This window comes from Pistacia vera, unplaced genomic scaffold (assembly GCF_008641045.1).
Source record: "Pistacia vera cultivar Batoury unplaced genomic scaffold, PisVer_v2 Contig350, whole genome shotgun sequence".
Classification (NCBI taxonomy): domain Eukaryota; kingdom Viridiplantae; phylum Streptophyta; class Magnoliopsida; order Sapindales; family Anacardiaceae; genus Pistacia; species Pistacia vera.
In genome coordinates this window covers 568,968-690,661 of record NW_022196169.1, presented here as the reverse complement: position 1 = coordinate 690,661, position 121,694 = coordinate 568,968, and the positions used below count along the sequence as shown (strand labels likewise).

General features: G+C 36.3%; 16 protein-coding genes, 1 long non-coding RNA gene and 1 other non-coding gene across 23 annotated transcripts; 8 read left to right on the top strand and 10 right to left on the bottom strand.

The window, feature by feature from the left end:
- Window positions 1-4,251: 4,251 nt before the first annotated feature.
- LOC116139430 lies at window positions 4,252-4,358 on the bottom strand. Its single transcript, XR_004129454.1, has one exon. It is a non-coding gene; the product is annotated as a small nucleolar RNA R71 (small nucleolar RNA).
- Window positions 4,359-20,162: 15,804 nt separating this feature from the next.
- LOC116139365 (dynamin-related protein 5A) lies at window positions 20,163-26,741 on the bottom strand. The gene is made up of 16 exons (XM_031425043.1): window positions 26,402-26,741; window positions 26,219-26,282; window positions 26,019-26,126; window positions 25,777-25,878; window positions 25,462-25,512; window positions 24,947-25,008; window positions 24,668-24,758; window positions 24,337-24,401; window positions 23,613-23,807; window positions 23,372-23,491; window positions 23,201-23,271; window positions 22,853-23,078; window positions 21,540-21,590; window positions 20,805-21,033; window positions 20,512-20,651; window positions 20,163-20,399 (listed from the first exon to the last, which is right to left on the bottom strand). Exons 1-16 carry the CDS (start codon window positions 26,528-26,530, stop codon window positions 20,271-20,273), a joined length of 1,833 nt encoding a protein of 610 aa, XP_031280903.1. The 5' UTR covers window positions 26,531-26,741; the 3' UTR covers window positions 20,163-20,270.
- Window positions 26,742-27,922: 1,181 nt separating this feature from the next.
- LOC116139387 (UDP-glucose 4-epimerase GEPI48) lies at window positions 27,923-31,828 on the bottom strand. Its single transcript, XM_031425067.1, has 9 exons — window positions 31,519-31,828; window positions 30,976-31,025; window positions 30,380-30,515; window positions 30,071-30,172; window positions 29,639-29,866; window positions 29,461-29,539; window positions 28,779-28,861; window positions 28,426-28,517; window positions 27,923-28,274 (listed from the first exon to the last, which is right to left on the bottom strand). The coding sequence occupies exons 1-9, from the start codon at window positions 31,699-31,701 to the stop codon at window positions 28,181-28,183; spliced, it is 1,047 nt and encodes a 348-aa protein (XP_031280927.1). The 5' UTR covers window positions 31,702-31,828; the 3' UTR covers window positions 27,923-28,180.
- Window positions 31,829-33,869: 2,041 nt separating this feature from the next.
- Window positions 33,870-39,268, bottom strand: LOC116139372. Of its 3 annotated transcripts, XR_004129443.1 has the most exons (13): window positions 38,669-39,259; window positions 38,277-38,440; window positions 38,093-38,170; window positions 37,749-37,828; window positions 37,401-37,485; window positions 36,817-37,233; window positions 36,058-36,165; window positions 35,722-35,789; window positions 35,480-35,567; window positions 35,293-35,364; window positions 35,155-35,208; window positions 34,578-34,874; window positions 33,870-34,298 (listed from the first exon to the last, which is right to left on the bottom strand). XR_004129443.1 is itself a non-coding variant. In XM_031425051.1 (12 exons), the coding sequence occupies exons 1-12, from the start codon at window positions 39,087-39,089 to the stop codon at window positions 34,791-34,793; spliced, it is 1,719 nt and encodes a 572-aa protein (XP_031280911.1). In that variant the 5' UTR covers window positions 39,090-39,259; the 3' UTR covers window positions 34,325-34,790. The 3 variants fall into 3 exon arrangements, 2 of the variants coding, with proteins under 2 accessions (XP_031280911.1, XP_031280912.1); XM_031425051.1 differs by lacking the exon at window positions 33,870-34,298 and having other exon boundaries at window positions 34,325-34,874; XM_031425052.1 differs by lacking the exons at window positions 33,870-34,298; window positions 34,578-34,874; window positions 35,155-35,208; window positions 35,293-35,364; window positions 35,480-35,567 and having other exon boundaries at window positions 35,755-35,789; window positions 36,058-36,236; window positions 38,669-39,268.
- Window positions 39,269-39,389: 121 nt separating this feature from the next.
- Window positions 39,390-41,192, top strand: LOC116139374 (cytochrome b561 and DOMON domain-containing protein At3g61750-like). The gene is made up of 4 exons (XM_031425053.1): window positions 39,390-39,804; window positions 39,889-40,288; window positions 40,361-40,671; window positions 40,753-41,192. The coding sequence occupies exons 1-4, from the start codon at window positions 39,583-39,585 to the stop codon at window positions 41,074-41,076; spliced, it is 1,257 nt and encodes a 418-aa protein (XP_031280913.1). The 5' UTR covers window positions 39,390-39,582; the 3' UTR covers window positions 41,077-41,192.
- A 558-nt stretch (window positions 41,193-41,750) lies between these two features.
- Window positions 41,751-45,676, bottom strand: LOC116139370. Of its 2 annotated transcripts, none has more exons than XM_031425047.1 (7): window positions 45,470-45,676; window positions 44,875-44,941; window positions 44,685-44,776; window positions 44,515-44,604; window positions 44,281-44,423; window positions 42,480-42,534; window positions 41,751-42,237 (listed from the first exon to the last, which is right to left on the bottom strand). In XM_031425047.1, the coding sequence occupies exons 2-7, from the start codon at window positions 44,939-44,941 to the stop codon at window positions 41,986-41,988; spliced, it is 699 nt and encodes a 232-aa protein (XP_031280907.1). In that variant the 5' UTR covers window positions 45,470-45,676; the 3' UTR covers window positions 41,751-41,985. The 2 variants fall into 2 exon arrangements, with proteins under 2 accessions (XP_031280907.1, XP_031280908.1); XM_031425048.1 differs by having other exon boundaries at window positions 44,712-44,776; window positions 45,470-45,663.
- A 1,730-nt stretch (window positions 45,677-47,406) lies between these two features.
- On the bottom strand, window positions 47,407-54,661 carry LOC116139377 (nucleoside diphosphate kinase IV, chloroplastic/mitochondrial). The gene is made up of 16 exons (XM_031425056.1): window positions 54,407-54,661; window positions 54,221-54,278; window positions 53,580-53,745; window positions 53,360-53,471; window positions 53,191-53,273; window positions 52,734-52,797; window positions 52,509-52,626; window positions 52,224-52,378; window positions 51,546-51,587; window positions 50,073-50,163; window positions 49,568-49,705; window positions 48,810-48,847; window positions 48,660-48,710; window positions 48,143-48,310; window positions 47,947-48,059; window positions 47,407-47,790 (listed from the first exon to the last, which is right to left on the bottom strand). The coding sequence occupies exons 3-16, from the start codon at window positions 53,702-53,704 to the stop codon at window positions 47,667-47,669; spliced, it is 1,422 nt and encodes a 473-aa protein (XP_031280916.1). The 5' UTR covers window positions 53,705-53,745; window positions 54,221-54,278; window positions 54,407-54,661; the 3' UTR covers window positions 47,407-47,666.
- A 1,384-nt stretch (window positions 54,662-56,045) lies between these two features.
- LOC116139381 (NAD(P)H-quinone oxidoreductase subunit S, chloroplastic) lies at window positions 56,046-56,997 on the top strand. The gene has a single exon (XM_031425059.1). The coding sequence runs from the start codon at window positions 56,133-56,135 to the stop codon at window positions 56,859-56,861; it is 729 nt and encodes a 242-aa protein (XP_031280919.1). The 5' UTR covers window positions 56,046-56,132; the 3' UTR covers window positions 56,862-56,997.
- On the bottom strand, window positions 56,993-58,320 carry LOC116139382. Its single transcript, XM_031425060.1, has 3 exons — window positions 58,215-58,320; window positions 57,744-57,901; window positions 56,993-57,202 (listed from the first exon to the last, which is right to left on the bottom strand). The coding sequence occupies exons 1-3, from the start codon at window positions 58,282-58,284 to the stop codon at window positions 57,185-57,187; spliced, it is 246 nt and encodes an 81-aa protein (XP_031280920.1). The 5' UTR covers window positions 58,285-58,320; the 3' UTR covers window positions 56,993-57,184.
- Window positions 58,321-68,438: 10,118 nt separating this feature from the next.
- LOC116139407 lies at window positions 68,439-68,943 on the bottom strand. The gene is made up of 2 exons (XM_031425084.1): window positions 68,650-68,943; window positions 68,439-68,552 (listed from the first exon to the last, which is right to left on the bottom strand). The coding sequence occupies exons 1-2, from the start codon at window positions 68,941-68,943 to the stop codon at window positions 68,439-68,441; spliced, it is 408 nt and encodes a 135-aa protein (XP_031280944.1).
- Window positions 68,944-84,581: 15,638 nt separating this feature from the next.
- On the bottom strand, window positions 84,582-85,086 carry LOC116139406. Its single transcript, XM_031425083.1, has 2 exons — window positions 84,793-85,086; window positions 84,582-84,695 (listed from the first exon to the last, which is right to left on the bottom strand). The coding sequence occupies exons 1-2, from the start codon at window positions 85,084-85,086 to the stop codon at window positions 84,582-84,584; spliced, it is 408 nt and encodes a 135-aa protein (XP_031280943.1).
- A 3,366-nt stretch (window positions 85,087-88,452) lies between these two features.
- LOC116139426 (putative E3 ubiquitin-protein ligase UBR7) lies at window positions 88,453-92,480 on the bottom strand. 3 transcript variants are annotated; one of them, XM_031425101.1, is made up of 6 exons: window positions 92,223-92,480; window positions 91,980-92,118; window positions 91,416-91,574; window positions 90,411-90,671; window positions 89,168-89,833; window positions 88,453-89,002 (listed from the first exon to the last, which is right to left on the bottom strand). In XM_031425101.1, exons 2-6 carry the CDS (start codon window positions 92,058-92,060, stop codon window positions 88,913-88,915), a joined length of 1,257 nt encoding a protein of 418 aa, XP_031280961.1. In that variant the 5' UTR covers window positions 92,061-92,118; window positions 92,223-92,480; the 3' UTR covers window positions 88,453-88,912. The 3 variants fall into 3 exon arrangements, with proteins under 3 accessions (XP_031280961.1, XP_031280962.1, XP_031280960.1); XM_031425102.1 differs by having other exon boundaries at window positions 91,980-92,110; XM_031425100.1 differs by having other exon boundaries at window positions 88,460-89,002; window positions 91,980-92,114.
- A 6,771-nt stretch (window positions 92,481-99,251) lies between these two features.
- On the top strand, window positions 99,252-102,464 carry LOC116139354 (RING-H2 finger protein ATL20-like). Its single transcript, XM_031425033.1, has 2 exons — window positions 99,252-100,000; window positions 101,860-102,464. Exons 1-2 carry the CDS (start codon window positions 99,298-99,300, stop codon window positions 102,342-102,344), a joined length of 1,188 nt encoding a protein of 395 aa, XP_031280893.1. The 5' UTR covers window positions 99,252-99,297; the 3' UTR covers window positions 102,345-102,464.
- A 1,016-nt stretch (window positions 102,465-103,480) lies between these two features.
- Window positions 103,481-105,205, top strand: LOC116139404 (RING-H2 finger protein ATL20-like). The gene is made up of 2 exons (XM_031425082.1): window positions 103,481-104,180; window positions 104,645-105,205. The coding sequence occupies exons 1-2, from the start codon at window positions 103,481-103,483 to the stop codon at window positions 105,154-105,156; spliced, it is 1,212 nt and encodes a 403-aa protein (XP_031280942.1). The 3' UTR covers window positions 105,157-105,205.
- Window positions 105,206-105,606: 401 nt separating this feature from the next.
- LOC116139357 (non-specific lipid-transfer protein 3-like) lies at window positions 105,607-106,287 on the top strand. Its single transcript, XM_031425035.1, has 2 exons — window positions 105,607-106,030; window positions 106,111-106,287. Exons 1-2 carry the CDS (start codon window positions 105,690-105,692, stop codon window positions 106,115-106,117), a joined length of 348 nt encoding a protein of 115 aa, XP_031280895.1. The 5' UTR covers window positions 105,607-105,689; the 3' UTR covers window positions 106,118-106,287.
- A 2,919-nt stretch (window positions 106,288-109,206) lies between these two features.
- On the top strand, window positions 109,207-113,803 carry LOC116139355 (mitochondrial inner membrane protein OXA1-like). Its single transcript, XM_031425034.1, has 10 exons — window positions 109,207-109,345; window positions 109,724-110,211; window positions 110,478-110,565; window positions 110,825-110,871; window positions 111,407-111,464; window positions 111,963-112,038; window positions 112,140-112,271; window positions 112,446-112,553; window positions 112,848-112,902; window positions 113,107-113,803. Exons 5-10 carry the CDS (start codon window positions 111,445-111,447, stop codon window positions 113,373-113,375), a joined length of 660 nt encoding a protein of 219 aa, XP_031280894.1. The 5' UTR covers window positions 109,207-109,345; window positions 109,724-110,211; window positions 110,478-110,565; window positions 110,825-110,871; window positions 111,407-111,444; the 3' UTR covers window positions 113,376-113,803.
- Window positions 113,804-115,461: 1,658 nt separating this feature from the next.
- Window positions 115,462-119,230, top strand: LOC116139376 (mitochondrial inner membrane protein OXA1-like). The gene is made up of 7 exons (XM_031425055.1): window positions 115,462-115,616; window positions 116,008-116,491; window positions 116,817-116,907; window positions 117,163-117,210; window positions 117,756-117,814; window positions 118,459-118,534; window positions 118,641-119,230. The coding sequence occupies exons 2-7, from the start codon at window positions 116,019-116,021 to the stop codon at window positions 118,884-118,886; spliced, it is 993 nt and encodes a 330-aa protein (XP_031280915.1). The 5' UTR covers window positions 115,462-115,616; window positions 116,008-116,018; the 3' UTR covers window positions 118,887-119,230.
- A 934-nt stretch (window positions 119,231-120,164) lies between these two features.
- Window positions 120,165-121,349, top strand: LOC116139358. Its single transcript, XR_004129441.1, has 2 exons — window positions 120,165-120,413; window positions 120,969-121,349. It is a non-coding gene; the product is annotated as an uncharacterized LOC116139358 (long non-coding RNA).
- Window positions 121,350-121,694: the final 345 nt, after the last annotated feature.

Sequence of the window (121,694 nt, the reverse complement as noted above, 5' to 3'; positions counted from 1 at the left end):
AACCACCATCGGTGGTAACCGGAATCTATCACAACGACTTACAAATGATCGAAAATGGCCGGTAATTCACCAATCTGACATTTTCTGACCAAATCCATAGTGGATCTGGCTGGAAAAGGCCAGATCTGGCCGTTGTTGACCCACAACGGTGACCATATCTTTGTTCGTACCTGACGGCCAGATCTAGTCGTAGATCTGGCGTGGTGGATCTAGCTGGAAAATGCCATATCGATACCCTACCCGTTAGATCTGACCTGTTTGCGTCGTAATACAATTTTTCAACGAGATTCTGGCGGTGGTGGCTGGAATCTGGCACTATGGGTGGGTGGGAGTGTTTTTGTCATTTTACAAAAAATTTATATATTAGGGTGTTTAGTAAATTAGCAAACCTAGGGGTTTTTTTTTTGTAAATTTTTAAATTTTACTTCGTAATACTCCCCTATTCAACTACCCAATATTATTTCCAAAATCCTATCCAAAATAATAAAACAAACGGACCCCTAGCATCTCTAATTTTTTTTTAATTAAAATAACAAATCTTAATTAGTCCCTGATTTTTTTGCACAACTTAAGAGACCTGAATCCTGAACTAAATAGCACCCATGATCTATATTTCCTTACGGGGTTTTTGGTTAAGGGTTACGTGGGATTACTGAGGTTATATCATCTTATATTATTTGATTACCATATTTGGTTGTCAAATAATATAAGATTTCAATAATCTTTAAATACCAATAGTAGTTACTATTGGTCATATTGGAAGTAATTTGATTACCTCCATTTTCTTAGGTATTGTAAGATTACTAAAGTAATCATTTTTTTGTTATAATTCTATCCCTTATTAATAAAATTTTAGGATAATAATACCCTTATTTTAAAATTAATTTACATAAATATGGTTTTTACCATTTCACCCTAATTAATTAACTTTTTGGATAAAATTGCCCTTGAATTCAAAACAAATTGCCCACCCAAGCCACCACCCCCACCCACTTGCTGCCGCCTGCTACCCGCAACCGTCACCAGAATGGCACACGGAAGGCTGAAAATGGCCATCATGTGTCGATATGGCCATTCTAGCTAGAGATCTGGCTGGAAATGACTAGATCATGATAGATTTGACCGGAAGACGTGCATCAACGGCCAAATTAAATCTAGTCGTTTTTCCAGTCAGATCTCTAGCCAGAAATGGCCATACGGTGCACGAAGGCCATTTCCTGCCTTTTGTGCGCCATTAGGTTGTCAGCGGCCAACGGTGGTTGCCGATGGCCGGTAGTGGCTAGCTTGGTGGGGGTGCATTGTTGATTTTCTAAACTTTTATTATGGGGTTGTTTTTGCTAAGTTTTTAAATGTAGGGGGGTTATAAATAATCTAAATAACAATATTAAATAATAATATAATAATAATATTTTTTTAGGGGACAGTTCAGTAATTTAAATAACATACCCACCAATTTATTCCTCTCAACCAAACATATTAATAAAACATACCCACCAATTTATTCTAACTAACCAAATACATTTTCCTAAAGATTCATAATAATCTTTATCTAACTTTCCAGTAATCCAATATACCTTAAACTAAACACATCCTTTTTTAGAGTAGGTGCCCTAGAGCCAATCAATTATTATAAAATTGACTCTGTAATAAATGTTTATTTATCAATAAAATGCATACTCTTCTATATCATGTATGCAATGATATATGTCCTTAGGATGGTAGAACCGTGACGAGGGTATCAAGTGTTTTAAATATTGGTAGTGAGAACCTTATGATCACATATGGTGACCATTCTAGAAACGTCTGTAGCCCAAGTATTATTCTGACCAAGGACACAGATAATACGGTAAGACTATCATAATGTTGAATGACCCTGTAGAAAGACAGTGACTGATCTCACTTGTCAAAGTTGTTTGCCGACAACCTGGTGCAATGCATGGATACTTGCTAGAGGCAAGTTCACTGGACAGACCCACCAGAGGATTCCATATGGATGGTAACCTCAATGTCTATGGAATAAATCCTCTGACAGATGGTGATGCATGTGATCCTTAGGCTTGAGATCACCGGAGCGCCTTGTGTACCAATTGGTGTAGTTTGACACTAGCCCAACGTAGTTCTATCCAGAGTTATTAATATAGTAGTGATTAGTACATTGAGAAGTGTGTCGAGACTATGGTGGATCAACAAATGATTCATCACTCCTAGGTACGGGAGAAGTTATCTGATAAAAGCTTGAAAATACATATTTTGTTAGTGATTCAATTGGATTATTTGTGGAAAAATGTGTTTAATTTGTGAAATTTAACTTAATTATTTCATGAATGTTTTTTATGGGATCACGGGTATGTTTCAAGTGTTTTCAGGTTCTTAAAGATGATATTCAGATGAAGGTTATATCGAAGATGGAATGTAGGATGAAAAGAATCAAATGGTTCGTGATTCGGAGCTGAAACAAAGAAGTTAGGCCGATTTGAAGTTAAAGTGAAAATCCTAGAAAACGCTCTAGTTTTGAACATGTGACAGTAATTTGACAATAACTTGAGTTGTAGATTTTGGATTGAGATGATTCTTGAACCGTTGGAAAGCTGATTCAAATAACTACAATTCATATGTTTACAACTTGGCAAGATTTGAACGTTATCATACTCAAAAACCACCATCTTCTCAAGAATTCGAGTTCTAGGGCAGAATCAACTATGCCTAGGCATAGTGCCGCGGCACAACTGCGATTCTGGACTTTTTTACATTAAATTTATGACATGTATTTCCTGTTTTAAGAGTTCTAAAGTGATTAGAATAGTGGGAATCATAACCCTAAAACCCTAGGAGTATAAATAGATGTCTTTAGCTGATTTTTAAGGGGAAGAAAATGAGATAAGTTCAGCGGCTCTTTGGAGATTGGAAATTCCTGCAATTTTGAGTCATCAATTAGAGAAGTTTTTCTACTCTTTCTTATACTCATGCTTATGAATACAATGACTTTTATTACTGAAAGTATGAACTAATTCTATTTTCTAGGGCTAAGATGTAGCCCAATTTTATGAATATGCATTGAATTATTTGTTGCTAATTTTTATTAAGTTTTGTTTTAAGTTTTATTATTGCGCTTAAAGCTTTCAATTCTTAAGGGCCCTAGAGTTGAATGATTTTATGGGTTAGGTTGAGATCGAGAGATGAAACCTAATTAATCTAAGGTAATAAAACCGTAGATTGAGCGAACGCTAGATATAGGTTACCGCGATCTGTGAGGCTCTAGTAAATTCCATAGAACTTAATGATCTCCAATTGCTTAAATCTGATTAGAGATAATTCGGGTTAGTAATTAGGAGTTAATTTGTTAATTGTTCGAGAGAAAGTTAGCGAAATATTAGGGAGTTTGGTCTTTAGAATAAGCTTAATTGGGTTAATGATAATTGTCAATGCATAGGATTAAATTGGTGTGAAATCTATGCCCTAGGTTTAGTCATATTGATTTCCTACTAAAGTGTTAATAAAAGTCTGTTTTTATTTTGTTTCTAAGTTGTTTTATTTTTCATTGAATCATTCTGAAAATCTAATTAATCAAATAGCAATAAGATAGGTTAGTGTGGTACTTGGTACTAGTAATTCCCTTGGGTTCGACATCCGTATTCTTACACTTTATTACTTGCACGATTTCGTACACTTGCGAAAATCAACAACAAGTTTTTGGCGCCATTGCCAGGGAATTGCTTTTATATTATCAATATCAATACAAGCAATTTAGTTGCTAATTTGGTTTGTATTTTTTTTTATTTTTTGTTTTTTGTTTTTGGTGCTTTAATTTTTATTTCTTTTATTTTTAGTGTTGAAGCGTACAGAGGAGTTTGTTTCAATGACAGATATAGGAGGAGAAGAAGTTCAAAAGGCATTTAAGGATTACTCAAGACCTACAATTGAGGGATGTGCTTCTAGTATTAGGAGACCATCGATTCAAGCAAATACCTTTGAGATAAAGCCAAACATTATTCAGATGATACAACATTCAATTCAATTTGCAGGGTTGTCTAGCGATGATCCTAATTTGCATATCGCAAATTTTCTAGAGCTATGCGATACATTCGACATAATGGGGTATCTGATGAAGCAATTTGGTTAAGGCTTTTCCCATTCTCTCTTCGGGATAAAGCTAAGGCTTGGTTAATTTCTCTACCACCCGGAAGCATCACTACTTGGAATGAGTTAGTTCAAGTGTTCTTTGTGAAGTATTTTCCGCCGATCAAGTCTGCCAAGATGAGGAGTGACATCACAAATTTTTTCCAGCAAGATATGGAGTCGCTTTATGAAGCTTGGGAGAGATATAAGGATCTCTTACAGAGGTGTCCTCACCATGGGTTACCAATATGGTCGCAAGTGCAAACATTTTACAATGGGTTGATTCCAAATATACAAGCCATGGTAGATGCTGCAAGTGGGGGAGCCTTGAATAACAAAACACCGGAGGAAGCCTATAATTTGATTGAAGTGATGGCAAGCAATAACTACATGAGGCCTTCAAAGAGAAATTCAACAAGGAAAGTAGCGGGAGTGCACGAAATTGATGGCTACACCGCGTTGGCTGCTCAACTTTTAACCATCCAAAAGCAATTAGGAGTTGCCCTAAAGGTAAATGCTATTGATACTCGTTCTCTAACTTGTGAATGTTGTGCAGGGAATCATTTGTCAAGAGATTGTCAAGTAGGGAATCCATTTTCTCCATCCCAACGAGCAAATTATGTCAACAATTTTCAAGGAGAGCAATGAAATCCATACTCTAATACATATACTCTAGCATGGCGAAACCATCCTAACTTTTCATGGAGCAAAACAATGAGCAAAAACAAGCTCCTGTTTTTCAACCTCAAGAGCCAAAATCTAATTTAGAGAATGAGTTGACCAAGTTCATTGAAGAGACAAGCAAGAGGTTTGAGAAGACTGATGTCCTGGTTCAAAATCAATCAGCCTCTATTAGGAACCTTGAGACTCAAATTGGACAAATCTACAATATTTTAGCGGGAAGAGTTCAATGAATGTTGCCAAGTGATATCGAGAAGAATCCAAAGGAGCAACTCAATGCCATCATGTTGAGAAGTGGCAAGGAGCTACAAGAATCAAGAAAAACTAAAGAAACTGAGGAAAAAGCTGAAGACACAAAATTGGACAGAACCAACAATGCCTAGGCACAAAATCCAGAATGAATAATGCCTCAACACAATGCCTAGGCACAAAACCAGAACTTGAGAACAAAGCCCAAGATGTGAAGAAAGATGAAGCCTCTCTTCCGTATCCTCATAGACTACAGAAACAAAGATTAGACAAGCAATTTGGTAAGTTCATGGATATATTTAGAAGTTTACACATAAATATTCATTTTTTAGATATGTTGGAGCAAATGCCGAAGTATGCCAAGTTCTTAAAGGAGATTTTTACACACAAAAGGAGGTTTGAAGAACATGAGATGGTCATGCTCACCAAGGAATGTAGCGCGTTACTTCAAAAGAAACTACCACTGAAATTAAGAGATCCAGGGAGTTTTAATATTCCTTGCATAATTGGTAGTTTTTATTTTGATAAAGCTTTATGTGATTTAGGAGCCAACATTAACTTGATGCCATTTTCTATTTTCAGGAAACTTGGTTTAGGAGAGGTGAAGCTAACCACGATTCATCTTCAATTGGCGGATAGATCCATATCATATCCTAGGTGAGTGGTGGAGGATGTCCTAATAAAGGTAGACAAATTTATCTTTCCAGTAGATTTTGTAGTTCTTGATATGGAAGAAGACCGGAATATACTTTAATATTAGGAAGGCCTTTTCTAGCTTCAAGTAGGACTTTAATAGATGTACACCAAAGTAAACTAATCTTAAGGGTGGAAGACGAACAAGTGGAGTTCAATGTTTTCAACATGATAAAATGTCCACCCGAGTCAAATACTTGCTTTAAGATTAGCATCCTTGATGACAAAGTAGCGGAAACCTTAGAAGAAAACTACTTTAGCTCACCCCTAGAAAATTGTTTAGTCAACTCTAGGATTATGGAGGCTAAATTTGAGAGGGTAGATGAACAACAATTGAAGCCTTATATGTATGGTGGATTGAAGGATAGAAGGCTTTGGATTTTCCTAGATGATCCAAATTGAAGGAGTCAGCTTACGACTCTAATAAAGCGCTTCTTGGGAGGCAACCCAAGCTCTTTACTTTAATTTTAGTTTTTCTTTTGAATTTATTTTAGATTTTTGTTTAATGTGTTAAGCTGTGATAACTTTGGTTTGGTTTGATATGTTAGTTGTTTTTGTTTCACCCATAATTTCTTTTATGCACACTAAATTGGCCAAGAAAGGCGCATAGTTTGTTTTTTTTTGACTAGATTCCCGAGGACTATTGGATACAACAAACAATATGCATGGCTTCACAAGACTACCTCCACAAGACAATGATCATCTCTAAAGTTGGGGGTAAGGAATATTTTCTTATAGTCAAATTGTTTTGTGCTTTGAATTATCTCTTTAAAAGCTTTTGGGTGAAATTGTTTTAAGTGTGTTGCTCATACATAAGCCATTGATAAGACCATGATAGCGAATTTGTAACATTGAGATTTTATTAACTTTTGCATAATGTAAAGATGATAGTATATAACAATTGCATTTAGTTATGACTCTCTTGGGAATGGGTTTTACTGGTTTAATAATTTAGAAACTTAGAGACGTTTTATATGTGCTTTTATGGGCAATAATTTTTTTGTGAAAATTGTGCATAAACTTTAGAACTCATTTGATAACCACTTGAGGCGAAATCCTAGAATCTGCATTGCTTAGGATATGATTTAGGCAATTTTCTTTGGAACGATTGAGTCTTTCAAGCCAACCTATATTATTTTATCTCTAGTTAACCCCTTTAAGCCTATATATATACACTTGGTAAGCCTTATTTTTTTTGTTTTAAACCCACTAGATCTCACCTTGATGATGAAGCCTAAAACACTTTCCGATCCATCTTATTGTGAGAGACTTAATTTGAGATGACCTTAGAAGAAAAACTCATGAAAAGAAGTGTGGTAGGAGAAAAGAAATATATTTTTTGGACCACAACCTGAGTATGTGCAATGAGATAGGTTGGGGGTTGTGAAAAGAAAAAAAAATTTGATAGTAGAAGCAAGGTGGGGTAGACAATTTTTTTTTTATGAGTTACTATCTTTCTTAAAAAAAAAAAGAAAAAAAATGTATGAAAAAAAAAAGCAAAAGAAAAAAAAAAACTTTGAAAAAAATAGAAAGAAAAATTTGCAGAAAAATAGGAAGAAGTAGCTTGGGAGAAGAACTTGAAATGAGATACATTACATGAGGGTTTGTGCTAATGTTGGAAGGAAGAGTTCAATCAATGTGAAAGGGTAAAGGGTGAATGAGAAGAGAAGCAAGAAAGAGATTGTTCATGGTCATTTACTATAAAATATTAAGTCTCTTACATTTTGTTAATAATTCCTTTCCGTTCTTTCATAAACCATTATCCTAGCCTAACGTTGCAACCATGATAAAGACCTAATGATCCAAGGTAGTGATTGGATTCTACATTAGTGGAGAGTGGTTTGAAAAGTGAGCCTATGGAGTTTGATTGTACATTTATTTTATTTTCTTACTTTGCCTATGAAAGCTATGCATAAAATCATCTAGGTTTTTGGATGAATGGGTTGTGAATGATTATGAGAGGGTCAATAACAAAAGTGTAGTTGAAATTCACTTATTCTTTGCATTTGCGTGTTGTTAATTATTCAATTTGTTCACATTGACACTATTTTTGAGACGATTATATGTATGGATCCTAAAATGTTTGTTTGAGTCTATAGTTTTAAGTCTAGGTGAGGTTAGGTTTGGATGTTTGTGGGTATCATCGCTGGAAATCCTCGTGAGACTATAACTCGTTCAACTAGGGCCACCTAGGGGTTTAAAGGCTTGTTGCATATGCTAAATACAACCGTGACAAGCTACGAAAGTGACTTAGGATAGTTTAGATATAGGTTTTCATTGTTTGTTTTATTTTCAAGCTTAAAGACATGTTTTATTTCTTAATTTTCTATGGACTTGCATGAATCTTGTTGGGGGTTGTGATAAAAGCTTGAAAATACATATTTTGTTAGTGATTCAATTGGATTATTTGTGGAAAAATGTGTTTAATTTGTGAAATTTAACTTAATTATTTCATAAATATCTTTTATGGGATCACGGGTATGTTTCGAGTGTTTTCAGGTTCTTAAAGATGATATTCAGATGAAAGTTATATTGAGATGGAATGTAGGATGAAAAGAATCAAATGTTCGTGATTCGGAGTTGAAACAAAGAAGTTAGGGCGATTTGAAGTTAAAGTGAAAATCCTGGAAAACGCTCCAGTTTTGAACATGTGACAGTAATTTGACAATAACTTGAGCTGTAGATTTTGGATTGAGATGATTCTTGAACCGTTGGAAAGCAGATTCAAAGGGCTACAATTCATATGTTACCACTTGGCAATATTTGAACGTCATCATACTCAAAAACACCATCTTCTCAAAAATTCGAGTTCTGGGGCAGAATCAACTATGCCTAGGCATAGTGCCGCGGCACAACTGCGATTCTGGACTTTTTTACATTAAATTTATAACGTGTATTTCCTATTTTAAGAGTTCTAAAGTGATTAGAATAGTGGGAATCATAACCCTAAAACCCTAGGAGTATAAATAGATGTCTTTAGCTGATTTTTAAGGGAAAGAAAAGGAGAGAAGTTCAGCGGCTCTTTGGAGATTGGAAATTCCTGCAATTTTGAGTCATCAATTAGAGAAGTTTTTCCACTCTTTCTTATACTCATGTTTATGAATGCAATGACTTTTATTACTGAAAGTATGAATTAATTTTATTTTCTAGGGCTAAGATGTAGCCCAATTTTATGAATATGCATTGAATTATTTGTTGCTAATTTTTATTAAGTTTTGTTTTAAGTTTTATTATTGCGCTTAAAGCTTTCAATTCTTAAGGGCCCTAGAGTTGAATGATTTTATGGGTTAGGTTGAGATCGAGAGATAAAACCTAATTAGTCTAAGATAATAAAACCATAGATTGAGCGAATGCTAGAGATAGGTTACCGCGATCTGTGAGGCTCTAGTAAATTCCATAGAACTTAATGATCTCCAATTGCCTAAATCTGATTAGAGATAATTCGGGTTAGTAATTAGGAGTTAATTTATTAATTGTTCGAGAGAAAGTTAGCGAATTATTAGGGAGTTTGGTCTTTGGAATAAGCTTAATTGGGTTAATGATAATTGTCAATGCATAGGATTAAATTGGTGTGAAATCTATGCCCTAGATTTAGTCATATTGATTTCCTACTAAAGTGTTAATAAAAGTCTGTTTTTATTTTGTTTCTAAGTTGTTTTATTTTTCATTGAATCATTCTAAAAATCTAATTAATCAAATAGCAATAAGATAGGTTAGTGTGGTACTTGGTACTAGTAATTCCCTTGGGTTTGACATCCGTATTCTTACACTTTATTACTTACACAATTTCGTACACTTGCGAAAATCAACAACATTATCTCACTGGGTAATTCATTAAATGGCAATGACATTAAATCTGTGGCCACAGTGAGATTGAGTTGATGCTCAATCCAATTTATTATTCCGATCATTGATCCATTAACTAAATACAAACATGTCAAGGATATCTAAGGTTGACACTATTTCTGTATCTCAGTCTCGATGAGATAACAGTTGATGAAAATATTTGATGGTAACCATACCGTTGACAGGCTGCAGTTTCGCTAAATCTGAATCTATCTGGTGGCCATGATGCCTTACTAGGGGCCAATCTTGGTCTGTGTGTAGTGAGACGATTAATTGGTGTTAATCGCGATACTACACATTGCCGATATGACGAGAAGCTTACGGGTCACACACTTAGAAGATAACTTAAGAATCAATTTGTGAGAAGGGTATTTTCGTCTATTGAAACGAAATAGTATTTTGGTAATCTCACAGTGCAATTAAATTTGCTGAGGTTGTTGCATGTATTTAATTTTAATATTAAAATTAAATTAGTGAGATTATATTTAAATATATCTCTGTATATATTTAAATGAATTATTATTATTAATTAAATGTTAATATATTGTTATATATTAATTGATTTTTAATTATAATAATAATTAATTAATTAAAATACCATAAAAGGGTGTGTTTGGTTGCAAGGGTGAACTAGGGTTGGAGCCCATGACTATTCCTAAGTGGAATAGTGTTTTAATTGTTGCACTATACAACTGCAATTTAAAATTAAAACATTTAGGAATTATTCATTTAATTAAAACCCTAGCCACCATATCTCTCTCTCTCTCAGAAAACTTTTCTTGTTCTTCTTTCTTGATTCTTCTAGCAAAATAATCAAGGGTTTTGCGGATTATCTTCGTGTGGAATTCCGTGAGTGCGATCCTACTTTGGATCGATTGGCGAAAAATCACGTGAATAGTAGATGGTGAATAGCAATAGTGAACAGTAACCGTGAACAGTGTTCCTGTCCGAAATCAAGGATATTTGAAGGAGCCTCCAAACGTACGTAAGTATTCTAATCCTTGAATGGATTTACTTTATACAGATCTTTGTTTATAAACATGTAAATAGTATAATCTATACTTGGATCTAGGCAAAGAAAGGTAATTGATTTATCAATTGAATTTTTGTTTTTCACCGCGTATGGTAGATCAATTACTTACAATGGTATCAGAGCATCGGGTATTAGATTGTATTGTTTAATTGATGTTTGATAACACGTATATTTGTTTGATAACATGTTATTTCATGATTTGAAGTGTTTTTTAAATTTGGAAAAATTATGTATGTTGAATGTCTTAATCAATCAATTGATTAAATAATGTGTTGATTGAATGTGTATTGGTTGGTTGGTATCCTGGTCGAATGTTTAAGCATTCGATTTGATTTGGATCCGTGTCATTATGTGAAAAATTGCAAAAGACGTTACTGTGCCTGATTCATTGTTTTGAGACGTTAGTCACAATGAAATAACACTTCGCCATGGCGAGATGCAAAAAGTGAATCTGGCTGTGGCGAAATAAACCTTCACTGCGGCGAAATAAAACTTCGTCGCGGCATAAAACTCTCTGGAACGATTTGTGTTTTCTGGAAGTTCATGGTCGGCGCGGCAAAATAAAACTTCGCCGCAGCGACCATGTGTGCATGAACTTCGCCACAGCGACCATGTGTGCATGAACTTCGCCGGGGCAAAGAATTTCTTCATCGTGGCAAGAAATCTACTGTTCCATTTTTGCTTTCTGTTTTTCACATAGGGGCTAAATTATAGTTTTTGAACCTTTAAAGCCAATATTTATTTTGCACGTTTAAGGTGGTAACTTGATAATTCAACCCACCCAATTCAAAAATTGATTGTTTTTTAAGGTATGCAATATTCTTGTTTGATAATTGCATGGTGCCCGATACATGAGCCTTAGACCTATTGTTTATTATTTATTGGGTTTGTTTGTAATTTTTATAAACAAATAGGACCTGCGTGTTCTGCCTCTCTCTCTTAAATCTCCATGTATTCCTTCTCCTCATCTCACTCCTCTCATATGTAATGCGAGGTTTCTTTTTTATTGATGTAAATTAGAATAGATTTTTTTATTGTAAAATTATTTGTAATGATCGTGAAGAAGAAACAAATGAGTTATGAAGAGGAATAACTTGAAGATCCAAGATTTATTTTTAAACCCTAGGTTGACCCACCGATTCCTCTAGGCTCGAGGAAATCGGTTTTAGTGGGCCATATACCGGCACATTTTATTTTGTTTAGAATGCATGCTAACGTTGAATGTTCAATAACATGCCAAACAATGACATTCTAACAAAGATAATAATCTGGTGAGACATTAAATAAAAACCCTCAAATAAGATATATTAAGTCACGTATGCCTTCCATCACCATGGTTTTAATCAAACCACTGTTCGTCGGAACTTTGTTCACCAAAATGAAGGGTATACTTCTACCAGTGGGACGTTAAAATTTATTGGAGTTTTCCTTAATAATGATGGGTCGACTTAAAATGACAATTTTGCTTGTTCACCACAGTGAAGGTTGATAAACACGTCATAGGCATAGTAGATAAGTACACATGTTAAGTGTACGTGGTTGCGACATGTAGTGTCCACTCTACTGACATTGCGAATCACACTTGAGAACGATGGCTAGGCTATTGGATTGTATGATTGGCTTGTTGGCTTACTTCACATTTGAGGTTGGTAGTGGGAGCTATCAACTGGTGTGGATTAAGTTTATTGGCCTACCTAATCAACCCATTTTGGCTTGTTCGCCACAGCGAAGGTTTAAAATGGGCCAGATGGGATCTCAGTCTACTAGGAAAGCCAATGGGCTTTTCCGAGTTAATAGTGAGGGTTATTGGCTTGAGCAAAATAGTGGGAGTGTTTTTTAATAAAAGACCATATTAAGAAATAATAAACATTATGTTGACTTTACTTTTCTGAATTGTAGATTCACTTAGAAATGAGCATTATGAACCTACGACCGATAATCGAGAAGGAAAACAGGTTGGATGGATCCAATTTCTTAGACTGGTATCATAATCTTCGGATTATACTTAAGTCCGAAAAGAAATTGTATATCCTTGATAAGCCATACATGGTTGAGCCTGATCCTGATGCCACTCAGGAAGTAAATGATACTTATCAAAAGTTCCTTGATGATGCTGATGGCGTTCAATGCTTGATGTTAGCATTAATGACACTAGTGCTTCAAAAGCAGCATGAAAATATAGACATTGCTGCCATTATTCTACACCTCAAGGAGCTTTACGAAGGAAATGCTCGACATGAGAGGTACAAGGTGTCAAAAGCACTGTTTGGAAGTCGCCTGACCGAGGGAGCCCAAGTTGGCCCTTATGTGCTCAAAATAATCAAGCACATGGAGAGGCTTGAGACTTTGGGGTTTCAGTTGGATGTAGAATTACAAGTGGATTTAATTATGCAATCCTTGCCTGACTCTTATGCACCATTCATAATGAACTTCAATATGAACGCTATGTTAAAAACCTTATCGGAGCTTTCAGTTGGATGTAGAATTACAAGTGGATTTAATTCTGCAACCTTTGCCTGACTCTTATGCACCGTTTATAATGAACTTCAATATGAACGCTATGGTAAAAACCTTATCGAAGCTTTTGAACATACTAAGGACTGCAGAGCAGGGCTTGAAGAAGTCCAAGCCTGTTTTACTGGTAGCTGCTAGTAAAGGAAAAGGTAAAGGTAAGGGAAAGGGAAAGAGAAAGGGAAAGGCCAATCCCAAGCCCAAGCCTAAAGGACAGGATGCTCTCAAGCCTGCAGGTGGCGTTGGAAAAAGTGGGAAGGTAGTCTACTTCTATTGTGGCAAGCCTGGCCACTGGAGGAAGCACTGCAAGGCTTTCCTCGCAAACAAGAAGAAGTCAGATGCTTTGACTTTAGTATGTTTATGATTGAGATTAACTTCTCTCTTTCAACATCTTGGGTCATTGACACAGAATGTGGTTCTCACATTTGTACTGATGTATAGGGACTAAGGCAGAGTAGATCGCTAGCCAAGGGAGAAGTGGACTTAAAAGTTGGAAATGGAGCACATATGGCTGCATTAGCTGTAGGGACTTATTGTTTGTCTTTACCTTCGGGCTTATTATTACAACTCAAAGACTGTTATTTTGTACTTGCGATTTCTAGAAACATTATTTCAGTATCCGCTTTGGATAATATAGAATATCATTTTGAGATTTCTAATGGATTGTTGTCCTTTAGTTTGAATGGTATTCTATCTGGAATTGCAAGGTTATATAACGGATTATATGTTCTTGATTTAAACAATAAGGATATTCTCAACATTGAAACTAAGAAAGCTAAACATAGTGAACAAAACCATACATACCTTTGGCATTGTAGATTGGGTCATGTTAATCAGACATGCATTGCAAAACTTCAAAGGGATGGAGTTTTGGACCTTTTTGAATTCCAGTCATTTGAGGTATGCGAGTCATGCCTTTTAGGCTAGATGACCAAGTCACCTTTCACAGGACAAAGTGAAAGGGTTACTGAACTATTAGGCATCATCCATAGTGATGTATGTGGTCCACTAACAGTTGAAGCCAAAGGTGGATATTCCTACTTTATCACATTTATTGATGATTTCAGTAGATATGGTTATGTCTACCTCATAAGACGTAAATCTGAAGTCTTTGATAAGTTCAAAGAATTCAGGAATGAAGTACAAAATATGTTGGGCAAAACTATTAAAGCTTTTTGGTCGGATCGAGGAGGTGAATACTTAAGCTTAAGGTTTTATGAATACCTAAAGGAATGTGGGATAGTATTACAAGTCACCCCTCCGTATACACTCCAACACAATGGAGTGTCTGAAAGGAGGAATAGGACCTTACTTGATATGGTTAGGTCCATGATGAGTTTTAGTTATTTACCTGTATCATTCTGAGGTTATGCCCTAGAGATTGCAACTCACATTTTGAATCGTGTGCCGTCAAATGCTGTAGACAAGACTCCATTTGAACTATGGAATGGGCAAAAACCCAATTTATCTTATCTAAGGATTTGGGGTTGCGAAGCTTATGTCAAGAAATTGACTTTGAACAAACTGGGCCCAAAATCCTACAAATGTATATTTGTGGGGTGTCCTAAAGAGACCAAAGGATACTATTTCTATCATCCAAAAGAGCGCAAAATTTTTTGTTGCTTGTACTAGTGTCTTCCTAGAAAAGGAATTTTTTCTAAGAAGTATTAGTAGAAGAAAATTAGAACTCGATGAAGTTCTAGAGCTACAAGATATACTAGACGAAGGATGGGAAGATGTGCCACAAGCAGTGGTTGAACATCATGAGAAGGTTATTCCACAACTAGTGGATCAAAGTGAACCACCTCAAGTACCATAAGAGCTACGTAGATTTGTGAGAGTACGCCATGAGTCTGAGAGATACAGTTATCTCGTGACTCAACATGATGACGTACTTGTCAACCAAGACGATGAACCCATAACTTATGAAGATGCTATATTGGATCTAGATTCTGTTAAATAGCTTGAAGCCATGAAATCTGAGATGGACTCCATGTACCAAAACCAAGTATGGTCTCTGGTGGAACCACCTGAAGGGGCCATAGGGTGTAAATGGGTCTTCAAGAAGAAGACTGACATGGATGGCAAGGTGCACACTTATAAATCATGACTGGTTGCCAAAGGTTTCAAGCAAATTCATGGTATTGACTATAGGAAACCTTTTCGCCAGTTGTCATGATTAAATCCATCCGGATTATGCTTGCTATTGCTACATATCATGATTATGAGATTTGGCAAAGGGATGTCAAAACTGCTTTCCTGAACGTAAACCTTGAAGAGGATGTGTATATGACACAACTCGATGGTTTCGTTCTTGATGGGCAAGCTCAGAAGGTATGCAAGTTGTAGAGATCCATTTATGGACTCAAGCAAACTTCAAGGAGCTGGAACATTCGTTTTGATGAAGCTTAAAAGAATTCGGTTTTATCAAGAATGAATATGAGCCCTGTGTTTACAAGAAAGTGAGTAGAAGCGCAGTGACATTCCTAGTGTTGTATGTCAACGACATACTTCTGATCGGGAATGATATACCGAACTTGTAGTCGGTAAAGACTTGGTTATCCAAGTGCTTCTCCATAAAAGACTTCAGAGAAGCAGCCTACATCCTCAGAATAAAGATATACCGAGATAGATCACGTAGGTTGCTTAGCCTAAGTTAGACTATATACATTGACAAGGTACTGAAGAGATTCAGTATGGAAGAATCCAAGAAGGGATTTCTTCTGATGTCACATGGTGTCTATCTCTCTAAGGATATGTGTCCTAAAATACACAATGAGAGAGATACAATGAAGAGGGTCCCATATACGTAAGCAATTGGATCCATCATGTGTGCCATGTTATGTACTCATATTGATGTCTCATGTGTATTAAGCACTTGTAGTAGATATCAATCGGATCCAGGCGAGCGTCACTGGATAGTTGTTAAGAACATCCTTAAGTACCTGAAGAGAACTAAAGACATGTTGGTTTATGGAGGGGAAGATGAGCTCACTGTAAGAGGATACATTGATGCTAGTTTCCAAACGGATAAAGATGATTATCAATAGCAATCAGGGTTTATATTTTGTCTCAATGAGGGTGCAGTGAGCTAGAAGAGATCCAAGTAAAGCACTGTAGCGGACTCTACAATGGAGGCTGAGTATATTGCATTATTCGATGCGGCTAAGGAGACAGTCTAAATTAAGAAATTCGTCACCGAACTTGGTGTGGTTTCCACGATTGTTGATCCGATAGATGTCTATTGTGATAACAATGGAGCAATTGCTCAAGCAAAGGAACCACAATCTCCCCAGAAGTCCAGACACATACTTAGATGTTTTCATCTCATCAGAGAAATGGTTGAAAAGAAAGATGTATAAATCAGTAAAGTGCATACTGATGACAATCTCGCCAATCCACTGACGAAGCCTCTGTTGCAGCAGAAGCATGAAAAGCACTTAAGGTTATTCGGTATTAAATACATGAATGATTAACTATAATGCAAGTGAGAGATTGTTAGAGTAGGTGTCAATTATTATAAAATTGACAATGCAATAAATGTTTATTTATCAATAAAAGATATATTCTTTTATATCGTGTATGCAATGATATATATCCTTAGGATGGTAGAATCGTGATGAGGGTATCAAGTGTTTCAAATATTGATAGTGAGAACTCTATGATCACATTTGGTGGCCATTCTAGAAACGTCCGTAGCCCCAGTATTATTTTGATCAAGGACACAGATAATACGGTAAGGCTATCATAGTGTTAAACGACCCTATCGAAAGGCAGTGACTGGTCTCACTTGTCAAGGTTGTTTGCCTACAACTTGGTGTAAGGCATAGGTGCTTGCTAGAGGCAAGTTCACTAGACACACCCACCGGAGGATTCTATATAGATGGAAACCCTAGTATCTATGGAATAAATCTCCTAACGGATGGTGGTACATGTGATCCTTAGGCTTGAGATCACCGGAGCGCCTTGTGCACCAATTGATGTAGTTTGACACTAGCCCAACGTAGTTCTATTCAGAGCTATCAATACGGTAGTGATTGGCTACATTGAGAAGTGTATCGAGACTATGGTGGATCGACAAAGGATTTATCACTTCTGAGTACGGAAGAAGTTATCTCACTGGGTAATTCATTAAATGGCAATGACATTAAATCTGTGGCCATAGTGTGATTGAGTTGATGCTCAATCCAATTTATTATTCCGATCATTGGTCCGTTAACTGAATACAAACATGTCGAGAATATCTGAGGTTGACACTATTTATGTATCTCAGTCTTGATGAGATAACAGTTGATGAAAAGATTTAATTGCACGTAACCATACCATTGACAGGCTGCGGTTTCGCTGAATTCGAATCTATTGGGTGGCCATGATGCCTTACTAGGGGTCAATCTTAGTCTATGTGTAGTAAGACGATTAATTGGTGTTAATCGTGATACTACACACTGCCGATATGATGAGGAGCCTACGAGTCACACACTTAGAAGATAATTTAAGAATCAATTTGTGAGAAGGGCATTTTTGTCTATTAGGACGAAATGGTATTTTGGTAATCTCACAGTGCAATTAAATTTGCTGAGGTTGTTGCCTATATTTAATTTTAATATTAAAATTAAATTAGTGAGATTATATTTAAATATATCTCTATATATATTTAAATGAATTATTATTATTAATTAAATGTTAATATATTATTATATATTAATTGATTTTGAATTATAATAATTAATTAATTGATTGAAATACCATAAAAGGGTGTGTTTGGTTGCAAGGGTGAACTAGGGTTGGAGCCCATGACTATTCCAACGTGAAATAGGGTTTTAATTCTTGCACTATATAAGTGTAACTTAAAATTAAAACATTTAAGAATTATTCATTCAATTAAAACCCTAGCCACCCTATCTCTCTCTCTCTCTCTCTCAAGAAGAAAACTTTTCTTGTTCTTCTTTCTTTATTCTTGAAGCCCTTGATTATTCTAACAAAATAATCAAGGGTTCTGTGGATTATCTTCGTGTGGACTTCCGTGAGTGTGATCCTACTTTGGATCGATTGGCGAAAAATCACGTGAATAGTAGATGGTGAACAGTATTAGTGAATAGTATCTCTGTCCGAAATCAGAGATATTCAAAGGAGCCTCCAAACGTACGTAAGTATTCTAATCATTGAATGGATTTACTTTATATAGATTTTTGTTTATAAACATGTAAACGGCATAATCTATACTCGGATTTAGGCAAAGAAATATAATTAATTTACCGATTGAATTTTTGTTTTCCGCTGCATATGGTAGATCAATTACTTACTCCTTTTACATATTATCTTAAATATCCATTTTAAAGCATAAACAAATAAAAATTTGGCTAATTTAAAATATATCAAAATTCTTTTAACTCTATCTTTACGCTAAAATATTAATATTTTTTATAATTTTTTCATATAAGTTTAGATAAAATAAAATAAAATATATATAATATAATTTATCTAGACTAAACTAATTTTATTTGTATAAGAAGATTCTAATAAAGGTGTAGTTACAAAAATTATTGTTTTGACTTAATTATCCTTAGTGCATGTGGCACAGAGGTAATGTATATACTACATTAATAATTAATTAATAGAATATGTCAAATCCATCGTATATATATTGATAGAAGAGATTAGAGATACACATAATTTCATCCCAAAAAACTCTAAATATGCTTGAAAACATATAGGCTCCGTTTGGTTGGTTTTTGGGAATACTATTATTAGTATTCCCAAAAAAGTTAAACAATAAAATGCCCAACAACTCATAATATTATCCAATATTATTCAACTTTTTTCAAACCCCCTAAATTTGTTAATTTAATTAAATACCCCTGAATATTTTTTTTTGAAATTGCAAAAACACCCATAAACCCACATTATACCAGATTCTAGCCCGGAATCTGATATAATGGCGCACTACCAGCTGAATCTGGCCAGTAATGCCCCGATCTAGCCTTTTTCGACCAGATCCACGGTGGATCTAGCTTTTTCTGGCCAAATCCATAGTGGATCTAGCCGGAAAATGTCAGATCTTTGGCCGTAACCAGACATCAATGACGGCCAACATATGGTCGTTGTTGACCATCAACGACAACCGTATCTTTGGCCATCGTTGACGAGCAAATGTGACCAGATCTGACCGTCAATGACCAGATCTAACCGTAGATCTGGCCGGCAAAGGCCATATCGGCGCACGACCGGCAAGATCCAGCCGATCATGCGCCAATACGGCGACTCCGGCCACCTTCCGATGGTGGTGGCCGATTGTGATTATTCAATGGGTGGGTGGGTGGGTTGGAGATATTTTTGTTAACTTTCAAAATTTTATTATAGGGGTGTTTAGTAAATAAACAAACATAGGAGATATTTTATTAATTTCCAAATCCTACATCGTAATACCCACTCAATTCAACTTTTTTTAACTTTTTCAAAAAACTTTTCTAAAAAATACAAAAAAGTGAATCAAACGGAACCATAAATATTTTGGCTTTAACAAAGAGATGTTCATGCTAACGAGTTATTATGTACACACGCAAGTTTAAAGATACAGTAATAATTCTAAAACATAAATCATATCTCAAATAACTTTAGATAAATATTTTATTTCATCTTAAACCTTTAATATAATATTACACATATTCTTCACAAAATTAGATACAAAATTTATTGTTATTTATAACTTACAAAATTGATTTTCAATTCCTCTTATATTTTTTGTCCAATTTTATCATGCCTTTATTAGACACAAATTTATTGGCAAAATAGCGAAGATGAATTATTGGAATATTTCTCAAGTTTCATTGGACAATTCTTATGCAGAATTTATTTAGACATACATTTATACTGCAATACAGAAGCCAAAAAATTCGTATATTATAATGAAGATATATATATATAATAAGTGTAGCCTGTCAAAACGAAAAACAATTTCATCCAATAGAAGATGATTAATCACATCTTCGCTACTCGTTAGCACATTCAAATACAATACAATCAAATACACCTCCCACCTCCTCCCTAGTATTTTGCTTCTTGTCATAAATGAAAGAATGACAACGTCGTCAAGCCAGCCAAATTGGGTGAGCTAAAAAGGGACCGCAAAAATGTTGCGAATCTACTTTGACCAAGCAACTGTATCAATTTCTGCTTGTGCGCTCTTGTATAACTCCAGCCTCTTAGCAAGGCTACTGCGTCGCTCCATGACTGCTGGATCTTCGTTCAATAGTGATGACAATCGCTTTTGCTGCACAATTTTTCAGTATCGATAACGTCAATCATTTGCTCAAAATCAAGAATTGCAAATCTTTTCGAGAAACTTTTTAAGTAAATATATCAGTTCAGGGGATCCGTCTCACCTCCATTGCACCCAACTCCGTGAAGAAATGGTCAAGAAGGCTTCGTTTAGCCTCACGTACTTGACAATAAACAATGGATTTGGGAATAGAATGCCGCAGAGTTGCACAGACCATATTGACATAAGACAAAACTGTCGTTCCTGTTCATATGTAAAGAAAAGAGTGTCCATAATCAGTTGCGGATTACCTAGATTTTCTGGCAACTTCTGCATTCTTCAATTGTCAGATAACAAATGCTAAAAGAGATAGAATAAGATAAATGCCACATTCAGAAGTGTCCACATAGAACTTACCAATTCGCCTCAGATAAGAATCATTGTATCTATCAAAAATTGAATGTGTTGGATTGCCGCCTTTCTCAACATCCTGAGGAAGCTTTCGGAAGAAATCAACGGTCAGATAACTACTCTCCATATCAACAAGCTGAAGTGTTGCTTTCTTGCTCATCTCCTTCATTCTGTCTAGTGACTCAATAGCTGCATTTCCGACCTCTACTCTGAGAGCAGGATACTGCTTTAACTCCTGATTCAAGCAAAACAATGATTTTATAACGGTTTGAAGAATTTATCAACCCAAGGCAAAACAAATGGATGATAAAAAGCACCTGAAGTCTTTAATACAACTTAAGAGCTAAGAGAAATGACTCTTACAACTCTTAATAATACCAAACACAATGCATCAATGTTCATAGGATGCTTCAAACTGATTCTGATAGAAACCTAAATCGTAAATGGTCAGGGTTTTGCAAAACTTTCTTATTTTTTGTTCCTTCTCATGCATGAAAGTCTCTAGTCTATGTCCATGTAGCTGTTTTAAAGTGAGAAAATCCTTTCACAAGAGCACTTAACCATGCAGTATAAATTTACTAAGTCAACTTTATAGAGTCCAAATAAATTTTGCATACTGTCAAACATTACTAATTCTTGAAATAAGGCCATTAGTTAAAGGAGCATTTAAAATATTCTAGGAAAGCATGAACTAGAAAAAATATGCTAGAAACAGTATGAAAAAGCATTGCAGGAACTTACTGCAGTCTCACTAATAGCCTTGTGAACCAGTTCCCTCAATAGAGCATGGACCTGGAAATTAGATAAACAAAATTAACCACTTGAAGTTTGAGCAAAGTGGTGCATCAATGGCTCAGATATTAAAAAGAAAAATCAACAACATTAGAAATTCAAATTTAGCATAAAAATTAGTTGTGTGCCCATCCTCCAGCTTTATACTCGGCCAGTAAACAACAACTTAACTTCTCTCCACTCAAAAATTAAAAATTATACTTAATCCCCCATAATTTTCGCACCTGCAGCTTTCTATAAATTCAATGCACTATTTAATTTGAAAAGCCAGCTACTACTGTCAAAATGAACCTACATAATGGAGAATTTAGTGTTGTGAGGTGTTACATATCCACATATAAATCCCACCAGCTAAAGACTCCCAAACATGCTAAAAGGAAAAAGTGAGGGATTGTCTAGACGCTACCAACATTATTAACAACAAAGCTCATTTTGGGTTTCATAGTAACAGCAAAACAACGTTCAGTCTACCAGGTTTGAATTACAGCCAGTGTGGCACAAAATTCCATGTAAATATAACTAAATGGACTAATAGTCACAACTCACAACAAAGGCATTACAACATTATTAAGTAGTTCTCTAAATCACTCTTCATTTGTCAACATAGATATCTACATGAAAAGAATAATTAAGGTGATAATAGATATAAGACTAGACATCAAAAATTGATTAACACAAAAATCAACGAGGGAGAAAAAAAGATGGTGCATATAAACACTTGACGAGCTTATCCAAAAAAATAATGCAATCCGAAACTGATAGAGACCCATCTAACAACTCAAACAATTGGGCTAAGCAATGGGCCTTTTGTCAGCTTGAGTAAAACTCTCCTTGGAAAACCGGCTTGCCAAGGGAGGGTGCCCAAGTCCTTTATAACCGACATGCCAATCATTTTCCCTTCCAATGTGGGATCCTAACAGAAACCAAATCATAAAACGATTAAAAAACATTATTTGGCCATAGCAGAGGGTGATGCCAACTGATACCATAAAATCTATCTTACAGGGTTCACTCTGAGTGGCCAATTACAGGGGGGCAAAAGGAAATAATACTTCCAGGCTTTATCTCAAATGGGGAATGGATGGGGAGTCAGTTGTGTATGTCATAAATTCATATCTTACCAAATTGGAGAAAATAAAATTGAAAGGGAAAAAGCAAGGAAAGAAAGAAAGACAACATGGGAGAGAACATATATACACATAAAAAATTCACTCATGCCAAGTTGAATATTAAAAATGATCTTCCTGAATTTTCATGCATACCGCATCAACAGATGCCTCAGCTGGACCTCTGATAGTAACCAAGGTAGACTCGATCAACCGGCGGTATCCTTGTTCAGGAGCGATTAAATGAGGTTGATACCCATCAGCTTCAGTAATAAGCTTCCTAATATTGTCCATTGAAAGTTGCTTGTCAAATTGCAACCTTTTGAGAGCAGCAGGAAGCTGGTTATCAAAGACATGGTAAATTTTGTCGCCACCAGGACGCCTGTGAAAAAACAAACTTATAAATAAGAGAAACTTATGGAACAGTTACTTGACAAACTATAGAAGGAATAAAGAGCCAAGCCAGTAAGGATTGAGGTGAAAAGAACAAAGTATGATGCATACACTCCATCAAGATGCTCCTTGTATATTTGATCAAAAAGACGGCAAATCTCCATGATCATATATAGCTTTCCCTACATGTCATAAGCATCAACCATTAGCAGGCGCAGCAGAATTTTTTATTGAGGAACACTTTAAAATGAAATGGCAAACACAACAAAAGTGTACACTTACTCCTGCATCAGTAGCTATAGGCTTTCCAAGACGACTCAGTTCAGATTCTAGCTCTGCAATTGTTTTGTTAATAAGCGATTGGATGCCTGGGATTCGGGATTTGATTACAGTTTCCAGATGCTGAGATATAACCATTGTCCTTAAGAGTTATTATTACGAATGCAAATGTGTAGAACAAAATAAAAATTTCAGTTGTATCCAACCAAAACATTATTAAAATCTCAGAATTTCATTTGCCTACCTTTGAAAGCATTTTTGCTAGATGCTCAGAACCCATCCTGTGTGCAAGGTGCTTGTAATCCGGGCTACTATTAAAATAGTCACGCTCTCTACGCCGAGCAGCAATCATGTCAACATTCTTGTTGATATCAGCTTGTGATCGGTTCACAACACCCACCCATGGGAATTTTAGCCGATAAGACTTTCCTTCCAATATCTAAGCAAAGCCAAAATATAATTCCGAATGTAATTATGCAAAAGGCATTAGATGATTCTAATTGTAAACTATAACATCACTGCATGATAAAATAGCATGTTGCCACAATCTTATGCAAATAGGTGCATCAAACTATAAAACTCTAATCTCAAGGAAAGAAACTTAATTTCCTTTTTGTATCAGACACAACAAAAAGAAAAAACTTCGGATGACTTGAAGACAGTGGAAGCCAGGTGGTGGGGAAAGAGGAAATAAAAGAAGAGTTCAGCTATTTCAGCATCATATGAATCAGCTATTTCAGCATCATATGAATCAGCTGTAATAATGATTATAAAAATGCTAATTTTCTTTAATAAAATATTTTTAAAGATGAAGTGGAACATAAGTGACATTTTTAGATCCTGTTATACCAATATCAAATAACAAAAACATTCATGTATCATTAAAGAAGATTTTATTTAGGAAAATTGTTTAGGAGAAAGAAATACCAATTAGTAATGCCATTGGAAAAGAAATTAATCTGACTTACATCAACTGCATCAGTACCCTTATCCATAAGATCAATCTTTGTAAGGACCCCAATTGTCCTGTCACCTGAAAAATTTAAAGATGAATTAAGTACTAAAACATCTACAGGATCATTTGTACCAAACGCTGAAAAACCATCAACATTCAGGTTCAGGTTAAAGGGTTAATAAATTTCACATATGATGGCAGATAACAATATAGCTTGCAATTTTTTTTAGCATTTACAAGATTTTTTTTCTTAGCTGGACATAACCAAACTCAGAAAACTGCAAATATGAGGCATAAAGGAAAACAAAGGTTGTAGCTTCCTAGAAAGCAAATATTGAAATTACCTGTAGGGTCTACTTCCCGGGAGATTTTGATTGCATCAGATGTGGCAAGATCTTGATTGGCAGGCGAAATTGCAAGAATTATACTGTTTGGCTGCATAAAAGATACAGGAAAGAGAATAGTGCAACAACATTAGCTTTTCTCCCAGCATAAATCAAACTTGCATAATTTTAACTGTATTAGCAAAAGAAATAAATCATCTTAAAAGAAGTAAACTTTTCATCCAAATCAATTGGTATTCCTAAGCATACAAAATAATTCCAGTCTTGGAATGTAATTACCTTCTCAATGTAGGAGCGAACCATATTCTCGATATCTTGCACAATACTGTCTGGTTGACCCTCTGCATTATCAAAGACAATCTCTTAGTTCTATCACATAACGCATGCTGAGGATTAAGGCTCATTTCATTCTTTATTTTAAACAGCTAGACAATATATGATCATGCATAGCAAAGAACCAAAAAAGATATTTATGTAGCTAAACAAAACTAGTTTGGAAATAGCAATTATTTAAGCTAAGTTGAGTCTTTTTGTGACTACATTAAGGAAAAGAACGCAGGCACTGAAGTTTGCAACTGCTAACTAATTGATATGGAGATGTGAACTAGTCAAAGAATTACAAAACTTAGTTGAGTCATACTATTAGTTTCTGAGAAGAGCGAAAATGCGGATCTTAGTTTTCACCTCTCTTTTCTCTCTCTTTTTTTTTTTTTTTTCCTCCTAACGCTACTTAGGATGAAGAATGCATGTATGTAAATGACTAGTGTATAATATCTAAAATAATTGTAGCTTACCAACTGCGACTTTTGTGAGCCCAGGAAGATCAATCAGAGTCAAGTTGACAACTGCAAAAGTTCAGAAAAGTACAAAGGTTTAGATATCACAAGCAAACAAATAACTTATACTTCAAGAGAATTTGGACCTCTGACCCTCTTATTTGAAAACCAATGGTCATACCATTCAATCCTCCCCTATGGGTTTATGAGAAAGCCATGATTGACAGACATTTAACTAGTATAACTGTAAATGAAGCTAAGAGCAGAAAACATAAGGCTTCATACAATCAAACCCGATAATGAGACCGCACTAAAGGATGAGGACATAGTTACCATTCGGAGAATAAATGCTAAGATGAATTGGCACACTGGAAATTTGCTTGCTGCGGCCAGTCTCTCGATCAGTCTCATCTTGAATCTCCTTCCTCACAGCCGCTACAAAAATTAATTATAGCTACATTAACGTGTGAAATAGAATAAAAATTTACACAAAAGTAAAAACAAAACTGACAACTACTGATCAAAATTACATCTTAAAATGGATCAAATGTTCATAATAAAGAAAAGTTTTGTACCAAAATCAGTGAATCTTTTTCTAGGGAGATGAAGAAACTCAGCATATTCTCTACTTCCTTCATCGCTTTTATGGAGCTGTAAAACCAGAGGACGCCGCGTAACAATCCCTGCATATTTTACAAATGTCACTCAATTCACGAAAATAAAAACACAATAAGTTAGACATCATCACAAGTATCAAAAGATTTATTTATAATACCAGATCCACGAGGTAAAAAGTCCTTGCCAACAATGCTCTCCAACACCGAAGACTTTCCTGAACTCTGTTGAAAAACACACAGCTCAGATCAAAAACAAAAACAAACCAAAAAAAGAATATCAAGCAAGATATAATAGAACAGTTAATAAAAAAAATTTATAAAATGAAAAATATAAAGCTGACCTGACCACCGACAACGGCAATCGCCGGCAAAGAGTCCCAAAGAGTTGGCAACGCACTGTTTTCTCCATGGTCACCGAGAGCCGTGCAAGCTCTTTGAATTTTGTTAACCAAAGTAATCAAGTTCTCCATTTCTGAAAGCTAAACAAATAACAGACGGCAGAAGATAGCTGTCAGTCTCAGATCAACTGGATCTGACAACTCGGGAGAGTAAACGGCGACGTATTATAGAGAGATCTGCGATTTAATTAGCTTAGCCGGCACGATAATGAAAGAAATAGAGAATTTGAAGTTTGAACGAAAAGGGGGTGCTGGTGAAATGCAAACAAAGCGCGTTTACTAGTCTTTTGGTTTGTCGTTTTTGTACTGAAACGAAAAGAGCTGAACCGGTGACCGGCTAATACGACAATGGACCTACAAAGCCGGTTACGCTTAACAAGATTCTCGTCTCACGATATTTTCGTTGCTTAGTCGCATTTTTGGTCTCTTTACTTCAACTTAATTTTTTATCCTTTTTTATTTTATTTTTTAATTGCTAATTATTAAAGAAAAACACGACTTATTAAAGAAAAACATCCATGTAAATTTATAATTAAAAAGATAACATTTTACTTTTTTATAATCTCAACTAATTCACGATGGATTCTTAATAAGAACTTTAACTTGAAAATATGCATCTATTCACACTATTTTTAATTCGTTCTAATTATTTAATGTTATTTTACTTACAAATAAGTAAAATAACATTTATAATTAAAAATATAACATTTTACATTAATTATGTTAATCGAACTTTATACAACAATAAAGACATGATATTTTTTTTTATTATGGGTCTAATTGAAAATTTATGCATTAAATTTCTATATAAAGTAAATATCATTGATTAATTAAATTGGTAAGAACAAATTCCATTCAAAACCATTATTTTTATATTAAATTGATCCCTTAATTTTCCTTTTTTATTAGAAAAAGGGTGATGGATTATTTGGGTGGTGTGTTGCCATGCCAGCCTCAAATTACAGTGGGTGTCTTTCAAATTTGAAACCATCCGTTTGAAGCATGGTCCACCATGATTTAGGTTCAAATATTTTAAACCCAACGGCACAATTTTGCAATTTGTTCAAGGAACCAAACTCCTTTTTCTGATTCTTATTCTATTAATTTATGATTATATCATTGATTCTTTGTTCTTTACCGTTTAAATTACAGCCCAAGGGCATCGAATGCTTGTTGGGTGTCATTTCATGGGGCCATGATATTCGGAGCGGGGACAGTTTGGATCACAAAATTTAAGATAAATAGATAAATTGGCCTCTGTGAAAGGTTGAAGGAGTACTATCGTTGGGACAGAATAGGATTATGAACAAAGATTGGCAAAGCCATTTCACAACAATTGTAAGAGAAGGTCAACAAAAACAGTAAGGTCCAATTGCAGACCTTCGAATCAGAATTCCCATATTGAAGAAATGAAACAGGTACAGTTACAACATGAGAATAAGAATGGAAGGGAGAAACTTTTTACTTAAATTGGTGACACTGATGTGCACCTAAAATATATTGAGGGATAACAATTTACTGCAAAGTACATATATATCTACTGGAATTTTCATACCAGAAGAAAGCAACCGAACGCAGCATTGGTTGGACACTTTATAGTGATAGGTTAACAGACACCACAATGGTTCTCGGATTAAACACTTCTAATGTATATGCTAATTTAGTTTACATAAATGACAACTAGAGACAGTGGAGTTAAAAGATGATGAAGAATCTTGATGATCAGTTAGTAGAATCAGGAGATCCGTAACCATAAGGGTTCTTGCTCGCCCAGTTCCACTGATCCCGACACATCTCATCAATGCCATATTTTGCCCTGAAAGTGAAAGATACAATTCAAATTATTGCCCTTCAATTTGTTACAAAGAACAGCACCCATTATGGCAAGTGTTCAAAGGCCTAACGTGGGTAGGTAACTTAGATACTCAGCATTCAAAGGATAGATGTGCAAAGATATTAGAACTTACTTCCAATTCAATTCACGTTCTGCTTTCTCTGTTGATGCATAAACAATTTCGGCATCACCAGGTCGCCTTCCAGCCATTACAATAGGAATTTTCTGAAGCAACCCAGTCAATGGAAAGAGCATTAATTAAAAGAAAAAACAAGATAATGTGATATGCAGAACAAGGAACAGGTTCTTCCCATAGTGTGCCTTACATAGTTTGCCTTACAGAATTAATACAAACTTATTTAATTCAAGGAATTGGAGTACATTTACATGAAAATTTACCAAATATCTACCAAACAAGATATTAGAAGACTCGAGAGTCACATATAATTTAACTGTAGCTTAAGAAAATAAGATTAGAGAAAACACCTTTCCAGAGGCCTTTTCAAATGCTGCAACCATCTCCAAAACCGATGTTCCTTTTCCAGTTCCCAAGTTGAATACATCACAACCTGTACAGAGACGGATAAGAATTATATAAGAAATTGGAACCTTGCTATTAAAGAGTAACAAATCTGCAAGATGACTGAGGAATCCATATTCTAAATAGGAATACAAAGTAAATTTTATCAGCTCAAAATTCAAATTCCAGAGACAAACCAAGTTTGTAAATTTTATCAGCTCAAAATTCAAATTCCAGAGACAAACCAAGTTTTGCCCCAAAAAGTTGTAGTGCTTGAAAATTGCATTTGAAATTTAGGGCAATTATACAAAATATTAACCATGGACACAACCAGGTGTATGCCTTCAGGTATTTGATTTGTTTACAAAGGAACTGTAATTAAAATAAAAGAGGGATGACTCAACACTACCAATATAATGAGTAACTACAAATTACGACAGATATTCTTATGGCATATAGCACATTAAGCAATTTCAGGGGTGTTTAGGTATCCTTCAAATGCTTAACATATCTAATATGCCATCATACAATATCAAATAAAAAACTGATTTCCAGAAAGGAATTACCAAAAGCACCTAATTTACTTAAGCTTCTGTAAGTGACAAATTAATATCTAAACAGAAAATAGTACTGATTTTGAACACATACCTATACTAGGATCATCAAGCTTCTGCAATGCAGCAATGTGGCCATCGGCTAAATCAATAACATGAATGTAATCACGAACCTGAAAGGATCCAAGTGCCATCAAAATCAATCCTCAATTTGCATTATATACCATGTATGCACAGATAATACATATAGAAAGCATATCTAAAAAGCATACCCCAGTACCATCCTTGGTTGAATAATCAGTTCCATAAACTGTCAGGGCCGGACGCCTGCCAACAGCAACTTGCTGCACAAAAGGCATAAGATTGTTTGGAATTCCACGTGGATCCTCACCAATTTCACCACTTGGGTGTGCACCAACAGGGTTGAAGTATCTTAGCAATATAATCTTCCATTCAGGGCCCGAACGATGGATATCACAGCATATCTCTTCAATGAAAAGCTGAAAAATCAATCAGGTCAGATTCTCATAAAAAGATTATACAATAGAAGACGCTTAATCCTAAAGTTTACAAACAAAAAAACATTAGATAATTTCAACAGACCACACAACCTAAATCAGCAAATTTACAACTGATTCCAAATGTTCTTTATATGCTTTCCATAATGACACATTCATATTTCAGGTGTTATGGACAACACATACCTTGGTACGCCCATAAGGGTTTGCTGCCTGCAGGGGGAACTCTTCTGTACATGGAACTTTCTTTGGCCAACCATAGACAGTAGCTGATGATGAAAAAACCAGCTGAAGATGTTTCAAAATTTAAAGATAGATCAGGTTACTCGTATCATAACAGTAAGGCAAGAACAATATCATGAAAACCATAACATTGGTAACAAAATAAATTAGTGAACATATTTGAGGGGAAAAACACTTGAAACTTAAAAGTAAATAACTTATAAAATTGATGATGAAATCATTCAGTGAAGATATATAATATGCCAAGCATACATTTTTGCACCCATAGGCACCCATAACTTCCAGAAGAACAATTGTTCCCATAAGATTATTGTTATAATAGAGCAATGGTTTCTGCACACTTTCCCCAACGGCTTTCAGTCCAGCAAAGTGGATGACAGCATCAAACCTGAAGTGCAGACAGGAAAAAAAATGAGAAAGAGAACAAAACAGAAGATAAATTCTTTGTTCTTGTAGAGTTTTCAGGTGTTAAAATCTAACCAAGTCAAATCAAACAAAAATCTTTCATCTTTGATTTTTTTTTTTTTTTTTTCATTTTACTATTTCATTTATGGGTATTAAAAAAATTAATATTCATTGATTTATAATCCAGTTCTGAAGAGGACCAACATGATGGGACAATAATGCCATGATCCACATGCAAAATGCCACCAAAAATGTTTTGACATTGCCAATGGAAAGAATACTGACAAGGAGAATATATACAGCAACAGCACATGTCCACCAAAGTGGAAAAAAAATGCTGCAAAATACATTCACCGGCAACATAACAGAACCAACCAGTTTCTACAAAGCTAATATTTTAACAATAGCGAAAGAGAAAGCTTATCATGGAAGTGGGACAGTACTTTGTTTTGGAAAACAATTTCTCCAGTGCTGGCTTGTCCCGGAGATCAAACTGCAAATAAGCATAACTTTTAACATCAGGACCGTTAATTTTGGTCAATACGTGATGATAACTTTAATCAAAACAAACCCATAATCAAAAGAGAACCAAATGCTTCAGAAAAAACCCATTGATAGATTAATCTAACTAAAGGAGTGAGCCATAACATCAGTTGAAAGAAAGCGAGTATTTTTCAATCAAACACTCGGCTGAATTCAAAATATCACCAAAAGAAAGCCTGAATTTCAAGGAATTAAAACACCAATAAAAAAAATTAATCCGATGAACTAATTACCTCTCTAATTAAAACACATAATCCCAATTAAATTAACTTAATTGATTTCTAAACTCTACAAGTTTTGGCGCGAATAAACAGCTTGCGAAACCAATATATTAAAAAATTGAAGCTTTCAAAATAAAAATTAAACCTTTTCTCCTTTCCCAACGGTTCTACAAAACCCAAAAGAAAAAAAAAATTAAAAAGGAAATTATAACCTTAACCAACCTTGTGAAAAGTAAGATTGCTCCCAAAATTACCGGCAAGTTGCTTCACTCTAGTGACGGCGGTTTCAGAAGAGTTATCCAAATTATCGACAATAACGGTCTTATAACCGCCCAGGAGCAACTGAAGCACCGTGTGACTCCCAATGTAACCGGCGCCACCGGTGACCAAGACGCTCTTACCCATGTTAGAAATTGAAAGTTGAAGAAGAGAAGTGAAAAGGGAATTTTACAAAGTTTTAAACTGTGGGTTGGACTGCGAAGACTTGAATTGAAAAGGAAGAGAGAAAGAGACGACGATTTATAGGGAAAGGACCTTGGCGGAGAATCATTTAAATAGTAAAGGCTATTAATGAAAAAGACACAATATTCCTTACGCTTCGAGAGAAGAGGATCGGACACGTGGAGATATTTCATTAGTCGAAGTGTGGACCTCATTGAGGTTAACTGTTGAGATTACGTGGTGGGAGAGTGGGGTTACTGCTTTCTCGGACTTGTCATATTTCGTGACGCCGATGATTTGACCGTACTACCCTTGTGATAATGCAGGTGTCCACCCTACATGTATCTTTCTAGGGTATTTTTCGTCAATTAAAACTGTCTTTTATCTAGAAGTTTCGCCTTTCGGTTGTTCAATTAATAGTTTTGACCTGTCTTGACAGAATAAAGTTTAGGGGCGGCCAGCCAGCACATGAAGGTAAAAGAAAATGACTAAAATGTAATTTGGTTATTCCAAGAAATTCATTCACCCAAAACTTTGAATAAAATTTTAACCTATAGTCTTGCCATAAACATTTTTTATTTTTATTTTCTTTATAACTTTTTAGTTTTATTAAGAGGCATGTATACTAGTTGTAACAGTCTAAACATGTTTACTGAAAGTAGATTGGTGGTTTAGACGTGCGATCTCATGTTTAAATCTTCCTAAGATTTATGTGAAGGATCATGACGGTGGAATGTTATACTAATCATTTATGTAGATTAGTCGAGATATACACAAATTGATTCGGATTTGTTTAAAAAATAATTGATTTTTCGGAAAGTGGGTGAATACTACCAAAATTGGGCCCAATTGATTTATAATGGAATGTTGAAAAGGATAAAAGGAAAGAAGATTATCCAGAATTGATTCTTCAACCTTTCCATCTTTAATATCAATAGAGTTATTGTGCCCTTTACATGAAACGGTGGTGGATAAGTAGAACACGGAAGGTGCGAATAAGGTTCATCAATCATGGTGATTGAGTGAATACTCCAGAATTTGCCGCTGGAAGCGCCTTGGAACACAAACAAAAAGCGAGTCCTTTTGAAATAATAATAATAAAGACAATACACAAAGGATTCGGTTGGGTTTATCATTTATGAATAGTCATCAATTAAGGGTGAACGGCTTCGGATACCTTGCATTTTTTGAGAGAATCAGAACCGCACAAAGAAGGTTTTAAAAAAAAAAGAACTGGAATTGAAACCTGTCGATTTCAATTCTTAAATTCAAGAAATTGGAACCTGAAATGCAAGTTTTGGTTCCTTACCTGGGTATCCTATAAAAAACTAATCACCCCCAATTAATTTAAAAAATGACAAAAATACCTTAAAAGTTTACAAATACAACCCTAACAAATTAAGAAAACTTACATTTAGTAGTTTTTAACTTTGATTACTCATTCATTTGTGTCTAATGTGACTCTTAAATCCTCTAATCCCTAGGCAATACTTGAATTCAATCGATTCACATAAAATTTATTCATCAAAACCAAAACACAATAGGTTCCAAGCAGGAGCCGGAATTGGAACAAGAACCATATAGTATTGATTTTGAGTAGATTTCGGTTCTACCCACTACCCATGCTCACCAGAGTGGGCTTTAAGAAAAGGGAAAATGAATTATTCTATTGAGTACCGAGGTTGACATCAAATCTTTTTTACTTCGCCTTTTCATAAAATAATATCATAATTCAAGGATGTGGGTTGCTTTGCATGTGCTTTGTATCTTATATTCTAAAGAAAGCTTTTACAAATGTAAGGGAACTAGAGGATGACGGTGCTTTAGAGAAGACCTGCGTGATTCTTGACTTGGAAAAAAGAAAAGGAAAGTAGAAACAAGAAGAAGAAGGGATTGGATTGGATTGGTTTATTTAATAGTTTTGAGTTTGAATTCCCACGCCACCAACCACCGACCCAGCCAACTAACTTATAGTTTATACCAGCTAACTTAGCTCCATGGATTACTTGGACCAGCAGATTAGTGACACCAGTGATTTGATGGTTAAACAATACATATTTAGTCAGTGTACCAAATCCTCCTACTGATTACAGGTTCCTTGTGGATGTGGTTATGAATTAGGCAATAAACAATGCAATTATAAGTCAAGCCTGCCCATAATAAGAACATTGGACCAAAATATCTGTACCATGTTAAACAAAATTAACTGTATGATCTCAGAAAGGCCACCACAGAAGACAGCACACAAGTTTAGGATTTCTTGTAATTCTTCACTCTCAATGAATAATTTAGATTCCGTACAATAATTTTCCACCTTGTATCAATGGTTCGGTTTGTTCTACATGGGGATCTGTTGCGATGATGGAGAAGGTCAGGTTTATATCTAATTACCTCACTCCATGGCTGATGCTAGCACCTGCAAACCGCACAGAATACATCCGCTGTGTATTCCTTCTGATATTCATCCACTGCGTATTTCTTTTATCTCTAAATTTGTCTTGTCAGCCAATCTTAAGGACGAACAGATTACTTATTCGGAGCCAGGAGATGTATCATGGAATCTGTATGACCACAGAACTATATGATTGAGAAGGCAACAGAAGACATCATACAACTTTTTAAGTATATTATACAATTGTTCACTCTCAATGAATATTTTTTATTCCGTACAATAATTTGAAATCATTCAAGAAATCTTTGACGAATGAAGAAAGCAATTTCACAATTTCAATTCACAAGTAACATTAATGCACATTATAAGCATGATTTTGTAATTTCAATCAAGTTACTCAAGTCACTGGGACAGGTCTTTATCTGTGCCAAAATCAAGCTCTTAATACCTGATCCAGTCATCCTCCATTTCCAATATTTGCATAAATTCAGATTCTTCTCCAGTTATTGGTTAAACATAGTATTGCCCAACATTGTCTGATGTTCATGAACGATGAGTTGGCACTCAACTTTTCCACCGATCTAACGATGAGTTCAGGAAAAACAGGTTGTAACACTAAGCAAAGTGGTCTTAGTTTTGTCAACAGTTCTCAGTGAGATATCTAAATCTGTTCTGTGGGGTTTATAGGTTGGGAACTAATGAGTCTTTCTGCCTCATCATTTGCTTCAGCCTGCAGTCTCCATTTCTGCATCAAATGTGGAAAATCATGAAGTCCAACCAGCAAGACTATGCATGATGCACGAAAACCTCAAAGGGATTACAACATTACCATGATCATACTAGAAAGAAAATTGCAAGGAAAAACTAAGAGTAGATTTAGGAGAATAAAGTTTTATACTGGGTGTGTTATGTGCATGCATTGCCCTTGTCTGAATTTTGCTTAAACAGTTTCATTCAGGTCATTTTCGATCGACTTATTAATTCTGTGTTAGAAGAGAAAAAATGCTGGAGTGAAGAAAGCATGCCTCTTCAAGATTTTCAATTTCCATGATTTGTTGTATCTGTTCGGAAATGCTTTCCTGCAATAAAGAATCACTCTGTTAATTAATTTTACAAGTGTAAATTAAGACAGAAAAGAAATTATATGAATATGTTGCACATACCACACTGGTCACTGCTTCAGCAGCAAGAACATCAGAATCCATTTCTACCTCAATCTCGATCATAGAAGAAATCTGACAAATTGATTTCACCAATATGTATTAAATGATTGCGCTATGGAGAGGAAACTGAATCAATATTAAGGGTGGTGGTGAGGCAAGTCAATCATTCTCATACTCAGAAGCATACCCTTGCATAGCTGTCAATCAGTTCAATCCGTCCCTTGAGGGAATTTTCCAAGCCTTCACGCACCCTCTTAACTTTACTTTTCCGAGCACTGGAAAAAGGAAATGACTGTTTCAGCTCAGTAATCTCATCCAAGGACCTTCAATGCCCTTTGACAAATTTATAGTCAATTAACTAAAAACTCATATCAAGTTCAGCAACCATGATGAAGTACAAGGACTTCTAGCAATGTTCAGAGGTCTCACCGATAAGAAGGTTCTCCTACAGCATATATTTTGTTCTCCAGCTGGCACATCCGAGCCAACATCCAAACCTACACACAAGATCAATCAAATTCTGCTATAACATCACATCAGTCATGCATCAATGAAAAGATGAAGAGAAAGGAGTGAATAGTTATTATCATTCACAATGACATATGATAACCTCTCAATGAATAGCACATCTGGGAACTTGTCATATAGAAATAGGAAAGCAGAGACTTCCATTGTGATGAATTACAATACAGAGTTTCTGTTTAGGCCTGCTGTTAGGTGTAGCCACCAAAACCCAAGTAATTAACTGGAAAAGTAGAAGCATACCTCTTTTTCAGCAGCTTCTTTTAGGTCTTTGATACGAGACTGAAGCATGTCATATTGTGATAAAAGCTGCTGCTTGATAGCAATTGCATCCACTGACCTTTGAGGAAGCTGGCACCATAAATAGATAAATAAACAAGAAATATGTACTTCTGTTCTCTCAGAAAATTCCTTAGTGGCTTCTGCATGAATAGTAAATTTATTACTCAGAAGCATATGAAACTAACACGATTGCTATTACAATCCCCTTATCAGATTGACATTATCAGCCTAACAGCAGCTTGAGAAATAAAACAAATTAAACAAGCTAGCCGGCTGGTTTTAGAATTAACTCATGAATTCTTAGACTTCACTTAATTTAGGTTCATCTGTTTGAACATAAAATGAAGACAGAAAGAGAGGTATCCCCAACTTTTGTTGGGAATCAATAGCACTACTTATGATTGGGATGCTTACGCACTATACTTACAGACATTTTTTTTTTTTTAACAATTGTAGAGTGGCGTTTATCCAGAATACCCACAAAAACTGTAACTAAAAGAAGAAACACCTTTTCTTCATCATATCAACAAAGTACTGACCTTCTGCCACTTTGAAAATGATTGTACAGTGAAATTTTGTAAATCCACTCATTAACAAAGGCTTGGAATGAGTCAGGATATATGAGTGATCTTAACAGAGGCTTGGAATCTCAAGAGTACTAAAAATGGTAACAAAAGTTGAATGAAAAGATAATACAAGAACAAGAAGATACTAGCTTACCTTATTCAGTTGAGGGAGAACCAGAGTATTTAAAGTTGCTCCAACAGCAAGAGATGCAGCAGCAACTGAAAGGAACTTAGGTAAGCTAGGATCAATTAATCCTGAGGCAGCTTCTCCAGTGGCCAGAACAGCCAGAAAAGGGATGAGGCTGAAGGGATTGAGTAAGGATGAGCTTCCATCTTTAGTTGGGGCTCTCAATAATGGTGATTCCCTTCCATCTTTGTGGTTTGTCAAGCTCATAGGTTCTCCAGGGTAGAAGTTAGGGGCCTTTGGACTAAATTTAAAGGGACCCACCTCCCTATAGACATTTGATGGAGTTGCAGAAGCAACAGTTACCCTTTCTCCTTCCTGTGCCGGGAGATCAACTGTTTCAGTAGCAAACCTGTGTGTACGTGCCATCCCAGAAGGAGTCTGAACCTGGAAAAAGAGAAGTAAAGAGTTAATTAAAGAGGACAGAGGAAGTGTGTAATCAACCAAGCATAAATAATTAGAAAATAATGTATCAGTTTAATCCGCTACTAATAAATGATCATATAGTAAATGTGAGATCAAAACATGACAAATTAGAATCAAGAAAATTATACCACAATAGAGTGGACAGCCGCAGGAATCCTTTGCTTCACTATTTGCAAAAATCTTAGCCCCCTTTTCCATGCTGGAATATCCATGCTGCGTTCGGCAGGAGTAGTTCCTTAGAAAAGTGAATATCCCGGCATCAACACCATACACAACTATATTGTGTCATCAAAAACAACATTGAAATTTGAAATGCACCTTCTATTATTGTAAAAACTGTAGATAAGCAATGGGCTAAAAGTTTGAAGTTATTAAAGCAAAACAAAATACAAATTTACCAATCCGAGGAAAAACTAATTGAGTTTTGTGAGGGATAAGTCACTTGCATAAAACAAACTAGATGGAAGCAAACCAACCTGATTTCTTCTGAGTCAATACTGACAATGTCACCAGAGACAAGCTCGTACTTGTAGCGACATTTGGCACATGATACAATCTGCAGCAATAAAATATGAAGGTGGGAAACCAGGCAAATTGCAACTTGAGTAATTGGAGTAAAGGATTGTCTAGCTGAGTTATCTAAATCATTCGATAAATATAAATACCAACAGAGGAGTAATGCACAAAATAGACAAAAACCATCAGTTCAGATTTCATCTTAAAGAGCTAACTAGGAAACTATTGGCAGATTCCACTCTCCATTCCAGTGCATATAGACTACATTAGAGATAAAGTAGCATCATTTTCTATAAATATATACCTGAATACCATTTTGGGGTTGAGCAACTGCTACAGTTATGAAGCAAGTTGGACATCTCACAACTTTCCCGAATGGCACCTATAAAAAATCCAAATATTTGCAATATTTATAGATCATAGACAGCTCATTATGTTTCAATACAATTGCTGCAGAAGTGAAATAAAGAATGGTTTCATAATCATACCTCCTCTCCAGGAGAAACTCCAACTCGACAAATATCTTCAATCAATCTAAGAGCATCTGAAACCTTTAATGAAGCTGCAAGACCCTGAACTAATGTTGTATATACACTTACGTCTGGCCTTGACCATTTCCATCTATCAACAAATGTATCATTTTCACTAACACCTGCCCATGCATGTACACAATATCCACAATGTCATTGCATTCATATCACACTAATAAAAGAAAAAAAAAGAACGATTCATTAACAATCATAATTGGATCATACTACATCACCACGCCCAGTAATGTTATTGGACTCATATTTCAATATATATCTATACTTAAAACCAAAACATCATCTCAGTAACGTTACGGAGATGAAAAACTCAGCAATAAGACAAAAAATTTTACCTTGATCAAAAGTAGAGCGCATGGCATAGAAAACAGACAAAGCGAGGTCAGTATTGCCGCGATCAATGGCTGCATTAATTATGGAGCAACACTCATTAACACTCACAACCCCACTACTTATCTGTGACTTCTCAGCCACCATCTCCAGCACTTCATTTGCATCCTTAGCACCCGAAACTCTGTTCAGCAACTCCTCGTCAAGAATCTCCACGACCCCGTTTTCACTTTCACTTAACGAAGCTCTCGTTTTAAAACTTCTCAACATTGTTGTGGGTCTGCTTCTGGTGACAAATAAAAGAGACAAGAGCGCGGCTGTGTTGTTGCCGTTGCTGTTGATGGGAAAGGTTTCATAGAATTTTGAGAAGCGTGGAGTGGAGAAATTAGAAAGAAAAGGAGAGGGTAAGTTTAAGTTGAGAGTCATCTCTCGATTAAGCTGAAAGAAAAATGAGAGCTTCTGTTTTTGTCAGTGGCAGAGTCCGAGTTTGTGTGCTGGCTGAGGCCTGAGAGATAGAGGATGAGGAACGAGAGGTTGCCAATGCAATCAAAGAGGATTCTTCATACGCATGCTTATGCCAGCATCGAATGATTCTGAGCCGTTGATTCAATTGATGGGCCTCAATTATCCTTTCATAGTTGGCATGGACGCATCAACTGAATCCACACACGTGGACAAATGATTTTTCACGTTATGGTTTGTGGTATCAAAGGAGAGAGAGTAAAAAACAGAGGAGAAATGGAGTGGACCAAATAGTTAATTTTCACGAAATAATTGGTGGGAAAAATTTATTCATCATCACTGGTTTTGATTTTGCCATTCCTTTTGTTCAAGTTGAATTCAAGGTCTCTCTGGTCAATCAATGTCCTATCACAGATGCAAAACTTCAGATATCTCCTCCTAATAAACTACTACATATATGCTTCGTACAATTATGGTTGGTTTATTCTACATGTATTTTCTGATAATTATAATTAGTTTCTTGGAACCAACAAGGATCTTTGTCGTTGCTGATGACCATGGTGATGTAAGTGAAGCTTGGGGTCTTTGCAAACACGAATTAACTGAACTTCTTCCTCCTCCATATCGTCTCTCAGCTAGCTTCACTTGTGCACCCATTTGGAAAAAAACTGCTTTTAGTGTAAGGAAATTCTGTATTTTGTATCATTTTCATTTTTATGATATAGAGATTTTCTTCTGACATTTCCAATATATTTGGTTGCAGTTTTATCAAAATCAAGATAATGTTACGACGATTGTGTTGTCAGGAAAATTGACCTCTCAATGGGTTGGAATTGGGTTTTCAAAGGATGGGAAAATGGTGGGATCAAGTGCGATGGTAGGTTGGGTTAGTGACGATGGAAAATCTAGCATAAAGCAGTACTTTTTACATGGTAAAAAAGATGCATCTCAAGTCATACCAGACAAAGGAGATTTGGACCTTACAAAAGTTGCACCTGTTGTTTCTCGTCAAGAAGGTATCACCCATTTGGGATTCCAAGTAAAATCTTCCAACAGACTTGGTGGTCAACCCATTATATTGGCTTTGGGAGATGGGATTCCTCCAGGAAATTCCTTAACGAAGCATGTTGAAAGTCGGTCTACCACAGTTGATTTTTCTTCAGGTTTGTATCACTTTTATCTTCTTTCAAAGTAAATATTACAAATACCATAATTAATCGATCTTCTTCCTGCAGGGACTTCATCATTTCTTTACCAGGACCCAGAAACAACAAAAATGATCCATGGAATATTAGCAATCTTAGGATGGGGTACACTCATCCCCTTAGGAGCACTTGTCCCAAAACATTTAAGGCATCGTGATCCATTCTGGTTCTATTGTCATTCAACAATGAATTTTCTTGGATTCAGCCTCGGACTTGCCAGTGTATCCAATGGAAGAAGATTAATCATTGATCAAGTGGAAGACCGTGATCCTGTAGCCAAAAGATACGTGCTTATACATAGAAACATCGGTGTGGCTTTAGTTATCCTCTGTGCTATTCAGGTTTTTAACCATCTCTAATACCAATTAATTAATATATTCATAAAAGTTTAAGCAGGGTTTTAAAATGGTAATGTTGTGCAGCTACTAACATTCATTATGAAGTCGCCCAAGGAACCCGAAGCCAAATACTACAGGTTCTGGTTTATGTACCATCGTTGTGCTGGGATGCTTATAATAATACTTGCATACTGCAACATTGTGTTTGGCGTAACAATCGGGAAAGCAGAAAAGGCTGTGAGGATAGTAATGTGGACCTCTGCAGCTTGTTATTGTATAACGAGTATAGTTTTGGAACTAAAGACTTGTTTTAAAGGGGATTCCCGTAAGATACAAAATGATGATCTTCCACCTCCGATCTTCCATGCGGATGATGCTCAACCTCCACCAATCAAATCCGTTAATTAGGGGAACTTAATGGGATTGTCCCCTTAGGATGGTTGTAAATTATTAAGAGATAATTTATTATTATTTTTCATATGGGATTATATGAAGTATGAATTTGTAGTTTTTATTTGTTGATATCTTTAAGTACCATATTTGGTGGGTGTAAGATCCTGACATGAGATCCTAACATTAATCACTCCACCAAGTTATAGCAATAAATTAAAATTATAATTATAATTATAAAATGCCGGAAAGTTAAATCCAAAAAACAAGAAGGATACCAAAACGAAAAAGAAATCAAAGAGGATACGAATCCACCCAATAGTATACCTCAAGCTCGATAATGCAGCCATATTCATCTAACAATTTCACAATAAAAACATATTCACACGGCCTATAACCAGAGTCCCTCACACGAAGTACAAGAAGGATTAGGAGTTAGGACCCAGAAGAATGCGGATGATGTTAGAGTTCATAGTCAAATTCTTAACATGCAAATTTGATGATGGATAAATTGATAGGAAATAAATCGGAGCCAACATCAAGGATTTTCAATTCAATGCTGATTGCTACAACTCTTAAGGAGCTTTGTATAACATCGAAGTACAACCATCCAACTTCTGATAATTGTCCCAGTGACATCAGAATTATTAGAGCAGCCAAATACTAAATAAACACACAATTCAAATGATGTGATTAAGTGAACTAATTAAGCCAAGAACCGGGGAATGTATCAGTCATAAAGCAAGAAAAGAGCTGCTATACATTTTTGATCAAATGAGCCAAGTAACATGAATATCTTATCAAAATGTCAAAGAGACAGACAGTGAGATTTATAAGAAAAAAACAAAATCCCCGTGTTTCAACTTGAACCAACTAGGCAAGCATTCAACCCTTGCACTAATAAGAGATCCCAACTACTAGTTTGCTTTAGTTGCCAAATCGGCCTCTTGCCCAAGGCAGCCTTGGCCGGCCTCCCCCATTGCGTTGTACACCACCATGGTTCTGGCGTTGAATACCACCATTGTTCTGGCGTTGAACACCACCGTTACTCTGGCGTTGAACACCACCGTTACTCTGGCGTTGAAAGACCCTCATCCTCTGCTCCTTCATATTGGCAAATAGTGAATCCAGTGTTTGAGGCCTCAGCTGCTTAGGCCCTCCATTGTCCTGCTGCAGTGACTGCACAGAAGATGCAATCATCAAGATCTGCCAACTCCTAATTCAATGGTAAACTCAAACCAGTACATATTTAAACAGCATATGAGTCAGATCATTGTAGTATGTCAAACTTCACAAATTAGATTAACAGGAAGTTCATTTCCATAAATTTAATCTTGTAAAATAGAGTTTCCATAAATTGTTTGAAGTCCCCCCACAGAATGCCAAGCATATACACAACCAAAGCTGTGATAGAATGGTACCTTAGCAACAAAACCCCCATTTGCAACTTTCCTCTGAACTGGCATAGCTCCAACCCTACATACATTAAAAAAAATGATTGAAGAACTGAAAAGAAATATATAATTAAGTAGCCGCCTCTGATATGAGACATAACTATACCATCCAAGATATCATCATTGCTCAAAGTCACTTGAAGACCAGAACATGATATAGAGCCACTTCGAGCAAGATTTGAGAGGCTTACCATTGTGAATTATATTAAATCAAACTAACAGAAAGATCAGACAAACCATTCCAGGACAAAAGAGGCACTTCAAGAAAGGGGACAGGCCAAATCTCCATTACATTAGTTCTTTTGTTCCACAAAAGTTTCCAATCGCAGAACACGGCTCTGAAGTTCAAGCTTCACAGTGAAAAGGGGATGCTTTCATATCCCAAAGAACACAGAAAGACCTCCATGAAGCGGCCGACTTGGGAAAAATTAAAGGGGACAATTCTCCAATCAATCCAAAAACCAGGAGACTTCCTCCCAAGAAACTCATCTTGGAAACAACATGACCAACAAACCAGCCACAGATGCTTCTAATTTTAGAGCAGACCTCAGCTTCTACTACCACATCTAAACAACTAAAATGCCCCCCATTTAACTTCTATAACACTCCAAAATTCTTCCATTTGGTTACAATTATTGATGCACAAAAATGCTCAGTTTCACCCAGAAACCAGAATTCAGATTATTGTTCGTCTAAACATCTTAAAACAGATTTGTCAGTTCCAACCCAAGGTCTTAAGGCAAACGGCAACCCAATTGCCTAAGAAGCAGGTGAAAGAAAATAGAAACGCTAATAATAAACCAAGGCATCTTCCAGAGTCCAGAAATCTCCATAAAGAAAATAACACAAATTGTAAATGCAGTAATGCATAAACCCCATGATTATCTTCCAAACTCATCAAAATATCTCAAAGAGGCCAAATTCCTCTCTGCAAAAGGTCTAAATTGAAAAGGATAAACCAGCAGGATATATGACATGATCACATTGGAAAAAAAACATTCACCCTGGAGCATGATCCTATGGTATGTTAAGTATGAAGGTGAAGACAACACAAATAGGAATCTTCAGAAAAACAGAAATCCAGAAGCAAAATACCCATAAATTTCAAATGCCATGCCCAATAGTATAACCACAAAATAACTTGTCCACGACAAGTATGAGAGGGAGGGATAGATCTATCAAGGCATTCAACCACCAAATATATCGAGCATATTTTGTCCAATGTTTCACATCATAACTCTCTTCAAAATATAAAGCTTGCACAATTTATCAAACTTATTTTATGTTTTAAACAATCTCCTTTGAATGGTATCTTCTTGCCCATCACCAATGATCAATAGCTTTCACAGCCAACTCAAAAAATATAACAGCATCTCCAAAAGATAATACCAATAGCGAAATATGTATGTGCTGCTTACTCTAGCAGATGAACTTTTCACACCACATTTATGAAGACTACTATGCAGACATTCTACTCTTTATTGCATGAACAGCATGTCTATGCTTAAAAAAACTCCCAATATGTGGTTGGCCATTCGCCACAACAAAACCAGATCTTGCACTACAATGTGAGTGGACATAAATTAACCCGAAGCAAATGGAAGAGACCATCAATATTATAGACCATGATTTACCTGCAAATTTCAATGATAATACATGTTCATTAGATGGGCAATTAATGCCGCCAAAACCACCCAAATTATTCCAACTGTTTCTAGCTCATCTTTGCTAATAACAGGAGATAAGATTAGATGAAGTGGCTTCAAACCTTGCTCTTTTCATTTTATTTGTCACCATGCTACCATTAAAAGCTCTATTTCTGACAGGAGCAACTACGGCTTTCCTTGCAGCTTCATTCGCTAGAGGAAAATGGTTATTCTGGAAATTTGACCTTCTCTGAGCAAGAACACCCTATAACAGTATGTTGAAAAAGACATCAGAATTTACCTACGAAACCAGATCATGTTACATGTTACCTCTGGAAGAAGCAATGCTTGCATACCTGTCTAACAGAGGATCTTGAGCCCATATGCTGTCGAACTTTTAAAGCCTTATCTTGAACAGCGTTATTAAAACTTTTCTGACTTTTATTCTGCAGAAAACAAAATAGACTAAGATATCAGCCAAATATCAAAATGCTACAACAATACACGAACGCACATGATTACATACATAAGCTTCCAAACAGTAGTTTCTTACCGGTGGCCTACGCTGCTGCTTAGGTTTAGTTGCTGCAGGGTTCTTTGACATTTTAATAATGTCATCTACAGCAATTCAAACGAAAAAAAATCCATAAGAAATCAATAAATAGATACAAAATCATGATACAAATATTGGGAAACATGTAATGCTTAAGACATACCTAATGACATGTCCATTTTCTTTTCTGTAAGGGCAATTGCCTCAGTAGTGAGAGGTTTAGCAGCCATCTGTCATGGATCACAAAAACTAGGTTATAAATGGAAAAAAGCAATGAAATAGCAGTTGGTAAAGGAACCGAGCCTATGACTAAACTTAACCGAAAACTACGTTAACCAGCTCAAAGAAAGAAAGAATAAACATCAATTTTTATTTTTTTTTTTAAACTTGAGATGGATACAAAGAAAATCCGGTGAACAAATTATATGGTGAGAAAACTAATAAATAATAAAGCAACTTCGATGAGCTAATAAAAACATAATAAAATAGACAAAACCTAACAAGCCGAAGAAAATGAGATTCTATACATAAAAGGACACGGCCACAACAACATAAACAGATTGTTGAAACAATATCATTACAGTTCATAAACCAAACATATTTCTACAATATTACTACAACAAATGAACAGAAATATATTTATAAAATCTTGAAAATTTACAAAAATCAGCGATGATGAACACGAAAGAAGCTCTCAATACCAAGTACAGGATCAAATTCTCAAGATAAAGTATCAAAGAATGAACTGCTATACTTACCGATTCTCGAGAGAGAGAGAGAGAGAGAAAGAAAGAACTTCGCTGAAGCTAGGGGTAGGGTTTCGTGGTTGCTTCCACAAATCTAAGAAAACCTAACACAAAAATCGTTTCCAAAAGCCGACAAGAAAACGGAAAACCTTGGGTGAAAAAAGGTCTATTTATAGCGGTCGGTTACTCAGCGGATTTCAAGTTCCAATCAAATCAATTACAACTATTTTAGTAATTTGCTTTCAAGTCCGCCTAGGATTACCACATTCATTGCGTTACCCTTCATGTGGGGGATTATCCAGTGCACCACAATATAGAAAAGCTTTTGTCCTGGGTCAAAAGAAGTTTTATGTGTTACGTGGCGGTATGTTATTGGTTGAATGTTGATAAGCTTGATTAGGAGAAATGAAGAGATATTTTTGTTGTGAATTAATTGACGTTAGAAGGCTATCGTCATTTACTTGGGATCCAAGAGAGCTTAGGCAAAGTGAACGATCGATTAGACCGCCACCTATTTTCATAGGAATATATCATCACTTTAAGCTAAACTATATATTATTTATTTAATTAGATAAAACATAAACGTTATAGATTATATGATTTATATCACTTTTTCAAATACCTTTCCCACTCCGGTTAATAAACATCATGATTGTTATGATTATGTTTCGTCTTTTACATTTGGGATAAAGAATAATTTCCCACTCACGGCTTAGCCAAACGATGCTTTCTAAAAAAATTATTTTCACTCGAGTTAGAATCTTTTAATAAAACTTATTAACGAATATGGTATAAAGTATAAACGAATGTAAAGGCAAAAATACCCTTCTCTTTTCTTCTTCCCTACCTTTCTTCTCTCGGAGAAGGGGAAAACGTGAGAAAGAGAAGAAAGAAGAAAGGTGAAGGAGAAAAAGAAAAGAGGCGGCGACGAGAAAGAAGAAAAGAGAATGGTATATTTGTTTTTATACTATTTATGCCATTGTTTTAAAACCCAGTTTGGTCAGTGAGCCAAGTCAAGAGAGCCTAAAGGGATTTCACCTGGGGTTGGATCGAGGGTACTATAGTAACCTGCTGATCCAACCGGTTTTTAGAAGAACATGGTGAATCAAAATACATAAAACGATGACTTTTGATTGTCGTTTGGTGAGCAAACATGAATTGGGGTTAGGAGATTTTGAAAGGTGGATCATGGTGATCAGAGGGTGTGTCTAATTAAGTTTTAGTAGCTGGAATTTGGCCAAGAAACTGCGAAACCCTAGCTTATGATTGTCAATGATTGGTGGGTGGAATGGCTTGGAAACTTTAGGGGTTTTCTAAGGGAGTAGCCAGTAATTCTAAGGGTGGTGGTGGTTGGAGTTGTCGTCGCTCAAAACGGCCAGAATCTAGCAAAAGACAGCTGATCGACGCGGTTTCCATTGCTCTGCGATCGGTGACTGATGAGAAGGGATAAAGGGTATGGTTTTGAAGAGGAGAGGGTAGGGGTCCTAGTGGTGGTGATGCAAGTGATTTTAGGTGAGAAAACACTCGAAAAAATGGAAAAGAATGCTAACATCGACACGTGTTAACATGCACCAAAAACAGTCACTATGCTAACATGCGTCGATACAAAAATTTTGAAATTTTTTTATATGACACGTCACTGGTTTGACCAGGGGGTCAAACCGGTCAAGCTGTGACTCGACTTCTTTGCCAAGTTTAATCCCAAGTTGGTTTTTAAAATATTGGTCTATACCATGTTAGTTAATAGATTTTATTAACGAATCTTAACGATGGGTGAAAAAATATCGTTTTGAAAATCTTCGGATGAAAAAAGTTTTGTTTAACCAAACCTTAGGTGGGAAATTGTCGTTCTCCCTTTATATTTTCATTTTTTTTTTAATTTACAACAATACAGAAAATGTTTTCTCTAATTTTCAATAAATACAAAATCAATTCATCAATACGTGATCAGCACCACTGAAAACAATTGGTCAAAATTATGAAGAGGGCTCAGAGAATTGTGTTCATTGGAGTGCATAACGAAGGAGGTGTAATAAATTATTGCCGAAATAAATTTCGCCGGCTGTTTGTAGCAAAGCAGTAGAGTTTGCGTTGTTCACCTCAACAGGAACACATATTTATTCTAAGAATTATGCCGCTGCTTACCCCACTCTTACTGTGGGACGACCTAAGTTTCTGAAAATTTTAATTGTAACACAAAAAAATTTAATCAGTTGACTCCATACACCCACTTCTCCGCGTTGCTTGTGTAGTTAACCAATTCCTCTGGTTTGAACCACAATTTAATCTCATCCTGCGCTGTCTCAGGGCCATCACTTCCGTGAATGATGTTTCTACACAGCAATGCAAACACAAGATTGTCAAGACACAGTAATTTGCACTAAATCTGGACTTGATTATAATAAATGGAAATGTAGGATTGAGTGAAAGACGATTTGAAGATCTGTAAGTGTAAATTGAAACATCATGTCGAGGTGATAAGAACATACCTTCCAACAACAACGGCTAGATCGCCTCTGATTGTTCCAGGTTCTGATTTCTGTGGATCTGTGGCTCCAATGAGTTTCCTACCGTATTTAATAACTCCCTCTCCTTCCCAAACCTGCATGAGTTGGATGAATATGGTAGCCAAAAGAGTTGACCTTTAATGGTATTTGGTATTATACTAGTTTTAGTTCTTCTTACCATGGCAAGAACAGGGCCAGAGCTAAGGAACTCACAGAGGCCATTAAAGAAGGGTCTTTCCGACAGATCATGATAATGCTTCTGTGCAAAATCTTTTGAAGGAATCACTATTTTGACGGCCACGAGCTTATACCCTTTACGCTCAAAGCGAGATATGATTTCTGAGATCTGAAGAACAAAATCCAATCCTTGAACAAATATTAATCAATCCTCACACTGCAACAGATATACAAATACTTTCTTTAAAATTAATATTGAAAAAACACCCACACTAACTCGAGAGAGGGATAGAGAAAAGACAGATATGAAGAAGAAGAAGAAGAAGAAGAAGAAACTCGGGAATTGAATGGTAGACTTCGGGTTCAATAAATGCATTTAGGGCCAAGCACTACCGGTGAATGCTGATGAGCAAAAAAAATGGGGTGGTGAAGTTGCTTATCTAACGCAGGCAAAAGAACTGAGAAAGGCATAAGACTTTTTGAGCAATAAATAAATATATGTTTGATGATTGTTTTACCAGTCCTCTCTGCACTCCATCAGGCTTGATAGCAATGAAAGTACGCTCCATCTGAATGGATAGAATGATGCATTAATAAAATGAATTACAGTGTAGAAAGATAAACGAAGTTTCAGTAACAGTAAATAAGATGTTGGCTTAATTGATGACCTCTGCAGCATGTGCCTCCTGCTCCTGGAGCATGTAAACTGCAACAAAATGGAAAAGCACAAAGGAAAAATTAAGATGAAGATCAGACACAACAAAAATCTATGATCTCATGTAAGTAAATACTTAAAAGCCACTCTTTCATAAAGCTACTGAAAAGTTTTTGTTATTGCTCTCTTGTAGAGATGAAAACATGATTGATTAAATTGTTCACAAACTCTAGCTACTATATGTTTCCCAACAATTTTACTCCTTACTTAACGAGTTCAGGTCAGAGGCAAACTACAGGACACATAATGAAAAGGATCAGAAAAGTTTTGATCATTGCAGAAGAAAGAGGATTTCTCACAAATGTTTAGTTTGGGATTAAGGTAGAATGTTGGGAGAAACTCAAGGAAAAATTCAAGACTAGCATATACATCCCCAAGCCAATCATTTCTCCATAACCATGCTTAAGCACAGTCTGATCATTGTAGAAGAGGTCTCGGAAGCCACGATGCTAATTCTTAAGCAAGTGACAAGGCTCCTCTTCCTTTTTTTCCCAAACCACAAACACTAATTCTCTGCTCAGACCTTTTACATTTAAACCATCATCTCCTTTCCCTCACTTGAAAAAATTACAGAGTTAAATGCATCTGTTTACTCTGAAGAAAAGTCATATTTAAAAAAAATCCAAATCTCAGAGATTTCATTACATACTACATTAATTTTTATACACTACACAAAAAACAGAGAAGGGGAAAGCAACATTTTCTCCCAACCTGCTGCCGGAAGAGCAAGGGCTCCGGATAGCCATCCTTGAGACACGTTGGAGGAACCAGCCCTACCGAAATTTGACGCAAGAAAAGGCACCTTCCCACTGAATGTAACTGCCGCTGCTGCAGCCACTGCTCGCCCTTCTGCAATAAGAACAAATCCATAAATTACGCTCAAAAGATGCCAAAGCCAAACAATTAAATGAACAACACAGATTAAAGTTATTGCAGAACAACAAACCGAATCCAAACTTCAAAATTTTAGTACTATGATCAACAAAGCAAGAAAATCAGTTCAGGCTAAGCCAGTAATTCAGCCCAATTTAAAAAATTAATCACAATTGTTCAACAAACCATGTTCATTGTTTCCTAACACGTATAATATATAAAAAAAGAATCCATTCCAAGATCAGTTTCCATGAAAATGAAAATATAGTAAATCTAATTAAACAGTAAGAATTCAACGTAAAGTTAAATGGTTTAAACAAAGAAATGAAATGAAAAGATTTACCAGAGTAAAAACGAGAGTTCTTAGAAGCAGACAGGAGAGACCTAGCGGCTCTAGAAGCAGATCTGCCAATCAAAGAGCTCATTTTCGGAGTCTAAAGAGTGAAAAATGAGCAGAGAATAATGGTCAAGAAAATGAACCCAAGAGAGCAATAGAGTGATAAGAGCTAAGGCAAAATATTTATATTTATATGGAGATTCTTGCGTTGTTTGAGTGTGCCTGAAAGATAGATTGGTTATCGATTAATGTGTAGTGTAAAGTGTGTGGTCCAGTCAAACCCTACCCGAACTGCTTGGAGCCGTGAACGTTAGTCGTTAGATGAACCCATTAAACTAACTACCCGATCATTTGTGCATAATTAAGAGATCTTTTTTTGTTTTCTCATGTAAAGTACGATTATGAATAAAGGAAGTTTCTTTAAGCTTTACAACCTTTTGTTTGTTAATGGAAAGTAGGCAGGAAACTTCTTGATTTGTCAAAGCTCAAGAGGTGGAGACAATTAGTCGTTTGGTACTTATTCTCTGCTCTGAAAGTTGAACACAGAAAAAGGTGAAAAGATAAACGAAAAGCAGCTTTGTTTGGAACCAATAGGACCACGTTATTTTATAATTGACAGAGAGAAAGATAGTTGCCAGAGAGTCGAACCAACTTTTGTAGAGGGTGCCTCGTTTTCACTGGATGAGCAGAGTGGTTCTTGTGTTCACGTGGAATCTGGTGCTTTGTGGGATGGGATTTCTTAATTACGCAAAGAATTTGGTATCTTTCCTCCTCAGAGCACCTCAAATTTGCAGTGTATTTTAGGCTTGGCGAGTTCTCTTAATCAACGGCATGTTGTAACTTGTAAGCAACTGTGTATTTGTTCTTGTTCCAGAATTCATCACCAGACTTCTACTTTGCATTAGTAGCCACTTGGCATGAATCCTAAATCTATACCGTAATCATCAATTCGAGCTAAACATAATAAATAAAAGCTACGTTTTTCTAAAGTAAAAATTCTTCAATGGAACCAGTGGGTATCCTTCCTTGCACTCAATGTACATAGTTTACACAAACGCCATGCACCGTTCCACATAAGACTTTCTCTTTAGAGAGAATGGGTATGCCTGCTACCTTCAGGAACACTTGCATATCTACTCATTCCTAGAGTTGTTTACACTGCAATGCTTCAGCAGATTTCGTTGCACATGAATAGTACAAATTAGAGAAGCATCGGCAATGGTGGCCAGTCCAGAGGTCCTCAAAATGCCAGGCTGAAGGGCTTGTGTTTCCGTCGAAACTATGAATCATATCAGTCTAAATGATAATAACCATTGATTCTTATTGAATAAGAATGTTGTTTTATGTACAAAAACATAAAGAATAGGTTAGTAATCCACTATCTAATTTCAATCTTCAACATTAATAGTCATTGTCCTATGTACACAGCTTAAACTGTTATATTTCACTTTTCCCATTAGGAGTTTTTGGATCGGAAGCCAATTTGCAATCAGTTTGTAAGGCCAACAGCCAAGAGTCCACCTGAGAATGAGAAAAAGGTAAATTAAAGGTATCTACCATGACGATCAATTCCGTTAACATAGATGAAAGTAAGAAAGTAACATTTTGTAATAAAATTGAGATTTATTTTGTCAATCAAATTAGAGGGGTTTTCCATTATTAATGAGGCATCCTAATCCTCTATTCATTTTCATCAGCATAATCCCAAATGACACAACTAGACTAAATTCTCACAATTACCTATTTACTAAATCTTTTAGATGGTGACAAATGCAGACATCTTTCATAATTCATAATTCATGATTCAGGACAGTTAGTTTCCTCAACTCTAGTCAAACAAATTATTTAAAGAAAAATACTCATAAATTTTCTCCTAAACAATAATCATTGGTAGAGATATTGGACATTCTTACCATCGCTAGCTTTGATTACTTGTGTGTTATATATTTTGAAATTTATATAGCTGCTAGTCTAATGGGTGAAACCTAATAGGAGTTTGCAAAAGGGGTCCCCCCTTTTGTCAAATAATTTGGAAATTAAAGAAGGATAAGATGCAAGAAGTTGAAGACCAGAAAACCACGTAAAGATTGGCACATGTGAGAAGGGCACAGATCAATTTAGATACCATCCATATGAAACAAGCAGACTTACTAGTACCTGTATCTTAGAAATACTTGAGCATTCATATCGCAGTCCATGCCGAGTTAAGATATAAAATGAATGTCGTGTCTCTTCATCTTCTCGCGTAAAGCTTGGCAAAAAACCTACTTCAACAATATCAGATAACAGGGTGGAGTCCTGTGGGCTCAAATCTGCATGATATAGATATTTTAAAGTTCATCACCAGACAACCAGATGGCAGCTAAATACATAGAGAAGCAGGAATTGACACATAATGACAACGAAGTTTAGGAATTAGGATTATCAGTAATAACGTACTACCTGTGGACTTCAAATAGAAGAAAATACATGATCCATGAAGGACAACAAATCGAGGAAGCCAGTCATCAACCTCAGTATCATCAAGGGGGGGAGGTTCTCCAGGTAGAGGCTTCCACCTCTGTAAAAGGAAACAGAAAGGAAAGCCACAGGTAGGGTCATAACATGCACAAACTAATGAGCTATAAACTGGCACGAAGTAAAAGAAGACATAGAGATGGTGATTACAGTTCTGATGTACAGATAACCACACAAACGAGCAGACCGTAAAATTTCATCAACATGTTCCAACCTATATAAGAAAAGGAAATCAAAGATAAGTACAGAAAAGCAAGAATCTGTTTAAACTAAACAGAAATTTCTTTGAAAAAACAGAAGCATAATACTGCATTCGATGGTTTGCCATGTCATTGGGTGCAAAGGGCAGAGAACCCCACTTCAGTTCTTGAAGCATAACTCACACATATAAAATGCAAGACCAGGGTTGGTCTCCTCATATTTTTCAGAGACCAAAATTTTAAATTTAGAAAAATAGAACCTAACTTATCCCAGATTGAACACTAAGTGCACAGACAGTAAACAAAAAGAGATAGAAAGAACGACAATATATACACATTGACTGATATAATAATTTGTAACCAGAAATGTTAACCACGTCTAAAGTGAAGCACTAAGTTTGTCTTACTGAGCTTTCAAGTGAGCTTCCCTCTCTTCTAAATCAGCAAGTTCTGATCGAAGTGAAGCCAATTCTGCAGCACTTACCTCAACCTGCAAGTCAAAACATTGTGGGGATTCAGAAAACAGAAGTTTCACTGATTTTAATGGTCAAAGCCAAAAAAAGTCCTTCAACAAACCTTTTCCTGACCATCGGGGCTCGAAATCCAGGGCAGCCCACGTATGCTAAACATATTCAACATGGATGCCGCACTTTTTAACTTTCTTCGAGTCCACAAACAGCTATTTGACCTATGCTAAACCAGAATAAGAAGACTACACTAAAATCAATTCAAAAATTCTTGAACCTAGTCTAGCTGACTTTATATTTCTCTTTTACTTTGCCTTTGATATAAATACCTCAAAGAATTGTCAGTACTTGGCTGCGAAACAGATGGAGTATTGCTTTGAGGAGAGTCCACACTGGGAGTTGGTACTTGAAAGTGATCCCGGATAACCTTTATCTTCCCAAGACTATCATCCATGAAGCTCTATATTCAGAGCACAAAGAAAGAATAGCTGTGACCTGGAAAAGAAAAAAAACCAGATGAATTATCTAACAGATAATCCACTTGCAATCAGCTAAAAAAATCCCTTTTTCTTTCAACTTAATTTAATACAGCATTTTGTTCCAATGCCTTGTAGGTGCAGAAAAATTATGCATAATGCTTAGCGTATTCAACAGAAAGCTCCCAACAAATAAAGCTCAAAGATCACTAACTTGTCATCAAACCCATAATTGCATAACTAAGAATAATCAACAAATGTAATCCTCCCAAATAATAAATCACACAATTATACCCTCGATCCATAATAGTAAGCAACTTATTAAATCCCATTACTAGAAATCAAAACAAAAAATTCCAACAGCTTAGATTTCAACTACATAAGATCTAAACATCAAAAGTTGATGAATCAAACCCATAATTCTCCAGTAAACTCTCACAACAATATTTCACTAAAGGCTTAAACAGTTACAACCTTGAACAGAAATAACTAACCTTAGAATACCATCCAGCCAAAAAGCAAAAACAGGAGACAAGTTTGTATCCCCTAAATCTGATCAAAACAATATAAAATGAATACTATTAACCAGAGCTATCACCTAACTTACGTATCAACGAAACTTTTAACATAATAAACAAGTTAGAGATTATAAAAGCGAGAGATAAAGATGGGGGTATTACCACTTGGAGAGGGTTAACTTAATAAAAGAAGAAAGAACACGAAAGAGCAAGAGAAAGAGGATCAGGATCAGGATCTTCTCTTCACGGAAAGCTGTTTGACTCTCGTATAACTTAACGATATGAATGGTCGGTATAGTAGTTTAGTTTTGTAGTTTTAATCATATAAGTCAATTCAGAAGACGGTTTTACCCCTGTGAGGTTGCTGATAGGCTGATACTTGAACGAAACCCCAGCTTGAGCCTGAGCTTGAGCTTGAGCTTGAGCCTGAGGAAAATGGAATCGCGCACATAGATTATGGATAATTAAAAAATAATAAATATGGAATTATATTTTAGACCATGATGATGATTGATGTCCCATTACCAAAATATAGGGCCCATTGTTTATCACCATATTAAGATATTGTACAATTTATTAAATTATTTAGATATATTTTTTTTAAATTTTTATGCATTTCTGTTATATGTTATATATATATAAAAATCAATGGGTTTGCTTTTTATTATTATTATTATTGTTGTTTTATATATAAATTTTGAGAAATGCTAAATATACAAAGGCTCCTACAAAAAGTCTTTGTATAAAGTGATGTGACAACTGTTATACTATTAACTTGTGGAAAAAAAAAAAAAAAAGATTGATGTAAAACTAGTGATGTGACGGCTGCCACAACACTTTGTACAACAACTCTTTATAAGAGTCTTTATTCCTCAAGCATTTCCCATAAATTTTTTAGCCTAATATTACTTAATACAACATAATCCACGCTCCCATTAAGACAGGGACAATTAATTGCCTTTATGAAGATAGTAAGTTGATTGCACTTGGATTTCCACTAAGAACTTTACAATGAAATTTAGGTACAGTCTAAAGCTCCATAGATGATTGAAGAACAGCAACATTTCATTTATTACTGAGTGGCACAAAGCTAACTAAAACCCTTGATTGTATTACTCGAGAGATCCTGAATTCGATCCACCTTAATTGTTGTTAATAGGGGTGATAACTGAGGAGATTTATTCATCTATCAACTTCAGGACCTCAAGAAATTAGTTAAAGTTCGCATAAACTGATCAAACACCTTCAGTTAAAAAAAATAAATAAAAAAATATCAATCCAAACACAATCAACTAATCAAGTAATAAAGAGTGGTTTTGATGCAATCTACCTTCACTGGAATAGAGATCAGATCGGACCCACTAAACATTATCAATTTTAGTCATGTCTTGACCCACCAAGAGTTAAAGCCCTAATGTTTTAGTAGCTTGGGACCAAATTGATGGTCTAAATTGGCCCACGAGAACATGCAAAGAAGAAATCATAATTGCTGAAGCAGAACATGGGTGGTGCAATAGTTGGTAGAATCTTTGCATAAATCTTCATTTGAGTCGTCACATAGTCGCTCCAAACTGTTATTAGATTTGCAATAATCTATTTTTAGGGAGACAAGCAACTTTACGTTTACTCAACTTGAGCATGATTTGACACTTCACCAGGGTAAATCAAGTGATGAGCCCCTTGTGGCAGAAAATGATAGCTTTCTTAGCGGTGAGTAGAAAGTATTTGGCGATGTTATAGACTTACGTATCCAGATGAAATTTGACTCACACATCTATAAAAGGGACAGAATTGTCATAGTAGTTATCTGATAAATCTACTTTGTGGCTGAGAATTAAGGACAAGGCTTCTTTTATTTTCTCACAGGAAGGCTGGCTTCTGCAAAACTATGGCTTCTTCTATCAATCTTCCAACCCTCCAAGGTCCTCTGCTTAAATCCCACTTTCTTGGCCAAAACCATATCTCCCAACGTGGTCATAAACCATTTCTGAACACTCCAAAACAGCCATCGACTTTTTACCTAAAACCTTGCGCTAAATTCAACCTATTCGAAATCATGGGAGGCAGGGGACTCTTGAATGGAGAGAAAGGAATAGAACAAGAGCTGAAGAGGAACACCTCAGAACAAGCATCATCACAACCTGGTGCTGAAGAAGAAGAATATTCAGCTGGTACTGCAGGAGAAGCAGTTCCCAGTGTTCCAGAAAATGCATTTGACAAGGAGATGATGGGTCTTACTGGAGGATTTCCAGGTGGGGAAAAGGGGTTGATGCAATTTATTGAGAAGAACCCACCTCCCAAAAAACCAATGGTTGCAGATTCAGGCAATATAGTAGGGCTTACTACCACAAAGAAGCCAAAGCCACCTGAATTGCCACTGCTAATGCCTGGCATGTTTGCCATAGTGAAGAATCCAAATAGCCCATTCTACATGTACTGCGGCATTGTTCAGAGAATCACTGATGGAAAGGTAGGGGTTCTTTTTGAGGGAGGAAATTGGGATCGCTTGATAACTTTCAGGCTCGATGAGCTCGAACGAAGAGAAAAGGGCCCTCCAGGAAAAAATCCGAAGTCTGCTATCCTTGAAGTAATGCTCGAAAACAAAGATTCACAATGATCTAATCATTTCTGTGCCACATATGAGTAAGTTTAGATGCTTTTTTTTTTTTTTTTTCTGTGTGTGTGTACTCTGACACTTGTAAACAATCCTCCAACATTACGAAACAATAAATAAGAGATAAATGAGCTAAAAAGAAAAAATTCAGTTCCTACCATGTCCATTATTGAAGTCAATTAGTTGGTTGTTCTTTTAAAACATAAAATCCCCACAATTCAACAGTTGCTGAAAAGATACAGTTTGACATTCAGAAAAAGAAAAGAATTGAGAAAATGACCAGCAAATTGTCTTCCTTTCTCAAAGCTCCATCACAACTCACAAGATCATAAACAGCCACCCAACTGTCAAAAGATGATCAAGATAGAGCAATATATATAATCATTAAATATGTACAATGAGAACAAGAACTTATGTTAAAAAGAGCAAAGATACAACTATGAACTTTTTGAGTATAGTAATCATGATTACACACCGAGCACAAGTGAAATGTCTAAAGGATTTCCAATTAAAAAACCAATTATGTACAAAAGAGCAAACAGAAATCAAAAATATCTATTGCCAATTCATTCACTCTTAACACTGAATGTACATCCCAGCCATCATTGATCCCCCAGTGAACCTAGTGAAGAACATACACAGTGCTCAAAATGTACCGGCATGAAAAAATATAACTTTTGGTTGAAATCATATAGTTTGATGCGCACACAATAGCACCATTGTATTACCTCATGCCCATGACACCAATTTTATTGGTACTCAACTCCCCTATGCCTTAATCTTAAACTAGTTGAGGTCACCTATATAACTTATATACTTCTATCAAAATACTTTATCTAATGTTAAACAAAATCTCAAACTAGTGAATGCAATAATAGTATTTACCAAAATAGCTTCAATTTCCTCGTTGGATACCGGAGTTCGTTTAAGCTGAAGAGAAGCTTTCCCTCCAGCAGACGCAGGCGCCTTTAAACTTGAGAATGAAGTGAACAAAGCGTCAACAGATGAAGATGCTGATTGAGACTGAGTTGCATTTGCTGAATCTGGAAAGTGATTAATAAATTGTGCTGAAAAACATTACAATCTTTCCACAAAGAACCCATAAACAATATAATTTACAAGTACCAGAATCACAATGTAGCTGAATAATCCATTATACTACCAAAAATTGATTTCATAAATTCACAAGTAAATACGTCCTCTTACACTAATAAGCGAGATCTATAATTATATATTTCGAATCAAGTACTGATTTATTTCTAGGATTTGGAGAAATGTAAACATAAACGGATACACGATTCATGAAAAATTAAAAAAAAAATCAAGTTGAAGCGAAACAAGAATAGAGAAACAGACCAGAGGGTTTTGTGTATCGTTGAGGGAACTTGATGCGCGGGATTCTCTTCAACGCCTGACCTCCACCCATCGCTCTGTGTCACCGCCAAACTACAAGAAGTTGCTGGTGAGGTTGGCGAGGAGTAACAAAGATACATTTACTCCTTGTTGTCAGTGGAGGGGACGACGTCGTTTGGAATGAGCAATCGATTTTGAAAACTTTTTGCTTTTGACTGTCCAAACGATCCCGTTTAGGATAAATTGCATTGCACCGCATTCTAAGTAACATCATGTACGTGGCCCATATCTAATTGTTAGAAATAGAGTTGCGAGAGTCTTGATAACGGGCTGGGCTTAGAAAGCCCAACTAATTCTTTACAAGGGCCCAATAATAACTTTATGTGCTTTGTCTATGGGATCAAAATATAATAACATTGATCTTACATTAAAGCCATATGATTTTTTTTTTTTTTTTTTTTAACCAAGGTACCCAGATCAGCCAATGCGCATCTTAACTAATCCTTAAGAGAAACTCATACAATAACTCACCATCACGGTCTCCCACTTAAATCATGGACACTCAAATGAGGAATCGAATTTGAAACCGTGTGCATATTCACATTCCACACTATTCTCAGTTCTCCTTAAGCTACGCACAAATAGGTTTTTTTTTAAAACTATATGATATATCATAGTATTGATGTTTGATTTTGACACTAACGATTCGCACGTGCAAATTGTTAAGTTGTTCTTAGAAATTACACGTAAATAATTAGGATAATTGAATGCAAAGACTAAATAATAAATGAGAGATGGTTTTTAAAGTGGTTCGGATGCTTAAAACGAATCCTACATCCACTGTTTCTTTTATAATTCTCTCGTTATTTTTTTAATATTGTTTGTAAGGCGTACAAAATGGAGAAATGCTTTGTTTACAGAGAGAAATTAATAAAGCTCAAATGTTTATCTAGCTCTTATATATTTGGTCAACCCTTTTTTCACGAAAATAGATACCCATTTATACATTTGAGGTGAATATAATAAGTGTTTTTATAAATTGTCTTAACACGTGAGGATCACTCCTTTATCCTTATCTTAAAATATGATAAGATTGATATAAAATATCTTTTGAAGGTGGTTTGAGTTTCTGATAACTAATACCATCTTATTTTTAAATGTTCGTTAAATTCTGATCGATGATAATTACACTAGTGTGTATTTTTTACGCAAACATTTAGAAATTTCAATAGATTGAATTCAAAATAACCCGACGAAAGGGTTGAGTGATTTAAAAAATTAAAATGTCCCATCGTTAATTGACAGTTTTGAAGTAAACTTTTTTGAATCCTGACTCAGACTAATTAAATCTGAATTATGGGTCCGAAGCAAACCGCGTTAATTGAAGAATCATTGTCCATTTTCAAGACCAAGTCATGGCTCTCCCACGAGCCTCATGAATTGATTGAACTACCAATCCCCATGCAGCAAGTTAAATTTTCTTCGTTAGCTCTTAGTCAAAGTCATGGCTTTAACCTTACTATATTAACTAAAGTATTCTTCACGCATTTTTTAAGATTCCCTAAGTCTTCATAAATTTCTAATTAATTTCTTGTTAATTATAAAATTAAATTGATGATAAAAAAAGTCATCACCAAACTCGTTAAAAAGTACCCATTAGACGTGACATGCTGCGTTTGTTTTGTTATTTTTTTCTATTATATTCAACTTACCCAAAATACATATTTATTTCTCTATTCTCAAAATTCAATCTTATTCTATTCAACTCAAAATATTTAGATTTTTTTTATCCCATAAATTTGTTAATTTAACTAAATACTCCCAATTGACTACATCCAGTCGGTCATACGTCATTCCGGCGACTTCCAACCACCGTCTGACGATGGTAATCGACTGTTGGCATTTAATAGGTAGGTGAGAGTATTTTTGTTAATTTTAGAACTTCTATTCTAGGGGGTGTTTAACTAAATTAACAAATGTAGGGAATTAAAAAATAATCTTACCAAACACATTTTCAAATTCAAATCCTATCCTCGTAATAGTAATTCAACTCTTCAAAAATACTATTCAAAATAATAAAATAAACACAGCCGCATTGTTTTTGCTTCTCTTATATGGGTGAATGTGACACTTGATGAATACACTACTTAATCACCATTGGATGATTTGATGGTGAAAGAGCAAAAGAATGTTTTATGAATTCTTGAGTTTGAGTCTCCACTTAGCTCTAATAGGGGTGGCCACTGAGTGGTTTACCTGATCGTCAACTTCAAAGCCTTAGAGGATTAGTTGAGATACGCGCAAACTGATTCGGACACTCTTATCACCAAAAATAATAATAATAATAATAATAATAATAAAATAAAATACATAACTTAGTGCTAGAAAAGTAGAAACTATGTGATTTACACGTTCACGATTTACACGAAAAATCTGTACATTTTGTGTTGCCCTTTTTATGGTTTAGTCAATTAAATTCCTATGCTTTTACCTTTTTGAAATTTTGATTAGCTTTTTTGCATAGCAAGAAAAATCAATTTCAATTTCAACGATGTATAGTATCAATTAAAGGACTTGAAATCCATTCCAGGAAACACAAACTATTTCCTGTTTCAAACATGATTTTGATAATCATCTAGTAAAAGTTTCATATTGAATTGTACAGTTTATCTCTCAATACATGTACGACTTGTCATTTGTGAGTTTTATTATTGACCGACTGGATGTATTAAGCTCGAAAGCTTGCACACTATGTGCATATTAATAGATCTAAGTCTTTGTAAATTTCTAATTAATTTCTTGTTAATTATAAAATTAAATTGATGATCAAAAAGTCACCATCAACCTCGTTAAAAGGTTCCCATTAGATGTGACGCTTAATTAACAAGTTAATTAACAAAACCCACAAAGAAATTATGTGATTTACCCCTTCACAATTTACACGAAAATTATGTACAATTTCTGTTACCAATTTCATGGATTAGTCAATTCAATACCTATGCTTTTACCTTTTTGAAATTTTGATTAGTTTTTTGCATAGCAAGAAGAATCACTTTCAATTTCCACGATGTATAATATCAATTAAAGGACTTGAAATCTATTCCAGGAAATACAAGTATGATTGTGATAATCGTTTAGTAGAAGTTTTATATTGAATTGTACAATTTATCTCTTAACACACGTAGGACTTGTAATTTGTGAGTTTTATTATTTACCGACTGGATGTATTAAGCTCCAAAGCTTTAAGGAATTAATAATTACAGTATTAGTTTCTAACGACCCAATTCACTTGTGTTAATGGCTAGGACTTGGTCAGCATGATGCTAAACCACAAAAGAACTATCCAAGAAAAAAGATGATATCTTTCAGTAAAAATACATAAAACCCCTTCTTACAAAAGGGGTTTGACCCTTTCAAAATGGGTATTTTCGTCTCTTGGGTGAATATCATTCCCTTTCGAATAACACATGGAATGGGCCATCTCACCTTTATTATGAGTTGATTAATTTAATTGAAAACTGGACTAAATAAATACATATATAGAACTAGGTTAAGACTTGAAGATTGACTTGACATCATCATCTCAGTCCCACTGGTAAAATAATGTTCCAAAGTGATCAATACGGCACACTATTTAGTCGTCTTGTACACTTTTCCTGGCCATCTCTTGGCATTTTCTTCATATCAAAAAATTCCTGCATCCCTCCAAGCTTCTATATATACCGCTCCCCATTTCACTTGCTCAATCACCTCTCAGTATTCAGTTTATCACTATAGCTATAGTTTTCTTCTCTTTCTTAATATCTCTCCATCAAAATGTTGAGCTCTTTTGTGTCTTTCTTCAACAGAGATCAATTATCTTATCAAATATTGGAGCACAGGGAACCTAAGCCTGCGAACTTCATATACAGAGATAACTTGAACAAGAACAAGAAGCAGAAACTATCACCAAACCAACCAAAGGATGATCATTTTTGCTTCGCCAGTTCAAAACCAATTGAAGAGAAAGGGGTGATCAGAGTAAAAGTTACCATGACAAAGAAAGAGGCAGCTCGATTATTGTCCAAGTGTAAAGAGGGAGGAGTTCTTGGATTCAAAGATGTAGCTAAGGAGCTTGTTCAAATACCAATGAATCGTATCAGTGTTGAGTCGACTCCTTGCGCAAGTAGTCATGCAGTCCTCAAGAGCATCCCCGAGTAATTTTGTTTTCCTTTTTTTTTTTTTGTTTTTTTTTTTAAATTATAAATTAATCATCAGTGTATTAGCATTTGAGGTTTTATTTCAGAAACTAATGTAAAACAAGTTAATTACTGTTATACCGTTGATGAAAATGTATATTTTCTTTTTCATAATTAATACATGTAAATAAAGTATTTATATGAGAGATATAAATGAAAGCCTTTTAATTATATGTAAATAAAGCAAACACTCTATAGAGATATATATATATAGTTAATTCTGGTGTGGTTTTTGTCATCATATTATATATATATAATGACAAAAACCATACCAGAATTTTCTGTGTACAGCATCAGCACTTAGGGATATCTTCGATGTGGATGTGAAATGAATCAAAGCGATATAAAGGGTCATTTCTCAGCTAAACAAAAGACAAGAAGAACTCTCATCTTAGTTTAAGACTAACCAAATCAAGATGGCTCACATAGGTATTCAACTTCAATCAGTGCAACATACACAACTAATACTGACCATATTGGAATGCTATTTACCTTATGTTGCAGGGCATAAAAAACTTCTGATACCTCCTCTAGGCCGTATAATAGTGTAAACTAGGGTAATCTCATCTCATCCATAGCTATCAGAAATAGGGGGTGGGAGAAATTATCTGAAAACCGATCCGAACTGGAAACCTGATTGGAAATCCGGTTTTTCCAAAAACCGATTCGGTTTTTTATTTGTAAAATTTAAAAAACCGAAAAACCGGTTCGGTTTTTGGTTTGAGATTTTTCTCAAACCGGTTTTTACCCTAACCCTAACCATTAAGTACATAAAGAAAATGTTTTTTTATTAATTTTTTCAAACTTCAGTAACTGACTCCACGCCATCTCCACTTCCACTCTTCCAAACTCCATCGCCAGCAGCGCCACCCTCCACCAAAATCTAAAGTCCAATCCCATCCATCTGTCTTCTCATCGGCGACGGCGACGGGAGCTCCAGCCTCCAGCCTCCAGTTCCACCAAAGTTGAACCACGAACAGAGACAACCAGAGACGACCTGGTGGAAAAATCTAACAGGTAAGCTGTTAAGTTGTATCTCTTAAGGCATGATTTGAATTGTCCTTTTAAATCTTATGATAATATTTATATGGAACCATTAGTTTAGGTTGAGTGTTGTATAAAGAAATAAAATAAGTTTCACTTATATATATATACTGTAAAGAAAACACCAAAGAGTTAGTTGAACACAAAAATAATAATCCTGTAGAGAATAGAAATGACAAAGTTAAGAGAAAACATGTTTTTGTGGGATTTAAAGCTGAAATTATGAATATTTTCGTCCGAATTTGAGTTAAAAGAAGGGAAAAGAGATGGGAGTAAACGTAAGAAGAAGAGAGAGGAAGTGATGAGAATATAGCGAATGAGTTCGAGGGGTTTGTATTTTTGGGCCTAATTTAAAAGGGATTTGTCTGCATAGATGAATATAGAAGTGACAAGGTTTCGAAGAAGCAGAGGGGCTATGGAGGTAGGTGTATATTCCGTCATGCCCATGTGATATATTTTCGTGGAGTTTCTTTCTTGTTGTTTAGGTGAAGGGAAAGTTTTTCACAGGTTTGTGAATGTTTGAAGATGTCGAGAAGGAGAATAGAGGAATGATTGCGTCCAGTTGTTAGGTTAATGAAGACAATAAATGTGGTGTTTAATTTGGACCGCAGAATAATACATAGATGTTACATTGTTTCATTCCATGGTTCTTATTCGCAGTATAAGTGGACTAGTTTCTGTGTTATGTAAACTGCATGTCTAAATATGAAAATTCACTTGATTTGTTTTGTGACAAACAATACGAATAAAAACACGAAGACAAAAAATAATCCTGAAAATCACTAGGGCAGCAATAATCATGTGATGCTTCTAATTTCTTCTTAAGTCTACAGTATTATATATGCTTGAACTTTGATGTACCGAGCTCTTAAGTTTGCCATTTGGAATTTTAGCTGGACATAAGCATTTTAATTCTCAGTTAAAAATTCCTATACATCGGAATATTCACATGAGTAACTTGATGGTCAGAGTGATTTTGCACCACCTTTTGCATTGATATTATTTGGTGGACCATCTTTTGCATTGAATTTCTGTTTTTTGGAGAGTTGCTAACTACAAATTTATTTATTGCACATGTAGATGCAGATGCTGGCCTGAATTGTTGTGCACTTGTGCTTATTCAGTAGCATTGTAACAGATTGAAGAAGCTTGGGCTTTGGAGATCTGAATTTTGAAGCAGGGTGTTTTAACTTCAAGTTGAAGAAGACTTTTTATTTGCAAATGTTTTCAGTTTTTAATATTATGCCTATGTTTTTATTGATGAGTATTGATTAATGTATAATTGAATACTTTATGTTTTTATTTCATATCCAGCATTCAGTATTTGCAAATAGGTAATTTAATGTTTTTAACACAAAGAATACAACAACAATACTCAAATAAAAGAAAAATATAGCATGAAATTATATGTAAAATAATAAATATTTGAATATAGGGACTTAAATGTAAAAAATAAAGAATTTAGTGGTGCATTTGAAAACCCATTAACCGGATAACCGAACTGAATATTCGGTTCGGTTTAAATTCAGTTTCTCTTATAAACCTGACCGGTTTTGGATTAGCCTAACCGGATTATCCCACCCCTAATCAGAAACCTAATGATGTTTGCAAGACGTGGCTCAATTGCCCCCCCTGAAGTAATAAAAGATGAAACTCCGGCATCAGGTTAGTGTGATGAATCCTTCGAAGAAAAATTAACTGATACAAAATGTAAGAGATTAAAATATAATCTTATCAAACACATTTTCAAATTCAAATCTCATCCCTATAATAATAACTCGACTTAACTTTTTCAAAAATACTACACAAAATAATAAAATAAACACAGTCATAATTGTTTTTGCTTCTCTTATATGGGTGAATGTGACGCTTAATTAACAAAATCCCACTTGATGAATACATAGCTTAATCACCATTAGATGTTTTGATGGTAAAAGAGCAAAAAAATGTTTTATGAATTCTTTAGTTTGAGTCTCCACTCAGTCCTAATAGGAGTTGCTACTAAAGGGCTTATCTGGTCGTTAACTTCAAAGCTCTGGAGGATTAGTTAAGATACGTACAAAAGTTACCCTTCTCATGGTTTAGTCAATTCAATTCCTATGCTTTTACCTTTTTGAAATTTTGAAATTTTGATTAGCTTTTTTGCATAGCAAGAAAAATCACTTTCAATTTCCACGATGTATAGTATCAATTAAAGGACTTGAAATCTATTCTTTTTCAGACTAGGAATAGTGTATTTTGAAAATGGCCAAACAGAAATATATTTTCCATTCAAATATGATTTTGATAATCATCTAGTAAAAATTTTATATTGAATTGTACAATTTATTTCTTGATACATGTACGACTTGTAATTTATGAGTTTTATTATTGACCGACTGGATGTATTAAGCTCCAAAGCTTTAAGGAATTAATAATTATTAATTTCAAACGACCCAATTCACTTGTGTTAATAGCTACGACTTGGTCAACATGATGCCAAACCACAAAAGAATTATCCAAGAAAAAGATGATAACGTTCATTAAAAATACATAAAACCCCTTCTTACAAAAGGGGTTTGACCCTTTCAAAATGGGTATTTTCGTCTCTTGGGTGAATCATCATTCCCTTGGAATAACACATGGAATGGGCCATCTCACCTTTATTACGAGTTGATTAATTTAATTGAAGACTGGACTAAATAAATACATATATAGAACTAGGTTAAGACTTGAAGATTGACTTGACATCATCATCTCAGTCCTACTGGTAAAATAATGTTCCAAAGTGATCAATACGGCACGCTATTTAGTCGTCTTGAACAATAGAGTATTTGTCTGTATTGCACACTTTTTCCAAGCCATCTCTTGGCATTTTCATGCGAAAAAATTCCTGCATCCCTCCAAGCTTCTATATATACCGCTCCCCATTTTACTTGCTCAATCACCTCTCAGTATTCAGTTTATCACTATAGCTATAGTTTTCTTCTCTTTAATTCTTAATATCTCTCCATCAAAATGTTGAGCTCTTTTGTGTCTTTCTTCAACAGAGATCAATTATCTTATCAAGTATTGGAGCACAGGGAACCTAAGCCTGCGAACTTCATATACAGAGATAACTTGAACAAGAACAAGAAGCAGAAACTATCACCAAACCAACCAAAGGATGATGATTTTTGCTTCGCCAGTTCAAAACCAATTGAAGAGAAAGGGGTGATCAGAGTAAAAGTTACCATGACAAAGAAAGAGGCAGCTCGATTATTGTCCAAGTGTAAAGAGGGAGGAGTTCTTGGATTCAAAGATGTAGCTAAGGAGCTTGTTCAAATACCAATGAATCGTGTCAGTGTTGAGTCGACTCCTTGCGCAAGCAGTCATGCAGTCCTCAAGAGCATCCCTGAGTAATTTTGTTTTCCTTTTTTTTTTTTTTTTTTTAATTTATAAATTAATCATCAGTGTATTAGCATTTGAGGTTTTATTTCAGAAACTAATGTAAAATGTATATTTTCTTTTTCATAATTAATACATGTGAATAAAGGATTTTATATGAGATAGATAAAATGAAAGCCTTTTAATTATATGTAAATAAAGCAAACACTCTATAGCAATATATACATAGTTAATTGCTGTTAACTCAGTGTTTTATATCATTTAAGAAAGCAATATATATATATATATATATTGGAAGGCTATTTACCTTATGTTGCAGGGCATAAAAAACTTCTGATACCTCCTGTAGGCCGTATAATAGTGTAAACCAGGGCAATCCCATCTCATCCATATCAGAAACCTAGTGATGTTTGCAAGACGTGGCTCAAATTGCGGGGCGCCCCCCACCCCCCCTCTGAAGTAATAAAAGATGAAACTCCAGCATCAGGTTAGTGTGATGAATCCTTCAAAGAAAATTTAACTGATACAAAATAATACATGTCCATAAAATCAAATCAACCACGCCAACTATTATTCCATCATCAAACATGCTCCAATTCCCCCTCTCAAACCCAACTTAAACGATGAACCATACCATTGAATAAAGATGGCAACTGCAACAGGCCCGGGCTCAGGGTCATTGGGTCGAGCCTGGGCCTGGGTCTGGGCCAAAGGGTACTTGGTCCCAGCGCGGCCCATTGTCATCTCTACCACTAAACCACTCCTCTATAGGTGATAGCTAGATAGCTATATTAAATTAAACCTCAACGGTTAAAACATAAGGGAAGAGTAGGAAAAGAGAATTTACACAATTGTTCTACATTTACACCATGAGTTACAATAGACTTGTCATAATCCCTATTTTTCTTTGAGTGCCGTTCTAATTGGATGCTCATGAGAAGAGTTTCTGATATCCCTTTTTTTTCCAAAATTAAATATGGGCATAGTGCCACCAAACTACTGTCTGGGCTCAAATATCATTGAAAAGTTAGCATCTACATTTACTTTTTATGATTTCCTACATTAGTTTAGCTGAAGCTGAAACTGAAGACTGCTGATGGCTTAAACTAAACTAAACACCTGATGGAAGATGTATCTAGTTACAAAGATAGTTATGATAAAGAAGTTTAATTGATTGACCAAAGTCACACCAGATAGACAGAGCCCATTGCCAACCTCCAACCTACCAGAAATTATTTAATGCTCATATTTATGAGCCTGAAAATTTTGACCTCAATTCTTTTCTTGATTTGAATATGCATATGATTTGAATCTCAAGAAACCATTTGAATCTCACCAAGTAAGATTCCTCTGGACTATCCATTTCATCAAAAGATAAACAGAAGGCATATGAATCAAAAAAATAACATTATATTATGAAAATGTGTCATGTTTTTGCTGGATTATTGGTACAACTAGTACTTAATTACAATCAAGGGCTACAAGTACACATAGATTACATCCCAATTACAAATATTAGTCCAAAAAACCCTTAATTATGTAGTAATTATGGGTCATAAACCACATCTCAAAGTCTTAATTACTGACTTCTCAACCATTTTGGATCATCATCCAAGTCAAAAACCTCAGAGGACAAGAAAGAAGAAGATGATGAAAACCTCAAAGGAGAAAAGGGTAGTAGTCTAAGAAAAACCTGAAAAGGTATTTATATAACAAATTCAATAAGGAAAAATCTGAGAAAAAGGAGGAAAATTGGTTTAATAAAAGTTTCATCTATCCATCTCAAGAACTTCAGGGCCCTCCATTATACTCTCCAGAGAAGGTTTCCAAGCTTCAACTTTCCCTCTTTCTCTCCCAATTTCAGCCAAGACATCCTCTAATCTTTTCCCTTCATTTTTCTTCAGCTGAATCATCAACCACTTCAATTCCTCCTTTGTCAGAACTATCTTCACCTTTAAACCGCCACCACCTCCTTTAACACAATCCACACTCTCTTTCACTAACCCTTTTGTTCCCTCTTCTTGTTGCTGTTGCCTCTCCTCTTCCTCTCGCCTTTCACGGCCTCTCTGCATGCAATTTCCCATGTTTAATCAGAAAACTGGGTTTGGAAAATAAAAGAATTCTGTGAGAGGAAAGAGAAGCACAATATTCAGAGGTTTGGTATTGCATGTGAGGTTGTGGAGACAATATTTATAAGCCAACCCAAGAAAAGAGTTTACGTAGACTTTTTTTTTTTTCCTGGAGAACAAATACTGTAATTTTCTACTTAAGATAGTGACAAGCTTATGGTCCATATACGGTTATAAAATCCATGGTTTATGCTTACGCCAACTTGGAGACCTTTGATGAGTCAGAGAATGATTCCTTCCCTTATTTAATGGAAGAAATTAAGACCAATGTGTGTTTACTGATATTTTATGTTCTGGTTCAAATTACTTAGTCGTTGCACGACTCTCCATTTGCCTTTGTATAAGATTTACCAATAATTTGTCGTTAGTCATGGTTATATGTTTTACTTGGTCTCCATGACTCTGAGCTTGCGAAATTATTTGCATGCGTTGACTGGTACTTGTCAATAAGATTAAATTTAGAACACAATTACTTCAGAGTCTTGTTGTATTTGCTTCTGTAAGCAGGACAAGGTAGGTAGTTGTCATTTGTTACTACCTTTTTATCCATTGGGTGAATGACAAGAAATTCAAAAGCAGAACACAAAACTATTAACAATACGATAAGATGGAACCTTTAACATAACTTTTGTTGATGCTTGATTTTGACAGAAACTATTTACACGTGAGAAGTGCTAAGCGGGCTTAGAAATCACACGTGGTATGGAAATGTTTAATTGAGTAAGGGGTGAAGAACAATGTTTAAAGCGGTTTGGATGCTCAAAGGCAAATCTTACATCCACTGATATTGTATTAATGAGAGTAATGTCAGGTCGCATTCAGCGAGCTGAGTTATATCTTTGAGAATGCGAGAGAGAGAGAGAGAGAGAGTAGAGAGAGAGAGTATGCTATTCCATAGTGAAATTAGCCAATCTCTGCACATGAGAGAGAGACCTCTATTTATAGTGGGATGAATCAAAGTAATGATTACTAAATCTGCAAGTGGGGTGGATACCGTGCAAATCCTTCTTTGCGTCTCATTGCTCACATGCCCGAGTGATTTCATTGACTTGTGCATGGATTGGATACGTGGACGATTCCCAACCATCCGTTGACCTGGCGTTCACCCACTGCACTAACAGGGGCATGCTACTCACGTCATCATGTGACTTGGCCGCGTCTAAATGGTTGTGAAACCTTCCTAAGTTCTGACCACCCCATGTTGACAAAACTCTGCGTTAGCCCTACTTTTTCAGGCATAACAGAAGTCCCCCAGTTTTTAAGGTTTGAGAATCAAACCTTGAGAACTGCACAATTATGCCTTGACTTGCTATGCTCCGAATGACGCCTGATCGATCCGACTTGGCTGTAGGGTGGTGACTAGACATTTCCCTATGGGCGACCTGAAATGGTCTCCTTTCGCAAGGTCTACGACCTAGGTCAGACCCTATTCAGTGCCGTATTGATGCGCCTCTTATCTTAACCGAGGTCCATGACTTGGTTATACTTAGCGCATTTTTGCCGAAGGCAAGGAGTCACATCGCTTCGCAACTGACATACAATGAAGAGTGTTCTGTCCTAACGACCTCTTCAGATGTTATCCGTTACGCTTTGGCAACTAATCCATTAATGAAGTGCCTTTCACTCTGATAGAAGTGTCCTATATGCAATAAGTGTCAGCCATGTGCATTAAATGTAAGTCATGCTGAAACGACATTCCTTATCAGAGCATTAAATGTGGATGAGAGCGCATTTAATGTGGAGGAGGGAAACGAGCCATCGCTCGATTATTTCAATGGAGAGAAGCAACGATTGGGTTTCTCAAAGCATGACGGTTGCTTCTTCCTGCTGATTGACGACACGTGGCCGCAATCAATGACGAGAGATGATTTCCATCCAAACGTTGCTTGGCTTCGGAAAATCAATCACCACTTCCTCCACTGTAAAATCCCGGGCTCACCTTAAGAAATGTCACAACTTTCACTTATTCAGAAATAGCAAGAAGTTTCCGTGAGATCAGATTTCCCATCCTTCAAGTTAGTGCGCGCTTGACGTTTATTGCAGAAAGTTCAATCCCCATACTCAAGAGGTAAGAAAAATCCTTCCATTATTTTCCTTTTTCTGTTTTGGCAATAATCATGCGATAACGGTGGGCGTTTGTGGGCGGTTGAATGGAGAATAGGCTTTCCTCTAGGGTTTGAATCTTTGGGGGTGGTTTCCAAGGATTCTTAGGTTTTTTCTAGGGTTTAAGAAAGACACAGTGTTTATCCTTTCTTCCACGTCATCATACAAAACTTTGTACGACGACTGAGTAATTCCTACATGTCACTCTTTTTCAGACCATAGAAGAAATGGACCCTTCAACGACCAGGACAGACGAGGGAACAAGCTCGCCGGTGCAGGATGTCCCAGCGGGTCCTTCACAGGAAATCTTGTAGGTAGCCACAAGAGAGGAAATTCAAAAAGCGGTCGACCAATACGCAATTAGCGTAGATATCTACCAGCATTGGACATATACAACTCGGAATCCGCCAGAGGGAATGGCTGCGATCTCTAAGAACATATTCAAATGTGGAGCACTGATTCCCTTTCATCCTTTCATAAGGTCGATCCTCGATCACTTTAAGGTCGATCCTCGATCACTTTAAGGTCGCACCTTTACAGCTGATGTCAAATGCATATATAATAGTCGTGGCTATGTATATCGCATGCGGCGAGAACAATCTTGGCGAGCTAACTGCGCTAGAGCTCGGCTGCTCGTATTACTTAAAGAAGAGCAAAGACAATGACTATTTTTACCTCTCGAAGTGATCTATGATCGAGGGAGGGATACATAGTTACCCCAGTAACGTCGGGGCATATGAGACGAAAGTTTCTTTTTCCATTACGATGACATTTGACATTTTAGGGAGCCAAGTAAGTCTTTCTTTCTTTTACTTGGCGAATTTTCTTTCTTTTAATCTTTGCTAACAAACTCTTCCATTTCTTCGTAGTAAACAAGACGACCAGGTTGCCAACTCTCGTTGACTACAACAGAATAACCGCCTTCGGTCTTTTGCCTGAACAGAGTCGCGAAGCGAGGCTGCTCTTGACAACCGTCAACTTGCAAAAATATGACTTTTTCAACCCCAAAGTGACCTTGGAATCTATATTGAGTAAGTGTCTGTAACCTTAGCCAACCTTATTATTTGCATGCAACGAATTGTTTTGCTAACGATATTCGCATGCAGCGACCATGCCACCTAAAGTGCCCAGGTCGCTGAGAGCTAGGGAATTCACCTTTCATTAGGTCGGTGCCATGGGACCAGCCAGGGCGCCCCCCAATAGTCCCCTCGTTGGAGGAACGTCGGCAGGGGTGCCGGCTCCGCCAGCGGATGCTTCACAACCTGTGACTTCTCGTCCTAAGTAGAAGACTATGACCCAGAAATCCAAGAAAAGGAAGCAGCTTCAGGTCGAGGAGTCAGAGTCAGAGTCCGAGCTGGAGGGTTTAGGCATGCAGCCTAGGAGGTCGCAACCTTACTAGGCCTTCTACTCGAGAGGGTCCCCCAAGGGCATGACCGACATTACACTTGCCCTTGAGGGTCCACTCAAGGGGCAAGGGAAGGTCACGGCTCTTGGAAGGAGAGCGAGCAAAGAGCCAGTGGGTGAGACGCCACCTACCGTGGGAACGGGCACGCCTGTCCTAGATTCTATGGGACAACTCCTGCAGCACTTGCAGCCAGTGATGTTCACCCTGCTAGAGTGCCAGCTCGTGGAGGCTTTTGAGCAGTTCATGGCCTCTAACCCCGTGGACCTGATGACCATGGCGTTTCAGCTACAAAGATAGGTAAGAGGGTTTGTCCTCGTCGATGACTCTCTTATATTTCCCTTACTTTTTTAGTGAAAAGGAATTTAACCCCCTGTTCCCTTTGTTGTGCAGTCTCTGCTCGCCATGCACTTGGCCCAGTAGAAGACTCAATTGGGAGCCGCTGAGGGGCTCGTCGAGCTGAAAGAATAGAACGTGCGGCTGAAACGGGACTTAGAGGCTACACAGATACATATGAACCTATCCACCATTCAGACGAACCAACATTCGTCAGAGAGGAATACCGCACTCCGCACGGTGGATTTCTAGAAGGTCGAGTTGGAGAAGAGGGGAGAGAAGGTCAAAGAGCTTCAAAGGATAGTGACTAGACTTACCAAGGACGCTGGCGAGAAAGAGCTGAAGCTACGAGTGAACTCCGAGCTGGCCTTGTGAGCAGAATAGGACAGGGCGCAACTGTGGGAAACCTCCGAGACGCAGAGGTGGGCACTTGAGGCAGAACTCCAATTGTCCCAATGACGTGTCGCTTCGTTAATCGAAGAGATGAAACGACAAGAGCTGAAAATTGAGAGGAGGGCCGCCGACTAGTCGATCCAGTCCATCTACGCCCTACGACCGAAGAATCTGAACATAGACCTCACTGACCTCTCGGATGACTACCAATGGATCCTCGCTTCCATGGGGCAGGCCGATGAAGAGGAGAAAGGTCAAGGGTTTGGTCCAGAGGACGAGCATCTGGAGGAGTATGTTCTGGAGGAACCAGCGGGTAACCAGGTGGTTGGTGACCAAGTTGGAGATACTGAGGTCGCACATTTGGGGCCTAGGAACGAAGGCCAGTGATGGTTTCTGCTTCTGCTTTCCATAATTGTTCCTCTACTCGCATATCTGTATTTGTTTTTAATTTATGATAAATAAAGAGATTATTTCCTTATTTATTCATGAGTACTTATAATTTTTCGTACATCACAAATATTAAACATGTGGACACCAGGTCGTTTTCTAACTATTTGCTATAGTATTTGTACAAACGATACATATGTGAACAGAAAGACACACATGCGAGAAATAATATTGCATAAGAGTTATCTTATTTACAAGGCTAAAAAAGAGCAAATCTTTACAAGGAATTTAGAAAATGAGTTCAGAATTACTGATAATAGGGGCGAAGATATTCAGCATTCCAAGCTCGCGGTACCTCGGAACTGTTGAGGCTTTTAAAGTGATAAGTCCCCAGTCATATCACCTTAGCGACGTGGTATGGGCCTTCCCAATTTGACCCCAATACTCTCGCACTCGGTTCTCTTGTACTGAGAATGACTTCTTTCAAAACCAGGTCGTCGACCTGGAAGTCTCTTCTCCTGACTTTAGAGTCGAAGAATCTTTTCGCGCACTGTTGGTAGGCTGCTATCCTCAGCTGAGCCTTGCTGTGATGTTCTTTAACTAAATCCAGACTTGCGTGCATAAATGTTTCATTGTCTATTTCATTGAACATGTCTCTCTGAAGTGAACCAGTCTCTACTTCCACTAGGATCATTGCCTTGCAACCATATGCTAGCGAGAAAGATGTTTCTAAAGTAGAGGTTCTCGGAGTTGTCTTGTATGCCCAAGGACTTCTGGGAGGTTGTCGGCCCAATTATCCTTGGCAACGTCAAGTTTGGCTTTCAAAGTATGTTTGACAGTCTTATTGATAGCTTCAACCTGGCCATTTGCTTGCGGTCTTGCGACTGAGGTGAACTTTTTATGGATTCCCAACTCATCACAAAACTGCTTGAATTCCTCGTTATTGAACTGCTTCCCATTATTAGAGATTGGGGTATGAGGAATTCCGTAGTGGCACACTATCACACTATGTTTTTGAAGACAAAGTCCTTGAGTTTTTTGGTAGTGATCACTGCCAAAGGTTCGGCCTTGGCCCACTTGGTGAAGTAATCCACTGCGACAACTGCATACTTGACCCCTCCCCTTCCCACTGGTATAGGTCTAATAAGATCGATTCCCCATATAGAGAATGGCTAGGGGCAGGTCATGGTTATCAGTTGGTGGGAAGGAGCTCGCGGTATGTTCGTGAACCGCTAGCACTTGTTACAATTTTTCACAAAGTTAAAGGTATCCTCTTGGAGTAGGGACAAGTAATACCCTTGACAAACAACTTTGTTGGCGAGCAATCACGCGATAGTGTGATTACCACAGATCCATTCATGTATCTCTCTCATGATGTAATCTGCTTCCTCATCGGTTACATATCAGAAGAGAGGGGCGCTAAACCCTCACTTGTATAATTGATATCCTATAAGCGTGTAACGAGCAACTCTAGTTCGCATGATTCTTGCCTTGATTTTGTTGTTGGGCAAAGTTTCATCTCGGAGATACTGAATAATTGGAGTCGTCTAGAAAACTGACTCTGTCATATTCATGGCCTGTTCGGGCGAGCTGATACTCAGGATCTCTATGAACCAAACAGGAATACTTTCCGACGCATCTGAGTCCAGCGACGAGGCTATCTTTGCCAAGACATCCGCGATACAATTACTGTTTATGGGGATCTGCGTGATCATGAAGTGCTTGAATGGCTCGAGCGTGGCCTTAACTTTCTTCAGATAACTGATCATGTTTTCTTCCTTGACCTGATATTCTCCCAAAATCTAGTTAACAACCAACATGGAGTCGCTGTGAATGCTGATCGTGGTTGATCCCATTTCCTTTGCCAACCACAGACTAGCGAGCAGAGTTTCATATTCAGCCTCGTTGTTGGTCGCTTTGAACCCGAATCGAAGAATACCGTGGATGCGAGTTCTTTTGAGACTAAGAAAGAGAAGGCCTTCCCCAACCCTTTTCCTGTTCAAGGATCCATCGACATAGAGGCTATAGGTTGATAGATTTAGAACGGTTTCCTAGGTGACGTTGTTGGCCCGTTGCTCGAATTCCTTAACTGGTTGATATAAGAATTCCGAAATGAAATCGGTAACAACCTGCCCTTTAATGGTTGCTTTCGGTCTGTATTGCAGATCAAACTGACTTAGTTTTATAGCCCACTTGAGCAACTTACCAGAAGCCTCTGGTTTCTAGAGGACTTGCTTGAGCAGATAGTTGGTCAACACATGGATTATATGGGTGTGGAAATAAGGTCGCAACTTCCTGAAGGCGATCAGCAGGGCATAAGCTAATCGCTCTATTTTTGGATACCATATTTTGGCATCCAGTAGACGTTTGCTCGTGTAATATACTGGTCATTGGACCCTGTCTTCTTCCCGAATTAGAGCTGTACTGACCGCATACTGAAAGATGGACATATATAAAAGAAGAATTTCCTGAGCGAGAGGTTTGGACAGAAGAGGTGGCTTTCCGAGGTGTTCTTCAATGCTCTGGAATGTCTGTTCACACTCGAGAGTCCGTTTGAACTTCTTGTTGGCCCTAAGTATATTAAAGAATGGCAAGCAACGATCTGTTGCCTTTGATATGAAGCGACTGAGTGCCACTATTCGCCCATTGAGACTCTGAACCTGTTTCTGTTGGTCGGGCTTTTCATATCGAGGAGAGCTTGGATCTTTTTGGGGTTGATTTCTATTCCCCTCTGGTTAACCATATATCTTAAGAATTTTCCAGAGGATACTCTGAACGAACGCTTGAGAGGATTGAGCTTCATTCTATACCTTTGGAGTATACCAAACATCTCAGTGAGATACGCTATGTGATCTGAAGCGACATGCGATTTGACCAGCATGTCATCAACATAGACTTCCATTGATTTCCTGAAATGCTCGAAAAATATTCGGTTAACTAGTCGCTGGTAAGCGCTCTAGCATTCTTTAGGCCAAAGGGTATAACCTTATAGCAATACAACCCCCGATCTATAACAAAGGAGGTATGCTCTTCATCCGGTGCATACATCAGAATCTAATTGTATCCCGAGTAGGCGTCCATAAAACTCAGCAGCTCGTGCTCGGAGGTGGCATCAACGAGCTAGTCGATTCTCGATAAGGGAAAGTTGTCCTTCAGACAGGCTTTGTTGAGGTTGGTGAAGTCAACGCCGGTCCACCATTTGCCATTGGGCTTCTTTACCAAGACTGAGTTGGCAACCTAGCTGGGGTAGAGTGCCTCCCGGATGGATCCATTTAGGAGAAGATTATCTATCTCCACTTTTAAGGCAGCGTATCGCTCTGGATTCATTGCTCTTCTCTTCTAGTAGACCGGTCTGACCTCGCTATCGATATTCAAGGCATGACATATGATATTCAAGCTGATCCCGACCATGTCAGCATGAGTCCATGCGAATATGTCGATATTTTCCTTAAGGAAGCCAGTCAGGTCGCTGGTAAGCTGGGGGTTAAGATTATTTTCCAATTCTCAACACTCAGCTCGGCTCGGCTCGCTCTGATCGACCGATACTTCAGATAGGTCCTCAACTAGCCCACGACAAGGGCATTCCTAGATACAGGGGTCCATGTTATCCTCAACTGGGCCAGGCTATGGCTCGATCCTGTTGATCGCCATTGCCTGTTTAGGGATGCCGATTGGAGTTTTTTTCCCTTGCACGTCATCTGCACTACCCTTACATAGCAGTCGCTAGATGCGCGTTGAGATCTGTTCACTTTCTTTATCCCCATCGGGGTGGGAAACTTCATCTTTAGATGGTAGATCGAGGTGACTTCTTTGAAGCTTCGTAGTAGAGGTCGTCCTAAGATGCCATTGAAAGCAGATAAACAGTCCACTATTAGGAACTCTGTCATTTTGGTCATTTCGTTGGTATCACCCAACGTGACCAGGAGCGAGATCGTCTCTTTGGGAATCAGATGATCCCCGGTAAAACCATACAAAGGGATGGAGGCAGGCTTCAGATCGGCCTCATCCAGTTTCATCCTTTCGAAAGCTCAATGGAACAAGATGTTCACGGCGCTTTCATTGTCCACCAACATTCTATGGACCTCACACCGCTCTATTTCAGGTGTGATGACAAGAGCATCGTCGTAGGGATGATGCAATCGTATCGCATTTTTCTCAGAGTTGTAAACTTTCGCTGGTCGCGGCGTCATGCTCATCACACTTATGGGGTCATGATGGGCTACGCGAGCATACCTTTCATGGGCACTTCGCAAATTTCCTGCGAGATGTGGTCCCCCAAAGATGATCCCTACACTATAGAGACCTTTGCGACTATGACACTTCTTTCCCGATTCCTCTTGATTTTTCTCCCGAATAAGAGCAGAATCATCAACATACTCTTTGAAGTGCCCCTGCTTAATAAGGTCCTTAATTGCTTGCTTAAGGGCCTGACACTCATCAGTGTGGTGCTCTTATCCCGATGATAGCAACAGTACTTTTTATTATTCCTTGTTGAAGAAAGATTTTTCATGGGCTTAGGCTCGGGCTCTCCGAGCAAACCGGCCTCCTCTGACTTATCCAGAATAGCTGACACTGAGGCATTTAGATGAGTGTATTGACTCTTGTCGCGATCGCGATGAGGAACTAAAGCGTAGGATTTCTTGGGCTCATATCATTACTTCTTTTCTTTTTGTTGATCGTCATTAGCCCATCTGCGATCAGCCCTCCTGTTCTTCCCTCCGATCGGGAGCACTGCCCGAAAGACTGTGGTCATGGCGGTTAAGTGCAACCACAGAGTTTTCAATGCAAAGGTACTTTTCCGTAAGGTTGTAGAAGCGGGTGAGGAAAATATCATCCTCAAACTACAGCTCCTTCCACAAGTCTGTCTGTAGGCAAACTCCCACAATAATAAGAGTCTGAACGGACTCTTCAGGAGTGTGAGCTACCTTGTGAAACTCCCTGTGGAACCTGTCAATATAAGATTGGACGGGCTCATCCCTCTCTTGCCTTATTTTACTCAGGTAGCTTAGCGGCATTAAGAACTTCATGTTCGTTTGGAAGTGTCTCAAAAATGTCGAGCTCATTTGAGGTCACGAGCTGACTGATCCCGTTGGGAGCGACCTGAACATCGCTTGGCATGGGAGGTTAGGGTTACCGCCAAGTAATGGCATTTTGCCAAGTCAAAGACTTGGTAGAGTTCCATGAGGTCGTTGGACTCGTACAGATGATCTTGCGGATCGAAATTCCTATCGAATGCTCGCATGTCGAGCATTCTAAATCTTGACGGGAGGGGAGCAGCTAACACTGCCAGAGAAAAGGGAGATGTCTCTGCGACCTACCCTTGCTCATTTCTCTAAGCCTTAAGTTGATCCAGAGCTCACTGTAGCTCCTCAATATGAGGTAGCGGAGCTAATTGGGGATCACTTCCCGCAACGTGGGTTCGACCCTCACAGTTCTGATTGAGGAAAGACTGCAAGTCGGATTCCTCTTTGCCTCGACCGGCAGTTTCGGCCAATCTCGACACACACTGGCTGGAGTCGTGTGATGACATTAAGTGATTCGAGGAATCTTCCCAACCTCCGCAGTGGTGCGAACCGACCCGCAAATGGTGGGAATCCCCTGCACGACGACGATCAAAGCTGTCATTTTGGCGATAATGGAAATCTCCCCACCTTGCACTTTTATGGGAGTGCTCGTGCGATGTGGCGTGGGATGGCTCAAGCCGCAACATGTCACCGAGTCGCAATGCCACGAGTATTCTACCCGAGGCACGATCGGTGTTCGCTGGTCCCTCGGAGCCTTTGGGTCCACTGTGCGCCACTTGCTTTCCCTTTCTTTGATGCACTGTAGTGCGCGTGGTATGAGCTTTTGCCCTTTTCCGCGCTTTCACGAGACCTGCAGGCGTTTTCGACGGTGGCACCGCCTCATTGGATTCGGGTGGCACGACCCGATCCAATCAGTCTAGCTTCTGGCTAACCGTTTAGAGAGTATTGTTGAACCTCTCTAGTTTACCTGCAGTCTAACCTTTTCTGAGCTTTCACGCGACCTGCAGGCATTTTTTACGGTGGCACTGCCTCATTGGATTTGGTGGCACGACCCGATCCAATTAGTCTTGCCTCTAGCTGACCGTTTGGAGAGTATTGTTGAACCTCTCCAGGTAACTCATAACGGCTGGATCAAGCACCGTGAGCTTTAAGGGATATCCCCCACGATATTTCCCTGGGTTGGGGGCACTTTGGGAGAAGTGTCCTCCTATACCTGGGGGATCTCTTCATTGCCATAATTGGTTCGCTCCAATTCGAAGTCGCGAGTCATTTGCTATAGTGGGATCGATTAGTCAGAGATTTTCCTGATGAAGAACAGATACTAAATCAGGCCCTCCTTCTAACGCCAAATTGTTGATGCTAGATTTTGACACCAACTATTCGCACGTGAAAAGTGCTAAGCGAGCTTAGAAATCACACGTGGTATGGAAATGCTTAATTGAGTAAGGGGTGAAGAACAATGTTTAAAGTGGTTCGGATGCTCAAAAGCGAATCCTACTTCCACTGATATTGTATTAATGAGAGTAAAGTCAGGTCACATTCAGCGAGCTGAGTTATAGCTTTGAGAATAAGAGAGAGAGAGAGAGAGAGAGAGAGAGAGAGAGTATGCTATTCCAGAGTGAAATTAGCCAATCCCCGCAAATGAGATAGAATGCCTCTATTTATAGTGGGATGAATCAAGATAATGATTACTAAATCTGCAAGTGGGGTAGATACCGTGTAAATCCTTCTCTGCGTCCCATTGCTCACCTACCCCAGTAATTTCGTCGACTTGTGCAGGGATTGGATACGTGGACGATTCCCAACCATCCGCTGACCTGGCGTTTATCCACTGCACTGATAGGGGCATGCTACTCATGTCATCATGCGACATGGCCGCGTCTGAACAGTTACGGAACCTTCCTAAGTTTTGACCACCCCACGCTGACAAGACTCTGCGTCAGCCCTACTTTTTCAGGCATAACAACTTTAATCACCAGAATTACACAGTCAAAAGCCTTTTGTAAAAGTAATTCTTCATACTTGATTGTTTTCCCTTTTAGAATTTGAGTCCACAACATGTAATTCTTGAAAGCTGATGATACTGGTTTCTGTATTTTAGTTCATTTTCATAGGATTAATTAAAGATGGTTACGTTAGATTTATCTTTACTTCCGTAATTGAAGGAGTCAAATTAAAGGGAACCAATTAACTCCAAGAGAGCTTATATACATATATATCATGCATTGCAATTGTATATATATTATTCATAGCTTTGCTGTTTACTTGGAATAAGATGGAGTTGAATAATTTATAGTTATACAGAAACTCTTGGAAAAATTTGCAAGAAGAATAGAAGTTTATATTCAATGGCTTCTTTCTTTACTAAAATTTTCAATTCCTGGACTTTTTCAATCTTTTAACAGTCGGGTCTAAGAGCTCCAGGCCAATTTTTTTAAAATGTTTTACTCTTCAATCTACCAATCCACGTGGTCAATATAGCCTATTGTGCCAGAATATTATATGGCATAAACTGATTAGCAGAATATTAAGACTTTGATAGGATGGAAAGGCAAGAACAATTGATCATCAAGACCGTTATTAAGGGACAGTATATGTGACATTTCTGCAGTACCAGTATTTGTTCATCCATGGCGAGTAGGCTCTTTCTCTTCTCTCAAGATAAACATAAACAAAAGCTAAAAGAGAACTGCCAAATTGGATTTGGTTGAAGTCTGAATTTCTGCACTCTGATTCAAAAGAAAAGTCCACCAATGTCTCATCTGTGTCACTATTATTGACCATTTTATGTCTCGATACAGAATTATTGACAATTTTATACTTTTATAAGTAATCAACTACAGGGAATCTGGAGACAAACCTTTTTCATAATTGTTTTAATTATTCATTTTCAAAATAATATTAACTTAACGGATAATATTATACTTATAATTAAATCTTTAAACTTATAATATTACATTTATAACCTAATCTTCAAATTTTCTCTTATAACTTTGATATGACAGCTCGTAATTAGTCAGTTCCTAAATAGGTTTTACCTGTTTATTATCGGTCTCGCTTGCTCAATTGCAAGCTTTTACATCGAGATTGTGAGAAAAAAATTATAAAATATGTCACCGGTAAAATAATGTTCCAAAGTGATCAATACCGCACACTAAATAGAGTACTTGTCTGTATTGCACACTTTTTCCTAGCCATCTCTTGGCATTTTCATGTTAAAAAATTCCTAAATCCCTCCAAGCTTCTATATATACCGCTCCCCATTTCACTTGCTCAATCACCTCTCAGTATTCAGTTTATCACTATAGCTATAGTTTTCTTCTCTTTCTTAATATCTCTCCATCAAAATGTTGAGCTCTTTTGTGTCTTTCTTCAACAGAGATCAATTATCTTATCAAGTATTGGAGCACAGGGAACCTAAGCCTGCGAACTTCATATACAGAGATAACTTGAACAAGAACAAGAAGCAGAAACTATCACCAAACCAACCAAAGGATGATGATTTTTGCTTCGCCAGTTCAAAACCAATTGAAGAGAAAGGGGTGATCAGAGTAAAAGTTACCATGACAAAGAAAGAGGCAGCTCGATTATTGTCCAAGTGTAAAGAGGGAGGAGTTCTTGGATTCAAAGATGTAGCTAAGGAGCTTGTTCAAATACCAATGAATCGTGTCAGTGTTGAGTCGACTCCTTGCGCAAGCAGTCATGCAGTCCTCAAGAGCATCCCTGAGTAATTTTGTTTTCCTTTTTTTTTTTTTTTTTTTAATTTATAAATTAATCATCAGTGTATTAGCATTTGAGGTTTTATTTCAGAAACTAATGTAAAATGTATATTTTCTTTTTCATAATTAATACATGTGAATAAAGGATTTTATATGAGATAGATAAAATGAAAGCCTTTTAATTATATGTAAATAAAGCAAACACTCTATAGCAATATATACATAGTTAATTGCTGTTAACTCAGTGTTTTATATCATTTAAGAAAGAAATATATATATATATATATATTGGAAGGCTATTTACCTTATGTTGCAGGGCATAAAAAATTTCTGATACCTCCTCTAGGCCGTATAATAGTTTAAACCAGGGCAATCCCATCTCATCCATATCAGAAACCTAGCGATGTTTGCAAGACATGGCTCAAATTGCCTGCACCACCCCCCCACCCCGCCCCCCCTGAAGTAATAAAAGATGAAACTCCAGCATCAGGTTAGTGTGATGAATCCTTCAAAGAAAATTTAACTGATACAAAATAATACATGTCAATAAAATCAAATCAACCACGCCAACTATTATTCCATCATCAAACATGCTCCAATTCCCCCTCTCAAACCCAACTTAAACGATGAACCATACCATTGAATAAAGATGGCAACTGCAACAGGCCTGGGCTCAGGGTTATGGGGTTGGGTCTGGGCCTGGGCCTGGGCCAAGGGGTACTTGGTCCCAACGCGGCCCATTGTCATCTCTACCATTGAACCAATCCTCTATAGGTGATAGCTATATTAAATTAAACCTCAAAGGTTAAAACATAAGGGAAGAGTAGGAAAAGAGAATTTACACAATTGTTCTACATTTACGCCATTGAGTTATAATAGACTTGTCATAATCCCTATTTTTCTTTGAGTGCCGTTCCAATTGAATGCTCATGAGAAGAGTTTCTGATATCCCTTTGTTTCCAAAATTAAATATGGGCATAGTGCCACCAAACTACTGTTTGGGCTCAAATATCATGCCAGGCCCATATTTTAATGTACAAAAACTTTAATTAACAAAAGCCCACCAGAGAAAATAATTAATGGTTAGCTGTTACATTTGTTCTGGGAATTTAGTATTTGAATGTGTGAAACTCAAAATCCATTGTCTACCATATTAATCTATACACACAAAAATATGGTAATTAAAGCAAGAGATACTATTAATTAAGTTAATATGAATGATAAAAAAAAAAATATCAAAGATTGTCCATGAGAAAATAAATTATAGAAATTAACATGGGTCGAGACTGAGAGTCACAAAAAGCCCATCGGTCAGGCCTAGGCATTACCCGACATCCCTACAACGGGCCCAAGCTCAGGGTCATGGGGTCGGGCCTGGGCCTAGGCCCGGGCCAAAGGGTACTTGGTCCCAACCTGACCCATTGTCATCTCTACCATTGAACCACTCCTCCATAGGTGATAGCTAGATAGCTATATTAAATTAAACCTCAAAGGTAAAAACATAAGGGAAGAGTAGGAAAAGAGAATTTACACCATGAGTTATAATAGACTTGTCATAATCCCTATTTTTCTGAATGCTCATGAGAAGAGTTTCTGATATCCCTTTGTTTCCAAAATTAAATATGGGCATAGTGCCACCAAACTACTGTCCGGGCTCAAATATCATTGAAAAGTTGGCATCTACATTTACTTTTTATGATTTCCTACATTAGTTTAGCTGAAGCTGAAACTGAAGACTGCTGATGGCTTAAACTAAACTAAACACTTGATGGAAGATGTATCTAATTACAAAGATAGTTATGATAAAGAAGTTTAATTGATTGACCAAAGTCACACCAGATAGACAGAGCCCATTGCCAACCTCCAACCTACCAGAAATTATTTAATGCTCATATTAATGAGCCTGAAAATTTTGACCTCAATTCTTTTCTTGATTTGAATATGCATATGATTTGAATCTCAAGAACCCATTTCAATCTCACCAAGTAAAATTCCGCTGGACTAACCATTTCATCAAAGATAAACAGAAGGCATATGAATCAAAAAAATAACATGAACTGGTTAGATAAAAAGGTGTATATGCTTTTGCTGGATTATTGGTACAACTAGTACTTAATTACAATCAAGGGCTACAAGTACACATAAATTACATCTAAAGTACAGATATTAGTCCAAAAAACCCGTAATTATGAAGTAATTATGGGTCATAAACCACATCTAAAGTCTTAATTACTCACTTCTCAACCATTTTGGATCATCATCCAAGTCAAAAACCTCAGAGGACAAGAAAGAAGAAGATGATGAAAACCTCAAAGGAGAAAAGGGTAGTAGTCTAAGAAAAACCTGAAAAGGTATTTATATAACAAATTCAATAAGGAAAAATCTGAGAAAAAGGAGGAAAATTGGTTTAATAAAAGTTTCATCTATCCATCTCAAGAACTTCAGGGCCCTCCATTATACTCTCCAGAGAAGGTTTCCAAGCTTCAACTTTCCCTCTTTCTCTCCCAATTTCAGCCAAGACATCCTCTAATCTTTTCCCTTCATTTTTCTTCAGCTGAATCATCAACCACTGCAATTCCTCCTTTGTCAGAACTATCTTCACCTTTAAACCCCCACTACCTCCTTTAACGCAATCCACACTCTCTTTCACAAGCCCTTTTGTTCCCTCTTCTTGTTGCTGTTGCATCGCCTCTTCCTCTCGCCTTTCACGGCCTCTCTGCATGCAATTTCCCATGTTTAATCAGAAAACTGGGTTTGGAAAATAAAAGAATTCTGTGAGAGGAAAGAGAAGCACAATATTCAGAGGTTTGGTATTGCATGTGAGGTTGTGGAGACAAGGATATTTATAAGCAAACCTAACAAAAGAGTTTACGTAGACTTTTTTTTTTTCCTGGAGAACAAATACTGTAATTTTCTACTTAAGATAGTGACAAGCTTATGGCCCATATACGATTATAAAATCCCATATTTTTAAAACCAATTAATGTTACTGTTTGGCATCTCCAATTATTAATTCACTTCACCCAAACCGCGTTCATGTATTGAAATTTTTAGGCACATCAATCGGTACAGCTAGCTGTATATCCTATAAATTTGCTTCTAAAATTATTATTATTCAGTCTCCAGGATCTGAACTCTTCATAAAGGTGAGATTGAAAGATCATAATAAAGCAGATTTTATTGATGTGATATCGATCCGTGATAGAGGCAATTGAAACTTTGTGGGTCCTTTTAACTACCCAATAATTTAAACGGCAAAATAATTGATGAATTGAGAGCTCTTAATGCGATGAACCATGAAGAAATTTCCAGGAATTTGATGAACTTCTGTTCGTCATTCATGTCAATATTTAATATCACAGACAATAAGGAAGTTCTGAAGTCATTTTCTACCGGTCCTTTAATAAATGTGGTGGTGGCAAATTAAAAAAATGGAAGGAAGAGTTCTGTCACTGTCTTCTAATACAAAAGAAAACCAGATTTAAGAATTTAAATCACGGACGACAGCCTTTATATCAATTATTCTACCGACATTTTCTCTTTTAATCTTTGTTCTATATAATCTTACTCTCATCATGTGAGTTTATAGTTCACATAGTTTATGCTTACGACAACTTGGAGACCTTTGATGAGTCAGAGATTGATTCCTTCCCTTATTTAATGGAAGAAATTCAGACTAATGTGTGTTTACTGATATTTTATGTTTCTGGTTCAAATTACTTAGTCGTTGCACGACTCTCCATTCGCCTTTGTATAAGATTTACCAATAATTTGTCGTTAGTCATGGTTATATGTTTTACTTGGTCTCCATGACTATGAGCATGGGAAATTATTTGCATAAGTTGACTGGTACTTGTCAATAAGATTAAATTTAGAACACAATTACTTCAGAGTCTTGTTGTATTTGCTTCTGTAAGCAGGAGAAGGTAGGTAGTTGTCATTTGTTACCACCTTTTCATCCATTGGGTGAATGACAAGAAATTCAAAAGCAGAACACAAAACTATTAACAATAAATAAGATAGAAACTTTAACATAACTTTAATCACCATTATTACAGAGTCAAAAGCCTATTGTAAAAGTGACTCTTCATACTTTATTGTTTTCCCTTTTAGAACTTGAGTCCACAACATGTAATTCTTGAAAGCTGATGATACTGGTTTCTGTCTTTTAGTTCATTTCCGTAATTGAAGGAGTCAAATTAAAGGGAACCAATGAACTCCGAGAAAGCTTATCATATATATATATATATATATATATATATGTATATCATGCATGGCAATTGTATATATATTATTCATAGCTTTGCTGTTTACTTGGAATAAGATGGAGTTGAATAATTTATAGTTATACAGAAACTCTTGGAAAAATTTGCAAGAAGAATAGAAGTTTATATTCAATGGCTTTCTTTGTTTACTAAAATTTTCAAGTCCTGGACTTTTTCAATCTTTTAACAGTCGGGTCTAAGAGCTCCAGGCCAATTTTTTTTTTCAAAATGCTTTACTCTTCAATCCTACCAATCCACGTGGTAAATATAGCCTATTTTGCCTGGTGTTGAACAAGAATATTATATGGCATAAACTGATAAGCAGAATATTAAGACTTTGATAAAATGGAAAGGCAAGAACAATTGATCATCAGGACCGTTTTTAAGGGACAGTATATGTGACATTTCTGCAGTACCAGTATTTGTTCATCCATGGCGGGTAGGCTCTTTCTCTTCTCTCAAGATAAACATAAACAAAAGCTAAAAGAGAACTGCCAAATTGGATTTGGTTGAAGTCTGAATTTCTGCACTCTGATTCAAAAGAAAAGTCCACCAATGTCTCATCTAAGTCACTGTTATTGACCATTTCATGTCTCGGTACAGAATTATTGACAGTTTTATATTTTGATGGATAATCAGCTACAGGATATCTGGAGACAAACCTTTTTCATAATTGTTTTGATTGTTCATTTTCAACATAATGTTAACTTAACGGATAATACTAATAATCGAATCTTTAAACTTATAATCCTGTCTACACTCAGTAGCCGATCCAAAAATTTATTAAGATGGACCAAAATAAAAACTAATTACACATTAATAGTTTTATTAGGGTAAACTAAAATCCAAAAAATATATATATTAGTATTTTTTTTTTTAAATTGAGGGTAGGCCATGGCCCATCCAAAACTAGGCTAAATCCGTCCATGACTGTACTTATAACTCAATCTTCAAATTTTCTCTCACAACTCAAATATGACAGTCTTCAAATTTTCTCTCATAATTCAAATATAACAACTCGTAATTAATCAGTTCACAAATGAGTTTTACCTGCCCAATTACAAGCTTTTACATCGAGATTGTGAAAAAAAATTTATAAGATTTGATTGTAAGTCAATCTTTATCCTTAACTTAATGGATAATTTCTCGTACAACATAATCCTTGTCTTCAATAAATATAAATTCCTTTTCTTCATGGAATTGGATTAAAAATTGTAAATCTCTTAATCAGGACTCAGGAGACAGTATTAAAGGCGCTTTAGGGCTGGAAAAGCAGGTGTGAACTGAGGTAATCGTGACACTAAATGACGATTTAAGATGCAACTTTCATTTAATAGGCCCCAAATCTACAACAGAAATTGTCTTAGCTTCACGAATACAGAATCTCACAATTAACAATAGAGAAAAATTTCGCTTTCCTAAATCGGCGGGAGCAATAAAGTCACTCGACAATGTCGCAACTTTAGGTAGAGAAGTGACTGATTTTCAATTTTCTAAGGGGTATCAATTGTGAACTGTGTAACACATGAACACCACACCAGGCAATCTACACAAATCTTTTATATATATATATATAATTTCTAAAAGAAAGAATGAATTACCTGCTACTCTTGTCTTTACCCCACTTGTTAAATTGGGGTTGGAGAAATTTCTGATTCGTATCATCAAGAGTATTCAAGACTCAAGAGTCTGCATTAGTTAGGAAAGGAAACAAGACTAAAAACCACCCAATAAAAATGTACCATTGATGCAATGATGCAACAAAAAAAACCAATCTAATCGCCATATAATGTACTGTCCACTCACATACTGAACAGGAAGAGCTCAGAGATGACCATATTCCAAGGTTTTGACTGACGTGTTATGTTGTCCTGCTGATCATCGAATGGGTGCTTTTAAGTAATAATTTTGGGTAGTCTGTCAAGTAGGCTGATAATGTAAATGCAGATCAAGAGATTTGATTCTTCTACATGGGGAACATAATGGTAATCATATTTTGGTCTCCGACAACACAACAGCATCAATGTACCTTTTCACAGGATCGACCTGATTCAGGGATATTCCATTTTAAGCAGATAAATAGAAAAGACCAAGTTGATTCTGAGTTATCAAACACATAATTCTACATATCAAATGGTTCATACCGGAGCCAGGGAAATTTTAGACTTTAAAGAAGCTAAACTAGTATGCTTTCACAATGTGTTTTTTTTACCCCAAAATCAGTTCTGAAAGCATCTACATAGAAGATTTAAGTTTACACATGCAACAGAGCTCTAGAAAAGATCCAGCAAAGTTTCATTCCACACGCCTGCGCTTCTTTGCAAGATTCTCGAAAATCTGATGCACATCAGCAGATGTGACTGCATTTGATGGGTCAAAAGATTCCTGCCAAAATAAAATATTTAAAGATATATTTCAGTGAAGTATGCAGCAATTGAAAACAAACAACTAATAGTTCAAAGAAAAGTGTAGCTTCAGTAATGCTTTGCAACATTCTACGTGATTAAGTTTGCATAAAGTAGTCTATGAAGTAAGCCACTCAGGACACACCAAGAAAGTCCGAAACTCGTCTTTCATGTCCGCAATGCCATTGAGAATCTCCATTTTCTCTACATGGCCAAGTTTATCGAGAAAACTTAACTCAGAACCCTCTTGTTGTTGCAACTTTTCTTCCCTCTTCTGCTTTGCTGTTTTTTCATACTCCGCTATTGAATCCTCCTTGTCAACAAGATAACCAATATGTTTCTGGTTGTACATATCTAAGCATTTTTCACATCTGCAGAGAATATCCCTCCAATTTTTGGATAGAAATAGTGGTTTACTTGGTAAAATAGGGATATCTGACACCAGTTTTTCTCCAAGAAGACATTTAGTATGTGAAATATCATCCTTATTTGAACCAACTTTCTTCTCAGAACTTTCTCCAGTATCAAATCCCTTCCCACCAGACAAAGATTCAGATTTAGTATCAGCCATTAGATCATCTTTTTTAGGAGAACTACCAGAACAAATACCATTCTCAGTTTTTTCAGAACCACAAGCTGAAGGGATATCTTGCATTACATCTTTATCCTTTTTGGTATTAGTACTACCACTATGCTGCACTACAGCCGCCCACATGGTTGGAGGATATAGGGACAGAAAGGAACAAACTGCCGAGCATGCATTGCATATGAAATCCTCATACAGAGGCTCTCCTTCCTCTTCTCTAGGAATCTGTGGAACAATTAAAAGAATGGGTAAGGTTGCAAGAATAGTACAACCAGAATACAAATATTGCTACGATGAAATTCAGACTTCACTCTCTTTTCTTTTGTGTTTCCTTTTTTCTTAGAGGTGATGAAGGGTAAATTAGCTAGATGTAACTTATGTTCTAAATTGTCAAAAATAAAATTTAAGTTTTGAGTATCAAAATTATAACAATGAATGAAATCCTCCAAGACACTTTATTGTCATCATGAATCAAACAGAAGCACAGTTCTCATGTGGTAAGTAGTTGATAATGAACTACGGTTATATATTGGTGTAGCCACAACAGTCACGCAAGCAGATATGTGATTAATCATAACCATGAAAATTTGAAAAGGCTCATCAGAGTTTTCAACCATAATCAATATAGTTGGCCTCAGACATTGATATTGAATACCAGAAGGCCCTATGCAATTTTACAAATATTGCAACTTAAAGATGCATTTAGAAATTCATTGTTGGTAAACATGATATGAACAAATAGTTAGTAGTAAATAGCATAGCAAAAACAATGTAGTCCATGTGCAACAGCCATGCTACCAACCTCATTGGATGACTCAAGACCAATATGCTCCTCATGAAACCAGTCCTCGCACATACAGCATTGTATCATCTCGACTTGTTCTTCAACATCTGGATCAGGATACGGGCGATTGCATGTGCAGTATAAACCTTTGAAGTTATGATTATATAAATTGTCAACATTTTCTACATCTTTACTGGGAAAAAGTTTGCAGAAGAACTCCCCAAATTTTGAATTCCCACAATCACACTTGAAATTTCTCTTGGTCCAGAGCTCCACAATCTAGTTTATGCAGCGATAATGAAAGAACCATTAGATGGAAGATAATAGAAACCTTAAGATAATAAAAGATTGTTCAGTAAGCCATATTGGTTGAAATCATTGTGCATAACAGAAAACATAAATCTTTCATCTTGATAATCAACCAGCAAACTAGGTTTCAAACAAGTCCAAAGCAATTACTCCTAGAGAAATTACTGAACTCCATGTATTTTATTTTAATTAATTCATGAATTAAAAAGTAAGTATATATACCCAATATATCTCAGACTGGTTTGTTACAAAGTAGCAGGTAATTTTAAGCAAGAAAAGAGAGATGGTTATGCAATAAAGGTTCTTAATGAGGCTCCAATTCAATAAAACTCCCAGGTTTACAGGTGGACAGAATCAGGCAAGCGGAAACGAAAATCAAATAGCAAACTACCGATAAATTACTAATATTTATCTTAGCCACTGAAGTGTATTTCCAATCAAGCATTCAGAATAATGTAGTCATCCAACCTAAAGAGCAACTCAAAACAGGACAACCAGACCACAAACTGTGAAACAACTTGTTGAAACCACAAGTGGCAGACAGCATGTAAAGCATCAGCAAGAGTCACAGCTAGAACTCTAAGTCAATATATAAAAGTAACAACTAGAATACTATGCCAATATTCAAAAGAATTCCTAAATTAAATGAACCGTTCCCTATTAAATCTAACAAGCTCTAAAGGATAATAAAATAGTTGAAACATAAAAGAATACCTCATGACTATCGTGGCAAGATAAGGAGCATGCAGTGCAAACTCCAGCATTTCCTTCTGGGGTGCAAGTGAGGCATGAGAAAATAGCCTGTCTCTTCATATACCCCTTAGTATAGGTGCACTCCTTGCCTTCATCTCCACCCAAAACCAAATCCGCCTCCTTCAAAGTTCGATAATTGTCAAATATTAGATTCTTATTGTATATTATCTAAATTACACATTACTCATCACTCCACACCCAAAATCTGGCTTATAGCAATGGAAAACATACACAAGAATCAATAGCCAGCACATATTCTATTGTATTCGGCAGTGAACTAAAGCAACAACAGATGCTTATATTTATAAGAAACGAACCAACTAAAGATTGAAATGACCAGATAAATTGCTTGATAAAAAGCTATTAACTAATAAAACAACCAGAAAATCGTCTCTCAATACAAAAATTTCCCATCTTTCTGGATAATTAACCATAACACCAAACAGCAACACTTATTTATCGAATCTGACCTAAAATTTTAAATTAACAAACCCTGAATCGGAATACACAAGAAATTTTTTTTACCAATTCCTCTTCTTCGACCTCGTTAAGATACTCTTTGATTGTAATGGTCTGCTCCCCGTCATCAACAGTCTCACTAGCCATTTCTCACAACCCCGTGAATAATAGATAAATAACTTCGACCAAGCTCCAACCTTCCTGCCTCAAATTCAACCAAAAACATTAATAAACGGCAAGTTTAAAAAAAAAAATAATAATAATAAAGGGAAACAGATGAGAAAGCCCTAAAATTATGAAAGAAGTTACCTAAAACTGTGATCTGGACAGTTTAGGTATCAAAAGAATGATTTGATGGTGAGATATGAATAGTATCACTGTATCAGAATACTGGATAACCGGAAGGAGAGTGTGTCGATGTCATGTGGGGATAGCTGATGAGATAAATGGGCATTAGGGTTTTATATGGGAATTAAGGACTGTACGGACATTTTCCCGCCACAACGAGCCCCAAAGTACATGATCTGTTCGGGTTCCCTCCAAATCCCTCGGCTGGGTCCCTTCCGTTTGGATTGGATTTGGATTTATGTTGTTATGTTTTGAAACAAAACATGTTACTATGATTATATAAATTTTAATTATTTTCCAAATATTGAATATTTAAGTGTCACAAACCAGTATGAGTGCGTTTGTTTTAATATTTTAGATGATATTTTTGAAAAAGTAAAAGTTTAGTGATAATAACGGAGAAGGATTTAAAAATTGATAAAAACATCTCTCTAGGTTTGTTAATTTACTAAACACCTATTTAATAAAAATATTAAAAAATTATAAAAACACCCTCACCTGTCCATTAAATACCGGTAGCCAGCTATCATCGCTAGAGGGTGGACGAAGTCACCGTATTGGTATATGATCAGCTGGATCTGGCTGGTCATGTGCCAAGATGGCATTTTCTAACCAAATCTACTATGGATCTGGCCGAAAAAAAGTCATATCTAGGCGTAGATCTGGTCATTGACAACCATATCTAACTGCGTTTGATCGTCAACGATGGCCAAAGATATGGCCGTCGTTGATAGTCAACGACGGCCATATCTTGGCCGTCATTGGTGACTAGCTAAGGCCAAAGATTTAGTTGTCAATGGTCAAATTTTTTGTTATAGATCTGACATTTTTTTGTCATATCCACAGTGGATCTGGCCGGAAAAAATTAGATCAGTGCACTATTGGCTAGATCTAGTTGGTAGTGTGCCATTATATTAAATTCTAACCACCTTCTGGTGGTGGTGGTCGGAATCTGACAAATGTGGGTCGGTGAGGGTGTTTTTGTCAATTTCTAAACTTTTTTTTTGGATGTTTAGTTAAAAATAACTGAATAAAATAAAATAGTATTTTCATAATAAGGAAACAAATGATAGGAATAAGATAGAGGAAAAATAGGGAAACAAACGCACCTATAATAGGGATTTTAAATATCATTTCAATCGTATTTCCATGTAGAAATTATGATCACTCGAGTGATTATATAATGAAATTTAAATATCTTATGTATACTTCGACTAATTATCTGATGAGATTATGACAATAATCTATCGCTTTCCACTTAAATAGGATATGTTTAGATGGGAAATGAACCTAAGATTTTGTATTTATTCATACTATCTCTAATTCACTTTAATTATCTAAGTTATTCATAGATGGGTAATTTAATTATTTCTTATAAGTTTCACGATCGTTAAAAATATCGAACTTAAATCTAAACAACTATTGTATTTTTACAACATTTTTAAAAGATTACAAACTGTCTACGTACATCCCTTTTCTAAGTCTTCTTATAGTTTTAGGTGAATTAATTAAAGGATCTATCAAAATGGTTTAGGTTAAACAGACCCAATAATGGGCTACATCCAATTTGAATGCGGGCTTTGTGTGGAGCTTATATCGGCCCGAGCAAACATTAGGCCCAGCACAGAAACTTTAGAACCGTTGAAAGTTTTGCGGTGTCCAAGAGTAATGATGACTTAAACGGGCCCTTGCAATTACATGNAGGACGCACACGTCAGACCTGCCAAGTGATATGGAGCCCACACGCGTCCTTTCTCCTGCAGCAAGTCGTGCGATGTCAGCTTGGAAAAAGGGAAATGGGACGTAAAGCCGGATTAGGTACTGACAATCACACCCAACCACGGATTGAGTGATGATTATACGCTTCAGTCCAGTATAAAATAAGGAAGACCCCTTCATTAAGGGGATTCGACCATTTTTCATACAGAAAAAGAAATCTCTCTCTCTTGTAAACTTTTCTTTGACTTTTTCGTCTGATGTAAGTCAGCTCGCGACCGCGATCTGACATCCACTAATATCAATACAAATCAGTGGACGTAGGACTTGCTACCTTAGCATCCGAACCACTTAAAAAACTCCTTCTACAGTTCACTTTTCATATATTTCATTTTCGCGTGTATCGAACAACCAATCAACATTATACACGTAAATATTCGTTGGTGTAAAAATTGAGCATCAACACATGTGTTTCATTTTTTTTTTTTTTAAGACATATATATGATTTCTGCTTTTTAGTTTTAATGACTTTTGAAAAAACTACTGAGTACATTGTGGAGAAGCAGTTGTTTCGTGTCTACACTTAATTGTTATTGATTTTACTTTTAATTTTCTCAGCTTAACGTTAATGTTATTTGATTCATATGTTTAATTTGTTTATTTTGCACTTCTGGTAGCAATGTCTTACGAGCCTCTCCACCAGAGCAACGCTTATTGCTTGAGTTAATAGTCCCTCAATTAGCTACATTCTCCATTATCACGAACGCAAACAGAACTCTCCTGACAAAACTTGGTCTCAGCAAAAAATTTATAACTTTATTCAGCCAAGGTTCTTTGGAAACAGCTTCAATGATTCGTATGGATTGGGTGGTTTGTTCCCCGATAAAAGAATTTCGCAATTTGTTCTTGCGCCAAGTGCGGGTTCTGCTTATTGTCGGTATATGTCAACTACTATCGGTGAAGGGTCGGGGAACATTGAATCGATGAGTGATGTGGCGGAGGTTTTGAAGGATACAACTATACAAGCGGTTGCTAACCAGGCCTCGGTGGTGAATGAAGTTGTTGTTGCTGCTGTTGATTCTACCTTGCCTGTCGTAGCGTTGCAGCATTTTATTGATATAGAGCTAACAGGGCTCTAAACGAGTTGAGCCTAGTATCATCCTAAACGAGCCTGACCCGGTTAAGCATTAAATGAGTTTGAGCCGAGTCACAAGTCAGTTCGGTCATGAAAATTCGACTCGTTTACAATCGAGCCAGCTCGTGACTCGACTCGAACTCGTTTGACTTGACTTGAAAAACTTGATTATGACTCGATTAACTTGAGTTTGAATTGGCTCAATTATGGCTCGATTACGACTCGTTTGACCCATTTTTTATATAACCTGCATATCTTATTTTATACAAATTAGATCCAATTTTTGGTACATTTGCATCCAAATCAACATAAATCACATCTAAATCAACACAAATCACATCCAAATCAACACATCAACAATGTATTACACAACAAATTATAAAATCCTAAAACTTGAATTGGGGATTGGGTTAATTTGTAATATTTTAAAACTTTTACATGTCAAACTACAAATCATACCTAAAACATTTATTTTTTATAGAAAAACCCTAAACAAGCCACTATTGACTTGTGAGCCGAATCGAGCCGAGCCGGAGTAGATTCGAGCTCGGCTCGCTATCTAATTTGAGCCGGCTCGACTCGATTATAATCGAGCTGAGTTCAAGTATTTAACAAGCCGACTCGCGAACGGCTCATCTAGGTTGACACCCCTAAGTCATAAGTTCACCGGCTTTACCTGGAACTATTTGCATTTGTTTAGTTTATACTCGAATGGATGCACATAAGAATGTTAATATTTTTTAATTAATTTCTTAACGTATGACTTATGTTCTCATGACCAATGACAATATGAGCTAGTGTAGTGTTAATGTGGAATATGTTGGATTTCGCTCCTTTAATAAAATAAATTTATAACTAAAGAATATACTCTTTGAAAATAGAATATGTCATATTTTGTTATTTTGTTTATAGTACTAGCAAGGTTTTTATGAGATGCCATGGATTTTTTTTATTTTGTATGTGTGTATTGATTGTTAAGTTTATCAGTGGGCTTCCATAGTTGTGACTACTCTTTTGATTCGGAGTGCAACACTTCCACTTTCGATTAATCAACTTAAAAGTAACTCCGAATGCAACAGTATGTACTCAATACTGCAAGGGTTTTGTCTCTTATTCATGTGATATACATTTTGAAAACTATGGAACTGAAATTCCATTTTTATACCAATCAGTTCTAACAAGAGGGTGTTCATCCTTCTTGCTATGTCTGAAAGGGAAGGACTAGTATTGTCGGTTAATATATGGTAGGGCTACAAATATATCGAACACGAACGAACACTCCTGTTTGAAAATCATTCGATAAGCACAAAGGGGTGTTCGAAATCAGTTCGAACTCGAACGAATATAAAATGACCGTTCGAGTAACAAAACGAACTGTTCGTGATCGTTCGATAAATTGTTCACATAACTCGTTTGAGAACTTGTAAATACCTCTCTCTCTTTTAGCATGGATGTCAGCAGTTACACCCATGACCTCTCACTCCCCGTCATCGATTCGTTTATGCAAAAATTGATTTCACTTCCATTGTAAGCTGATGATAATTCAAGAATTGGAAAATGATTTTGAAATAAAATTTAATACCTTCCAAAATTGCAAAACGGCAAAAGGGGGGTTGAGGCATTGATCTCTTTTGGCCTTTGGAGTCTGGAGCAAAACGGCAAAAGGGAAAATAGGGGCTAAGGCTAATTGCTGAGGCGCTGTTGCATTGCGCAAAACTGCAGAAAAAAATTAGGGTTGTGAGTGAGGCTGTCGCAATTTGCAAAAGGGAAAATATAGAATTGGGTTTGGATTTTTATTTTAAAATTGGGGTTGGATCAGATTAATTTGTTGGTTATTGCGCTTTTATACTCTCGGTAAAAAAAAAAAAAAAAAAAAAATTACCCACCATAACAGTCATGACCATTAAGAATGAATAAATTGATGTTTCTTTTGTGTTTTTATTTCAACGAATGGATGAATAAAAAAGGAAAACAACTTTTTTTTTTTTTTTGGTTAATTGAGGTATTCAAATCCGTTACCCAAGTCCACTTTCAAGCCTGCCTAATGTCACAGACGGGGAGTTTCACACCTAAAAGGCCAACCTATTAGGTGGAGGGACTTTCTCTATTTATAAGCCCAAGACCTCCCCAATACGCTTCCAATGTGGGATTTGTTACATTCTCTCCCACCCAATCTTGTGACGCCTTCGTCACAGGTGAGGCCTCCTACCTACCCATCCACCTCACTCTCGTGTGGACCCACAATCACACGTGGACGTCCCTGTGTGGGCGCTTGGCGGGACATCGAAAGACGGATTGGGTCTGCTCTGATACCACTTGTCACGAGCTGGGAGTTTCACACCCAAAAGACTAATCTATTAGGTGGAGAGACTTCCCTCATTTATAAGCTCAAGACCTTCCCAATACGCTTCCAATGTGGGATTTTTTACACGAATACTGAAGCAGAGCTCTAGACCCCACCTCCACGGCACCCAAGTAAGATGTGAGTGCACAAATGGGGATCCGAACGCAAGAATTCTAGCACAGCCCGAAAATCAATAGCTCTGTTCCACCGTAATATACCAATAATTATTGGTTTTATAAAAATTTCTTATACAAAAATGATGTGACGGGAGATGAATACAAAATTGAATACAAAAAATTAAACATATTATGAAAATTGAATACAAAAGATTAAACATATTATATTCACCTTTTTATTCTTCATGTATCACATTGTTTTGTACAAGGATAGTATTATCCATATGTTAAATAGGCCCAATTATGGGCTACATCCAATTTGAATGCGGGCTTTGTGTAGAGCTTATATTGGCCCGAGCAAACATAGGCCCAGGACGGAAACTTCAGAGCCGTTTGAAAATTTTGCGGTTTCCAAGAAAAAAAACAACTTTAACGGGCCCTTGTGATTACATGGACCGTTTTTTTTTTTTTTGGGAGTCCATCTATATAACAAATCATGTTTGAGTAAAGGTAATCAATTCCCTTTAGTCACTGCTTTGACTACCTTAAGGCGATTCTTGGCAGCCACCAGCTAACTGGAGATTGGAGAAAAAGACCTGGGTCAGTTATCTCTTAATGTTAAGGCTGTAGCCCTGCCAAAATTAAGCATGTCCAAATCAAAACAAAGCTAATTGTCTCTTGCCAGTATTAAATACATAGTGATAGTGGTTTATTATGCTTGTTATATAGGAGTTCAAGTTTCACAGAAGAATAGAATCAACCCTGATTAAATAAAAGATTCTAAGTTTTTGAATAAACGAACCTTTCCCAGGTTAGTTACTTACTGCCTGCGTCGGCACAATTTAGATTAAGGAAATTTTATTATATAATTTTTAGTTGTCACGATGTGTTTGACATTCATTTGGGCAGCATCTCAAGTGCTGCAGTGTGGCTCAGCCTCACGAATCTTGTTGTCATTTCAGGTAAAATCCACCTATAAACGCCAAAAGTTTATATTAAGAAGCCGCACCGATGAATCAACTGTGAATTTAACAGCCATACACACAATTAGGTGAAATTTGGTCATTTAAATGGCAGAGCAAACTTGGTGGAATCATTTTAATCTAAGTCGTCATTGCATTAATTCCACATTTCATTCAATTCCATTCCTGACTTGCATGCAGTTCAAAGCTAGATTGGAATATACTAAAATTCTTTCAACACGGTTTTGACTAGATGGCTAGCTGACCGAGTGAGAAGAAGTAGATCGATGGACCAAAAAAACACAGTTTGAATTGTCTTCTTGGTTGAAATTTTAAGCAGATGAATTCGTTAAACAAAGCAGAAACGTATAATTCATGATCAAATTAATGCTTATATTAGACCACTGACCAGGGACCGAATTGCTTCCAAGTTTCCTAGATGGGTTGTTGAAGAAGACAAAAAGGCAAGTCATCTGATGGAAATTACAGCTTGGTTACAAGTTTAGTCTTGCCAATAGATAAGTGCCACGACACTCAAAAACAAAATTATAAGATATATTATATTAATTACCACTCCATATCAAACGTTAAACTCAAGTTAATTATAATTAACTATGATAATTCTTTTGACTGTAGACCCCTCGTTTCCCATGTTGCTGCCTATTAATCCAGCGCGGTGAAACCCTTTTGGCGCTCAAGGTTTAGTTTTGTAGTCAGTCACTGATTAACTTTAAAAAAAAAAAAAAAAAAAAAAAAAAAAAAAATGGTTGCCTCTCAACTCTACTTCTTCTCCTTTTCCTTTGTTTTCTCATCCTTTCTCCGTTTAGCAACCAGCAGCCTTCGAATTTGCCCGGGTTGGTGCGATGGCAGTGGACCAATTATTTTTCCTTTCCGGCTCACCGATCAACTCGAACGTTGTGGGTACCCAGGCTTTGAGCTTTCATGCAAAATGAGTGAAGTATTTATCCACCTCCCCAACTCATCGGGAAATGGATTCATTGTCCAAAACATTGACTACCTATCACAAACTCTATCAATCATTGATCCCGATCATTGCCTCCCTAAAAGATTCCTTGATCACTCTTTTAGCCTTTCGGGTTCTCCCTTTGAACATGTAGCCCATCTTGAAAACTTCACATTTTTAAACTGTTCGTCCGATCAGATACCGGAAGTCAGCGGGTTAAGGTATATTGATTGTTTAAGCGGAGGAAATTATTCGACCATGGCTATACGAGCTTCTCGTTATAATGACTCTGGGTTATCATTATCGAGTTATTGTTCGAATATTTCCACCATCTTGTTTCCAGTTCTGTGGCCAAGGTGGTCCAATCTTGAAGATGGAGTTCTCTTGACATGGAGCGAGCCTAATTGTCAATCATGTGAAGACCGAGGTGGGGTCTGTGGTTTCAAGAAATTTGAGGGTGAGGATATGAATATTGGATGCGCCCATATTCCCACTAAACCGGGTATGTATTACTGTATTTCAATTACCTTAACCCGATCAGTTTTTTTTAATTTATTTTTATGTAGAAAGTTAGAAATTATAATAATAAAGACTTGGTAATCTAGATTATTCGTGGAGGAGAAGATGAACAGTGTTTGATCAAAATCGAAACACAAGTCATAAACGTTAACTTGAATAAGGATGGTTTTATTGGTTCCCGAGTCATAATCAAATAGATCAGGGATCGTTTTCGTCCATATATATAATGGCGCGATCACAAAGTCGGTTCTTTCTGATGGCGCCACGTGAAATTTTAAACGTAAACTAGAGATCCGATCCCATATTTATTAGAATTTTTTTTTTTGTGGTCAAACAGCGCTAGCTGCTGGTATCCAGAAAGTTACCATTTATTTTAACTGATAGCAATTAAAAGGAATCAAACAGTCTATTGTCTAGTTGCATAATAGGTTCAATCTCACCACCTTCTTTCACAATAAGCAGTTCATCATTTATCAGCTCATAAAATGGGTTTATCTGTTTGTATAGATCTCGTTTATTTATTTATAAGCTAATCAATTATGAACTGTCATGTCAAAAGTTGTCATTTATCAGCTCGTAAAATAAGCTCTACCTACTTTTATAGATCTCACCTGTCCATTTACGAGTTAGTTTTAACGAGTTGTCATGTCAGAGATTGTAACAAAAGGTTATAAGAGAAGTTTGTAGATCTAGCATTATTAACATAATAGAATATTCAAGGGTCCGTTTGGTTTATTATTTTGGATAAAATTTTGGGAATAATATTGGGTAGTTGAATTTAGTGATTATTACAAGGTAAAATTTAAAGATTAACAAAAAAACTCCATAGGTTTGCTAATTTAACTAAACACCCTAATATATAAAAATTTTATAAAATGATAAAAGTACCCCCACCCATCTACAGTGCCAGATTTCGGCCACCACCATTGGAATCTGGCCGAAAAATGGCGTTACGACGCAAAACGGTCGGATCTGACCGATCGTGCTTCGGTATAGCATTTTCTGACCAGATCTACCACGAATTTGGACGAAAAATGTTAGATCTACGGCTAGATCTGATCATAGACGACAGCAAAAGGCCAGATCTGACCATTAGAATGGTCGTCCCTAACGGTCAGATATGGTATTTTCTGACTAGATCCACTGTGGATATGGTCAGAAAAGGTCAAATCGGCAAATTACTAACCAGTTTCGATCGTTTCTATACTGTTGTGACAGATTCTGACTACTACCGATAGTGGTTTTCGGAATCTGACAACTATGGATGGATGATGGTGTTTTCGTTAATTTTTAAACTTTTTTCTAGGGGTGTTTAAGTAAATTAATAAATTTAATAATTAAATAAAATATAATAGTATTTCCTAAATAATTAAACAAATAATTATTTTGGGAATAGGATAAAGAATATGGTATGAAATAATAAAACGAACGACCCAATATTCTCATGATACATATCCAGAAAATCATGGCTCTGTGGAAAGTTTTGCAGAACTTAGATGTTACGCCAGCGTATAGAACGGATGAGAATTTTGTATATGAATAGAACCACGACTTTGTTCCATTTGTTAACATGGTCAACTGATAATGTCATGAAAATGACTATTCAGTTGTTTACTGGTAAGTAGGTAAGAACATAGTTATCAGTAGCTTCGATTATATTTTCATATGCATATGGTCAATTTTTATTTTATATTTGTTATCATTTCTTCATCGAAAGAAGAAATATCCCTCAATTGATATTATATTAGATCTAGATCGCTATTGCTGGGTTGATACTCTTAATTTAATGAATACTTATTGAATTATTTGTTAAAACTTGGATTTTATTTTATTAATTTCCAGGTTTTCTTCCAAGGGGCGCCAAGTATGGGATAATAGTAGGCGTAGCAATTCCAGGACTATTGTGCCTCATTGGACTAGGATGTTGCTTGTGTGGCAAGGTGAGGGCTCAATATTACGGGCGCCGCCGCTTAAACAACAGATTGATCCCTTCCTTTAGTCTCACAGAACGGCCGGTTGTATTGACGGGTCTCGACAGACCAACCATAGAGTCATTCCCCAAAACGAAGCTCGGAGAAAGCAGACGATTACCGAACCCAAATGACAACACTTGTCCAATTTGCCTCAGTGAGTACCAGGCCAAGGAAACATTGAGGACAATCCCTGAATGCAACCATTATTTCCATGCGAATTGCATAGACGAATGGCTTAAAATTAATGGAACATGCCCACTGTGTCGCAATTCACCAGAAGGCTCTGATATAGTAACACCTTCTATGTCAACTTCTTCGCATTCGTCCCCCTCTTCATTTTCGTCTGTTCCATAGAAGACCATATGGGTTGTACATAAGAGTTTAGTATAGTTGAATAATTTGTCAGAATTTGCCGTCTTATAGACTCATTCAAATTTAGGTTAAGTTTAATAATAAGTTATAAACTGTTTTGAATCAGTCTTCTTATTGTAATTTACAAGCAAAGAAATTGAAGGCATATATATTATGAAGAAAGAGATTTATAAATTAATCAATGGTTTATATAACAATCATCTTGCCCTACCATGCGTTTGAACGTCGACTTCTGATGTCGGTTCATGACGGGATTTTGACTGTAACACAAAATTATAGTAGTTACATATGAAACGCATGGATAGACCTGGAAGCTACCCTCAATTAATTTTTGAAGTTGAATTTGTCAAGATAATTAGCTGTTTGTGACTGTAATTATGATGGTCTCATTAATAGTCCAAATCAGAAGTTGACAAGTGAATATATATTATATATGTACTCAACTACTTTATTCAATCAATTCAGAAAAAAAACGAAGGAATTAATTAAGGACAAGTATGAAACTTGAAAATTGATAGATTACCAATGACTATTTTTTATATTCAGGTCAAAATTCAAAATTTTGATAATTGCCCTATTAATTTATAAAGTCGATATTGATTATATATATATATAAAGACAATCTTTGACCAGTTAATAAGAGCTTGACTTTCCCTAATTCGCCTCAAATTATAATCTATAATCTCCAATAAACTTCATTATTATTGGTAACCCAGCAAGTTCAATAAAATTAATGACAAAAAGCCAACAAAAATTGAGACAAGCAGGCAAAAATATTCCAAGCATATGAAGATCACCAAATATAGATGGACTTATGGCAATAAAATGCCATGATCTTATATTAAAAAAAAAAAAAAAAAATGTCACTGACTAAAAGTTTTGACTGCCATTTGATAGGCCACCAGCCCACCAGTCCATCACGCCACCACACGAGTCTCGCGATACCTAAAACAAACGTAGAATGTTTCTCTTCTGAATCTCACATCAATTAAAATAACTAATTAAGTTAATTAATAAAGTAATGGAGAATTAAATAGCAGACAAAGTGGTTTATGATATGATAATACATTGCTTTTCATACACGAGTAGTACGGTTTTCACAAGGCCACCAAACAAAAATGGTTCCCCTGCAACCCTTTCTCTCCTGGTTGTTTTCTCTCTTATTCTTACTTCCTCTCATTGCAACAAGCGCTCAAAACTGTCCGGTAACATCTTGTGGAAACGTAAATATTAAATTCCCTTTTCAGCAAGTCAGAAATCGATTTCGAGGCGACGTCACTTCTCGTTTTCGTTGTGGCTATCCAGGTTTTGGTCTACGTTGCAATTTCCAGAACCAAACAATTCTCACTATAGAATCAAGGGCGTATGTTGTCCAAGATATCGACTACGATATCCAAACCATATTGATCAAAGACCCACAAAACTGTCTCCCAAAACAGTACCTTAACGGGATAAGTTCTTTTGATTCTCCCTTCTATCCATATTCTTATAGCAACTTCACGTTTTTCAATTGTTCAACAAACACCACGTTAGCAACTAATCGGTATAGACCTATCAGTTGTCTCAGTGATGAGAACAACACGGTCATAGCTTTGCCATCCATGTTTTATGATGAGTCGAGGTTGCCTTCGAATTCGTGTGAAGAAACTTCGACGGTCTCGGTTCCGTTTTGGGGGTTTTGGTCTGATCTTGAAGACAGCTTACGGTTAATGTGGAGTTCTCCCTCTTGTGAACGCTGTGAACTGCGTGGTGAGGCTTGTGGGTTCAAGAATGACTCTGGTTTGGAGGTTGAATGCTCCCATCCTTCAGGCTCCAATGGTATGTCATTAAATCTTTCACATCTTTTTTTTTTTTTTGGGGTTGTACTTGCAGATTAAGCATGATTAAACGGTTTTAGTTAGGTTGAATTTAGCATAAGCAATGAACAGTGTTTGATAAAAAACAGCAGTACAGCACGATCAATGGTAGAAGTCAAAAACAATTGGCTAGAGGTTCGCAGTGGTTCCAATGTCCATATCTTTTGGTACCGCATCGTTTTCTTTTGAAAAACATGCAGGCCCAATCACTTAGGGCCAATGTAATTTGACCATGTGGCCATTCAATTGGCCTTAGCGAGCAGTAGATTTCCACCAAACTCAAGATGATACACTAGCTAATCGCAAAGTACAAACTAGGCCAACTTTTATTGGACATTCAAAGTTTAGTCTTTTCAATCAAAAAATACTTTTCTTACAATCAGACATTTTAACTCATATTTTGGTGAGACTGATTTTGATGTCTAGGTCTTTCAAGGGGAACCAAATATGGCATAATCATTGGAGTTGGAATACCGGGGGCGTTATGCATTATTGGGCTCGGATGTCTTCTCTGTAGAAGGGCTAGAAATTATAATAGTCAGCGCCACCTGCTCAATGCCGAATTGTCCAACTCAATTGCGCAACCACAACGGGCGGTGATTCTGACAGGTCTTGACGAACCTACTATAGAGTCTTATCCAAAAACTTTGTTAGGTGAAAGTGGGCGACTGCCTAAGCCTAATGACAACACTTGTCCAATATGCTTATCTGAGTATCAACCTAAGGAAAGCTTGAGGACCATACCCGAGTGCGAACATTACTTCCATGCTGATTGCATTGACGAATGGCTCAAAATGAATGCCACGTGTCCATTGTGTCGCAATTCACCAGAGGGTTCTGCCAAAACCCCTTCTTCTACCTTAACATCTTCGCATTCACCCGGAACCCTGTCTTCTACCTCAACATCTTCACATTCATCGGCAGGATTATCACCTTAGACCGAAGTTTCTACTTATAATTTTGTATAAATGAAGTATATATATTTAATTGAGATTTAGTTTCTATATGTTCACTTTTATTTTGTACTCATAGAAAGTATATTTCTATGTCACTGAATTTACAATGTATGATACAAAGAGAACAAAATTAAAGGAAAAAAAATTGCCAAATGTAGTTGAAATAAGGAGATTTAAAGTTTCGACCTCAATCTCAATCTTCGTTCTAAGACATACATGAACCAAATAGAACAGGGTGATATTCAACTTCATTTATATTTATTTCTGGTTTTTACATTCATGAGATTCGTATGATGGAAGCAAGGATTGAATGAGAAAAAAAAATTCAGCGCATAAGTCTCAACTATCATCCTCAAGATATGGAAGAGCATGAAACATTTGTGATTATGAATTTAAGCTTAATTAACTACAATAAACACCAACCTATGTATATATATACACGATTTTCCCTTCGCCTCATCACTCAGCAACGTATAGTATAAGAATTAGGTGATCTCTGCAATAAATCAACAAAAATGTCTCGGCTGATTCTTGTTTTCATCGCCACTCTTTCACTGATTTCTAGCTCTGCAATGGGGATTGCGCCCACGTGTGACTTCGTAGTACTACAGTTAAACCCTTGCCTTTCTTACCTAATGAGAACCGAAGCAACACCACATAATTCTTGTTGTTTAGGAGTCAATAACCTGAAGGGGTATTCAAATGACAAGACAGCTCGACGTACAATCTGCCAGTGCATTGAGCAGGCCGCCCCAACTTATAAAGGGATTGATTATTCCCTTATCAGTGGCCTTCCACAAAAATGTGGAGTTTCTGTGAAGCTTCCTGCCGTTTCTCCTAGTTTCGATTGCTCCAAGTAATTAACTCCATCTCTTTTTACACTAATGGTTAAAGTATGATGTTTAGGTTGTATTTTAACTTAGGTTTCTCTTGCAGGGCGTAAAGAGAAGTCCAAGAGCTCAGCAATCGAATAAATGCTATTCTACGAGGATCCACGCATAGTGATGCTTCGTTTGCTGAATAATTTCTCGATTAAGAACAAATATTATGTCATGAATTAATAAAGCCTTGAGTTACATATTACTTCATAATAATAAATATTATTGTTTTTCATTGGAGAATTTCTGTTTGGCTCTTATCTTCATGAATTTTATTATCTCAATGAATTTATATTAGGGAAAATAACATTTTCCCACCCAAGGTTTGGCCAAACGACCCTTTCCCATCCTTTAAGTTTCAAAATGACACTTTCCCACCCTTCTTTAGGTTATGTTATGTTTTTCATTAATATTTTACTGAAAAGACAAAAATACCTTTAAATATTTGACTTTATAAATTTTTTATTATTTTTTAATTAGCCAAATAGTCAAATATTAAAAAGTCAAAAAAGTAAAAAAAAAATAGTTAATCCCGCCTAAAAAGTTAGGAGTAATGCTATGAAATTGTTTAAAGTTAAATATTTATTTATAATGTCATCAATATCCCATCACTATTATTCAATAATCTACTATATTTATAATATTTTTCATTTTTGCTAATTAATATAAAAAATCAACATTCCTAATTAATTTAATAAACAAAAGAATTTTTTTTTTTTTAACACTTAAACTAATAAATAATCGAATAAAAACTTTGACTTAATTAAATTTTAATTTATAATAAACTATTTCAGGGTATTTCCATCTTTTCAATCAAATATTAATAGAAGACACTAACAAAACCTAACAAAGGGTGGGAAAGTGTCATTTTGAAATTTGACGGGTGGGAAAATGTCGTTTTGCCAAACCTTGGGTGGGAAAATGTTATTTTTCCAAACCTTGGGTGGGAAAATGTTATTCTCCCTTTATATTAACATAAGCCTTCAGAACCTAGATTAATTACTATCATAGATTTATCAATGACTTGAGTTCAAGTGAATTTAAAAAATAAAATAAATTATTTCTAAATACTGAATGCATTTATTTGTTTTTTTATATGATATGGAGTGTCTAATTTGTTATGGAAGGAGATAATGAATCATATAAAATTCTATACAAAAATGAAAAATCTTATTTGGATTATATTTTGGATTTTGGGCCTTGGGCCCAATAGCCTTTGTCCATCTAACTATTGACTTCAAGACTCAAGTGTTAAACCATTGTTCTCCTTTGACCTGGGGTAGGAGGATCTAATCTCAAAAGACGAAATTACCCTCAATTTGCAATTTTACGTAGACAGCAAGCAACGTACGAACTGTAAAGTAAAAGAACCAAACTTAAACCAACTTAAACCCTACTATCTCTTCGATTGGCAACGAGCTTCTCAGTTAAAACATTAACTGGGAGGCTATAGGGACATCTAATCTCTCTCAGCATTGATACAGGTAAGTTTTAAAAATATATCAAAATCAAAATCTTTTAATTTTTTTATTATAATTTCAACTAAACCTGATTTTTTTTAATTAAATTATAAAATTAATAATTTTATTAATTTTTGTAGATTTTGAGATTCATAATTTGTTTTTTCAATTGTAATTGATGTATAGGGTTTTAAGACTAGGAACTCCTTTAGTCGTTTATGATTGATTAGACCATCTCTAACCACAAACACCAAATTGGTATAGGCTTTCACCATTTTTCGTGCTTTCATGCGACCTGCAGTGTTTTTTGTGGTGGCACGACCTGATTCAATCAATCTAGCCTTTGGCTGACCGTTTGAAGAGTATTATTGAGCCTTTCCAAGTAACTTATGACAGCTGGATCGAGTCGCGAGCTTGAAGAAATGTCTCTCATGATATTCTGCTGGACTGGCGACATTTCGGGAGAAGTGTCCTCCAGTACTTGGGGGATTTCTTCATTGCCATAATTGGTTTGCTCAGATTTAAAATCGCGAGCCATTTGCTGTTGTGAGACCGATTAGTCAGAGATTTTTCTGATGAAGAGTAGATACTAAATCAGACCCTCCTTCTAGCGTCAAACTGTTTATGCTTGATTTTGACACTAACTACTCGCACATGTAAAATGCTAAAAATACTTAGAAGTCACACGTGATATGAGGTGATTGAATTAAATAAAAGGTGAAGAGCAATATTTAAAGTGGTTCAGATGCTCAAAAGCGAATCCTACGTCCACTGCTATTGTATTAATAAAAGAGAGGGTTTGATCGCGTTCAGCGAGCTGAGTTACAGTTTAGAGAGAGAATACAAGAGAGAAAGCTATTTCAGAGTAAAATTAACTAATCCTCCACAAATGAGAGGAAAATTTTCTATTTATAGTAGGAGAGTTCAAGGTAATGATTATAAAAGCTGCAAGTGGGTAGGTGCCGTGCAAATTCTTTCTTTGCGTCCCATTAGTCACTTGCTCGAGAGATTTCCTTGACTAAAACAGTTCTTTGATACGTGGGCGATTTCCAGCCACTTGTTGCCCTGACACTCACCTACTGTATTGACAAGAGCCATATCACTTATGCTAGGCACGACGTGGCCGTACCTAGATGACACATAACCCTTCTAAGCTGTGACCATCCTTTACTGGCGAGGTTCCACGTCAGCCCTATTTTTTCACGCATAAAAATAATAAACACTATTGTTGTTCATTGGAGAGTTTCTAGTTGGCTCTGATCTCCATCAAATCCTTTGTTACGTTACTTGGTTCAAAGGCCACAATTTAGCAATTAATAAGTATGTTTCTCTTCATGAATTAAACTCTGGATTTATATAATATTAACATAAGCCCTCAGAGCTTAGATTACTATCACAGTTTATCAATGACTTGAGTTCAAGTGAATTTAACAAATAAAATAAAATAAAATATTATTTGTTCTAGAAGGAGATATTTAATTATATAAAATTCTATACAAAAATGGAAAAAAATCTTTATTTGGATTTTGGGCCTTGAGCCTTGGACCCAATAGCGATTGTCCAGCTAAATATTGCATCCAATAATCGCGCTGATCCATTGTTCTCCTTTGGGCTGGGATAGGATCATAGGAGGATCCAATCTTGAAAGACGGAATTACCGTCCCTTTGCAATTTTACTTGGAGAGCAACGTACGAACCGTAAAGTGAAAGAACCGCACTTAACCAACTAAAGCCCTGCTCGCTCTCTCTTCGATTGGCAACGCGCTACTCAGTGAAAACATTAACAGGGACTGGGAGGCCATAGAGACGTATAATCTCTCCAGTACTGATACGGTAAGCTATCTACACACTCTTAGAAATCAATGTCTCTGCTCGAAGTTAAATAACTCTACTTTAGAAATCTATCAAAATAAAAATCTTTTTATTTTCTGATTATTATTTCAACTAAACCTGATTTTTTTTTTTTTTTTTTTGTTGTTCTTGAAATTATAAAGTAATAATTTTATTAATTTAGTTGATTTTGAGGCTCATATTTAATTTTTAATTGTAATTGGTGTTTAGGGTTTTAAGACTAGGAGCTCTTTTATCGTTTATGATTGATTATCTGTGATGTAAAACAAGTGTTATTGATTTTACTTTTAGTTTTCTCAGCTTAAAGTTAATGTTATTTGATTCATATGTTTAATTTCTTTATTTTTTTTTTTCTGGTAGAGGAGCTGTAGTTTCTGTAGCAATGGCTTGTCGCCGTAGCCTCTCCACCAGAGCAACGCTTATTGCTCGAGTTAATAGTTCCTCAATTAGCTACATTCCTCGTGATCACGATCGTAAACAGAACCCTCCTGACGAAACTTTGTCTCAGCAAAAAATTCAAATTTTATTCAGCCAAGGTCTTTGGAAGCAGCTTCAACGATTCATATGGATCTGGTGGTTTGTTCCCTGGTAAAAGATTTCGCATTTGTTCTTGGGCCAAGTGCGGTTCTGCTTATTGCTCGTATATGTCAACTACGGTTGGTGAAGGGTCGAAAAACATTGAATTGATGAGTGATGTGGCAGAGGTTTTGAAGGATACAACATAGAAGCAGTTGCTAACCAGGCCCCGCAGTGAATGAAGTTGCTGTTGCTGCTGCTGATTCTTTCTTACCTGTCGCAGCGTTGCAGCATTTTATTGGTATATTGCATAACTCCACCGGCTTTAACTGGTAAGGAACTATTTACATTTGTTTAGTTTATTTCAAATGGAATGCACGCTAAGAATCTTAATAATGTTAAATAATTTCTTAACGTATGACTTATGTTCTCATGACCAATGATAATCTGAGCTAGTTTAGTTTTAATTTGAAATATGTTGGATTTTGCTCCTTTAAGAAATGCATTATGTCATACTTTGTTATTAGTTTTTTAGATGCCGTGGATCTTTTTTTCTTCTTTTCTATTTCGTATTTCTGTATTAATTCTTATTTTACAGGTGGGTTTGCATAGTTCTGACTACTTTTGATTCGGAGCGCGACACTTCCACTTTTGATTAACCAACTTAAAGCAACTCAAAACTGACAGTATGTACTTTAGTCGTTACTGCAAGGGTTTTGTCTCTTATTCATGTGATATACATTTTTAAAACTATGGAACTGAAATTCCGTTTTTAAACCAATCAGTTCTAACAAAGGGTGTTCATCCTTCTTGATATGTATGAACGGGAAGAAATAGTGTTCTGAGTTAATAATTGTTGTTTTTGGTTCTACCACACTATTTCTTTTTGTACATTGCCCTGTTATATATGGATGCTCATCTTTGTCATTCATGTTTGCTTTGCAGTTACTGAGACCACACCTGGACGAAATCAGGCAACAGATCAAGATAAGGTATCATGGTTGTTTCTTCTGTATTATGTTATCATGTTATCAATTGCTGGATCTTGGCCTCCTACAGACACTAAGTTGGTGCATATTTTGGTGATACTTTGACCATATTTTCTGACCTGGGTTACTCTGCCCTTCTTCCTGATATAGGAGTTTGTATATGTAGAATTCTTTCTATCACCATTTTTTTTTTTTTTTGGCTTTACAAGATGACATCAAGGAGTATCTAAATATGCCGAATCTGTGATAACATCACTTTGTTGTTTAGGTCTTATAGCTTACTAGCTCGAAGTCCCTTTGAAATTGCTATCCACACTCAATGCTTGAAATATAAAACTCTGGGCATTCGTCATGTTTGCAATATCTAGTAGACTTTTAAACCACGATGGTGGAACTAAGACAAAAATGTTGTACTGTTGTAGAAAGTTTTTATGGAGATTTTTGTTTCACACTAGACTTTCCCATGTGAATACAGTGAGGATTGATTACTGCAAAATCTTCTTTCTGATACATTAAAAATTTTCTTTTTGCTTTGCAGGGGATGGACCCTGAGTCTGTAGCCGAGGGTCAAAACAAATGCAGAAGCTTTTTAGGGAGTAAGCACTTTTCCATGTTCTGTCTATGGGAACCCTTGACAATTAATTTGTTGGGTGGCTTTCATTGCTTATTTAGTTATAGCCACCTTAATGGTTTGAATGTTATAGAGATTACTAGAAAACACCTGTCACTCCCCCCTACCCTTTCAAGCCAACATACAACCAGAGACTGTAAGATGCCCTCTACTGGGGTACGGATGAACTAGGAATGCTTCTAACTATCAGAAAAAAAAAAAGTCCAAATCTCAAATGTAATTAGTATGTGTTAGAGAACTATCTATCTGGAAATACATGTAATTACCTTCGTGAGATGTCAACTCTATTTAAACTACATGGTTTTTCAGTATGAGAGCATTTTATCAAAGTTGGAATCTAGTCTGTAATTTCTTTATGATTCAAAAACACTGTGTATGTTGACATGTACTTTTGTGTCCATTCTCCACCTGTCAATTTTATTCCCAAACATTCTTATTTATTAACTGTAACTTGGAACTGCAGATATGGTGTTACTCCATTCACTCCAATGAAAGGGCTCTTTATTAATGCTCCTATATTTATGAGTTTTTTCTTCGCGGTAAGATTTTGTTTTCTAATAATATCCATCAAATAATTGATTAAACTTGGTTTTTACTTTTTATTTCTTGTTATCTGGTAACTTCCTCCTCCCCCGAACAGATTTCAAACATGGCAGAGAAAGTTCCTTCTTTCAAAACTGGTGGAGCATTCTGGTTTACTGATCTCTCTAGTCCTGATGAATTTTACATCTTCCCAATCTTATGTGGGCTGACTTTCTTGATTACGGTAGAGGTAGGCCTCTGTTTTGACACACAAGTTTGAACTAAATTAAGGCATAATTTTGTACTGATAGTCATGGTTGGACTTCAAACCTACAGTTAAGTAGTGGACTATATTTGTTTTATCAGTTTTGCCATGCTCATATTTTTTATTGTGATTTAATTAACTTATATTGGACTTTCTTAGTGCAACACACAAGACGGAATGGAAGGAAATCCTACAGCTGGCATTGTAAAAAATGTTTCAAGGGGATTTGCTGCTCTTTCAGTTCCATTAACAATGGGTTTCCCACAGGTAATCCACCCATTTTAAGTGTTCCAAAGCTACATAGGCTTTTGCTAGCAAGGCTTTCAGTTATTGAAAATGGTTATATTAGATTGATCTCCTTGCTAATAGAAACATTGAAGATAAAAGTAAACGATCTCAAGTTGCCCTTTTATTTATTTTTCTTGGCAGTTTAATATTCACAACTGTTGATAAAAAAAGTGGGGATTAGTACATAGCTTTGTCCATATTATCTTGTTTTATCTCAATATTGTTTTAATGTCAGTTCCAACGATCAATGAATGGTTGTATTCGACTTTGCAGGCAATATTTTGTTATTGGATTACATCAAACCTGTTTTCTCTCGTGTATGGACTAGGTGAGATTTTCTACTTTCCAACTTATAACCCATTTAATTGATATTCAATACCGTTATTATTTCTGTGAAAGTGACAAGAAAAACGTTACTTACACCAATAGATTGTTTCTATTATTTGTTTTTCCCTCTGTCAATTTAGTGGGGAACTTGATTATGACCTTGCAAAATGTTCACTTTTGTTCTATTGTATTTGATTCTCGTCAGTTCTTAAAGCTCCGGGGGTCAAGAAATTCTTAGGTGTTCCTCAAATACCTGTGGCTCCACCAACTACTACTCCGCAACCTTCTTTCTCTCTGTTCTCTGCAATCAAGCAAGTCGCTGAAGCAAAAGCTGCACGGCAGGCTGCAGCTTCATCACGTACTGAACAATCAAAGGTTACAGAGGAAAGAATATCTTCATCTGCAGTCCTCAGTCAGAGGATAAAAAATCTAGAAAAACAAGTAAAGGGAAGGAAGAAAAACAAGAAGAGGTGAAGTTGATCTTTGAGTACCATAAGTTAAACCCACCTGGACTACAAATGATGAAGTGATACCACTGTTAAATTTGTTGTATCATCTTTTCAAGTTAGTTATTTTTAATATTAGATATTGATATAAGGAGATAGTGCCCAGGTAGAGAAAGAGAGCTCAAAAACTTTTACTGCTAATAATGTTGTCAAATGAATGGAGAATTTTCCTCCCAAAACATATAGGGATTTTTGCAGGGGTAGCATAAGTTATCTGTGGAGGTTCCCGGCGTTCAAAGAACAGTAAGTTTAACAGAATATTCAGTTTTAAATGCTTTTAGTTTTTCGTATTGAATCGAAGGTGTTCAAACAATAAAACTATTTTTTTTAATATATTTTGTCACTCATTGTTAGGCAGAGTTGAAGAATGTCAGTCAATGCAAGGCTGAACTTGGCTAGTTTTCCTGGAAATTATACGGACCCGATGATCTGATTCTGATCTAATGACATTCTTGTTTTAAACTTTGTTAATAACTCGTTCTAATAGTGTCTGCCATTGAAGTCAACATTATGCACCTTAAAACCCTTATTTTCTATAACAATTTCTGTACAATAAAATTCGTTTATAGGTCTTTTTATATTGTGTATGACTCCTTTATAAAATTTCCTCTTTTTGCATTTGGATTTTAAACGTTTACTTCATTTACTATCATAATTAAATGCATAACAACAACTAAACTTGAAAATGACGAAAATTGTAATACAATGACAAGAACAATAAGCAAAATACTCGGCGATGTTATATAAAAAATTAGGCCCATCTCCTCTCTGAAAGTTTCGACTCTTTTTTTTAAGGCTACTTCAGTGACTCAAATTCCCATAATTGGGAAGATTTAGATCATAATCAGATTTACTTAAATATTAAATACTCCTCAAAGACAATATTTGAATTCTTTTCTAATCCTTTTATATGAAAATTAATTCTGATTTAAGTTCTTACTATCCGTCTGTACTTGATCTTCCGGAGAAAAAGAAAAGTGACATTTGTACAATATGAGAGCATTGTTCATTTTATAGCTGGAGTGAAATTAGTTCTGGAAAGTGTGAATGAAAAGGTGATTTTCAGCTCCTTGAGCTCAATTAAATATCTATTTGATTATAGTGGTTAATAACAGAAGCTGGTATATATATATATATATACATGTGCAAATGTTTGCACTTTAACAAAATGCATAATCAACAGCAATTCATAGGAGAGTTCTGCCGGAACCTCTTCTTTTCTACCTCAACGTCTTCGCATTCATCCAGAACCCTGTCTTCTACCTCAACATCTTTGCATTCATCAACACTTAAACCAAAGTTTCCACTTATCATTTTGTGTAAATGAAGTATATATATTTAATTGAGATTTAATTTCTATATGTTCAATTTCATTGTGTAATCATGGAAAGTATATTCTTGTGTCATTGAATTTTATGGTGTGTGATACAAAAGAGAACAAAATTAAAGGAAAAAAAAAGTCAAATGTAGTCGAAAAAAATAGATATAGAGGCTCGATCTCAATTTTTGTTCTAAGACATACAAGAATCAAATAGAACAATCTTCCACAAAATTAGTGTGATGGAAGCAAGGATTGAATGAGAAAAATCTTTCAGGGCACAAGTCTCAACTATCTTCCTTAAGATATGGAGGAGCATGAAACTTCAATGATTTTGAATTTAAGCTTAATTAACTACAACAAACACCTAGCTATGTATATATAATACTCTGGATTTATATAACATTAACATAAGTCTTCAGAACCTAGATTACTATCATTGTTTATCAATGACTTGATTTTCAATTGAATTTAACAAATAAAATAAATTATTATTTGTTCTTTTCTATGATATGGAGTGTCTAATTTGTTCTAGAAGGAGATATTTAATTATATAAAATTCTAATAAAAAAAAAAAATCTTCTTTGGATTATATTTGGATTTTGGGCCTTGGGCTTGGGCCCAATAGCCATTGTCCACCCAACTATTGCCTCCAATAATCAAGTTGAACCATTGTTCTCCTTTGGGCTGGGATAGGAGGATCCAATCTCGAAAGACGGAATTACCCTCTATTTGCAATTTTACATAGAGAGCAGCGTACGAACCGTAAAGTAAAAGAACTGAGCTTAACCAACGAAAACCTTGCTCTCTCTTCGATCGGCGACGAGCCACACTGTGAAAACATCAACTGGGAGGCCACAGAGACATCTAATCTCCCTCAGTATTGATACGGTAATATATCTACATAATTTTACAAATGAGTGTCTCTGTTGAAAGTTAAATGTCTTAACTTTACAAATCTATCCAAATCAAAATCTTTTAATGTTCAGATTATTATTTCAACTAAACCTGAATTTATTTATTTATTTTTTTGTTCTTGAAATTATGAAGCTAATAATTTTATTAATTTTGTTGATTTTGAGGTTTCATAATTTAGTTTTTCAATTGTAATTGGTGTTTAGGGTTTTAAGACTAGGAGCTCTTCTAGTCGTTTATGATTGATTATCTGTGATGTGAAGCAAGTGTTATTGATTTTACTTTTTGTTTTCTCAGCTTAATGTTAATGTTATTTGATTCATATGTTTAATTTCTTTATTTTGCACTTCTGGTACTGGATCTGTAGTTTTTGTAGCAATGGCTTCTATCCGTAGCCTCTCGACTAGAGCAACGCTTATTGCTCGAGTTAATAGTTCCTCAATTAGCTACATTCCTCATGTTCAGGATCGCAAACAGAGCTCTCCTGACGAAACTTTGTCTCAGCAAAAAATTCATAACTTTATTCAGCCAAGGTTCTTTGGAAGCTGCTTCAACGATTCATATGGATCTGGTGGTTTGTTCCCCGGTAAAAGAATTTCGCAATTTGGTCTTGCGCCAAGTGCAGGTTCTGCTTATTGTCGGTATATGTCAAGTACTGTTGGTGAAGGGTTGGAGAACATTGAATCGATCAGCGATGTGGCACAGGTTTTGAAGGATACAACTATACATGCTGTTGCTAACCAGGCCCCAGCGGTGAATGAAGTTGCTGTTGCTGCTGCTGATTCTTTCTTACCGGTCAAAGCGTTGCAGCATTTTATTGATATAGTGCATAACTTCACCGGCTTTAACTGGTAAGGAACTATTTGCATTTGTTTAGTTTATACTCGAATGTACTGCACACTAAGAATGTTAATAATTTTTAATTAATTTCTTAACGTAAGACTTATGTTCTCATGACCAATGATAATCTGAGCTAGTTTAGTGTTAATGTGGAATATGTTGGATTTTGCTTCTTTAATAAAATAAATATATAACTAAAGAATATGCTGTTTGAAAATGCAATATGTCATATTTTGTTATTTAGTTTATAGTACTAGCAAGGTTTTTATGAGATGCCATGGTTTTCTTTTTTCTTTTTTGCTTTTGTATGTGTGTATTGATTATTAATTTTATTAGGTGGGCCTCCATAGCTGTGACTGCTCTTTTGGTTCGGAGTGCGGCACTTCCACTTTTGGTTATTCAACGTAAAGCAAATTCGAACTTGGGAGTATGTACTTGTTACTGCAAGGGTTTTGTCTTTTATTCATGTTATATACGTTTTGAAAACTATGGCACTTAAATTCCATTTTTATACCAATCAATTCTAACAAGAGGTTGTTCATCCTTCTTGCTATGTCTGAAAGGGAAGGAATAATGTTCTGAGTTAATATATGGTGGTTTTTTGTTCCAGCACAACTACTTTTTTTGAGATTGCTCTGTTATATATGGATGCTCATCTTTGTTATTCATGTTTGTTCTGCAGTTAGTGAGAGGACAAGTTAAGGAAATCAAGCTACAGATGCAAGATAAGGTATCATGGTTGTTTCTTCTGTATTATGTTATCAATTGCTGGATCCTTGGCCTCCTGTAGACACTAAGTTGGTGCATATTTGGCATAATACTTTGGACCATGACCTGGTTCTCTCTGCCCTTCCTCCTGATTATCTGAGTTTGTATATGTAGAATTTTTTTCTACCACCTATTTTTTATTTTTTTTTTCCCTTAACAAAGATGACACCAAGAAGTATCAACTCATATAAACTTACGCCCAATCTATGATAATTATCTTTTGGTTGTTTAGGTCTTATAGGTTTACTAGCTCAAAGTCCCTTTGGAATTGCCATCCACACTCAATGCTTGGAATGTAAAACCTGTGGTCGTTTGTCATGTTTGCAATATCTAGGTAGATTTTTAAACCAGGGTGGTGGAATCAACGACAAAAATGTCGTGCTGTTGTAGAAAGTTTTTGTGGGAGGTTTTTTTCACACTAGACTTTCCCATGTGAATACATTGAGGGTTGATGTACTGCAAAATTATTCTTTCTGATACATTAACAATTTCCTTTTTGCTTTGCAGGGGATGGACCTTGAGTGTGTAGCTGAGGGTCAAAACCAAATGCAGAAGCTTTTTAAGAAGTAAGCAGCTTTTCCATGTTCTTTTTAGGGGAACCCTTGACAATTAATTTGTTGTGTGGCTTTCATTGCTTATTTAGGCCACCTTAATGTTTGAATGTTGATAGAGATTACTAGAAACAGCTGTCACTCCCCCCTACCCTCTCAAGCCAACAGACACCCAGAGACTGTAGTATGCCCTTTATTGGGGTAAGGGATGAACTAGGTATGCTCATGACTATCAAGAAAAACAGAAGGTCCAGAATCTCAAGTGCAATTAATATGTGTTAGAGAACTATCTATCTGGAATTACATGTCTATTTAAAACAAGATTTTGGTCAAATTGATGATGTGATTGCCTCGTCAAAGTATAATATATGTGAATTAGAAACTGAAGGCTGCATTTGAAACATGAGGGGAAAAAATTAGGGAAAAAAAAAAAAAAAAAGATCTTGTCAGAAAGCATTACCTTCATGAGATGTTAATTCTATTTAATCTACATGGTTTATCGGTACGAGAGCATTTTATTAAAGTTGGAATCTAGTCTGTAATTTCTTTATGATTAAAAAATACTGTGTTTGTTTACATGTGCTTTTTTGTCCATTCTTCACCGCTGAATTTTATTCTCAAACATTCTTTTATTTATTAACTGTAACTTGGAATTGCAGATATGGTGTTACTCCACTTGCTCCATTGAAAGGGCTCTTTATTAATGGTCCTATTTTTTTGAGTTTTTTCTTTGCGGTAAGATTTTGTTTTCTAATAATATCCATCAAATAATTGATTAAACTTTGGTCTTTTACTTCTTCTTTTTTCTTGTTATCTGGTAACTTCCTCCTTCCCCCGACAGATTTCAAACATGGCAGAGAAAGTTCCTTCTTTCAATAATGGTGGAGCACTCTGGTTTACAAATCTCTCTAGTCCTGATAGTTTTTACATCTTCCCAATCTTATTTTTATCCTGGCATACATATAAAGGGATCAAAGAGATAATGGCAGATTATGTTCACCAAGAAATGACCCGATATTGGATCTTGGTCTGTTTGAGATTGTTCCTTTTAATCGTAGTCAAAGATGTTTTCTTGTTTTATGGATGATGGAGAGAGCGGTTGTTACGGCTGTAAAGGTGGAGATGGTGGAGTGACGGTGGCAAAGTAGATGAGGACCATGAGGTCTGGATGGTGGTGTTGGTGGTTGGCGTTGGTGAATAAGTTATCTGCAGAGCAGAGCTTCCCCGAGTTCAGAGAACAATAAGTTTAACAGAATATTCAGTTCTGAACGCTTGTAGTTTTTTTTGTATTGAATCGAAGGTGTTGGAACATTAAAACTATATATTTTTTTTAAATATATTTTGACACTCATTGTAAGGCAGAGTTGAAGAATGTTACTCGTTGCAATGTGAACTTGGCTGGTCAAATGATTTTGTGAATCATTTCTAGTATTTGATATTTGAAGTTTACTACAAGCAAACACATGCTGGCCGAACAGATACCTGATTATCTCATCTAATCAATCTAATAGTGTCTGCCATTTAAGTAAAAATTTATGCACCTAAAGACCCTTGTTTTTTGTAACAGTTTCTCTACAATAAATGAATAAAATTCGTGTACATGTCCTTTTAGATGAAAAAGGCCTCTTATCGTGCAGACAATTGTTCTATATTGTGTGCAAAATTCCGTCTTTTTGCTTTTGGATTTTAAACGTGTACTTCATGTACAATCATAAATGCATAATTGTGAACTTGTTTAACTACAACTAACTTGAAAAGGACACAATTAAGCAGTTTGTATGTTTCTCTTCTTGAATTTAAACTGTGGATTTATGATAATTTTCAAGTAATTACAACATGTGTCATAAAAGCAGGTCATAGAAAAACAATTTTTTTTATTATCTAAATATAATTTATCTTTTAATCACACTTTTGGTACGATAATTTTTTAGTAACTATTGTTTACCCAACTATTTTTCTCTGAGCTGGGATAGGAGGATCCAGTCTCGAAAGACGGAGTTACCCTCAATTTGCAATTTTTATCATAAAACTAATTAGGATTAAAATACAGCTCATGCCATTTACTCCCACTTTATTACTTCACAGTGACAAATATTTGAGTATTTTAATTAATAATTCCAATTTTAATCCCATGATAAACTAATTTCAAAATTTCTTTTCTTACCATGGACGTGGTAGTGGTTGATGCTGTCACAACTCTACTATGCGTCCTCTAAGTGTACATTGGGCCCACGAAAATTTCTCAAATAACCCAAACGGCAAAGCAGCGCAGAGGCTGACACTGTTACTTGTACCGGTTTTCTCCTTGTACCGGAAGGAGCCTTTTCACACACAAAAAAAATAAGGGTGTAAGCCGAAGCTCGATTCGTCAAAAGCTCGTGCTCAGTTCGATCTTAGTCGAGCCGAGCTTAAGCTCGAATCGGCTCGCCTACAAGAGCGAGTCGAGTTCGAACGAGGCAAAACCGGCTCGCCAAGCTCGTCTGATTGCCACAATTCACTATTTCTTTTTTGAGATTGCTCTGTTATATATGGATGTTCATCTTTGTTGTTCATGTTTGTTCTGCAGTTAGTGAGAGGTCAAGCGAAGGAAATCAAGCAACATATGTAAGAGAAGGTATCGTGGTTGTTTCTTCTGTATTATGTTATCAATTGCTGGATCCTTGGCCTTCTACTGACACTAAATTGGTGCATATTTTGCATAATACTTTGGACCATATTTTCTGAACGGGGTCATCTCTGCCCCTCCTCCTGATTATCTGAGTTTGTATATGTAGAATTGTTTCTATCACCTTTTTTTTTTTTTTTTTTTTTCTTGCTTTACAAAGATGACACCAAGAAGTATCAACTCATATGAGCTTACGCACGATCTATGATTATCATCTCTTGGTTGTTTAGGTCTTACAAGCTTACTAGCTCGAAGCCCCTTTGAAATTGCTATCCACATTCAGTGCTTGAAATGTAAAACTTGTGTTCAATCGTCCAATTTCAATATGCAGGTAGATTTTTAAACCAGGATGGTGGAATCTACGACAAAAATGTTGTGCTGTTGTAGAAAGTTCTTATAGGATATTTCGTTTCACAGTAGACTTTCCCATGTGAATACAATGAGGTTGCTGTAGTGCAAAAATTGTTCTTTCTGATAATTAACAATTTCCTTGTTGCTTTGCAGGGGATGGACCCTGAGTCTGTGGCTGAGGGTCAAAAACAAATTGAGAAGCTTTACAAGGAGTAAGCAGCTTATCCAGATCGGCTGGGTTCCGACTGAAGCTGAAGATTGAAGACTAGACTGACAGCTTCCCTGCATCTTCAAACTTCTCCGGTTTTTGGGTTTTGAGCTTTTGATTTATTTTCTGGAATTTATTTGTTTCATTTTGTTTTGTGGTAATGGGTTGTTGTTTGCTTGATTTAGGATATGGTCTTCAGGACATGATTTATCTCTTTATTCCATCTTTTGGCTTGGGCATGTCTTTTGATTTTGGTTGTCTGATTGCCACAGCCCACAGGTGACTACTTGACCTTGATTTCATAATATGAGAGACTGAATTATGTAGAGTTGAATGCCTGATTTTGGTTGTCTGATTGCCTCAGGCTTGCTTAATTACTTTAATAAATTTTTATCATATGCTTTGACATTTTTACTTGACGTTACTGAGAAACTGAATTTTGCTATGACCATCGTGTGACTTTTGATCAAGGGAATTATTGATCAATAATGCTACGGACACTGGGATTCTACATCGAAATCTTACACCGGTTTACGTGTCCCGTGACTCACACCAGACACGTTTCACGTTCAATTTTTTTTTTTTTAGTGAAGACTCCCATCCATATTATATGATATGGATGGGAGTCCATATACTATGGACATGCGTCCCTATTTAAAGAACGCCCGTTC

Excerpts from the sequence above, each read along its gene's own strand:
- LOC116139387 (XM_031425067.1), bottom strand. The coding sequence starts at position 31,701 with ATGGGTAAGAGCGTCTTGGTCACCGGTGGCGCCGGTTACATTGGGAGT. Across the intron at positions 31,026-31,518 it reads GCAATCTTACTTTTCACAAG|TTTGATCTCCGGGACAAGCC; the intron begins GTTGGTTAAGGT and ends GCTTATTTGCAG. Across the intron at positions 30,516-30,975 it reads AAATTGTTTTCCAAAACAAA|GTTTGATGCTGTCATCCACT; the intron begins GTACTGTCCCAC and ends TCTGCACTTCAG.
- LOC116139357 (XM_031425035.1), top strand. The coding sequence starts at position 105,690 with ATGTCTCGGCTGATTCTTGTTTTCATCGCCACTCTTTCACTGATTTCT.
- LOC116139426 (XM_031425101.1), bottom strand. The coding sequence starts at position 92,060 with ATGGCTAGTGAGACTGTTGATGACGGGGAGCAGACCATTACAATCAAA. Across the intron at positions 90,672-91,415 it reads CTTGCCACGATAGTCATGAG|ATTGTGGAGCTCTGGACCAA; the intron begins GTATTCTTTTAT and ends TGCATAAACTAG. Across the intron at positions 89,003-89,167 it reads ACGAGTTTCGGACTTTCTTG|GAATCTTTTGACCCATCAAA; the intron begins GTGTGTCCTGAG and ends TTATTTTGGCAG.
- LOC116139404 (XM_031425082.1), top strand. The coding sequence starts at position 103,481 with ATGGTTCCCCTGCAACCCTTTCTCTCCTGGTTGTTTTCTCTCTTATTC. Across the intron at positions 104,181-104,644 it reads CCATCCTTCAGGCTCCAATG|GTCTTTCAAGGGGAACCAAA; the intron begins GTATGTCATTAA and ends TTTGATGTCTAG.
- LOC116139377 (XM_031425056.1), bottom strand. The coding sequence starts at position 53,704 with ATGGATGATAGTCTTGGGAAGATAAAGGTTATCCGGGATCACTTTCAA. Across the intron at positions 52,798-53,190 it reads GAAGCTCACTTGAAAGCTCA|GTTGGAACATGTTGATGAAA; the intron begins GTAAGACAAACT and ends TTTCTTATATAG. Across the intron at positions 52,379-52,508 it reads CTTCTATTTGAAGTCCACAG|ATTTGAGCCCACAGGACTCC; the intron begins GTAGTACGTTAT and ends TATATCATGCAG.
- LOC116139382 (XM_031425060.1), bottom strand. The coding sequence starts at position 58,284 with ATGGGTGGAGGTCAGGCGTTGAAGAGAATCCCGCGCATCAAGTTCCCT. Across the intron at positions 57,902-58,214 it reads ACGATACACAAAACCCTCTG|ATTCAGCAAATGCAACTCAG; the intron begins GTCTGTTTCTCT and ends ATCACTTTCCAG.
- LOC116139365 (XM_031425043.1), bottom strand. The coding sequence starts at position 26,530 with ATGGAGAACTTGATTACTTTGGTTAACAAAATTCAAAGAGCTTGCACG. Across the intron at positions 25,879-26,018 it reads AAAAAGATTCACTGATTTTG|CGGCTGTGAGGAAGGAGATT; the intron begins GTACAAAACTTT and ends TAATTTTTGTAG. Across the intron at positions 23,272-23,371 it reads CTATAGCTACTGATGCAGGA|GGAAAGCTATATATGATCAT; the intron begins GTAAGTGTACAC and ends TATGACATGTAG.
- LOC116139406 (XM_031425083.1), bottom strand. The coding sequence starts at position 85,086 with ATGGGAAATTGCATGCAGAGAGGCCGTGAAAGGCGAGAGGAAGAGGCG. Across the intron at positions 84,696-84,792 it reads GTATAATGGAGGGCCCTGAA|GTTTTTCTTAGACTACTACC; the intron begins GTTCTTGAGATG and ends ATACCTTTTCAG.
- LOC116139370 (XM_031425047.1), bottom strand. The coding sequence starts at position 44,941 with ATGGCTGCTAAACCTCTCACTACTGAGGCAATTGCCCTTACAGAAAAG. Across the intron at positions 44,777-44,874 it reads GAAAATGGACATGTCATTAG|ATGACATTATTAAAATGTCA; the intron begins GTATGTCTTAAG and ends GAATTGCTGTAG. Across the intron at positions 44,605-44,684 it reads ACTACTGTTTGGAAGCTTAT|AATAAAAGTCAGAAAAGTTT; the intron begins GTATGTAATCAT and ends TGTTTTCTGCAG.
- LOC116139354 (XM_031425033.1), top strand. The coding sequence starts at position 99,298 with ATGGTTGCCTCTCAACTCTACTTCTTCTCCTTTTCCTTTGTTTTCTCA. Across the intron at positions 100,001-101,859 it reads CCATATTCCCACTAAACCGG|GTTTTCTTCCAAGGGGCGCC; the intron begins GTATGTATTACT and ends ATTAATTTCCAG.
- LOC116139372 (XM_031425051.1), bottom strand. The coding sequence starts at position 39,089 with ATGACTCTCAACTTAAACTTACCCTCTCCTTTTCTTTCTAATTTCTCC. Across the intron at positions 38,441-38,668 it reads GCGCTCTACTTTTGATCAAG|GTGTTAGTGAAAATGATACA; the intron begins GTAAAATTTTTT and ends ATGCATGGGCAG. Across the intron at positions 36,166-36,816 it reads TTCTCCCTCAACTGAATAAG|CTTCCTCAAAGGTCAGTGGA; the intron begins GTAAGCTAGTAT and ends TTATGGTGCCAG.
- LOC116139374 (XM_031425053.1), top strand. The coding sequence starts at position 39,583 with ATGCTTCGTACAATTATGGTTGGTTTATTCTACATGTATTTTCTGATA. Across the intron at positions 39,805-39,888 it reads GGAAAAAAACTGCTTTTAGT|TTTTATCAAAATCAAGATAA; the intron begins GTAAGGAAATTC and ends ATTTGGTTGCAG. Across the intron at positions 40,289-40,360 it reads CACAGTTGATTTTTCTTCAG|GGACTTCATCATTTCTTTAC; the intron begins GTTTGTATCACT and ends TTCTTCCTGCAG.
- LOC116139381 (XM_031425059.1), top strand. The coding sequence starts at position 56,133 with ATGGCTTCTTCTATCAATCTTCCAACCCTCCAAGGTCCTCTGCTTAAA.
- LOC116139407 (XM_031425084.1), bottom strand. The coding sequence starts at position 68,943 with ATGGGAAATTGCATGCAGAGAGGCCGTGAAAGGCGAGAGGAAGAGGAG. Across the intron at positions 68,553-68,649 it reads GTATAATGGAGGGCCCTGAA|GTTTTTCTTAGACTACTACC; the intron begins GTTCTTGAGATG and ends ATACCTTTTCAG.
- LOC116139376 (XM_031425055.1), top strand. The coding sequence starts at position 116,019 with ATGGCTTCTATCCGTAGCCTCTCGACTAGAGCAACGCTTATTGCTCGA. Across the intron at positions 116,492-116,816 it reads AACTTCACCGGCTTTAACTG|GTGGGCCTCCATAGCTGTGA; the intron begins GTAAGGAACTAT and ends TAATTTTATTAG. Across the intron at positions 116,908-117,162 it reads AAGCAAATTCGAACTTGGGA|TTAGTGAGAGGACAAGTTAA; the intron begins GTATGTACTTGT and ends TTTGTTCTGCAG.
- LOC116139355 (XM_031425034.1), top strand. The coding sequence starts at position 111,445 with ATGCAGAAGCTTTTTAGGGA. Across the intron at positions 112,039-112,139 it reads TTATGAGTTTTTTCTTCGCG|ATTTCAAACATGGCAGAGAA; the intron begins GTAAGATTTTGT and ends TCCCCCGAACAG. Across the intron at positions 112,554-112,847 it reads TAACAATGGGTTTCCCACAG|GCAATATTTTGTTATTGGAT; the intron begins GTAATCCACCCA and ends TCGACTTTGCAG.